Genomic DNA, 144,179 nt, shown 5'->3' with positions numbered 1-144,179 from the left:
GATACCACTCCACTATGTCTCCCTGTTATGGCTTTTGCGCCATCAGTACAGATACCAACACATCTTGACCACCAAAGTCCATTTGATGTCACAAAGCTGTCCAGTACTTTAAAAATATCCTCTCCTGTTGTCCTAGTTTCCAGTGGTTTGCAGAAGAGGATGTCTTCCTTAATTGACCCCCCATAAACGTAACGGACATATACCAGGAGCTGTGCCAGGCCCACCATGTCTGTTGACTCATCCAGCTGTAACGCATATAATTCACTGGCTTGTATGCGAAGTAGTAATTGTTTCAAAACATCTCCTGCCATGTCACTGACGCGTCGTGAAACAGTGTTGTTTGATGAATGCATTCATTGTCTGTATAGTTTTTTTGGCCTTTTCCCACAGCATTGTCCCAGCCATATCCACGGCAGCAGGAAGAACTAAGTCCTCCACAATAGTTTGGGGCTTGCCTGTCCTAGCCACTCGGTAGCTCACCATATAAGACGCTTCTAGCCCCTTCTTATTAATGGTATCTGTTGCTTTTATACATGTCTTACTACACGAAAGTTGTCTTAATTCTCACTCAAAAAACTCCTTGGGCTTGTTTTTCAAATTGCCATGTTGTGTTTAAATGTCTGCGCAGGAGTGAAGGTTTCAATGAGTTGTGAGATAGTACCTTTGCACGTATAACACACTGTGGCTGAGGAAAGGCACTACTTCCAATATAAGTGAACCCCAAATCAATGTAGTTCTCATCATTTTTGCTCCTCTTCGATGGTCCAACGTCCCTGTCTGTTGTTCGGTGCTTTCCCAGGTAAGGGGGCAGTAGCTCTTCGGCTGCATCAGATTCACAACTGTCAGTGTCCATGCTAGCTGGGCTAACAACAAATGTAGAATTACTGACGCTTGCATTGGATGTGCTCATGGAAGCGGAACAACTTGTGTCGTCACAGGTGCAGGTGTAGTACTGCTGGTAGTAGCAGTACTACCAGTAGAGCTGGTATGTGTCTCTATGGACGCGGGCCTTACTTTTTTTTAACCATTTATCAGTTTTCGAGCAAATGGAATGAGCAGCAGCTACGCTTGGCTACATACAGACCATTAATGGAATTCCCGCGAGAGAGTAACGGTTAATGTGATTGGATGTTCATTATTTGACTATGCTACCTATATTTGACATTGTGTTGTTATTTCGCTGAACACTATATGGCTTAATTATATTTTTGGCAGTGAAACAAGGCTACTCAGGCGAGAGAGAAAAACTCACCCAAATGTATAGCCCCGTTGGAAAATATAAATGGACTGTTTGAAAATGTGAATCACATTTTTTTATTTTTTTATTACGCATACCCCAGTTTGGGAATAGCTGTACTATCCTATCTACTATCTACTAACAGTAAGTTGAGACCCCAACTGAATTCCTGAAATAATATAATAAAAATATATATACATTTTGGGGGTTGGGGGCCCCGCTTCTGCCTAGAAATGGCACTGTCCCCATGACCTCTGATCCTACAACACCTGCAGGTCTGTTATCGATGGCAGATGGGGTCCAGAAATAGAGCAACTTTTCAGTCACCATACTGGAGACATTAAAGCACAGCTCCTTGCCCTCCCAAAGTGCTCAGAGCATTTCATATGATTCTGTATGTAAATCTGAACCACTCCATTTAGTATGATTTGATACGTTTAGTCTGGTATGTTTTCATTTGTGGATGTCTATCATCCATTTCATATCACATGTTACAAATTGCAATTAGTAACTACCACCTGTTTTGAGCCCCATCTGTTAAGCTAAAAAATAAATACAAACAATTTGTTGTCTGTTTTGCATGTTATTTTGGCATTAATACGTGTCACATATCAGTTTGCAAACAATGTAAAAAAAAATTGTAGAGTTAATAAAGCCACATACAAACATGGTCTCTTTTTTGCTTTCTTGAGTAAGTCAGATCCAAAATGCAGGTGTTCCAGCCTAACTCAGTGTTTTCTGTAGTGGAGGGGCAGCCAGTGGAAAATACAGAGCGTAGGGGTTGGTCATTTTTTCTAGTTGCGCCGTGATTGGCTCAGTGGTCTGTCACTCATGGGGACACTATGTCACCGCAAAATCTACAGGGAGAGCTAGAAGGTTCAAGCCTCCTTGGGTGCTGCCATAGATTTACATTAGAAGTGCCCATCCAAGAAGGCTCAAGGTCATTGGCCACAGATAAAATGACATCAAATCACGTTATATCTACCGTAGCTTGGATTGGACTGATCATGTCAACATCATACTTTCAAAATCTTAGCTAGCAATCATCATCATGAATCAAGTCGACAATCTATTGGCAAATCCTTTTCAATCCTTGTCATATGAAGATAAATTATAGATAAAACGTATCTGTGTGGGCCTCCTGAGTGGTGCAGCGGTCTATGGCACTGCATCGCAGTGCTAGAGGCATCACTACAGCCCCAGGTAAAATCCCGGGCTGTATCACAACCGGCTCTGATTGGGAGTCCCATAGGGCGGCGCATAATTGGCCCAGCATCGTCCAGGTTAGGGGAGGGTTTGGCCAGGGGGGGCTTTACTTGGCTCATCGCGCTCTAGCGATTCCTTGTGGCGGGCCAGGTGCCTGCAAGCTGACAGTTAAACGGTGTTTCCTCTGACACGAGTTAGAGAAGCTATGCACGTCCTTGCAGGATAGTGTGCACAGGCTTTCTGTGAAAGTGGTCGACCTAGAGGGCCGATCCAGACGTCATAACCTTCACGTTGTTGGTCTGGCAGAGGGGGTGGAGGCTGGCTCTCGCCCCACCGACTTCTTCACCAAGCTATTGAGGGATGCAATGCGATCGGATGTCTTGGCTTCGGATCCCCAGCTGGACCGTGCACATCGCGCTCTTGTCCCAGTGCCTGGTCCGGGCCAACGTCCTCCCCCAGTAATCATCTGTTGTCACAGTTTCAAGACTCAAGGATCTTATCCTGCGCGAGGCTCGAATGAGGGGTAATCTGTTACATAAAGGACACCCCTTCCGTGTCTATGAGGATTATGCACGGCGCTCATGAAACCTTATTAAACTGTCTCAGCAAGGGCTACCGAACATGTAAGACGCTGAGCCGACCAATGGAGGGCGGTCAGAGCTCTCATTTAACATTAATTTTACTTTCATTCCTGCTGGACGACTGACCTGTCGTTGGAGTTCAGAGAGATGCCTGTTTGGGTGGCCTTCCAGGTTTGATCATTGACACTTTCGGATGGATATACTTATATTCCCCCATTTTTGTTTTGTTTCGTTATTTAATTTTAAATTCTGACATGATTCTTTTTACCATACCATTTATTTATTGCTTGCAGGGGACTGGGGGTGATGGTTGGGGCGGGGCAGACGCAGACACCTGGATAGCAAGTTGGTGTTTTGTGCCGTTCTGATTCTCCCAATTAGATTCTCTCCAACCTTCTGTGGTGCTTGTGTCTATGTGTAGGTGTGCGTACATATAATTACTATTTGTACTTTATTATTATTATTATTATTTTTTATTTTTTATCTTTTTCTCTTAGCATTTTATTATTATTATGTATGTGTATATTTTAAATTAGTGTAGATTATTATTTTGGGGTATGAATGTTTGTGTATGTATGTCTGTATATATGTGTGTATGTATGCATGTGTGTGTATATATGTGTGTGTGTATGTATGTATGTATGTATGTATGTATGTATGTATGTATGTATGTATGTGTGTGTGTGTGTGTGTGTGTGTGTGTGTGTGTGTGTATGTATATGTATGTGTTGGTATGTGTATATATATATATATGTGTATGTATGTATATCATTTTTTTGTATTTTTTATTTTGTTGATCGGGGGGTACGTTTAACTTAGCAAAATCCTTGTTCCGATCTCCTAACCCACAATATGTAAATGTACTGCTGTCTATGTCGGTTGCTGATGGTTTATGTTTAGACCGGCATTGCTTAGCAATATAATCTTGCGGTGCTATATCTTGCTTATCTCAGGGATTGACCCAAGATGACGCTTAAGTGCGCAATATGTTTAAGTTGCAACTTATTCTGTTTAGGTTTATTAGATGCAAATTGAACACTTTATTCGCGGGAGCCTCCTCAGTTCATATGTTAGTAGAAGTTCTAGGATTGTGAGAGGTGAATGTATAGTTGGGATTTTATTTTTGTTTTACCTCTTGTTCGATGTCGCGCCGTACATTTTTGGCATCGGCCAGACAATGTGTTTATTATTTTTATATTTTTTTCTTTCCTATTTGTGTATGCCTGTTAAAGGTGGGTTGATGGGGGGGGTACATTTTCGGGAAAGTAGGGGGACAGGGTGGAGAGTAAAGGTGCTTGCCAGGGGGGAGGGGTCGGTTGGATACTGCTCGGGTGTAGGTGCTACATATGCTGATCGTGATGGTTTGGTGCGCTTTCTTACCTTTTTATTGAGTTACATGTTATGCAGGTCACCATAGGAACTACAAACGAGAGGAGGGCGGGGCTTACATTCACTTCCTGGAATGTCAAGGGTTTAAACGAACCGATTAAGAGAGGCAAGGTCCTAGCCCACTTGAAAGCACTCTCGTCTGATATTATATTTTTGCAAGAAACCCATCTCAAACAATTCTCATAGTACTAGACTTAAATGTAGGTGGGTAGGGCAAGTGTATCTCTCTAACTTCTCTGCCAAAACGAGAGGCACAGCGATTCTGGTACGGGAAGGAATTTTTTTTCTACATAAAACCACTATTGTGGATCAAGAGGGTCGTTATGTGATCATAATAGGAGAGATCCACTCTACTTCTGTTACTCTACTAAATATCTATGGGCCAAACATTGATGACCCCTCTTTTTTCAAAAGAGTCCTTGCCCTGATTCCAGATATCTCCCATACTAATTTGGTCATTGGAGGGGACCTTAACTGTGTGCTAGACCAATATTTGGATAGATCCTTTACCCGGCGTACTCCTACCTCCTATTCAAGCGAATTCTTGAATACCGACATAAATAATTCTAACTTTTTTGATATATGGAGGATCTCTAACCCTACGGGTAGGGAATACTCCTTTTACTCTCATGTTCACAATGTTTATACTCGAATTGTCTACTTTTTGGTTGATGCGAAATTACTCCCCTATACCTGTAATGTGAGGTATCATGATATTATCTCTGACAACAGTCCACTCACCTTCTCCCTGAGATTGGGTGACATCGTACCAAACGAGAGGGTCTGGAGGTAGAATCCTCAGCTCCTCACAGAACCAACATTCTGTGAACATCTTAAAGACCAAATTACATTTTTCTTTGATACCAACGACAACACAGAGACTTCTCCAGCATTATTGTGGGGAACACTGAAGGCTTATTTGAGAGGCTGTGTCATCTCCTTTCAGGCTACCAGGAGTAGGCAAAACAGAGGAAAATTGGTAGAATTGGAGGGACAAATTCACTTACTGGATAGGGAGAATGCTAGCCATCCATCTATGGAGAAACATTTTTAAAAATTGCCTCTTTAAAATTTGAATATAATCAGATTCTCTCAGCTAAAATTGCTAAATCTTTTCTCTATGCCAAGCAAAAACATTTTGAGTTTGGTGATAAACCACACAAATTACTCGACAGACAACTTCGAAAACATGTGAGTGACCGAATGATTCACAAAGTTAAATCTGCATCTGGGAAATTACTCTCTTCCCCCAAAGACATCAATGACAGATTCCGTCAGTTTTATGAGACTCTATATACATCTAAAGCGGATCCTAACCCCTTAACTTCTCTAGGGTAGGGGGCAGCATTCTGAATTTTGGATGAAATGCATGCCCAAATTAAACTGCCTGCATCTCGGGCCCGGAATATATGATATGTATATAACTGGTAGATTTGGATAGAAAATACTCCAAAGTTTCCAAAACTGTTAAAATAGTGTCTGTGAGTATAACAGAACTGATTTGGCAGGCGAAAACCTGAGAAAAATCCATTCAGGAAGTATATATTTTTTTGGTTTTGTAGTTTTCTATTCAATTCAATTCAATTCAATTTGCTTTATTGGCATGACGTAACAATGTACATATTTCCAAAGCTTATAGTATCCATTGACTTAGGACTCAAATTGCAGTTTCTATGCCTTCCACTAGATGTCAACAGTCTTCAGAAATTGTTTCAGGCTTGTATTCTGAAAAATGAAAAAGTAAGAGCAGTCTGAATGAGTGGACCCTGCCGTGTCACAGAGCTTTTTCCTGCGCCAGACCGAGAGAGTGCGTTTCTTGTTTACCTTTTAAATTGACAAGGTTATTGTCCGGTTGAAATATTATCGATTATTGAGGCTAAAAACAACCTGAGGTTTGAATATAAACAGCGTTTGACATGTTTCTATGAACTTTACGGATACAATTTGGATTTTTTTGTCTTCCTGTTTTGACTGAGTTTGAGCCTGTGGATTACTGAAGAAAACACGCGAACAAAACGGAGGTTTTTGGGTATAAAGAGACTTTATCGAACAAAAGGAACATTTATTGAGTAAATGAATGTCTGCTGAGTGTAACCATATGAAGATCATCAAAGGTAAGGGATTCATTTTATCTCTATTTCTAAATTGTGTAACTGTTCTACCTGGCTGGCTACTGTTTGTAATGATTTGTCTAGTGGGCTATGTTCTCAAATAATCGTAAGGTATGCTTTCGCCGTAAAGCATTTTAAAAATCTGACATTGTGGTTGGATTCACAAGCAGTTAATCTTTAAACCTATGTAAAATATGTTTTGTTTTCTGAATTTTTATAATGAGTATTTCTGTATTTGAATTTGGCGCCCAGCAGTTTCACTGGCTGTTGAAGAGGTGGGATGCTACCATCTCACGTGCCCAAGAGAGGTTAATTATGCAAAACTTTTTGGAGGACTATAATCTCCCTGCCCTGAACCAGGAAGATTCTAACTTCCTGAATAAGGAAATATCTCTTGGAGAAATTCGAGAAACAATTAAATCTCTAAAGAGTGGCAAGACCCCGGGCACAGATGGATACCCCGGTGAATTCTATAAAACATTCAGCAACATGCTCTCTCCCTACCTGCACAAAATGTTGGTTCAGGCCAATGAGGATGGAGCTCTCCCACCTACTTTGGATGAGGCATTCATTACAATTATACATAAGAAGGGTAAAGATCCGGAAGAGGTAGGGTCATATAGACCAATATCTCTCCTTAATACAGACCAAAAGATTTTAGCAAAAACTCTGGCTAACAGGCTTAGCACTTTAATTGGCAAATTGGTCCATTCCGACCAGACTGGCTTTATCCCTAACAGAAACTCATTCTTCAATCTCAGGCGCCTCTTCAACATTATGTATTCTCAGAGGTTACCTAACGTGGACCTTGCCGTTATATCTCTTGACGCCGAAAAGGCCTTTGACCAAGTTGAGTGGTCCTATCTATTCAAGGTCCTACAGAAATGTAATATTGGAGATGGGTTCATAAATTGGATCCAGCTTTTATATAGGAACCCCTGTGCGAGAATACTCACTAACCAATCATTGTCGCCCTGATTTAACCTTTATAGAGGGACAAGGCAGGTTATGCGCTATCGCCTATGCACTTCGCTCTAATTATTGAACCTCTCGCTCAGGCGATCGGATCTCATGCAGCAATACATGGCTATAATACTAAAGATACTCTAAATAAGATTTCCCTATACGCAGATGACATTCTCCTCTATGTAACGGAACCCCAAGCTAGTATACCAGCTATTCTTGATGTGATTCATTTGTTTGGTAGCTTCTCGGGATACAGAATAAATTGGAACAAGAGCGAATTAATGCCCATACGGTTGCAAAACACCTCCTGGCTAAATTTCAGAAAAATTTACCTGCCTAGGAATTGTAGTTACCAAACAATACTCCTCACTATTTAAAGAGAATTTCCCCTCTCTGATGCAAAAACTCAAGGCAAACATACAATTTTGGAGAACTCTCCCAATTTCCCTGCTCGGAAGAATTAATGCCATTAAAATGGTCTTCCTCCCACAGCTGAAAGTCCACTTTGATCTTAGACCAATATCATTCATGCTCCCTGTTGCCAGGAATCCCTCCTTTGCCCCCTCTAACCTTGATAACACCTTTGAACGATGGGGAGAGCTAGGAATAAATACCATAGGGGATCTATATATAGAAGGGACCTTTGCCTCCTTGGAGTTGCAATGGGAAACTTATAATCTTCCCAGAAGTAACTTTTTCAGATACCTACAAATTAGAGACTATGTTAGAAAACACCTCCCAACATTTGGGAATGCTAAACCTTCCATGTTTGACGGATGCATAAAAATATGCTCCACCTCAGACAAACTGATATCTCGAATATATGACACTTTTAGCATTTAGCATGTTAGCATACCTTCTACAGATGCCATTAAGGCAAAATGGGAGGAAGAACTAGGGACTGACATTTCTGTGGCAGACTGGGAAGATAGCTTGGAGTATATCCACACCTGCTCCATTAACTCCAGACATCGTCTCATACAATTCAAGGTATTACACAGATTACACTATTCCAAAACCAAACTGCATAGGATATTTCCTGATACATCCCCTATGTGTGATAAATGTCAGGCTGCGCAGGGTACACTACTCCACTGCTTTGCCCTATGCTCTAACTTGTATGGTTATTGGTGTGGAATTTTTAGGATCCTCTTTGAAGTTCTGGAGACTTCAATAGACCCAGGCCCGCTTCTGATAATCCTGGGAGTGTCTGATTCCCTAAACGGATTAACCAACCCCCAAAAACAACTCATCTCTATGTCTCATTTTGGCAACAAAAAAAAATCTTGTTTTGGAAAAGGAGGGAAGCTCCCTCTACCAAATTATGTCTCAGCGAATTGGCAAACAGTGTACACTTAGAAAGAATTAGATATATTCTGAACAATAAATTATCAACATTTGATCAAATCTGGCAGCCTTTCCTCTCTTACTTGGACCAGTCGGCGCTGTGAATTTGTACATTTTAATGCACTCTCAATTGTAATATTTGAATCTACCTTTGGGTAGCATGTGCTGGCCCCGCCACCCGAGCAGTTGGGAGGGGAATAGGGGGGAATAAGGGGGGAGGGGAATAAGGGGGTGGGGTGACATCTACCCTCTTTCTTTCTACCTGTCCTTGTTCTGTATGTCTTGTTTTGTAATATTTGTTTTATATCTAGAACTCTGGGTCTTGTTGTTTCTGTCTGCTCTTTTATGTTTAGATAAGAATTGCATACTTGTCTTTTATAACTTTACACCATTCTTGTGCGTGTTCAATAAAAAATATTTGAATAAAAAAATAAAGAAATGCAATCATTGAATATTGTAAGAGCTTTCATTGTCTGTTAATATGCCCCCTTTATTTATCATACGGTTCTGACTTGGTGTACTGGGAGAATACTGTAAGATCGGCCCATTTCAAAAGTGCTGAATACATAGTGAGTAGTGATAAATAGTCTTAGCTCAGTCATTAATGTTTTCATTGAAATACGGATTGCCTCTTATCCTGTCATCATTCCCTTATGCCATAGTTTGTACATCTCAATTGTCAGTAGAAACTACATTTGTTTAAGCAAGTCAGCCATATCAGCTATGTTTTTAAAAAAGGCAGTAAATGAGGCTGAAAGAACTGTTTCGCTGCCAGACAAGCCTCCGCTGATAGCCAGATGTAGCAATGATTAGGATTCAATCCATGGTGCTGAAAAGAAAGCTCTGCTGTTGGGACAGATTTATGTAGGCCCTAACAGTTTGTGGGCACCGTTTGTCACCATCATAGTGCTTGGTTGAGTTTGCTCCACCAAGATTTACATGCTAAAATCGCCACTGGTTAAAGGTTAGGGGAAGTGTTAACTAACATGCTAAGTAGTTCCAAAGTAGCTCAAAAGTAGTAGTTACAAAATTACTAATTAGCTAAAGTTGTCCGTGATGAGAATCAAACACGCAATCTTTGGGTTGCTAGACGTTCGCGTTATACACCCATCCATCCTACATGAAGGCATCAATATTGAGTTGGACACATTTGTCTATGATGTCCAGAAATGAGGCATAAGGGACATTACCAGTAGACGTTAGTGTCCAGTAGCTCACAGCTTTGTGCTCTCCACAGTATCCAGGTCTCACAGGTTACCGTCCATACATATTGGGAAGGAGTTTCATCATGGCTCTCACAATCAGGCAGGCGATGTCTCTGGACACCATTTGGCTCCTGGAGGAGACACTACACTGAAGGATCATCTTGGATTCTGAGCTCTAGGCCAGTTGATCATAGACAGAGGCTACAATCTGTTTTGCCTCTGCTGGTTTCAAGTAGAAGTTTACCTCTATTTCTCCACTAGCCACTGACATTCCAAGGTGGTTCTTCAGATCATCCAGAAAGGGCAAGTGCCTCAGGAAGAGTTTGGCATCCTCCTTTGGGGCACCACAGTATATTTGGTGCAGAAGTTTGGTCACAATAGTGTGCAGAGTGGCAGTACCAATCACAAGAAGTTCTCCATAGACAAGAGGGGGCTTACTGCCAAGGTGTGTCTCGGAGTTCTGTATATAGCAAAGGTTTACACAGGAGGAGGGTCTAGTCTTGTGGCTACATGTGTTAAGCTATTTGACACTTAGAGAGATCAGCTTTCATGACAGTTCCGGTAACTTTGCTATCTCCAGTACTCAAGGCTTTTCTCAGGGCAATGGGGCCACCAGCCACACTCAGCAGGTCATTAAGTATAGAGCTCACAATCTGGAATCCCACAGGCCTGGAGAAGAGGATCTGCAGCTGCTTTGTATCATTGAAAGCATCTGTGAAGTGCAGAGTACCCGCCTGGTCCTGCAGCACAGACATCACCACCCACATGATCAGGTTGACCAATGCAATGCTGGTGTATCCTTCTTCCTCAGAGGAGTCTGCAGGGTTGGCTCCAATGCTAAGAATCAGATTGGTGACAATTTCCACCACCACCCAAGATGCACTCCGTAGATGGGAGGCTGGGAGGTAGGTCAAGTGACTGACAATGTCCTCAATGGCCTTTTGGAGTAAGCTTCTGCTCATAAACCCAATTGATTTCCTTTGAGCCACAGTCTGATCTCCACTTGCAGGGTTTATGCTACAGCCAAACAGAAAATAAAGGCCACAAGTTCAGAGACTATAAAAACTACAGGAAACAATGGAACTGATAGCTAATGAACACCTGTATCAAGTGAAGTGACAGACTCACGGGTTAAGAGAGGAAAGGGAGGAGCACAGTGACTCTCCATGCCCATTCAGTCGCTGAGAGAATGGTCTGTCACCGTGGGATGCAGTGCAAACTACAGAAAATGTATCTTGTACCAGGTCCAACTCCCTCTTATGGAGTTTCAGGTGAGTGTTCACCTCCCACACATTAACAGTGTTAATTTCAACAACAAAAATAGTGACGAAAATATTAGTCCCAGAAAAAAATTATTGAATTTCAGTTGACTAAAACGAGATGAGACAAAATTCTCTGTGACTAGAATCTGACTAAGTGGACTGGACAAGAGTTTTTGGAGAGATTTAAAGCTTTTCAGTGATAAGCACGAATAATATTAGCAGAACCGATGCGCAGCGCAGTTCTGTTCAGCAGTGGGAAGGTTGCGTTCAGCAGTGGGAAGGTTGCGTCCCACCTGGCAAACACAGCCTACATCAGCTGGTGAACTGCGGTGGAGCAAGCAATGAGTGTGGGCAGACCAGGCCCCCAGTGTCCGGTCTGGAGCGTGAAGTCAGGAGCTCTGCTGGTCTGCTAGCAGTGCCAAAAGCCCTGGTCTGCCTAGAAAGCCGATGTAAATTACGATCGACAGAATGTCCAAACAAAAAAAGGCTCCCGGTTGACTCTCTCGGGCACGATGTAAACGACTACATCGACCATGATCCTTTGCTAGTTACGGCCACTTTCACCATGATCTTTAGCATTTTTTTTGGTGTCATTCAGCCCCACTCAGCCCTGACCTTATTCTATTTATTTTATTTTAGGTACTTTAACTTTTGAAACTCAATTAACGTGTTTAATTTTTTCTTTTATTTATTTTTTATATTTATTTTAGTGTTACTGTATATTTTCTCTAAAGAAACATCAATGTAGTGATGTCCTATGTTGTTTAGTTTATGTATTGTAATGTCACGACTGTTGGAAAAAGAGGACCAAGGTGCAGCTTGGTGAGCGTACATGTTCCTTTATTAAACAAGACGCCGAACAAAACAATAAACATTACAAAAACAAACCGTGAAGCTCAAAGGCTATGTGCCCTAAACAAAGTCAACTTCCCACAAAGACAGGTGGGAAAAAAGGCTACCTAAGTATGGTTCCCAATCAGAGCCAACGATAGACAGCTGTCCCTGATTGAGAACCATACCCGGCCAAAACATAGAAATAGAAAATCATAGAAACACAAAACATAGAATGCCCACCCCAACTCACGCCCTGACCAAACCAAAATAGAGACATAAAAAGGATCTCTAAGGTCAGGGCGTGACATGTAATTAGAAATGTAATAATAATAAAAAAATATTAAAAAATGCGCTTCAAATTCAATGCTTCCAGCTTTATGCGCCATCGGGAGTTTTACACAGGAATGCTTGGATGACGTCAGCGCTATCCTTATCTACTGGTTTTAATAGAGAGCAATAGTAATGCCGTCTTTTTGTAGGCACTAATTCCACCATGGTTCGTTGGACAAAGCCTACAGGAACATGAAAGGAGTTATTTTGGGATTTTTGGATAAATGCCGAAATAAGGTCTGTGGTAAACACAGGCATTGGAGATCTTATACGTTTTGTTCTATGAGATAAACTTCATCAGCTAACGTCACCTCTTGTGAATTTTGAAGCATTTATGTAATAAAAAAAAGCACATAAAGACTTCATCATTCATAAAGGCCATGTTACCTGACTGATATTATCTCACAGAACAAAATGTATAAGATCTCCTAAGCCTGTGTTAACCTCACACCTTATTTTTGAAGTTTATCCCCAAAAGTTTTTTCTCCATTAATTTCCCCCATAGGAATAGAGCGCCACAGTGGACACATCATAATACCCATATAACCTAGCTGTCAAACAAGGAAATTGTTCTAAACGTTTTTTCACCATTCATTTTTCCCATAGGGGATTTTAGAACCACTTCAAACAAGGTCTGTGTTTCATGTAGGCTTTCACTGGTGTGACATTTTGATAACTGTGTAAATCTCTCACGGACAAGTTTACTTTTATCAATATATTCGTCTCTATTTACTCTCAGATTCGAAAATACTAATTAGCATCAAAGTAGAAAACATGCAAGACTACAAATCTCTGCAAGCTCCTGCACGTCATCTCTAGCGGACACCTTTGCTGTCAGCTAGCTAGCTACTTTGATCCAAAATGAACAATGAAAATAGAAACTCATATGTGCTGGTTTATTTATGCATTTGGTCTTCTGTCTTGTACAGAATACCATCCTAGTAACAGTCAGGTATTTACATTGTGCCATGAATATTATACTTTTGCAAAGTAGCTAGCTACCCACCTACATGATATTAGCAACATTCCCTTATTTTACCATATCCTCTTCTCCTTCAGCCAGCGGAGGTCTTTATTTAATCCCTTATAATTTCTGCCAACTATATGAACGAGGTGAAATCTACTTCCCTTCATGGTGTCAGAATCCACTGCTGTATTAAAGCTATTCAGAATTAACTTGTTGCCATGTTCTATTGCAAATTCAAAGCCAGATTAACTCATTGCAGAATGTATCCATTATCATGAATAAGCATATTTATTTGATAAGAATGCATCTAGTCACCCATCAATCACGTCAAACACCTGAACTCCAACAATGACATTGTAATAAATAAACAAAAATACTAAACAATGCATACATATGCCTTTCATACATAACATATAAACATCTGACTTGAAGTAAAGATTAAATTATTTATTAATCAATGCTACAAACCTGGGACATCGAAGATCACCATATGAACTTTTATTACTATCAGAGAGCACACATATTCTTCTTATTTTCCATTTTAGGAATTAAACCAGCACAAATAACACAACATGTAAAACAGCATATTGTGATTTTTGGTGGGCGAGTTACAAATGGAGAAACAACTGGATATGTAAGGTAGGTTTAATATAAAATACTAGGTCAACTCCAGCAGAATAAGAAACACACTCAATAGACTCAAAACAAGGAAGCCATGGCTGAACGCAGCTATATCAACACCCTTCTTGTCAATGTAACAGGCCCATATTGCTGATGTCAGTTGTGAGCAGAACATTTACCACTGCATTCAGTTTGAACCACAAAATAAGCAGGACAGTATTACACTGGTGAAAAAAAAGTAACAAAAACAGTACACCACAACACTTTGTAACTTAGTCTAGACGTTAACAAATCAGGAGAAGAACCAATGTAGGAAGCAGCATAGAGAAAATGGGTGAAGTTAGGGTGGGTTTATAGAGATAAGATGGAGAGTTCCAAAATGTCTGATGTTGAGGGTCCATGGGGCATAAAAGGCACTGTGGAATAAGGGGTAGCTAGAGGGATGCTTGGCTGTGGAATAAACAAAATGGGGGCTGGTGTGCCTCTGCAGCCCTTTTAGGTCGTTGTCACAAATATCCAGTCATACACAGGGTCTCTGTGTGTCCCTCATGCAGTGTCAGTTGCAGCATTCAAATCGTGGTCAGAATTAGATTGAATTCAAATTTGACACCAGAGGAGGCTGGTGGGAGGAGCTATAGGAGGATGGGCTCATTGTAATGGCTGGAAAAGAATGTTGGAACAGAGTCAAACATGTGGTTTCCATATGTTTAATGTGTTTGATACCGTTCCATTCCCACCAGCCTTCACTGTTTGAAACAAATAATAAACTTGGCACACACAGTACCATCCAATACTACTCACCTGACAGACAAGGCAGGTGTGGACCAGTGCTGCCTTCGATGCAGTCTTCTGGTCCACAGCTGCTACCTTAGCAGCCACTGCCTTGGCATCAGTCAACTAGTTCAACTTCAAATTGAGAGTGGAGCATGTGTTATACAGTTAAAGTCGAAAGTTTACATACAGTTACGTTGGAGTCATTAAAACTCGTTTTTCAACCACTCCACAAATGTCTTGTTAACAAAATATAGTTTTGGCAAGTCGGTTAGGACATCTACTTTGTGCATGACAAGTCATTTTTCCAACAATTGTTTACAGACAGATTTCACTTATATTTCACTGTATCACAATTCCAGTGGGTCAGAAGTTTAAATACATTAAGTTGACTGTGCCTTTAAACAGCTTGGATAATTCCAGAAAATTATGTCATGGCTTTAGAAGCTTCTGATAGGCTAATTGACATAATTTGAGTCAATTGAAGATGTACCTGTGGATGTATTTCAAGACCTATCTTCAAACTCAGTGCCTCTTTGCTTGACATCATGATAAAATCAAAATAAATCAGCCCAAAAATTGTAGAACTCCACAAGTCTGGTTCATCCTTGGGAGCAATTTCCAAACGCCTGAAGGTACCACGTTCATCTGTACAAACAATAGTATGCAAGTATAAACACCATGCGGCCATGCAGCCGTCATACCGCTCAGGAAGGAGACATGTTCTGTCTCCTAGAGATGAACGTACTTTGGTGCGAAAGTGCAAATCAATCCCAGAACAACAGCAAAGGACCTTGTGAAGATGCTGGAGGAAACAGGTACAGAAGTATCTATATCCAAAGTAAAACGAGTCCTATATCGACATAACCTGAAAGGCCACTCAGCAAGGAAGAAGCCACTACTCCAAAACCGCCATAAAAAACCCAGACTACGGTTTGCAACTGCACATGGGGACAAAGATCGTACTTTTTGGAGAAATGTCCTCTGGTCTGATGAAACAAAAATAGAACTGTTTGGCCATAATGACCATCGTCATGTTTGGAGGAAAAAGGGGGAGGCTTGCAAGCCGAAGAACACCATCCCAACCGTGAAGCACGGGGGTGGCAGCATCATGTTGTGAGGTTGCTTTGCTGCAGGAGGGACTGGTGCACTTCACAAAATAGATGGCATCATGAGGAGGGACAATTGTGTGGATATATTAAGGCAACATCTCAAGACATCAGTCAGGAAGATAAAGCTTGGTCGCAAATGGGTCTTCCAAATGGACAATGACCCCAAGCATCCAAAGTTGTGGCAAAATGTTTTAAGGACAACAAAGTCAAGGTATTGGAGTGGCCATCACAAAGCCCTGACCTAAATCCTATAGAAAATTTGTGGGCAGAACTGAAAAAGCTGCGCGCAAGGAGGCCGAAAAAACCTGACTCAGTTACACCAGCTCTGTCAGGAGGAATGGGCCAAAATTCACCCAACTTATTGTGGGAAGCTTGTGGAAGGCTACCCAAAACGTTTGACCCAAGTTAAACAATTTGAAGGCAATACTACCAAATACTAATTGAGTGTATGTAAACTTCTGACCCACTGTGATCCTAACTGACCTAAGACAGGGAATTTCTACTAGGTTTAAATGTCAGGAATTGTGAAAAACTGAGTTTAAATGTATTTAGCTAAGGTGTATGTAAACTTCCGACTTCAACTGTATATCAATACCATCTAAATGAATCCCACCGATTGTACCCATAGTACAGAATAATGACTTAAAGGGGTGGCCATCTCCAGATTTGAATTGTAGGGGTGTGTATAAGCTTTTGTTCCAGACCAGCTCATACCTGAATACAAATCATAGCCTATCACCGTGATTCAGTATGTTGATTATTTAAGTCAGGTGTTAGAGCTGGGCTGGGACAAAACCCTTTACACACTTTTGCTCTTCAGAACCTGCAATGATTGAGCTAATCTTACCCCACACATCTATGCTTGATTCAGATTTTGTCCGGTCTGGACCGGCCTTGATTTCAATGTCCACAGTCGTCCGGTCTGGACGGGCCTATATTTGGCCCAAACATAGACGTCTACAATTGGTTCAGATTTGGTCCGGACCGGCCTTGATTTGGCGCAAACATAGACGTCTGCAACTGGTTCAGAATTGGTCCGGTCAAAATCTGAGCCAATCATAGACATCTATGTTTCCCAAGTTTGGACAGAACAGTACAGCACAATGCAGTACAGTAGAGCACAGCAGAGTACAGTAGGCCTACAATACAGTACATAGTATAGTACAGTAGAGTACAGCACAATACAGTAGAATATAGTAAATAAAGTAAATAATAGTAAAGTATAGTGTAATCTATTGTATCCTACTTTACTCTAATGTACTCTACTCTACTGTATTAAACTCTACTGTACTGTGCTATACTCTAATGAATTAAACCATACTGTACTGTACACTACTGTAATAAATTATTCTGTACTATACTGAACTCTACTGTAGTCTACTCTACTGAATAAAACTCTACAATCCTGTACCATACCGTACTGGACTGTGCTCTACTGTAGCGAACTGTGCCATACTGTACTGTGATGTTCAAACTTGTGAAACATAGCCTAGACATCTATGACTAGTTCACTGTAGGGATGGTGCCAGGTTTCCTCCAGATGTGACGCTTGGCATTCAGGCCAAAAAGTTCGATCTTGGTTTCATCAGACCAGAGAATCTTGTTTTTCATGGTCCAAGAGTCCTTTCGGTGCCTTTTGGCAAACTACAAGCAGGCTGTCATGTGCCTTTTACTGAGGAGAGGCTTCCGTCTGGCCACTCTACCATAAAGGCTTGATAGGTGGAGTGCTGCAGAGATGGTTGTCCTTCTGTGATGTTCTCCCATCTCCACAGAGGAACTCTGGAGTTCTGTCAGAGTGACCATTGGGTTCTTGGTCACCTCTCTGAGCAAGGCCCTTCTCTCCTGATTGCTCAGTTTGGCCGGGCAGCCAGCTCTAGGAAGAGACTTGGTGTTTCCAAACTTCTTCCATTTAAGAATGATGGAGGCCACTGTGTTCTTGGGGACCTTCAATGTTGCAGACATTTTGTGGAACCCTTCCCCAGACCTGTGCCTCGACACAATCCTGTCTCAGAGCTCTACAGACAATTCTTTCGACCTCATGGCTTGTTTTTTGCTCTGACATGCACGGTCAACAGTGGGACCTTATATAGACAGGTGTGTGCCTTTCCAAATCATGTCCAATCAATTGAATTTACCACAGGTGGACTCCAATCAAGTTGTAGACACATCTCAATGATGATCAATGGAAACAGGATGCACCTGAGCTCAATTTCGAATCTCATAACAAAGGATCTGAATTCTTATGTAAATAAGGTATTTGTTTTTTTATTTTTAATAAAATTGCAAAAATGTCTACAAACCTGTTTTCATTATGGGGTATTGTGTGTAGATTAATGAGGGGGGAAATCAATTTAAGAATAAGGCTGTAAAGTAACAAAATGTGGAAAAAGTCAGGGGTCTGAAAACTTTCCGAATGCAGTGTATGTGCAGTTGAAATGTGTCCATAGAATTTACTGCTGCTAATGTTGTATTTTCAACATGTGGAACATACATATTTTTTTACATCTGGAAAATACCAAAAATACGTATTTTCACTTTTGTTTCAGCACTTAAAATGCACTGGATTTCAACATCCCCAAAATACTTATTTAACGTCTAGAAAATACATATTTCCGACAACCGGAAAATACGTATTTTCACCTTTCACTCAGCACCTAGAATGCACCTGACTTCAACTGAAAATACGTCATTTTGCTTACTGGGGGTCTTGTCCCGCGCACTCACACCCTGTAGAAGAGGCTACTCGTCTCACTCGCAGAACCGGAGGAGCTGGTGGCTATATTATTCTGCAGTAGCTGTCTCCGGAGAGCGAATGAAGGAAGAGGATTGGAACAAACAGGCAGCAGACATAGTAGCTAAAACTGCTGTGGACTCTTTCTCACCAAAAGAGGAACCAGACGGCAGGCACGCACGGACGCACAGGTCTATCCTAACCGGACGAACCGACTAGTAAATGGACATAATGTTTAATCTATCCACCGGCAGCAGAACGTGCATATACAGCATCACCTTTCTGTCCGCGGTCGTGATTTCCTCCTGCCACGCGCTCCGCCGCTGTGGGGACGTCCAGTGCGTTGAGGGCCAGCAGTGCTGCCCCCCTACTGTTACCGGCAACGGTAGCGCGAGTTCCATGGTGCGCTGCTGCAAGCTCCCGCTGCATATATTCTTCGACAACGTGGGCTGGGTGACGCGCAAACTATCGGGCATCCTGATCCTGCTGCTCCTTTTCGCAATGGGCTACTTCATCCAGCGCATTATCTGCCCGCGGCCGCGCCGACACCCCCACCCCGAACACCCCGAGGAGCCCTCTCTCTTCCACGGACACGTCACCGCGTCCCAGGACTCCCTACTGGACCGGTACCCCGAATACAGTTTTGGGGACTTCACCTCGCCAGTGCTGCTACCCGCATATGACGAGGTGAAGTACCTGCCGACCTACGAAGAGACCATGCAGGAGGTGCACAGAGACCAGTCGGATGATAATTTACTGGTCCATTCGGAGGAGCCTGCTGCGGACCGAGGGACGCGGGGAGGACCGATACCCAGAGAAGAGGGACAGGACACTTCAGGACACAACACACGCGCGTCACGGAATTCTGTCTGACTAAATGTGATGGACTATCCAATTTAAGAATTGTTATTTTATTATGAACTAAAGGAGAGACTTACAGGCTATAACTTAAGTGCAATTACAATCTGTTGCAATGAATGTTGAAAATAATATGAACTGGCAATTTGGTCAATGACGTGAGTTTTATATGATTGGGCGGATGATTCCCCTTTTGTATGCAAATTAAGACTTGGTATGAGAAAAGGAGACAATAAAAGAGATATGGCTGCTATAATTGGCGCTCTTTTGTGTATTGACAGGCAGCTAATTTGGCGCCGGTACAATCACATTAAGTTTTGCTTAACGGTTCAATTTCCAAAGGCACCGTGAGACAGTTGGCTTTCTCCATATTTTTCTTTTATGAGATGAACAGGCTGAGAATGAGTTTTTGAGTCTGCTGGGCCTGAAAGACGTCTATTCATTCTTATATCTATATCCTAGAAATCATGTCATATAATAGTATTTGTCGTTTTTCACACATGTACAACTGTGTATTAATATGCATGCGAGAATTGGAAATGTTTTTTCTTTTCTTCATATCACAACTCTCCCCGAGACACCCCACTCAGAGATTCACAGGCTGGGTCTATGAGAATCAACTAGTGCTGTGCAGTTTTCAGTAGCCTAGCGGGGATTCAAAAGTAATAGAATAGTCACACCATGAAATGAATACAAATACTCTCTCCAACACATCTACATCAGCTATGCCTGACATTTTGTTACATCAGAAAGTTATTTTATCCAATGTGTCAGAGAGCTCAGCTCACACATACTGCGGCATGAACACTATCCTCCCTCCTCAATGAGAGATGATGATGATCCTAAATACTGATCCAAGGTCTAGTTACCATGTGAGTGAGCAAACCACCATCTTTGATGTAGTGACCATAGTTGAATGACAAAACATTCACCATCATCAGCATTAGAGCACTTGAATACAGACATGCCTTGCATGGAAAAAGGCAGGAAGATGACTGATAGACAATACAGACAGTCATAAAGACAGAAGTATAGAATAGACAGCAGTAAATAAAGAGCTAAACTGGCAGACATAAAGCTGGAGCTGCAGACTGAGATAGCCGGAATACAGGAGAGATCAGTGAACAGAGATTACACCCTTGTCTGTTTATTGATTGATCTGTCATACTTACCTGTGTCTGTCTGTCTGTTGCTGGCAGACAGCAGACCAGTTAGCAGGCAGGTACATTTCAATATCTTAATGCTCAATTCTAAATCGATCTGTAGCCCAGGAACCAGAAATAATATACAGTTGAAGTCGGAAGTTTACATACACTTAGGTTGGAGTCATTGAAACTCCTTTTTCAACCACTCCACAAATTTCTTGTTAACAAACTATAGTTTTGGTAAGTCGGTTAGGAGATCTACTTTGTGCATGACAAGTCATTTTCCCAACAATTGTTTACAGACAGATTTCACGTATAATTCACTGTATCACAATTCCAGTGGGTCAGAAGTTTACATACATTAAGTTGACTGTGCCTTTAAACAGTTTGGAAAATTCCAGAAAATGATGTCATGGCTTTAGAAGCTTCTGATAGGCTAATTTACATAATTTGAGTCAATTGGAGGTGTACCTGTGGATGTATTTCAAGGCCTACCTTCAAACTCAGTCCCTCTTTGCTTGACATCATGGGAAAATCTAAAGAAATCAACCAAGACCTCAGAAAAAAAATTGCAGACCTCCACAAGTCTGGTTCATCCTTGGGAGCAATTTCCAAATGCCTGAAGGTAACACGTTCATCTGTACAAACAATAGTAAGCAAGTATAAACACCATGGGACCACGTAGCCGTCATACCACTCAGGAAGGAGACGTGTTCTCCTTCTCCTAGAGATTAACGTACTTTGGTGCGAAAAGTGCAAATCAATCCCAGAACAACAGCAAAGGACCTTGTGAAGATGTTGGAGGAAACAGGTACAAAAGTATCTATATCCAAAGTAAAATGAGTCCTATATCAACATAACCTGAAAAGCCGCTCAGCAAGGAAGAAGCCACTGCTCCAAAACCGCCATAAAAAAGCCAGACTAGGGTTTGCAACTGCACATGGGGACAAAGATCGTACTTTTTGGAGAAATGTCCTCTGGTCTGATGAAACAAATATAGAACTGTTTGTCCATAATGACCATCGTTATGTTTGGAGGAAAAAGGGGAATGCTTGCAAGCCGAAGAACACCATCCCAACCGTGAAGCACGGGGTTGGCAGCATCATGTTGTGGGGGTGCTTTGCTGCAGGAGGGGCTGGTGCACTTCACAAAATAGATGACATCATGAGGAGGGACAATTGTGTATATATTGAAGCAACATCTCAAGACATCAGTCAGGAAGTTAAAGCTTAAAGCTTGGTCGCAAATGGGTCTTCCAAATGTACAATGACCCCAAGCATACTTCCAAAGTTGTGGCAAAATGGCTTAAGGACAACAAAGTCAAGGTATTGGAGTGGCCATCACAAAGCCCTGACCTAAATCCTATAGAAAATTTGTGGGCAGAACTGAAAAAGCATGTGCGCGCAAGGAGGCCGAAAAAACCTGACTCAGTTACACCAGCTCTGTCAGGAGGAATGGGCCAAAATTCACCCAACTTATTGTGGGAAGCTTGTGGAAGGCTACCCAAAATGTTTGACCCAAGTTAAACAATTTAAAGGTAATGCTACAAAATACTGATTGAGTGCATGTAAACTTCTGACCAACTGAGAATGGAAATAAAAGCTGAAATAAATCATTATCTCTACTATTATTCTGACATTTCACGTTCTTAAAATAAAGTGGTGATCCTAACTGACCTAAGACAGGGTATTTTTGCTAGGGTTAAATGTCAAGAATTGTGAAAAACTGAGTTTACACGTATTTGGCTAAGGTGTATGTAAACTTCCGACTTCAACTGTAGCTATGTCCAGCTAAGCTTATGATAGACTAGGTGGCATTTTTGGCCATACTTTTTAAACCGTACCTATCCACTCTTCTCAGATCTACACAGAAAATGACACAGGGAGTAGGGTTCTATTTGGAATTGGGCAATAGATTTCTACATTTACAAACTACTCCTCTGTGCACAGCCTAGGGTACAGCCACATCCTCTCCACAGTAGGCTGGGCGAGAAAAGTCATCATTAATCTTTCTGTGGAACAGTGGACCGTTGAGATGCACCAACTCTCCAAGAACTGGTTTATCTGAAGTGCATAAGAGTGGATAAGCAATGAGAAACTAAAGGATACTCATTAGGAGTTTGAGTTACAGGAGTGATGTCAGATAAATACTGTATGTGCTTTAGCCAGGCTTCCTAGTCTCAATGATACCATCATCTTCAATAGGGATTCTGACCATGGCCGTTATGGATCACGATAATGGGAAAGCTAGTCTGTCTGACTGGAGGGTAATCCTATACCGTCCAGCCAGGGCCGGCCTGTTGTGATGGACACTGATGGATTTCCTCCACAGAGGAAATTGGTGGATAAGAGGAGTTTACACAAAAAAGCATTCAATCCACTGATGGATGAATGGAGGGAATGAGACAAGATGCAAACACATTACACATCACAGTACATTTTAGTGACAGAATACAGATATGGTATTACTGGAATTTGTGATTTAACAGTAGAGATCACATTTTTGCATCTTTGGCTCTGAGGCTCTCTCTCTCACTCTCTCTCTCTCTGCAGTGGAGACAGCCTCTACAAGTTCTCTGCACTCAGGCTGTGAGTTCAGGGGGCTAGGGCACGCTCCAATCCTCTAGAATCCACAGCATGAATGTTTAATCAGATGGAGTAAATCTCTGCTATTCTGCACATTGAGGAGTCCCTCGAAGTAGATCTGAATACAATAATGAGACAGACTGCTGACATGACTTGCAGCCACCAGCATACCACCCTTCATCCCACTGCTGGCTTGCATCTGAAGCTAAGCAGGGTTGGTCCCTGGATGGGAGATCAGATGCTGCTGGAAGTGGTGTTGGAGGGCCAGTAGGAGGCACCCTTTCCTCTGGTCTAAAAAATAATAACCCAAAGCCCCAGGGCAATGATTGCCCTGTGTAGGGTGCTGTCTTACGGATGAGATGTTAAACAGGTGTTCTGACTCTCTGTGGTACCTAAAGATCCCATGGCACTTATCGTAGGAGTGTTAACCCAGGTGTCCTGGCTAAATTCCCAAGCTGGCCCCCATACCATCACAGTCACCTAATCATCCCCAGCTTACAATTGACTCACTCATCCCTCTCCCCTGTAACTATTCCCCAGGTCGTTGCTGTCAATGAGAATGTGTTCTCAGTCAACTTACCTGGGAAAATAATGTTAAAATATTTTTTTAAATTGTGTCACCAGCGCCCCTGGAGTGTTGGTTAGAGTACATTGCTTGAGGTAAAAGTATTGTGTAGTTGTGTCTACAATCATGACAAGACACCTCATAAGTATTGAGATGTTTTGGAAACCCAGGCCATTTTTATGGGGTGTGTAACAGCCCAACCTGAGTGTGAGAAAAATAGACAATATACGGTAATTCTGTGTATCTAACAACTGATTATGCCAATGGAGCAGTTATTCAATGCATTAGTGGGGAAAACAGCAAAGAAACCAAGGCCAGATCAATGTGCATTAAGCTCCTCATAAATCCTACATTATGCCCCGTCAGGGTCTGAGCTTTGGTAGTAGCAGCATGGTTTGGATAAAGCGTATTCAATTCAGTATGTGTGTCTGTGTGTTATCTGTGTGCTGTGTGTCTGAACATACTTGTGTAAGAGTTCAGGGAACACGTGCTTTGAGATGTGTGTATTCCGGTGTAACACATGTGAAACATGACTCCTGGCTGATACAGAGTGCTGCTCCTTTTGGGTCATAGATGACTGGAGAGCTTCCACACTACCACTGGCATCATAGCTACCCGTCCCCCTCTAACTTTACTCTAGACAAGAACGGCCTGACTGCAGTTAGCTGGGGAAAGATGGAGGGAGTTCATTCTAGCCTGCACTTAGGACAATACCTGAGTGAACAGGGATTGATAGGATACAAAAACAGAGAGAGAAAAAGAGAGGACATGAAGAGAAGGGGGTGTGAGAGAGGCTGACCTTAATGATTCAGTCTTGCTCTGTAATAGTGTATGACAAGCAGCCCTAGACTGCTCCTCTACTGAGCCCATTAGCCATCATCCTGTATCCATCAGGAACCCAGGAGCGCCGGTGTCCAGACCAGAATGACAGGGATCTATCCTGCTGCTCTTGGCTTCCATGCTGGGGCTGTGTTTGAGTGTGTGTGTTGGGAGTGGAGATCGATAGGGTGTAATGGCAAATTATGGGCTGGACCTCTGTCAGGGGAGGAAGCTGTTTCCCACCAACACAGAGAATATGCGTAAAAGCCTTATACTTAATATAAACACAAATATCTATGATTACAATTTTTTTTTTTTTAAGTTTTCTTTACCCCTTTCTCATGATATCCAATTGATAGTAGTAACAGTCTTGTCCCATCGCTGCAACGCCCGTACGGACTCGGGAGAGGCAAAGGTCAAGAGCCATGTGTCCCCCGAAACACGACCCGGCCAAGCCGCACTGCTTCGTGACAGACTGCTCGCTTAACCTGGAAGCCAGCCGTACCAATGTGTCGGAGGAAACACTGTACAACTGAAGTCAGCGTGCATGAGCCCGGCCGCCACAAGGAGTAGCTAGAGCGTGATGAGACAAGGACATCCCGGTCGGCCAAACCCTCCCCTAACCCGGATGATGCTGGGCCAATTGTGCGCCGCCTCATGGTTCTTCCAGTCGCAGCCGGCTGCGACACAGCCTGGGATCGACCCAGGATCTGTAGTGACACCTCTTGCACTGCGATGCAGTGCCTTAGACCACTCCGTCCCTCGGGCGGCCTATGATTACTAGTTAAAACTGACTGGGCTGGGGCTGACTGCATTGAATTGAAATAGCAGTTGAGGAGATAAAAATAAGTCAGAGTTGATCGATCTGATAAATATGTATTTGTTAAACGTCTACATATGTACATTCTCAGAGAATAAGGCATTTAAGTTAATTGTAAAAATATATTTTTTGTAAAAAACACAAACACAAAAATAACACTAACCATGTTTGATAAATGACCACTTGAAAATATGATGTACATTTGGTCCCTGGATGAGGTCAGAGTCGAGAGGCCAAGCTGCTCCTGACAGAGGTGATGGCAGCCTTCTCTCTCTCCTTAACCTTCGCCTGGATCTTTCCCCAGTTCACCTCCACCTGATGGGGGGGGGGGGGGGGGGGGGAGAAAGAGAAAGAGAGAAAGAGAGAGATTAGAGAAGTGGGTCAGTCTAATGGAACATAGTGTGATAGAAAGGGCACATTGCCTCTTGTAACAAAATACTGTCTAGTTTCGAAGAGAAGAAGTCTTTACTACTACAGCTGGTTAGTGTTCACTATATGACAGTCAAAAGCAATGACATATCCTAACCTGTCAGCGTACTGCATGAACCTCTTGTTGGTCTCTTTCTTGCTAAAGTCCTGCAGGATCAGCACTGTGTCCACATGGGTCTTATGTTTTACTGCCAGCTCCAACGCCCTGAGGACACATGAAGCTTTCAGTCCCATTCACAGATGCATATGTAAGTATACACAGACAGACAAACAGAAAGGCATGTCAGAGAGACAGAAATATTCAGATTCACAGGCAGACAGACATTTAGAGACAGACACACACCCCCACACCTGTCCCAGTTGTAGAGGTTGATGTGGACCTGTATGGCTTGGTAGACCAGGCCAGCCTGTAGCAGAGTGGACAGTAACATGTGGGTCACTAAAGATTCCTTAGATGGCAGATCCTTGATAGAGTTAATATACTGCACCTTATCCACTTGGAGAGAGAAATAGATTGATGGAGGGTCTTACCTCTCCAATGGCAGCGTAGCCCACCTCCACTGTCGTCATCTCCCTATTGGCCATTGCCATGCCAGCGAGACACGCCCACAGCAACTGGTCCTATAGAAACAGAGACAGACATTAAGCAAATAGGAAATGAAATTTGCCATGCACACATTGTCTTAGCATAAATAAACACACACACCACGTACGCACACATACACACACACGCACGCACGCACGCACAAACAAACACACAGGATAGGGAGCAGGCATGAGTGCCAGGGGACAGGGAGCCGGGGTATGGGGGTATTTGTCAGGGGGTGGAACTGCTGCTCAGCCTGACAGGCTGGTGGTGGTGCCGGGGCGTAGCGCGTGGCCTAGCCCTGACCACAAGGCCCTGCACAGGGGGGCTAGCTTAGCCCTGCTCGCCTGGGTCATTAAAGGGATGGGGCACTGAGAGAGAGGAGGGCTGTGTGTTATTAGAGGGATGGGAGGTCCATTACACTGGCGTCTCTACAGGGACACTCTTCCCATTACCAGTCTGCTCATCCTTACAACACAGGCCTCGTTAGTGTCACTCTGCAGGGCACACACACTCACACACACCCTGTAATCTGACTTCCGTGTGTGTGATTCTAAGTACGCAGACGTACTTAGACAAACATGCAGGCACACACGCACACAGACATAACGTCACTCCCATTCACTCTTACAGTCACACTCAAACTACGCCACTCAACAGTATCGTTGAAAGCAAAGCCCAGAACAACATCCTCATGCATCCTGTCATCTCATCTGAATCCTTCATTAAGACAAACAACATTGGCCATAAAACTGTGAAGACAACAACAAAATCATCCTTTGCTAAAGCCACTAAATGCTGGTCAGAGAGTCAGAGAGAGATAGGCCAGTTTCCTCCAATCAGAGGAGAGATTGTGGTGTTGGCTCACTGTTAGAGCCTGGCTGGGGACTGAGTCACACTGCTGGGCTGCCCATGTTTGTGTGACTGTGTACAGTATGGTTGTTTGTGTACAGGCCTATCAGCATGTGTGTGTCTATGTGTGTGTGTGCGTGCGTCTGTTACCAACAATCAGTGCCATGAAAGTATCCACAAGGGGCTAATCCTCCATACCTGGCTGACAGGACTTCCCCACAACACTCCTCCCACTCCGGGAAAAACCACACCAAACGGCCACGAAAGACCAAACCCTTACCAGAAATGAGGGGAGGAAGGAGGAGGGATGGCTATTAAAAGTGGTGACGCTCCTTCTTCCATACAGTGCATTCAGGAAGTATTCACACCCCATGACTTTTTCCACATTTTCTTGTGTTACAGCCTGAATTTAAAATGGATTAAATTGAGACTGTGTGTCACTGGCCTACACACAATACCCCATCATGTCAAAGTGTAATTATGTACAAATTAATCAAAAATGTAAAGCTGAAATGTCTTTACCCAATAAGTATTCAACCCTTTTGTTATGGCAAATCTAAATAAGTTCTGGAGTAAAAATGTGCTTAACAAGTCACAATGAGTTGCATGGACTCACTCTGTGTGCAATAATAGTGTTTAACATGATTTTTGAATGATTACCTCATTCAAAGGAAACCGCTCAGGGATTTCACCATGAGGCCAATGGTGACTTTAAAACAGTTACAGAGTTTAATGGCTGTGATAGAAGAAAACTGAGGATGGATCAACAACATTGTTGTTACTCCACAATACTAACCTAAATGACAGAGTGAAAAGAAGGAAGTATGTACAGAATATGCAAAACATGCATCCTGTTTTCAACAAGGTACTAAAGTAAAACAACAAAAAATGTGGCAAAGAAATTAACTTTACGTCCTGAATACAAAGTGTTGTTTGGGGAAATGTCAACACAACACATCGCTGAGTACCACTCTTCATATTTTTAAGCATGGTGGTGGCTGCATCATGTTATGGGTATGCTAGTCATCGGCAAGGACTAGGGATTTTTTTTGGGATAAAAATAAACAATAGAGCTAAGCACAGGCAAAATCCTAGAGGAAAACCTGCTTCAGTCTGCTTTCCAAAAGACACTTGGAGACAAATTCCCCTTTCAGCAGGACAATAACCTAAAACACAAGGCCAAATATACACTGGAGTTGCTTACCAAGACGAAACAATGTTCCTGAGTGGCCTAGTTACAGTTTTGACCTAAATTGGCTTGAAAATCTATGGCAACACTTGAAAATGGCTGTTTAGCAGTGATCAACAACCAACTTGAAGAATAAAAAAAATAACATTTGAAAATATTGTACTATCCAGGTGTGCAAAGCTCTAAGAACTTATCCAGAAAGGCTCACAGCTGTAAGCGCTGCCAAAGGTGATTCTAACATGTATTGACTCAGAGGTGTGAATACATTGTCAATCGATTAGCTTTTTTTTGCTCATTAGGCCAGACAAAGTTTAATTACAGGCTGACTACATCGCTCGCGTCGCGTGCGCGAGCGTTGCAAAATAAATGTAGAAATATATATTATTCAATTATTGCACCCACACTGCTCGCGTGCGCCAAGGGCTAAAATAGAAGTCAGTTCTAACACACCAGCCAGTTTGGGTTCCGTGTTACTGTTTATTTTGGCAAAATATGCGGCTCTTTGTTTATAATGCACTGTCAGCTCTCCCTTGATGACACGGAACCCAACCCGGCTGTGAGCATGCTCCATCGTGCATACATTTATTTTGTCACCCCCACACCAAATGCGATCACGACATGCAGGTTAAAATATCAAAACAAACTCTGAACCAATTAACTACTGTTATTCCTTTACCACCTAATGATTTTATTGATTTATTTATATATATTTTTTCGCTCGCTCACCTCACTTTTCTGGGGGGAAAATCCGTTAAACAGTGAATCAATTTTGTCTGGCCTTATGGGATATTGTGTGTAGCTGGGTGAGGAGAAAAAAAAACAATTGAATCAATTTTGAATTCAGGCTGTAATACAACAACATTTGGAATAAGTCAAGGGGTATGAATACTTTCTGAAGACACCCACCTCACCCCCCTCTCCCATCCCCTGTCCCCTCTAGCCATCCTTCTCCAGGGTTGTGGTTATTGCATCATAACCTACAAGACCCTGCTAGGTAAAGTCCCTCCTTATCTCAGCTCGCATAGCAGCACCCACCTGTAGCATGCGCTCCAGCAGGTATATCTCTCTGGTCCCCCCCAAAGCCAATTCCTCCTTTGGCCGCCTCTCCTTCCAGTTCTCTGCTGCCAATGACTGGAATGAACTACAAAAATCTCTGAAACTGGAAACACTTATCTCCCTCAAAGCAGCTCACAGATTACTGCACCTGTACATAGCCCATCTATAATTTAGCCCTGTAACGTTCGTCTATTTCTTCCTCCTCCTCGGATGAGGAGAGGCGAGAAGGATCGGACCAAAATGCAGCGTAGGTGGAATACATGATGAAATTTATTTAAACAAGACGACGAACACGAAGAACACTTGAATAACTACAAAACAATAAACGATGTGAACAAACCTGAACTAGAGAACATAACGCACTAACAGGAACGAACACATACACGAACGAAAACGAAACAGTCCCGAGTGGTGCGACATACACAGACACAGGAACAATCACCCACCAACAAACAGTGTGAACAGCCTACCTTAATATGGTTCTCAATCAGAGGAAACGTAAAACACCTGCCCCTGATTGAGAACCATATCAGGCTAATAGACAATGAACCTAAACACATAACATAGAATGCCCACCCCAACTCACGCCCTGACCATACTAAACAAATACAAAAACAAGGAAAACAGGTCAGGAACGTGACAGAACCCCCCCTCAAGGTGCGAACCCCGGGCGCACCACCTAAAGTCTAGGGGAGGGTCTGGGTGGGCATCTGTCCACGGTGGCGGCTCTGGCTCAGGACGTGGTCCCCACCCCACCATAGTCAATCCCCGCTTTCGTAACCTCCTCCTAATGACCACCCTCCAAATTAACCCCACTGGATTAAGGGGCAGCACCGGACTAAGGGGCAATACCGGAATGAGGGGCAACACTGGAATGAGGGGCAGCTCCGGACTGAGGGGCAGCTCCGGATTGAGGGGCAGCTCCGGACTGAGGGGCAGCTCCGGACTGAGGGGCAGCTCCGGACTGAGGGGCAGCTCCGGACTGAGGGGCAGCTCCGGACTGAGGGGCAGCTCCGGACTGGCTGACGGCTCTGGCTGGTCATGGCTGGCTGACGGCTCTGGCTGCTCATGGCTGGCTGACGGCTCTGGCTGCTCATGGCTGGCTGACGGCTCTGGCTGCTCATGGCTGGCTGGCGGCTCTGGCTGCTCATGGCTGGCTGGCGGCTCTGGCTGCGCATGGCTGGCTGGCGGCTCTGGCTGCGCATGGCTGGCTGGCGGCTCTGGCTGCTCATGGCTGGCTGGCGGCTCTGGCTGCTCATGGCTGGCTGGCGGCTCTGGCTGCTCATGGCTGGCTGGCGGCAGGCTCTGGCTGCTCATGGCTGGCTGGCGGCAGGCTCTGGCTGCTCATGGCTGGCTGGCGGCAGGCTCTGGCTGCTCCTGTCTGGCGGAAGGCTCTGGCTGCTCCTGTCTGGCGGAAGGCTCTGGCTGCTCCTGTCTGGCGGAAGGCTCTGGCTGCTCCTGTCTGGCGGAAGGCTCTGGCTGCTCCTGTCTGGCGGAAGGCTCTGGCTGCTCCTGTCTGGCGGAAGGCTCTGGCTGCTCCTGTCTGGCGGAAGGCTCTGGCTGCTCCTGTCTGGCGGAAGGCTCTGGCTGCTCCTGTCTGGCGGAAGGCTCTGGCTGCTCCTGTCTGGCGGAAGGCTCTGGCTGCTCCTGTCTGGCGGAAGGCTCTGGCTGCTCCTGTCTGGCGGAAGGCTCTGGCTGCTCCTGTCTGGCGGAAGGCTCTAGCGGCTCCTGTCTGGTGGACGGCTCTGAAGGCTCAGGACAGACGGGCGGCTTTGAAGGCTCAGGACAGACGGGCGGCTTTGAAGGCTCAGGACAGACGGGCGGCTTTGAAGGCTCAGGACAGACGGGCGGCTTTGAAGGCTCAGTACAGACGGGCAGCGCAGGCGGCGCTTAGCAGACGGACAGCTCAGACGGCGTTGGGCAGACGGGCAGTTCAGGCACCGCTGGGCAGACGGCAGACTCTGGCCGGCTGAGGCGCACTGTAGGCCTGGTGCGTGGTGCCGGAACTGGAGGTACCGGGCTAAGGACACGCACCTTCAGGCTAGTTCGGGGAGCAGCAACAGGACGCACAGGACTCTGGAGACGCACAGGAGGCTTGGTGCGTGGTGCCGGAACTGGTGGTACCGGGCTGGAGACACGCACCATAGGGCTAGTGCGTGGAGGAGGAACAGGGCTCTGGAGACGCACAGGAAGCCTGGTGCGTGGTGTTGGCACTGGTGGTACTGGGCTGGGGTGGGGAGGTGGCGCCGGATATACCGGACCGTGCAGGCGTACTGGCTCCCTTGAGCACCGAGCCTGCCCAACCTTACCTGGTTGTATGCTCCCCGTAGCCCGACTAGTGCGGGGAGGTGGAATAACCCGCACTGGGCTGGGTTGGCGAACCGGGGACACCATGCGTAAGGCTGGTGCCATGTATGCCGGCCCGAGGAGACGCACTGGAGACCAGACGCGTTGAGCCGGCTTCATGGCACCTGGCTCAATGCCCAATCTAGCCCTGCCAGTGCGGGGAGGTGGAATAACCCGCACCGGGCTATGCACACGTACAGGAGACACAGTGCGCTCTACCGCATAACACGGTGTCTGCCCGTACTCTCGCTCTCCACGGTAAGATCGGGAAGTTGGCGCAGGTCTCCTACCTGACTTCGCCACACTACCCTTTATCCCCCCCCCCCAAGACATTTTTGGGCTTGACTTACAGGCTTCCTACCGCGTCGTCGTGCTGCCTCCATTCGCCGGTATCCCTCCTCACACTGCGCCAGAGAATCCCAGGCGGGCTCCGGCACTCTCCTTGGGTCGATCGCCCACCTGTCGATCTCCTCCCAGGTTGTATAGCCCAGATCCTTCTCCTGCTTCCGTGCTGCCTCCTCATACCGCCGCCTCTCGGCTTTAGCTGCCTCCAGCTCTTCACGAGGGCGGCGATATTCTCCAGGTTGTGCCCATGGTCCCTTACCGTCCAGAATTTCCTCCCATGTCCAGAAATCCTGCGATCGCTGCTGCTGCTTTTTCCCACGCCGCTTGGTCCTTGGTAGGTGGGTGATTCTGTAACATTCGTCTATTTCTTCCTCTCCTCGGATGAGGAGAGGCGAGAAGGATCGGACCAAAATGCAGCGTAGGTGGAATACATGATGAAATTTATTTAAACAAGACGACGAACACTTGAATAACTACAAAACAATAAACGATGTGAACAAACCTGAACTAGAGAACATAACGCACTAACAGGAACGAACACATACACGAACGAAAACGAAACAGTCCCGAGTGGTGCGACAAACAGTGTGAACAGCCTACCTTAATATGGTTCTCAATCAGAGGAAACGTAAAACACCTGCCCCTGATTGAGAACCATATCAGGCTAATAGACAATGAACCTAAACATAGAAACACATAACATAGAATGCCCACCCCAACTCACGCCCTGACCATACTAAACAAATACAAAAACAAGGAAAACAGGTCAGGAACGTGACAAGCCGAAACAACTACCTCTTCCCCTACTGTATTTATTTATTTATTTTGCTCCTTTGCACCCCATTATTTCTATTTCTATTTTGCACATTCTTCCACTGCAAATCTACCATTCCAGTGTTTTACTTGCTATATTGTATTTACCTCGCCACCATGGCCTTTCTTTTGCCTTTACCTCCCTTATCTCACCTCATTTGCTCACATTGTATATAGATTTATTTTTCTACTTTCTATTATTGACTGTATGTTTGTTTTACTCCATGTGTAACTCTGTGTTGTTGTATGTGTCGAGCTGCTTTGCTTTATCTTGGCCAGGTCGCAATTGTAAATGAGAACTTGTTCTCAACTTGCCTACCTGATTAAATAAAGGTTAAAAAAATAATAATTACAAAACAAGTTACAAACAATGTGAAACAACAAACAAAATAGCATCGTTGATTAAGAGCCGATAAGACGGCCATCATCATGTCTGCCGCTGTGATGTTCCTCTCCTGTGTTGGTGTCTCACACCCCCCACTGAGTCTCTGAGGAAGAGTTGAGTCTCTCTCTCGTTCATTTACGTCTTTGCATGTTGTGATACAGCCCGGGATCGAACCCGGGTCTGTAGTGACACCTTTAGCCCTGGGCCTTGGAATGGTGAAGGGTCCATGACGGAGCCACTGTAGTGGAGCTTTAACGAGAAACGACCAGCAGCTTTGAATTAGTTTCTAATTAGCCTGGGTGACACCATTTACGTATTTAACCTCCCCAACACACACATACACACACACAACCCCTGAACCCCAACCCCAGTGAGAGCCTAACATGCTGACCAGACCGGACACGTGCGCGAGCGTCGCAAAATACATTTAGAAATCCATGTTATTAAATTATTGCGCCAACGAGCGTCTGCGTTACCAAGGGCTAAAATAGAACTTCTTTCTATTTCTGACGCAGATCGCGCTGAAAGTCCTGCCTCTCCCATCTCCTCATTGGTTTATAGAAGCAGGTACCCACGTGTCATCTCCTCATTGGTTATACCCACGTGGGTGATTGAAAGACGAAATGTTTTGCCGGTTGTCGTGGTAAAAGTGTAGATGCCAATCACCATATAATTTCAAAGATGAAAAAGCCTGGAAGGAGGAGAGATGACTAGAAATGATTCGGTTGGCCGTCTTATGTGTGGATTAATTGTCGGAGTAGAGGACCTTGTGCATTTCAGGTAAAATAACAACTCAATGTTTATATCCCAGGACAAATTAGCTAGCAACAGCAAGCTAGCTAAATAGGACAAATTAGCTAGCAAGTGCAAGCTAACTAGCTAAATTGTCATACATGTTTAATGCTTTTCGACCTGTCCCCAAAATAATAGCATTGGTTCAGAGTTTGTTTTGATATTTTAACCTGCGTGTCGTGATCGCGTTTGGTGTAGGGGAACAAAATACATTTATGCACAATAGCGCACGCGCGCAGCCGGTATGAGTTCCGTGTAAGCATTGAGCTGCATTGGTTATTTTTTAAAATTTATTTCACCTTTATTTAACTAGGCAAGTCAGTTAAGAACAAATTCTTATTTACAATGACGGCCTAGGAACAGTGGGTTAACTGCCTTGTTCAGGAGCAGAACGACAGATTTGTACCATGTCAGCTCAGGGATTTGATCTATCAACCTTTCGGTTACTGGCCCAATGCTCTAACCACTATTCTACCTGCCGCCCCATAATGTTGCTGCTACCATCTCTTATGACCAAAAAGAGCTGCTGGACATCAGAACAGCGATTATTCACCTCGAATTGGACAAAGAGTTTTTCTTTAATGCGTCGTATGGGAAGGATATACTACAAACACCCGAACAGGCCCTCATCCACGTCATTCGCTGGAGAAGGAAACAAAAATTTCGCGGAAAGAGATCAGGGTGCCTTGTGAGGATCAGGCGACGAGTGGCTAATCTGCCTTTGCCATCCGTCCTGCTAGCTAACGTTCAATCGCTAGAGAATAAATGGGACGAACTGAAAGCACGTATGTCCTACCAACGGGACATTAAAAACTGTAATATCTTATGTTTCACTGAGTTGTGGTTGCACGACGACATTAATAACATACAGCGGGCGGGTTATACACCCTATGGGCAGGATAGAACAGCAGCCTCTGGTAAGACACGGGGCGGGGGCCGACGCATATATTTAAATGTCAGCTGGTGCGCGATATCTAAAGAAGTCTCAAGGTTTTGCTCACCTGAGGTAGAGTATCTCATGATAAGCTGTAGACCACCCACACTATCTACCTAGAGAGTTTCTGTATTTTCCGTAGCTGTCTACATATCACCATAAACCGATGCTGACACTAAAACTGCACTCAGTCAGCTGTATACCGCCATAAGAAAACAGGAAAATGCTCATCCAGAGGCGACGCTCCTAGTTGCCGGGGACTTTAATGCAGGGAAACTTAAATCAGTTTTACCTCATTTTTATCAGCATGTTAAATGTGCAACCAGAGGGAAAAAAACTCTAGACCACCTTTACTCCACACACAGAGACGCTTACAAAGCTCTCCCTCGCCCTCCATTCGGCAAATCTGACCATAATTCTATCCTCCTGATTCCTACTTACAAGCTAAAATTTAAGCAGGAAGCACTGACTCGGTCTATAAAAAAGTGGTCAGATGAAGCAGATGCTAAACTACAGGACTGTTTTGCTAGCATAGACTGGAATATGTTCCGGGATTCTTCTGATGGCATTGACTAGTACACCACATCAGTCACTGGCTTCATCAATAAGTGCATCGAGGACGTCGTACCCACAGCGACTGTACGTACATACCCTAACCAGAAGCCATGGATTATAGACAACATTCGCAATGAGCTAAAGGGTAAAGCTGCTGCTTTCAAGGAACGGGACTCTAACCCGGAAGCTTACAAGAAATCCCGCTATGCCCTCCAACGAACCATCAAACAGGCAAAACGTCAATACAGAACAGAGATTGAATCGTACTACACCGGCTCCGACACTTGTCGGATGTGGCAGGGCTTGCAAACTATTACAGACTACAAAGGGAAGCACAGCCGAGCACTTCCCAGTGACACAAGCCTACCAGACGAGCTAAATAACTTCTATGCTCGCTTCGAGGCAAGTAACACTGAAACATGCATGAGAGCATCAGCTGTTCCAGACGACTGGGTGATCACGCTCTCCGCAGTCCATGTGAGTAAGACCTTTAAACAGGTCAACAAGGCCACAGGGCCAGACGGATTACCAGGACGTGTACTCCGAGCATGCGCTGACCAACTGGCAAGTATCTTCACTGACATTTTCAACCTCTCCCTGTCTGAGTCTGGAATACCAACATGTTTCAAGCAGACCACCATAGTCCCTGTGCCCAAAAACACTAAGGTAACCTGCCTAAATGACTACCGGCTTGTAGCACTCACGTCTCTAGCCATGAAATGCTTTGAAAGGCTGGTCATGGCTCACATCAACACCATTATCCCAGAAACCATAGACCCACTCCAATTTGCATACCGCACCAACAAATCCACAGATGATGCAATCTCTATTGCACTCCACACTGCCCTTTCACCCCTGGATAAAAGGAACACTTATGTGAGAATGATACTAATTGACTACAGCTCAGCATTTAACACCATAGTGCCCTCAAAGCTCATCAATAAGCTAAGGACCCTGGGACTAAACACCTCCCTCTGCAACTGGATCCTGGACTTCCTAACGAACCGCCCCCAGGTGGTAAGGGTAGATAACAACACATCCGCACAGGGGTGCATGCTCAGTCCCCTCCTGTACTCCCTGTTCACTCATGACTGCATGGCCAGGGACGACTCCAACACCATCATTAAGTTTGCCGATGACACAACAGTGGTAGGCCTGATCACCGACAACAATCAGACAGCCTTTCGGGAGGAGGTCAGAGACCTGACCGTGGGGTGCAAGCATAACAACCTCTCCCTCAAAGTGATCAAGACAAAGGAGATAATAGTGGACTACAGGAAAAGGAGGACCGAGCACGCCCCCATTCTCATCGACGGGGCTGCAGTGGAGCACGTTGAGAGCTTCAAGTTCCTTGGCGTCCACATCAACAACAAACTAACATGGTCCAAGCACACCAAGACAGTCGTGAAGAGGGCACGACAAAACCTATTCCCCCTCAGGAGACTGAAAAGAATTGGCATGGTTCCTCAGATCCTCAAAAGGTTTTAAAGCTGCACCATCAAGAGCATCCTGACGGGTTGCTTCACTGCCTGGTATGGCAACTGCTCTTAAAACTGCATTGTTGGTTAGGGGCTTGTAAGTAAGCATTTCACTGTAAGGTCTACTACACCTGTTGTATTCGGCGCATGTGACAAATAAAATTTTATTTGAATAAACAACTGGACAGACACGAGACAACAAGACCAACATGAGACAATCGAACAGACATGAGACAACCACACAGAAATGAGGAAAGAAATTTGACACACTGAGACAAGACATTGAGATACACACACACACCCCACTTCCAAAGAGTGACAGTGAGTTCCCACGCTGCCTGTTGTTACCACGCTATGGTTGGGGGAACCCATAAGGTCTATCAGAACACAACACTAGAACCCTGGAGAAATCACATTCACTGATCTGTGGCCCCCCAGCCCGCGTGGCCCCTCTCAGGGGGCTGAGTGTTTCCCCTGGGGCCAGGGCTCTGGTTCTCTGGTCCCTCTGGCCCTGCTTTGCTCTGCTGCAACCCACAATGTGCTAGCAATTACAGGCCGCTAATTACACCATTTATCCTAAATAACTGGCTTTAAGAGAGAGCTCAGAGCTCATGGCTCAGAGCAGCCCTCCTCTCCTGGGTAGGGTAGGGGCAGGGCCAGGGAGACAGCAGGCCTGGTGTTAGACATTTGGCACTGGATTATTTCACACCATTATTCTATTTTCAAAATAATATGAAGAGTTTTTTTAAGATGTGTTTTGTACAGTATTTGGTGTTGAATATGATGTGTGCTTTGCTCTATACAGATCAGACTCATTCTGCACCGGACCAGGGAGTCACCAGAGAATGTCCCCAAGAGAATGTCCCCTCTCCTGTCAGGTGTGTGTTACCTTGGCAAGGCGGCAGAGGCGCAGTGCGTCCTCCCAGCGAAAGGAGGCGCTGTACTCATGCAGCACGGTGGGGTAGGGAGATAAGTTGCTGTACACCAGCGAGCTGTCACCTGGGTCCCGACGTAGTTCAGGATGTGGGCCGCACGGCTGAACTCACTGTGGAGGGGGACAGACCGACAGATATAATAATACATTCTGTACACACAGCCACTCAGCCTAAGGGCAGCCACTCAGGAATCTCTTTTAAACAGCTTTTACACAACATGAAAACATTTCAGATGAAGCAGTACCTTTTATTTCCGATAATGGGGAACTGATTTCTGTGTTTGTGTGTGTGTGTTTACGTGCACATGTTACCTGGCGTCTTTCATGTAGAGTGTTTTAGCCAGCAGGTCCAGTGAAGACCGCACCGGGATAGTGCCACACAGTGAACTGTGTGTCCTGAATACCACACAGGATGTTAGCGGAGTCGTCCAGGACATAGTGTGGACCACAGTACCTATTGAGCAGGATAGAGACAGACAACACACTCTTATTGACTACACACAGAATAACTAACTATAACCTCTACCACATGGTGTGTAGACCATAGTGCATGTGGGTTATGGTTAGAAAGATCTATCTGGTAGGCTTTAGGTGCTTAACAACACAAAGCAGTTTGAAATCTATCTCCCCCTCCCTTTCTCTCTTTCCCTCTCTCCTACCTATCTTGCAGATGTTGTGTTCTCTGTTGATGCGATGCACAGCGGTCAGGTACAGGTCACGGTTCTTGTCTATGACTGCGATCTTCCTCTCGCTGGACGGACCACACTGGTCCAGAGCTATCTCCACCACCTCCATCTGGAACACACGCACGGACACACACACACACACACGCACGGACACACACACACACACACGCACGGACACACACACACACACACGCACGGACACACACACACGCACGGACACACACACACGCACGGACACACACACACACACACACACACACACACACACACACACACACACACACACACACACAGTGAAATGGGAGGCAGAAAGTTGTGTGAGAGAGGCCTGGTTCACATGAGCAGGGCAAACTGAACCAGCAGTGTCAAACCCCACCAGTCCCCATAACACATACACTTACAATATTGTCTTTTGATACACATCTCTTCTCAACACATGATCACCCATATCACAAGCCCTCTCCTCTCCTCCTCCACACTCTCTAGTCCCCAGTACAGCCCTGAGTACACAGCCACAGAAGGACTAGGGGGGAACAATTGAGGCCAGATCAGAGGGAAGATACTCAACTCAGAGGGAAGAGGTGGAGGAAAGGGGAGACAAGAGGGAGAAATGGGGGAGGCAAGAGAGTGGAAGGGGGTGCCAGCAGTCTGACCCCACAGCTCCTGGCCCATACTCCCCAACAGGAGTGTATATGTGTGTGTGACTGTGTGTGACTGTGTGTGTGTGTGTGACTGTGTGTGTGTGTGTGTGTGTGTGTGTGTGTCAGAGCCAGCTGGCTCCAGTGCAGTGCTCCTCTGTCTTGGAGCTGTGGAGTGCTGGCAGAGACAGTAACTACTGATCCTGGCTACTTCTCCTCCTTTTCTCTCTCTCTCTAATTCACTCCCTCTCTCTTAATCCCTTTCAGTCCTGTTCTTCCTCCATAACCCTCCCCCTTTCTCTCCATCTCTTTCTCACACACATGCACTCACTCCAATTTCCACACACTCTGTATGTCTCCCTCTTAACTATGAAGTTTCTTCTTTTCCCTCAACACCACTAATTCTTCTCTCTGTCTTCTCTCCATGGCTCCCTGACCTTTTCACCCTGGCCTGTTGGGGGCACTCGAACCCAGAGCTACCCTGAGGCACAGATCTAGGATCGGCTTACCCTCCCCCAATCCTAACAGGTTGCTCAATGTAACAGTATGGATTAAGACGTAGGCACGTGGAGATATGCACAGTCTTCTCATGTCAGTGTGTGCACACTAACAGGAGAGTGTAATGTGTGCTGTGACTGACTGTTGGTGTGTGTTGGTTGGTGAATCACCCACCTTGTCAGTCAGGGGCTTCCCTTCACCCAGGGCTTTCCCCGTCAGGGCACCAAACAGAAAGATGGCTGGAGGAAAAGAAGAGAGGAGAGGACGGAGGACAGAGCGAGAGCGAGCAGGATAATGATGGCAAATGGTCATTGTTCCAGTCCTGCTAAAGTCATTTCTCCAGCGTTTTATCTCCTGGTGAAGTGTAATCCTCTTGTTGACAAAGTGCTCCTGATGTTTCAATGTGTTTAGTGACTGTAAATGTCATTGAGTGAAAAAGCCTAAGGCAAATCTCGCCCTGCTCTGTGGACAACACAGTTTAGTATTGTAGTAATGAAGGGACAGCTCGGCTGGCCTTCCACTCACCCTTCTCATCGCTCTTGTCCCAGATGGCGATGGTGTCGTTGCTAAGGGAGACTGACTGGGCATTGAGGATGTCCGTTCTCATGCTGGGGAATCTGGGCGTGGAGATGAGACGGCCCTCGTAGGAGAACACATAGATCCCCGTCCCATCCACCAACAGGAAGTGTCTGAGACAGAGAGGAGCCAAAACAAAGAGGAGAAAGGGAAAGATAGAGAGATAAAGATGGGGGGGAGTGATAGAAAGCAGTGTTAGGGACAGAGAGATGGAGAAGAGAAGGAGTGAGAGAAAGGAGGGCGCAACAAAGAGGAGAGTGGGAGTGGTAGAAAGGAGAAGAGAGTAACAAACCGCAAGATGGAGCCAAGATATTACAAACATCTCACCAAATAAATAATAAGGAGTCTGTTTATTTTATTGATATATTCATTCAGTGTATTTGTCAGGGGTCTATCAAGTTCATTTCCATCTACTGTCTCGTTCTCAATCAAATTTCATAACAGAGCGAAGAGGGGATGCCAGAAATCTAAATAGTTTCTATTTCACAGGCGGCTTGATGAACAAACACTGAGGAGAAATGGAGCATTAGGGTCATTCCATGTCATTTCTGCAAGCCATGACACCCACCATCTCAGATTCTTCTGATATCTTTTCTGTAGTTAGAATCAGAAAATATTAGCATTCCTGCAACATGATTTTGTTTAAATATAATTTAAGCTAATTGATTCGACCCAAATTGGCCATTTTAATTTATAGGATTCATATAATATTCAATAAATATAGTACTTAACATCCGATTTGGACCAATTTTTTTTTAAACATGGATTAAGACATGAGGAATCCAAAGAAATGGTCAAAAGCCCCACAGACTCCACGCGCCAATCCCATCAACGACTATATAGTATTAGTTCTCTGTGTCTGACAAGCAGTACGGAGCTGCGACTCAGAGTATTGTTTCTTCATCCTATGTAATGTATTCTCAGTGAATTTGGTGACGTTTTTTTCTCCGTTCAGTGAAGTCAAAAGGGGGGCGAGTGTAACCGATGTGAAATGGCTAGCTAGTTAGCGGGATGCGTGCTAATAGAGTTTCAATCGGTGACGTCACTCGCTCTGAGACCTTGAAGTAGTTGTTCCCTTTGCTCTGCAAGGGCGATGGGTAACGATGCTTCGTGGGAGGTTGTTGATGTGTGCAGAGGGTCCCTGGTTTGAGTCCAGGTAGGGGCTTACCCTGTAAGCAGTCTATGGACAAGGTATGACAGCAACCCATGCTTTGGTTTTGTTTACCTGGCAACTGTTTCAAATGCTAACTTTTAGCATTAGTGGCATAAATCCAAAGTAAGTCAATGGCATCTATATTAGCAATTTTGCGCTTCATATCCAAATCATCTATAGGTAACATCATTGAGTTACACAATCACATTTTTTTTTAACATTAGGATGATTTGGATTGCTGTCATACCTTGTACATAGACTGCTTACAGATTGTGGAAACCAATATATAATTTTGTAAATTCACCCTCTAGTGGTCAGAACCTGGTAATACCAGGATGTAGGATGATGGGACTTAACAATTTCAATGACTCATTTCTCTGAACAAGGAAAAAAACTATTTCATATTCACTGGGAATAAATTACATAGGATGAACACATTACATAGGATGAACACATTACATAGGATGAACACATTACATAGGATGAACACATAACATAGGATGAACACACAATACTCTGAGCCACAGCTCCATACTACTTGTCAGAGAGCTGACACTATAACCTCCTTGTTGGGGTGGGATTGGCGTGGGGTGGGATTGGCGTGAGGTGTGAGGGGTCCGAGTGGGGCTTTTGACCATTTCTTTGGATCCTCGTGTCTAACTCATTGTTATAAAAAAGTTTGGTCCAAATCAGATGTTAGGTACTATATTTATTTAATATATTATGAATCCTATAAATTAAAATGGCCAATTTGGGTGCAATGAATTATCGTAATTTCTCAGAGATCAAATTATATTTCAACAAAGTAATGTTGCAGGAATGCTCAACTTATCTGTTTCTATCAACAGAAACTATTTCAGAACAATCTGAGATGGTGAGAGTTGAAATCCTCTTTCTGGTGCTTTAAGAGGTGGAACAACCCAGAGGAGAGAATGATAAATGTCCATCTCTTTGTTCCTCACTGCAGTCAGGCTTCCACAGCCAGACCTGCTCTGCTAATGGCACACACTCTCACACACAGTTCTCACAAACACACACAGACGCACACACACAGAGTGTGTTTGGCAGGAGAGAGAGGGGGAGGGAAAGAAAAGGAGAGGGGGTCCAGAGATCGGCGCAACAGGGAGATAGGCGCAACAGGGATAGGCAAGACGGGAAAGACTAAGAAATGGAGGAGGGACAGAATGAGATGCAAGGATAAAGAGAGACTTACTTCTCAGCCTGTACAATGAGGCTGACGGTCCCCTCCTTCAGGTCAAAGATAAGAGGGGTGTTCCAGTTCTTAGCACTGGAGGCGTAGCACTGGAGAGAGGTGGTGACCACTAGGTGACCGTGGGCCAGAGAGGCTTTGGTGACCTGGTCCCTGAACTCCAGAACATCCCTCGCATCATTCACCACGTTCCTCACCTGGGTGATGGATAGAGAGAGAGAGGGACTGTTTAGGAACACACACACACACACACACACACACACACACACACACACACACACACACACACACACACACACACACACACACACAGACATACACAGAAACATGCACATGTAGCTCAGATCTTGACACACAAACACATTGAGTAACAAATAATCTGAAATACTAACAAACTAATTGTAACAAACAGACTACAGCATACACACACAGGACATGTTTTCTGAGACACTCATAGATGTATAGTCGGTATGGAGGCACTCCAGAGTAAACTCCAGAGTGGATTAACTGTTGATATATACAGGAAACAGCCCATGTCTAAGCATAGGACAGAAGGGGACAGAAATGCCTGGTGTGTATACGTACGTCCGCGTCTGTGTGTTTCTACTTTTTTCACCCGTTGGAATAAAAATGTTCTTCCACATTTCCCCTGTGAACGAATGAATGAAATGTGGTTTTCCACCAGCAGGTAAAAGGTGTGGTGGGTATTTATTTAAGGGTTTAAACATCATCCTTCTTTAACCCCCACTAACAACCCAAATTTACTCACCAAACAACCAGGAATAAAAATGTTTAACCGCGAAGTGGTAAATTTAGCCGCCTGATTCACAAACCATTGGCAGATGTGCACTTTTAAAAAAGAGAGGGAGAGCGAGACAGAATGAGAGGGGAGAGAAAAAAACCCTGCAAGGCTGAAAATAAATGGCTGAAGACCCAGGTTTGTTTGGTTAACGCAAACAGTGCTCAGTGACGGCTGTCTATGGTGAGAGTGCACGTGTGTTTGCGTATGCGTTTATCCACGTGTGTGTGTCCGTTACAGTGTGTGTGCGCACGGGGGTGTGTCGACCGCGTGTAAACGCTACCTTGTGGTTTCTGAAGTTTAAACACACTCTGTGACGGAGGCTGCTATACAGGCTAGCCATTGTCACTGGTCCACACTGGGAGGCTTATAGCATAATGTATAGCCACAAGTACCCAGGCCTGGGGAATAGTCTGGCCCTTTAAATAGCCTGTTAACTTCACCTCACTAGCGTCTGCCTCTCACACCGGCCCATTCACCCTCGGTTAGCTGTCTCATTAATTCATTTAGGCTCGGGGACTGTTTGGCTTCTTAGGTGAAGTAAAGATTAAGACTTTTTCTGGAGGTTTAACCAATCATATGGCATAAGGAACCTGAAACACCTGCATGGTCCTCCTCTTGGTGAGAGTGATCTGTGCGTTTTACCTGCATGGTCCTCCTCTTGGTGAGGGTGATCTGTGTATTCTACCTGCATGGTCCTCCTCTTGGTGAGGGTGATCTGTGCGTTTTACCTGCATGGTCCTCCTCTTGGTGAGGGTGATCTGTGCGTTTTACCTGCATGGTCCTCCTCTTGGTGAGGGTGATCTGTGTATTCTACCTGCATGGTCCTCCTCTTGGTGAGGGTGATCTGTGCGTTTTACCTGCATGGTCCTCCTCTTGGTGAGGGTGATCTGTGTATTCTACCTGCATGGTTCTCCTCTTGGTGAGAGTGATCTGTGTGTTCTACCTGCATGGTCCTCCTCTTGGTGAGGGTGATCTGTGTGTTCTACCTGCATGGTCCTCCTCTTGGTGAGGGTGATCTGTGTATTCTACCTGCATGGTCCTCCTCTTGGTGAGGGTGATCTGTGTGTTCTACCTGCATGGTCCTCCTCTTGGTGAGGGTGATCTGTGCGTTTTACCTGCATGGTCCTCCTCTTGGTGAGGGTGATCTGTGTATTCTACCTGCATGGTCCTCCTCTTGGTGAGGGTGATCTGTGCGTTTTACCTGCATGGTCCTCCTCTTGGTGAGGGTGATCTGTGCGTTTTACCTGCATGGTTCTCCTCTTGGTGAGGGTGATCTGTGCGTTTTACCTGCATGGTACTCCTCTTGGTGAGGGTGATCTGTGCGTTTTACCTGCATGGTCCTCCTCTTGGTGAGGGTGATCTGTGCGTTTTACCTGCATGGTTCTCCTCTTGGTGAGGGTGATCTGTGTATTCTACCTGCATGGTCCTCCTCTTGGTGAGAGTGATCTGTGCGTTTTACCTGCATGGTCCTCCTCTTGGTGAGGGTGATCTGTGCGTTTTACCTGCATGGTCCTCCTCTTGGTGAGGGTGATCTGTGCGTTCTACCTGCATGGTTCTCCTCTTGGTGAGGGTGATCTGTGCGTTTTACCTGCATGGTACTCCTCTTGGTGAGGGTGATCTGTGCGTTTTACCTGCATGGTCCTCCTCTTGGTGAGGGTGATCTGTGCGTTTTACCTGCATGGTTCTCCTCTTGGTGAGGGTGATCTGTGTATTCTACCTGCATGGTCCTCCTCTTGGTGAGAGTGATCTGTGCGTTTTACCTGCATGGTCCTCCTCTTGGTGAGGGTGATCTGTGCGTTTTACCTGCATGGTCCTCCTCTTGGTGAGGGTGATCTGTGCGTTCTACCTGCATGGGCCTCCTCTTGGTGAGGGTGATCTGTGTGTTTTACCTGCATGGTTCTCCTCTTGGTGAGGGTGATCTGTGCGTTTTACCTGCATGGTCCTCCTCTTGGTGAGGGTGATCTGTGTATTCTACCTGCATGGTCCTCCTCTTGGTGAGGGTGATCTGTGCGTTTTACCTGCATGGTCCTCCTCTTGGTGAGGGTGATCTGTGTGTTCTACCTGCATGGTCCTCCTCTTGGTGAGGGTGATCTGTGTATTCTACCTGCATGGTCCTCCTCTTGGTGAGGGTGATCTGTGTATTCTACCTGCATGGTCCTCCTCTTGGTGAGGGTGATCTGTGTGTTCTACCTGCATGGTCCTCCTCTTGGTGAGGGTGATCTGTGTGTTCTACCTGCATGGTTCTCCTCTTGGTGAGGGTGATCTGTGTATTCTACCTGCATGGTTCTCCTCTTGGTGAGGGTGATCTGTGTATTCTACCTGCATGGTCCTCCTCTTGGTGAGGGTGATCTGTGTGTTCTACCTGCATGGTCCTCCTCTTGGTGAGGGTGATCTGTGCGTTTTACCTGCATGGTTCTCCTCTTGGTGAGGGTGATCTGTGTATTCTACCTGCATGGTTCTCCTCTTGGTGAGGGTGATCTGTGCGTTTTACCTGCATGGTCCTCCTCTTGGTGAGAGTGATCTGTGCGTTTTACCTGCATGGTCCTCCTCTTGGTGAGGGTGATCTGTGCGTTCTACCTGCATGGTCCTCCTCTTGGTGAGGGTGATCTGTGCGTTTTACCTGCATGGTCCTCCTCTTGGTGAGGGTGATCTGTGTGTTCTACCTGCATGGTCCTCCTCTTGGTGAGGGTGATCTGTGCGTTTTACCTGCATGGTCCTCCTCTTGGTGAGGGTGATCTGTGCGTTCTACCTGCATGATCCTCCTCTTGGTGAGGGTGATCTGTGCGTTTTACCTGCATGGTCCTCCTCTTGGTGAGGGTGATCTGTGTGTTCTACCTGCATGGTCCTCCTCTTGGTGAGGGTGATCTGTGTGTTCTACCTGCATGGTCCTCCTCTTGGTGAGGGTGATCTGTGTGTTCTACCTGCATGGTCCTCCTCTTGGTGAGGGTGATCTGTGTGTTCTACCTGCATGGTCCTCCTCTTGGTGAGGGTGATCTGTGTATTCTACCTGCATGGTCCTCCTCTTGGTGAGGGTGATCTGTGTGTTCTACCTGCATGGTCCTCCTCTTGGTGAGGGTGATCTGTCCTCCACTCCCAGCGCTGCTCCACCATGTAGGCGAAGATGACGTGTCCGTTCCCACAAGTCCCCGTGAGCTGCGTGCCGTCTGCTGACCAGTGTTAGGCTTCTCCAACACATACGACCACTAGAGAGAGACAGAGAGAGAGACAGACAAAGCGAGAGAGAGACAGACAAAGCGAGAGAGAGACAAAGAATGAGAGAGAGAGACAGACAAAGAAAGAAAGAGAGAGAGACAGACAAAGAAAGAGAGAGACAGAGAAAGAGAGACAAAGAAAGAGAGAGACAGAGAAAGAGAGACAAACAGAGAGACAGAGAGAGAGAGAAGGAAAGAGGAAGTCAGAGAGAGACAGAGAGAAAGATTGTTGAGTAAATGGCAAAAAAAAGTATTTGGTAGTACTGTACTTAATCAATGCACAATTTCAAACAATAAGACAGATACTGTGCAGCCACAAAGGGCTATAAGGGGTACAGTAAACCAGGGAGGTTAGGGATAGAGAGAGGGGTGGGGGTGAACAGGGATAGGTGCAGTATGGGGGTAGTGGGGGGTTTGGTTGGGTGCATGACAGCCCCCCCATGTAAACTGTGTGTAAGAGACACGGGTTGAGTCAGGGCCCAGACACTGAGCTGTGATGAACTGTGAGACACTGAAGGAGCGTTCAGGCCTGCCAAGTCCAGCACTCGCGCTCGTAAACATGCACTCTGCTATCCTCATCTATTACAACTAGCCAGAGTTACGGGAGAGGGGGGGGGGGGGGGGTGCATGAGCACACAATCAAAGGCTAAAGAGTGATTGCCCAAACCTTCTCCTTTCTTTTAAAAGTTGTATTTTACTTGTGTGTGTGTGTGTGTGTGTGTGTGTGTGTGTGTGTGTGTAGTGGATTTATTTTGGTGTGTTGGTGTGAGTCAGTGACACCCATCGAGGCAGCTGAGAAGAGGCTGCAGCTCCTACCAACTCCCCAGCCTGCCGTTTGGAACACACCACACCACCACGACAACACAGTTACTCACTAAGGCCACTAGAACACCGCCCCTCTCCAAGATATTCCTTCGCACTCTTTTCTCCTCTCACTGCTCTCTCTCTCCTCTCTCTTAGCGTTCTGCAGAGTATCACACAAAGCCTATTCTGTTATTTGGCTTCTGGTTTAGAAATCCAGCCTGTCAGAGGGCTTATGATTGAGTTGAGATAGTTTGCAGTTGTGTTTTTTCAACCTGTTAGGGTGCGTCTGAGAGAGAGAGATCTCAGTGTTGATGGATGATATTTGGGGCTTGACTTATGGAGAGGTCAGATTAGCAATGCCAAACTTAAACAGCTAGCTACACAAGAACCAGGACTGTAGTGTGAAAGGGAACTCTCCTGCTTCCCCACTCAGTCTCGTCCGTCGCTCTTTACCCTTCTTTCTCAACTATGTCTCTCATTCTCCACCGTCTCTCTCTCTTTACCCCTCACTACCCTGTCTCTGTACCCCTATCTAGCCCCCCTCTGTCTCTCCTTTACTCCTCCCTACCTCCTTTCACCCCTTCCCTCTCTCCTCTCTTTGTCCACAGTCTAAATTAGGGACATTCCTCCATGTGCACCCAAAGACAGCGATGACCTTCCCTTGGTGATCTTTAACCCCTGACCCCTGACCCCTCTGCCTCAGCCCCTTCCATTGTGCAGGTGGCTGGCAGGGCTCACCAGCTTTACCAGCCATTCCTTTTTTCTGTCTCACCCCTCTCCTCTGGTCTAGTCTGTGACCCCTGACCTCTATGCCTCAGCTCTTTCCTGTGTGCAGGTGGCTGGCAGGGCTGAGGCTGCTTACAGAGGGAGAAACTGTTAACACTAACATTACTCTAACGCTGCCTGTTAGAGACTGGACGGGACGCCAAGTGCTGCGCTGCACAGAAAAGGTCTGTGTTGGTTTCATGTGCTGAGGTGTGGCTTTGTATACGGTCTCAACCAGCATGTTGGGGCACTCTCACTCTCTCAGAGTGGCCGGTGGCCACGGTCAAAGCAGAGGATTTCCTTGGTCAGCTTCCTCCCGTGTAGTACTGTATCAGGACCCAAAATAGCCACAAAAAATATATAATATAAAAAGACCCTCTTTACCAATCTGGACAATACATTTCTTGTTAAACTCATATCAAAGGTGGTGTTTTCTGTCGTTTCGCTTCTGCACGGCCTGCCCCTTTTACCTCTACCGCGCTCTCCCTCCTTCCTCATAAATCCTGCGATTGAAATTACTTTCCTTATTTTTCGGTGTGCGCGTACATGTGTGTGCTGCAAAGATAAACAGGGTCCGGCCACATAAAGACCGCTGCAGGGCTTTGAAGTGTACTTTTATATACCTTTCGTCCAAACATCAGCGCTGTGCTTGGACAGGCTCCACCGCCAACGAGAGCATACACGCTTAAAATAATAATACCCCATCTATTCTTCAGCAAAAATCCAAGCCGCTCCGTTTTAGAGCTCCCCTGAGGGAGAGGAGGGGGCGGAGGGGGGAGAGGGGGGTCAGAGATGCAGCTGAATGTATACACATGATATCGGCCTGAGAAGCATTTTGGGATTTGTGCTTACCTAATGCTTTTAACACATTGGGCCATTTGACTCCTGCTGCAGCAAGCATACGTTTGTGCATGTATGAGAAAGAGAGAACACGGGTGTAGATTTAAATGTGTATAAGACAGATGGTGGGGTGTGTAAATGTAATGTATTCACAGTGTGAGTTAGTGTGTGTGTGTGTGTGTGTGTGTGTGTGACGTGTGTGTGTGTGTGTGTGTGTGCGTGTATGTGTGTGTCTAAAAGGTGAGAATCCCTGGGCTCTCAGTTGCACTTTTGTCTGAGTTGTCAGGCAGTGAGTGAGTTTGGGACACTGGGGGGAGTCCTGTCTCTCTCGTGAGAGAAGAGGTTACTCTACCTCTTTCTGCTCCCTTCTCATTCTACCCCCCCTCCATGAATAACCTCCCTTTCACTCTCCTTTCTCTACCTTTATCTTTCCCCAGGACTAGCCCCCCTATCACTCTCTCTCTTTCTCTTACGTAACTCCCTTCCTCTCACAAAAGGTGTCAGCATTAGGTAGTACTGTAGCAAGTGTTTCCCAAAAGCACAGAGTCCAATTATGGCCCTCTTTAAGATCCCGGGGGTCCACTCCACAACATAGATCTGTCGACAGACTGTCGACAGACTGTCTCCAGACTGCAGGAGTAAATCAGGACCTGCCTGGACCTGGAGGAGTGCTGGTTCACCTCTGGGCCACAGAGCTCCACTCCAGGACTCTCTGCTCTCAACCACAATTCAGTATTAGGAAGGTCTCAGCCATAGACAACCATAGAGAGCTTCAGCCATAGACAACCGTAGAGGGCTTCAGCCATAGACAACTGTAGAGAGCTTCAGCCGTAGAGAGCTTCAGCCATAGACAACCATAGAGAGCTTCAGCCATAGACAACCATAGAGAGCTTCAGCCATAGACAACCATAGAGAGCTTCAGCCATAGACAACCATAGAGAGCTTCAGCCATAGACAACCATTGAGAGCTTCAGCCATAGACAACCATAGAGAGCTTCAGCCATAGACAACCATAGAGAGCTTCAGCCATAGACAACCATAGAGAGCTTCAGCCATAGACAACCATACAGAGCTTCAGCCATAGACAGCCATAGAGAGCTTCAGCCATAAACAACCATAGAGAGCTTCAGCCATAGACAACCATAGAGAGCTTCAGCCATAGACAACCATAGAGAGCTTCAGCCATAGACAACCATAGAGAGCTTCAGCCATAGGCAATCGTAGAGAGCTTCAACCATAGGGAGATGAGTGATAGAGGGGGAAATAGGGAAGCGAGGAGTGAGGGAAGGGGAGAGAAGGATGAGAGGAGGGATATAAGGGCTGAAAGGGGATGAGAGGAGCGATGGAGGCGAATCAGTCAGCAGCAGATTTGCTGACTAGTTTGATTGGAGCCAAAAGGGATGACCCTGGCCCTGCTTCAACCACTCTGCTCTCTCCTCGAGAACACTGGACTAGCTAGGGGATATTCACAATCACTCTGGAAACTGGGGAGGGAGAGAGGGGGGGGAGCAGCAGGAGAAGGGGAGAGCCCTGTGAAGAAGAAGGGTGGAGGGGTGCTGGTAAGGGTCTGCTCTGGTCACTGAGCCCTGTCTATAATGGGAAGCTTTGTGGCCAGAGGGAAGGTGACAGACATGACGTGGAGCTCTGCTGAGGTCTGTGGGAGAGAGAGGGGGGAGGAGAGAAAGAGAGACCCCTAGCTCTTACAATGAGCTCATGCACTAAGACAGCACACAGCAGCATAGCGCTATACAACATACACACAGCAGCATAACACTATACAACATACACACTGCAGCATAGCACTATACAACATACACACAGCAGCATAGCACTATACAACATATACACACTGCAGCATAGCACTATACAACATACACACTACAGCATAGCACTATACAACATACACACTACAGCATAGCACTATACAACATACACACAGCAGCATAGAACTATACAACATACACACAGCAGCATAACACTGTACAACATATACACACTGCAGCATAACACTATACAACATACACACTACAGCATAGCACTATACAATATACACACAGCAGCATAGCACTATACAACATACACACTACAGCATAGCACTATACAACATACACACTACAGCATAGCACTATACAACATACACACTACAGCATAGCACTATACAACATACACACACTACAGCATAGCACTATACAACATACACACACTACAGCATAGCACTATACAACATACACACACTACAGCATAGCACTATTCAACATACACACTGCAGCATAACACTATACAACATATACACACTGCAGCATAGCACTATACAACATACACACTGCAGCATAGCACTATACAACATATACACACTGCAGCATAACACTATACAACATACACACTACAGCATAGCACTATACAACATATACACACTACAGCATAGCACTATACAACATACACACTACAGCATAGCACTATACAACATACACACTACAGCATAGCACTATACAACATACACACTACAGCATAGCACTATACAACATACACACTACAGCATAGCACTATACAACATACACACTACAGCATAGCACTATACAACATACACACAGCAGCATAGCACTATACAACATACACACAGCAGCATAGCACTATACAACATACACACTACAGCATAGCACTATACAACATACACACTACAGCATAGCACTATACAACATATACACACTACAGCATAGCACTATACAACATACACACTGCAGCATAGCACTATACAACATACACACAGCAGCATAGCACTATACAACATACACACTACAGCATAGCACTATACAACATATACACACTACAGCATAGCACTATACAACATATACACACTACAGCATAGCACTATACAACATACACACTGCAGCATAACACTATACAACATACACACAGCAGCATAGCACTATACAACATATACACACTGCAGCATAGCACTATACAACATACACACTGCAGCATAACACTATACAACATACACACTACAGCATAACACTATACAACATATACACACTACAGCATAGCACTATACAACATACACACTGCAGCATAACACTATACAACATACACACAGCAGCATAGCACTATACAACATATACACACTACAGCATAGCACTATACAACATACACACTGCAGCATAACACTATACAACATACACACTACAGCATAGCACTATACAACATACACACTACAGCATAGCACTATACAACATATACACACTACAGCATAGCACTATACAACATACACACTACAGCATAACACTATACAACATACACACTGCAGCATAACACTAAACAACATCGACACACTACAGCATAACACTATACAACATATACACACTACAGCATAGCACTATACAACATACACACTGCAGCATAGCACTATACAACATATACACACTACAGCATAGCACTATACAACATACACACTGCAGCATAGCACTATACAACATATACACACTGCAGCATAGCACTATACAACATATACACACTACAGCATAGCACTATACAACATACACACTGCAGCATAACACTATACAACATACACACTACAGCATAGCACTATACAACATACACACTACAGCATAGCACTATACAACATATACACACTACAGCATAGCACTATACAACATACACACAGCAGCATAACACTATACAACATACACACTATAGCATAGCACTATACAACATACACACAGCAGCATAGCACTATACAACATACACACTACAGCATAACACTATACAACATACACACTGCAGCATAACACTAAACAACATCGACACACTACAGCATAGCACTATACAACATACACACACTACAGCATAGCACTATACAACATACACACACTACAGCATAGCACTATACAACATACACACTGCAGCATAGCACTATACAACATATACACACTGCAGCATAGCACTATACAACATATACACACTGCAGCATAGCACTATACAACATACACACTACAGCATAACACTATACAACATACACACTACAGCATAGCACTATACAACATACACACTACAGCATAGCACTATACAACATACACACACTACAGCATAGCACTATACAACATACACACACTACAGCATAGCACTATACAACATACACACACTACAGCATAGCACTATACAACATACACACTGCAGCATAACACTAAACAACATCGACACACTACAGCATAACACTATACAACATATACACACTACAGCATAACACTATACAACATACACACTGCAGCATAGCACTATACAACATATACACACTACAGCATAGCACTATACAACATACACACTGCAGCATAGCACTATACAACATATACACACTGCAGCATAGCACTATACAACATACACACAGCAGCATAACACTATACAACATACACACTATAGCATAGCACTATACAACATACACACAGCAGCATAGCACTATACAACATACACACTACAGCATAACACTATACAACATATACACACTGCAGCATAACACTAAACAACATCGACACACTACAGCATAACACTATACAACATATACACACTACAGCATAGCACTATACAACATACACACTGCAGCATAGCACTATACAACATATACACACTACAGCATAGCACTATACAACATACACACTGCAGCATAGCACTATACAACATACAGTTGAACATACACTTAGTTTGTAGTCATTAAAACTCGTTTTTCATCCACTCCACAAATTTCTTGTTAACAAACTATAGTTTTGGTAAGTCGGTTAGGACATCTACTTTGTGCATGACACAAGTAATGTTTCCAACAATTGTTTACAGACAGATTATTTCACTGTATCACAATTCCAGTGGGTCAGAAGTTTACATACACTAAAGTTGACTGTGCCTTTAAACAGCTTGGAAAATTCCAGAAAATTATGTCATGGCTTTATAAACTTCTGATAGGCTAATTGACATTATTTGAGCCAATTGGAGGTGTATTGGAGGTTCAAGACCTACCTTCAAACTCAGTGCCTCTTTGCTTGACATCATGGGAAAAACAAAAGAAATCAGCCAGTCAACCTCAGAAAATAAATTGTAGACCTCCACAAGTCTGGTTCATCCTTGGGAGCAATTTCCAGACGCCTGAAGGTACCACGTTCATCTGTACAAACAATAGTATGCAAGTATAAACACCATGGAACCACGCAGCCATCATACCGCTCAGGAAGGAGACGTGTTCTGTCTCCTAGAGATGAACATACTTAAGTGCGAAAAGTGCAAATCAATCCCAGAACAACAGCAAAGGACCTTGTGAAGATGCTGGAGGAAACAGGTACAAAAGTATCTATGTCCACAGTAAAACGAGTCCTATATCGACATAACCTGAAAGGCCGCTCAGCAAGGAAGAAGCCACTGCTCCAAAACCTCCATAAAAAAGCCAGACTACGGTTTGCAACTGCACATGGGGACAAAGATCGTACTTTTTGGAGAAATGTCCTCTGGTCTGACGAAACAAAAATAGAACTGTTTGTCCATAACGACCATCGTTATGTTTGGAGGATAAAGGGGGATGCTTGCAAACCGAAGAACACCATCCCAACCGTGAAGCACGGGGGTGGCAGCATCATGTTGTGGGAGTGCTTTGCTGCAGGAGGACTTCATAAAATAGATGGCATCATGAGGATGTAAAATTATGTGGATATATTGAAGCAACATCTCAATACATCAGTCAGGAAGTTAAAGCTTGGTCGCAAATGGGTCTTCCAAATGAACAATGACCCCAAGCATACTTCCAAAGTTGTGGCACAATGGCTTAAGGATAACAAAGTCAAGGTATTGGAGTGGCCATCACAAAGCCCTGACCTCAATCCTATAGAAACATTTTGGGCAGAACTGAAAAAGCGTGTGCGAGCAAGGAGGCCTACAAACCTGACACCAGCTCTGTCAGGAGGAATGGGCCAAAATTCACCCAACTTATTGTGGGAAGCTAGTGGAAGGCTACCTGAATCGTTTGACCCAAGTAAAACAATTTAAAGGCAATGCTACCAAATACTAATTGAGTGTATGTAAACTGTTGACCCTCTAGGAATGTGATGAAAGAAATAAAAGCTGAAATAAATCATTCGCTCTCCTATTATTCTGACATTTCACATTCTTAAAATAAAGTGGTGATCCTAACTGACCTAAGACAGGGAACTTTTACTAGGATTAAACGTCAGGAATTGTGAAAAACTGAGTTTAAATGTATTTGTCTATGGTGTATGTAAACTTCCGACTTCAACTGCAGCATAGCACTATACAACATATACACTGCAGCATAACACTATATATCATATACACTGCAGCATAGCACTATACAACTATACACTATACACTATATACTGCTCACATGATCATTCAGAGAAGGGATATACACACACCTGTCTAGAGAGTTAACACGGGTGTGTTAACCTGATTCACACCGCACCCTCACACACTCCTCAGCCTCACATGATCATGCGTTAGCTGCACTGTGGTGATAAGCCCGGTGGCTGAGGAGAACAGACTCTGTAGGATGATGTTACTAAGGAGTATCATTTGTGAAAGTAGCACTTTGTCCCCTCCCCCTTGTCTTTTCATTGTCTGGATCCCTCTTTCGTGTAAGTTCATACTCAAGCGATGTTCCACACACTATGGGTTCCAGCACGCAACCACCTACACACGCAGGCATACATACAAAGAAACACACTTCAACAGAGACACACACTTGTACACACACAAGAAGATAAACTCAGTCACTCACTCAAACACAAGCCCCCTCTCTCTTACACACACAGACAACAGATCAGTCAGACAACATTGCCGCCCTCTTTAGGGAACATTTGCTCCCTCCCTCCCTTCCTCGTTTCACTGCACATACGTTTGCCATTAAGATTGGCAGGTGCTGTGAGCCTGCCGCTTCTCCCTACTGCTGTAACGTGCCACAGCGAGCTGCAGGGAAAAATACTTCAAACTGATCTCAAAGACATGGAGGCGGTAACTCCTCAAACCCCCCATGCTCACTACAGCACCAGCCAGAGAGGCAAACTTCTTTCTCTCTCTCTCATTCCCCCTCCCTCCCTCCCTCCCTCCCTCCCTCCCTCCCTCCCTCTTGGTTTTTTGGGAGGTTGGAGGAGAGGGAGAGATAAAGAGAAAGACAGTGATTTTAAATAACAGATCGGTCCTCTCTTCACCCCTGCCCTGAGTTCTCTCCACCTGGAGCAGTACTTTGGGCTGGGGGCTGGAGGGGGGACTTGGCTGGGACTGCAGAGGGGACTGGGCTGGTCTGGGGCAGGGAAGGGGTTAATGACACATGTTTGGGCTAATGGCTCCCAGCGGAGCTATCTGCTGATTCAGCCCCATTACATCAGACGCATTAAATATGTCTGCACTGACCGCTGCAGACAGGCCTGCTTCTCCTCACAGCACGCTAATCGGCAGGGTGGCATGTCCCCCATCTCCCAGGTCTCCCCCTCCTGAAGGCCTCCCTACTCTAAAGGGAGAGAATAAAGGAGGGGGACAGAGTGAGAAAGGAGGAGAGAGCAAGTGCGCGCGTGTGTGTGTGTGGTTCCTCTTTATCACTGTTTAAACCCACTGTCTCTCTCTGAAGACCTAGTCTAGCGTTGGCTTAATTTAATAAAGTTAGTTAGCCTAGCTCTGGTCTATCATCGACAGTGTGGCTAATTCTATAAATCAACATGGCTAGCATTTGGTTAACCGATAGCTATTAGGTACACCAGTGTGGCTAGCTTATAGCTTGGCTAACATGATAAATCAGTTTGGCTACTGGAGAGCTGGCTGCTTGAAGAGCCCAGCTGGCCTCAGTTAGCCTCAGTGTTCCTGAGAGACGACCTGGCAGGGCAGGTATGGGGTGTAAATCCCTACACGAACCCTCACATTAATGTACACTACCACGCAGGCAAGGACAGACACACACGTGCACACACACACAAGCACGAACGTGTGTATGCTCGCAAACACACACTCTTGATGGCACTCATAACTCAATATTTTGTCGATCCGCTGGACAGGGTTGATGAGAGCGGTTAATAAATAGCAGCATAGCATCTCCGTCTGATTGATGCACACTGAGGGAGGGAGTCGGACCATTAGAAGACCCATAGAGCATTTCCTGTACACACACACCATCTTTCTCTCTCTGTTCCCCAAACTCTGCCAGCTGCAAGAAGCACCAAACAAACAGCAAGCCCAATAAAGGGGAGCATAAATCTGCTGCTAGTAGAACAGTGTGTGTGTGAAGGCACAGACATCCATGGAGTCTAACACTCATGGCTTGTTCTCTGCAGACATCCACAAACAAGGAGAAAAATGCTCACATTTTCCACTGTTATTATTACTATATCTAGTGTCACAGCTGTGTCCTTATTCTTGTAAGTAGTGTAAGAAAGGCTAAAAGTAATCCATGTGTTGAGGTGGAGGAGGGAGAGGTGGAGGTGGAGGGGGGCCCATCAATCTCTCAGCAGATTAGGAGGAGTTGTAAACATCGCTATGCAGTGACCCGGGCCCCCCTCACAGGCCCATGGAGCTGGGGCTGTAGTAGTTGGGCTGTGTTGGGTTGTGCTTTGTGATCTGGGTTGGTACTTTGGCCTGTGCTGGGCTGAACTGACATGGCAAGGCTTGGATGTGTTCTGGGATGTACTGGGTTGTGCTGGGGGCTGGAGGTGAGGAGGTAAGGAGCTGGAGGTGAGGAGCTGGAGCTCCCAGATAGGAGCTGTAGGGATGAGCTGACCCTGTTTAGAACACCTCGCCAAGGTGGAGGGGGTGGGGGCGCTGACCCCGTACAAACCAACCCATCCCTTGGCCTTGTCCACCCCTCCCAAGGGGCAATCCATCATACCAAACACACACATACAACCGTCTGCCAGACCTAAAACTATATCTGCAGATAAAAGTCTTTAAGAGGGAGTAGAGAGACAAACTGTCAAGGGCTCTTTGGGAGCAAAATGATGTGCATCTCTTTCTAATAAAGCCTGGCCCACTGCATTAAATTACACGCTATCAAACAGAACCAAGACTCAGGCCCATAAAAGAGCTGCTTTGAAATGTCCCATGGCACCGCATAGTCTGAGCTTCCTTAATCACACTGAGACTCACACACACGCTCTGCTCAGACCCTCTGTCTGTCTGCCCACTGTCTCAGAGAGAGAGACATACACACAAACACACACGCTTGCATGAATGCACACACACAAGCGCACTGATCCACTTTTCACTGTTTTTTTGTGTAACCAGTCACCTGTGAGGAGAGCATATCTGTGTGCAAAACTCAAGCACCCTATTCTCAGTCTCTGGTCAAAACTAGTGTACTACATAAGGAATAGGGTGTAATTTAAGACGCAGCTTGTGTATTTTTATCCCGGCAATAGGAACTTATTCAGTAAGATTGTAAAATAAACTAGCAGTCAGGAAGGCCTAGTTCATCAGCACTGGAAGAGGTCTCCACAGAATCCCTTTCACATTACTTTCTCTCTGCCTCTCTTTGCTTTGGCACTTTTTCGTCAAAGTGAGGGTATTCCGAGGTTAAAAAATTCAGGAGCCCGGCTTGTGTGTGAGAAAGAGAGAGCGAGAGAGAAAGAGAGAGCAAGTGTGTGTGATGCAGAGCATTCTAGAGGGAGCCAGGATTGCGTCCCCTCAGTGAAATTCAATGCCTTAATAACACTGTATCCATAACACATCCCAACTACGTTTCTGTCTGTCAAAAGAAATGACACAATAAAGGCTCCAACTCCTGTCTACCTAGAGACCATCTTTCAGTCTCCGCTAAACGTGAAACATTAAGCCATTCTTAGAAACTGTCTATAATAACACACAATAGTCTGTATATAGAAGTAAAAGCTAGAGATAAACATAGGCTGGTGAAAAGCAGGCCATCTCTCTGCATTGTAATATAGGCTTGGCTCCCAAAGACACAGAGCCTTGGCCTGGGGGTTGTATCGAGTGGCACAAGTCAGAGATTTGGCAGGAAGGGAGAGGGTAATGATATACACATGGCTTCATGCTGGAGCCTCAACACAGTAACCATAGACACATGCTGGGGCCTCCTGGGACTCATCAGCGGGACACAGCTGTGTGCCCGCCAGCAGAATTCAATTAGCACCACTCAGTTGGGGGCACTACTCAGCTACGAGCACCACTCAGCTGGGGGCACCACTCAGCCGGGGGCACTACTCAGTTTGGGGGCACTACTCAGTTTGGGGGCACTACTCAGTTTGGGGGCACTACTCAGTTTGGGGGCACTACTCAGCTGGGGGCACTACTCAGCTGGGGGCACTACTCGGCTAAGGGCACTACTCGGCTAAGGGCACTACTCGGCTAAGGGCACTACTCGGCTAAGGGCACTACTCGGCTGGGGGCACTACTCGGCTGGGGGCACTACTCGGCTGGGGGCACTACTCAGTTGGGGGCACTACTCAGTTGGGGGCACTACTCAGTTGGGGGCACTACTCAGTTGGGGGCACTACTCAGTTGGGGGCACTACTCAGTTGGGGGCACTACTCAGCTAGGGGCACTACTCAGCTAGGGGCACTACTCAGCTAGGGGCACTACTCAGCTGGGGGCACTACTCAGCTAAGGGCACTACTCAGTTGGGGGCACTACTCAGCTAAGGGCACTACTCAGCTAAGGGCACTACTCAGCTAAGGGCACTACTCAGCTAAGGGCACTACTCAGCTAAGGGCACTACTCAGCTAGGGGCACTACTCAGCTAGGGGCACTACTCAGCTAGGGGCACTACTCAGCTAGGGGCACTACTCAGCTGGGGGAACTACTCAGTTGGGGGCACTACTCAGTTGGGGGGGCACTACTCAGTTGGGGGGGGCACTACTCAGTTGGGGGGGGCACTACTCAGTTGGGGGGGGCACTACTCAGTTGGGGGGGGCACTACTCAGTTGGGGGGGGCACTACTCAGTTGGGGGGGGCACTACTCAGCTGGGGGCACTACTCAGTTGGGGCACTACTCAGTTGGGGCACTACTCAGTTGGGGCACTACTCAGTTGGGGCACTACTCAGTTGGGGCACTACTCAGTTGGGGCACTACTCAGTTGGGGCACTACTCAGTTGGGGCACTACTCAGTTGGGGGCACTACTCAGTTGGGGCACTACTCAGTTGGGGGCACTACTCAGCTGGGGCACTACTCAGCTGGGGCACTACTCAGCTGGGGCACTACTCAGCTGGGGCACTACTCAGCTGGGGCACTACTCAGCTGGGGCACTACTCAGCTGGGGCACTACTCAGCTGGGGCACTACTCAGTTGGGGGCACTACTCAGTTGGGGGCACTACTCAGTTGGGGGCACTACTCAGCTGGGGGCACTACTCAGCTGGGGGCACTACTCAGCTGGGGGCACTACTCAGCTGGGGGCACTACTCAGCTGGGGGCACTACTCAGCTGGGGGCACTACTCAGCTGGGGGCACTACTCAGCTGGGGGCACTACTCAGCTGGGGGCACTACTCAGCTGGGGGCACTACTCAGCTGGGGGCACTACTCAGCTGGGGGCACTACTCAGCTGGGGGCACTACTCAGCTGGGGGCACTACTCAGCTGGGGGCACTACTCAGCTGGGGGCACTACTCAGCTGGGGGCACTACTCAGCTGGGGGCACTACTCAGCTGGGGGCACTACTCAGCTGGGGGCACTACTCAGCTGGGGGCACTACTCAGCTGGGGGCACTACTCAGCTGGGGGCACTACTCAGCTGGGGGCACTACTCAGCTGGGGGCACTACTCAGCTGGGGGCACTACTCAGCTGGGGGCACTACTCAGCTGGGGGCACTACTCAGCTGGGGGCACTACTCAGCTGGGGGCACTACTCAGCTGGGGGCACTACTCAGCTGGGGGCACTACTCAGCTGGGGGCACTACTCAGCTGGGGGCACTACTCAGCTGGGGGCACTACTCAGCTGGGGGCACTACTCAGCTGGGGGCACTACTCAGCTGGGGGCACTACTCAGCTGGGGGCACTACTCAGCTGGGGGCACTACTCAGCTGGGGGCACTACTCAGCTGGGGGCACTACTCAGCTGGGGGCACTACTCAGCTGGGGGAACTACTCAGCTGGGGGCACTACTCAGCTGGGGGCACTACTCAGCTGGGGGCACTACTCAGCTGGGGGCACTACTCAGCTGGGGGCACTACTCAGCTGGGGGCACTACTCAGCTGGGGGAACTACTCAGCTGGGGGAACTACTCAGCTGGGGGAACTACTCAGCTGGGGGAACTACTCAGCTGGGGGAACTACTCAGCTGGGGGAACTACTCAGCTGGGGGAACTACTCAGCTGGGGGAACTACTCAGCTGGGGGAACTACTCAGCTGGGGGAACTACTCAGCTGGGGGAACTACTCAGCTGGGGGCACTACTCAGTTGGGGGCACTACTCAGTTGGGGCACTACTCAGTTGGGGCACTACTCAGTTGGGGCACTACTCAGTTGGGGCACTACTCAGTTGGGGCACTACTCAGTTGGGGCACTACTCAGCTGGGGGCACTACTCAGCTGGGGGCACTACTCAGCTGGAGGCACTACTCAGCTGGGGGCACTACTCAGCTGGGGGCACTACTCAGCTGGGGGCACTACTCAGCTGGGGGCACTACTCAGCTGGGGGCACTACTCAGCTGGGGGCACTACTCAGCTGGGGGCACTACTCAGCTGGGGGCACTACTCAGCTGGGGGCACTACTCAGCTGGGGGCACTACTCAGCTGGGGGCACTACTCAGCTGGGGGCACTACTCAGCTGGGGGCACTACTCAGCTGGGGGCACTACTCAGCTGGGGGCACTACTCAGCTGGGGGCACTACTCAGTTGGGGGCACTACTCAGTTGGGGGCACTACTCAGTTGGGGGCACTACTCAGTTGGGGGCACTACTCAGCTGGGGGCACTACTCAGCTGGGGGCACTACTCAGCTGGGGGCACTACTCAGCTGGGGGCAGCAGTACCGACTATACCTTTAGCAGCACTCAGCTGAGTCTCCTGCGGCCAACAGTAACAGTTAGGGCCAGCCACCGGAGGACTGGGGGGGGTCAAAGATCAGGGGGTGAGGTGGTGACACATCTCCCATAAGTGTGAAGTGTGTGTATTATTTTTTTGTGTGAAAGATAGTGTGTGTGTAGTACTCCATCTATGAGTGTGTGAAAAGTGTGTGTTTGTTTGTGTATGTGTGTGTGTGTTGGGGGGAGGGTTGAGAGAGAGCGAGAGAGAGGTTATTAATTCTCCTGAGCAGCGGCACTCGTGGCAGATTCTAATTAGATTACCCATCTCAGGGTAGAGATGTGAGCAAACAAGCCGTGCCAGGTTACCCCCCGTAACACTGAGGTGTGTGTGTGTAGAAAGAAGCTAATAGCAGCCCTCTATAGGACTGTCCCAAATTGACCCTGGTGTAGTACACACACTGTTTATTGGGAAGCATGGCAGGAGAGGACTGACTGGAGAAGCACTAACAACACATATATTTACTGCTGTCAAAGGGTAAAATGTCTGGCTCTTACTTTTTTACATAATACCTTAGTTCTCCTGCACACACAAACAGGCATCCACACTAATAAATAGGGCTGTGACGTAATTGAATAAAAAAAATATACATTCATTTTAGGATTTTTTGTTGTTGTATTAACTTTAATTTCATGTAGATAAACGTTACCTAATAGCAGGGAGTGATTACAAATGATTATAAGTAATTATTTTGCTAACTTAGTCTGTTAAACTTTCATCTTTCCAACCTTGCTTTGATGCTTAAGCAGCTAAGCTAGATGCTTGGGGTATAGAGCGGTATAGGCTATGGCACTTCAGTAAAAAAAAAAAAAAAAAAAATCTTTGGTGTGTGGACTTTCTTTTATACAATGCACATTTTCATTGCTTGCTAGTAAATAAATGAGTCGGTCTCCTTAAAAAAAAAAGTTGGGTGTATCTGACTATTCATTAATTATTCAACAGCAGTCAATAAGGTTGTTTCTGGCCCTGAGGTCTATAATGCACTAATGTTGTGTCAAATGGACAATGTGCCAATCCACTCCAACTTGGAATGGTTTCATTTGATAAGGATTTTTTTCTTAATTTACAGTGCGTTCGGAAAGTATTCAGACCCGTTGTCACAGTCGTGTGTATAGGTGGCAGGGAAGTCAGGCGCAGGAGAATTAAAACTTGGTGAAATGGAGTAGTTTAATAACTTAAAACACATAACTCCAAAACCATGTATTACAAATGAAACAAAATGGGTACGAGGACCCGTCGCGCACCAAATACAAAAACACGTATACTGAACATAAAACAATCTCTGACAAAGACATGAGGGGAAACAGAGGGTTAAATACACAACAGGTAATGAATGGGATTGAAACCAGGTGTGTAGGAAGACAAGACAAAACCAATGGAAAATGAATCAATGATGGCTAGAAGACCGGTGACGTCGACCGCCGAGCACCGCCCGAAAAAGGAGAGGCTTCGACTTCGGCAGAAGTCGTGACAGTACCCCCCCCCCTGACGCGCGGCTCCAGCAGCACGTCGACACCGGCCTCGGGGACGACCCGGAGGGCGAGGCGCAGGGCGATCCGGATGGAGACGGTGGAATTCTCGCAGCATGGAAGGATCTAACACGTCCCACGCATCTCTAATTAGTGGGTAGCTGTAACCTATAACATACCTCGTTCACTCTTCTCAGGACTTTAAACGGCCCCACAAACCGCGGACCCAGCTTCCGGCAGGGCAGGCGGAGGGGCAGGTTTCGGGTTGAGAGCCAGACCCTGTCCCCTGGTGCGAACACCGGGGCCTCACTGCGGTGACGGTCTGCGCCAACTTTCTGGCGCAGTATGGCGCGCTGAAGGTGGGCGGCCTCCCAGGTTTCCTCCGCGCGCCGGAACCAATTGACCACCGCAGGAGTCTCGGTCTGACTCTGATGCCAAGGAGCCAGAACCGACTGATATCCTAATACACATTGAAAGGGAGAAAGGTTAGTGGAGGAGTGGCGGAGCGAGTTCTGTGCCATCTCTGCCCAGGGCACGAACTTCGCCCACTCCTCCGGCCGGTCCTGGCAATAAGACAGCAGAAACCTACCCACATCCTAGTTAACTCTCTCCACCTGCCCATTACTCTCGGGGTGAAAACCTGAGGTAAGGCTGACCGAGACCTCCAGACGTTCCATGAACGCCTTCCAGACCCTTGACGTGAACTGGGGACCCCGATCAGACACTATATCCTCAGGCACCCCATAGTGCCGGAAGACGTGTGTAAACAGGGCCTCCGCAGTTTGTAAGGCCGTAGGGAGACCGGGCAAAGGGAGGAGACGACAGGACTTAGAAAAACGATCCACAACAAACAGGATCGTGGTGTTACCCTGTGAAGGTGGAAGATCAGTTAAGAAATCCACCGACCGGTGTGACCACGGCCGTTGTGGAACGTGTAAGGGTTGTAACTTACCTCTGGGCAGGTGTCTAGGAGCCTTGCACTGGGCGCACACTGAGCAGGAGGAAACATAAATCCTCACGTCCTTAGCTAAAGTGGGCCACCAGCACCTCCCATCAAGACAGTGCACCGTCCGACCTATCCCAGGATGACCAGAAGAGGGTGACATGTGGGCCCAATAGATCAGTCGGTCGCGGACAGCAGACGGAACGTACAGACGCCCAGCTGGACACTGAGGGGGAGAGGGCTCTGCACGTGACGCCCGCTCAATGTCCGCGTCCAGCTCCCACACTACCGGCGCCACCAAACAAGAGGCTGGGAGTATGGGAGTGGGATCCATGGACCGCTCCTCTGTGTCATACAGCCGGTACAGTGCGTCTGCCTTAACGTTCTGGGAATCTGGTCTGTAAGAGAGGGTAAACACAAAACGGGTGAAAAACATGGCCCACCTTGCCTGACGAGGATTCAGTCTCCTCGCCTCCCGGATGTACTCCAGATTGCAATGGTCAGTCCAGATGAGAAAAGGGTGTTTAGCCCCCTCAAGCCAATGTCTCCACGCCTTCAAGGCCTTGACGACAGCCAACAGCTCCCGGTCCCCCACATCATAGTTTTGCTCCGCCGGGCTGAGCTTCTTCGAAAAGAAGGCACAGGGGCGGAGCTTCAGTGGCGCACCTGAGCGCTGAGAGAGCACTGCTCCTATCCCAGCTTCGGATGCGTCCACCTCCACTATGAACGGCAAAGAGGGATCCGGATGAGCCAACACAGGAACTGAGGTAAACAGAGCCTTCAGGTGCCTAAAAGCCCTGTTCGCCTCAGCTGACCACTGCAAGCGCACCGGGCCACCCTTTAGCAGTGAGGTAATGGGAGCAGCAACCTGACCAAAACCCCGGATAAACCTCCGGTAGTAGTTGGCAAACCCTAAGAATCGCTGCACCTCCTTTACCGTGGTGGGAGTCGGCCAATTACGCACGGCTGCAATGCGGTCACTCTCCATTTCCACTCCTGACGTGGAAATCCGATGCCCTAGGAAGGAGACGGACTGTTGGAAGAACAAGCATTTCTCAGCCTTGACGTACAGGTCATGCTCCAACAGGCGACCAAGCACTTTGCGCACCAGGGACACATCCTCGGCGCGTGTAGCGGAGTATATCAGACTGTCATCGATATACACCACTACACCCTGCCCGTGCAGGTCTCTGAAAATCTCGTCTACAAATGATTGGAAGACTGATGGAGCATTCATCAACCCATACGGCATGACGAGGTACTCATAATGCCCTGAGGTGGTACTAAATGCCGTCTTCTACTCGTCTCCCTTCCGAATACGCAACAGATTGTACGCACTCCTGAGATCTAGTTTAGTGAAGAAGCGCGCCCCGTGCATTGACTCAATCGCCATAGCAATAAGAGGTAGCGGGTAACTATACCTCACCGTGATTTTATTGAGACCTCAATAATCAATGCACGGGCGCAAACCTCCATCCTTCTTCTTCACAAAAAAGAAACTCGAGGAGACGGGTGAAATGGAGGGCTGAATGTACCCCTGACGCAGGGATTCGGAGACATATGTCTCCATAGCCACCGTCTCCGCTTGCGACAGGGGATACACGTGACTCCTGGGAAGTGCAGCGTCTACCAGGAGATCTATCGCACAATCCCCCCGTCGATGGGGTGGTAATTGAGTCGCCTTCTTTTTACAGAAGGCGAGTGCCAAATCGGCATATTCTGGGGGAATGCGCACGGTGGAGACCTGGTCTGGACTTTCCACCGTAGTAGCACCAACGGAAACTCCTAAACACCTATCTGAGCACTCTCGCGACCACCCCGTGAGAGCCCCCTGTGGCCAAGAAACAGTGGGGCTATGACAAGCTAACCAGGGTAGGCCCAGCACCACGGAATACGCAGGAGAATCAATAAGAAAAAGACTAATCCTTTCCCTGTGACCCCCCTGCGTTACCATACTGAAAGGAGCGGTGGCCTCCCTGATAAACCCTGACCCTAATGGTCGACTATCTAAAGCATGAACGGGGAAAGGCATATCCACAGGAACAATGGGGATCCCTAAACTATGAGCTAATCCTTTATTAATGAAATTCCCAGCCGCGCCTGAATCTAATAGCACCTTATGCTGGGAACGCGGGGAAAATTCAGGAAAAGTAACAGAGACAAACATATGTGCAACAGAGGGCTCTGGATGAGAATGGTGCCTACTCACCTGTGGTGACGCCAGAGTGCCCTGCCTGCTACCTCGATTCCCAGAGGAACCAACCCGGCACCGACCAGCAGTGTGACCTCTGCGGCCACATATGGTGCACGAGCGGGAACCCCCTCCGGTCTCCCTGTGCACCGCACCTCCCAGCTCCATGGGTATCGGAGAGGGTGTGCGGGAGGATGGAACAACCAGACCCCGATCTGGACGTCCGCGAGTAGCCAGCAGGTTGTCCAGCCGGATGGACAGGTCCACCAGCTGGTCGAAGGTGAGGGTGGTGTCTCTGCAGGCCAGCTCCCGACGGACGTCCTCACGTTGACTACAACGGTAATGGTCGATCAGGGCCCTGTTGCTCCATCCAGCTCCGGCAGCCAGGGTCCTAAACTCCAGAGCAAACTCCTGGGCGCTCCTCGTCTCCTGCCTCAGATGGTAGAGGCGCTCACCCGCCGCTCTGCCCTCGGGTGGGTGGTCGAATACTGCCCAGAAACAGCGGGTGAACTCCTATAAAATCGTCAAACGCCACATCTCCCCCCCCACTCCAGGGCTTTCCCGGTGAGGCATGAGACGAGGGCGAAACTCTTCTCACGGTCCGATGGAGCTGGGTGGACCGTGGCCAGGTACAGGCTTAGTTTGAGGAGGAAACCCTGGCAGCAGGCAGCATCTCCGTCGTATCCCTGTGGTATGGATAGATGGATCCTGCTATGTTCAGGTGGGAAAGGGGCGTTCAGGGGAGACCCCGGTTGTGCTGGTAGAGGCGCTGGAAAAACTCAGTGTCTCCCAGCGGTCCATATTCTGGACAACGCGATCCATGGCGGTGCTCAGTTTGGAAATCATCTCCGTATGTTCCATGACGCGCTCCTCCACCTCCATGGCCGGGTTATTTTCTCCTGCTGACTTCATTGTGTTCAGAAATTATGTCACAGTCGTGTGTATAGGTGGCAGGGAAGTCAGGCGCAGGAGAATCAAAACTTGGTGAAATGGAGTAGTTTAATAACTTAAAACACATAACTCCAAAACCATGTAATACAAATGAAACAAAATGGGTACGAGGACCCGTCGCACACCAAATACAAACACACGTATACTGAACATAAAACAATCTCTGACAAAGACATGAGGGGAAACAGAAGGTTAAATACACAACAGGTAATGAATGGGATTGAAACCAGGTGTGTAGGAAGACAAGACAAACCAATGGAAAATGAAAAATGGATCGATGATGGCTAGAAGACCGGTGACGTCGACCGCCGAGCACCGCCCGAACAAGGAGAGGCTTCGACTTCGGCCGTGACACCCGTTGACTTTACCACACTTTGTTATGTTACAGCCTTATTCAAAAATGTCTAAATTGTTTTTTTCATCATCAATCTAAACACAATACCCAATAAAGACAAATCAAAAGCAGACATTTTTGCAAATGTATATAAAAGAATACAAAATATTGCATTTACATACACTACCAGTCAAATGTTTAGGCACAACTACTCATTCAAGGGTTTGCTTTAGTTTGACTATTTTCTACATTGTAGGATAATAGTGAAGACATCAAAACTATGAATTAACACATATGGAATCTAGTAGTAACCAAAAAAGTGTTAAATAAATCAAAATATATTTTAGATTCTTCAAAGTAGCCATCCTTTGCTTTGATGACAGCTTTCCACACTCTTGGCATTCTCTCAACCAGCTTCACCTGGAATGCTTTTCCAACAGGGAACACATATGAAAAGGTAGTGTGTGTCAACTAGGCAAATGAGAAAGCAAAAACAAAATCATACAAAGCAAGACTACACAGAGGTCCAAGGGAGTGGCGTAGGCAGTCAGTGTGTTGGTATGGGACAAATTATATACAGATTATGTACACCGAGCTACAAAAGTATAGTGACAGTGACACATATGCCGAGCACTTGTAGGCTGCTTTTCCTTCACTGTGGTCCAACTCATCCCAAACCATCTCAATTGGGTTGAGGATGGGTGATTGTGGAGGCCAGGTCATCTGATACAGCACTCCATCACTCTCCTTCTTGGTCAAATAGCCCTTACACAGCCTGGAGGTGTGTTTTTGGTCATCGTCCTGTTGAAAAACAAATGATAGTCCCACTAAGCGCAAACCAGATGGATGGCGTATCACTGCAGAATGCTGTGATAGCCATGCTGGTTAAGTGTGCCTTGAAATCTAAATAAATCACAGACCGTGTCACCAGCTAAGCACCCACACACCATCCCACCTCCTCCTCCATGCTTCACGGTAGGAACCACATATGCGAAGATCATCCGTTCACCTACTCTGTGTCTCACAAAGACACGGCAGTTGGAACCAAAAATCTCAAATTTGGACTCATCAGACCAAAGGACAGCTTTCCACCGGTCAAATGTCCATTGCTCGTGTTTCTTGGCACAAGCAATTCTCTTCTTATTGGTGTCCTTTAGTAGTGGTTTCTTTGCAGCAAATCAACCATGAAGGCCTGATTCATGCAGTCACCTCTGAACAGTTGATGTTGAGATGCGTCTGTTACTTGAAATCTGTGAAGCATTTATTTGGGCAGCAATGGACTGTCATTTCTCTTTGCTTATTTGAGCTGTTCTTGCCATAATATGGACTTAGTCTTTTACCAAACAGGGCTATCTTCTGTATACCACCCCTACCTTGTTACAACACAACTGATTGGCTCAAACACATTAATAATGAAAGAAATTCCACAAATTAACTTTTAACAAGGCACACCTGTTAATTAAAATGCATTCCATTCCAATTATATGCATATTCTAGCATCTGGGCCTGAGAAATAGGCCCTTTACATTGGGAACGTTATTTTTCCAAACATAAAAGTCTGCCTCCTTGCGTCAAGAAGTTAAGTAGTACTTTCAAGTATTTTTACTTAAGTACTTTACACCACTGCAGACACACACATGAAGGCACAAAAATTATGGCAAGACCATTACTTATTTGTGGACGCAAACAGATCCATCAAATTATGCCATTTGTGGAGGCAGTCAATAAATGTGTCAATGTCAAGAAGTAGAGCTTGTCTATGTGGAACAAAGAAGGGAGAGAGAAACTCTGGGGACCAGCCAAAATCTTAGACCCCTGCTCCTACCCCCTACCCCTTTCCTCACCCCTCCATCCCCCATTCTCCCCTCTCGCCCTGGCCTCTCCCCTGGTCCCCAGTAATAGCATAATGAACTTGGCAGCCCTGCTTGTTACGCCACTGAGCTTGGGCCATGTAAATAAGCGGTGAAAATTAAGTGAAACACCAATAAACAGTCGTCTTCAGCCCCCCCCCCCCCCCCCCCCCACACACACACACACACACGGAAGCATGCACACAAATGCAATAACACACACCAAATACATAAATACAACATCTCTCACAGCCGTGCACAACAAACTTTGGGAGAAATGTGGAGGCTGCTTTGTGTGCTTTCAGGGTCAAATTAATAATTTAGCTGAATGTAGAACCTTTTACTGACATTGATATTAATAACATTTCTTAACAAACTCTATATACAGTACCTCACTCACTTTCTCTTTGCATCTCTGATCCTTATTTTTTATACCTCCTCATTTCTCTTTTAAAACATTTCACTCCTTAGAATTACCCACATCTTGCCTCCCATTACATCCTCTCTCTCTTTCCTTGTGTGTGGAGGTAGTGATTTAGTGGTGTGGGGAGTGATGACTGTCAGAGGGCCTGGCATGGCACTGTCTCAGGCTGTCATACATCTTACCCTACACCAGACCAGAGAGGGGGAGTGAGGGGAAGGGGTGAGGAGTTTGGAGAGAGGACAGAAGGGGGGGTAACCACCATCTTTTATGGAGACCAATTCTCCCAGCCCCACTCTCCAGCCAACTTCACAGGATATATTGGACAGATCCACACTACATTTCTCCATCAGCCGTTCCCCCTTTTATTTTTACTCTTTTTCACGCTCTCTCCATTCACTTTCCAACATGGCAAGCCTGAAGCCCAGCTCCAGAGAGGTGTAAAAGTAATACCATGTCAACAAGTGCCTCTCACTCTGACCGATATTACACACACACCTAATAGTCCAACACACAGACACAGACACACACACACACACACACACACACACACACACACACACACACACACACACACACACACACACACACACACACACACACACCGGAAGTGCAGTCAATCATCTGAAAAAAGACCGTGAAACACATACACTTTTCCACCAGCCGTGCCAACAAAAGTCCAAGCACAGCAAACCAACACCTGGTAATGACTGTCCCTCCACATCCTTACCTGAAGACACACTATTATAAAATAGAGAAAATAGGAGGCTGCTTTAACAGGGACATTATTTTTTATTTGATGCAGGTTGATGTAGCATTCCACTGTCCTGCAACGATCATTTAAGACCAGGACTTGAACCTGCCTGCAGTGCCAGCCTGTGTTATTACCATGCAAACTGGAGAGACATACATTTGATGGCTGTTTTAACTGGCTGAGAAGTAGAGGCTGTTAAAACCAGAATGTGCCCACTTGTTCAAAAACATTTCATAGGCAGCCTCACCCAGACGTGTTAAAAGGAGAAGTAAAAATTATTTAAAAGAAAACAGAGAAAATGTGTGAAGGAAGAGAGGCTTGACTTAAGTGGTAAGATAGACCCCAAAGTGCCCTTTTCACTGCTTAAACTCTCTACCTCTCTAAACTGGAGCTGGGGGCAGAGAGCGAGCGAGAGAGAAAGAGAACATGTAGAGAGTTTGGCTCATAAGGGGAGGAGAAAGGTGGAGAAAAGGGAGAATGAGTGGAGTGAGAGAAAGTCTCCACCTTTTTTCACAAATTGAGTTCATTTGATAGTTATCTTCATACTTTTGATCTAATGAACTGTCTTTAACTGCTATGACAAGATTGTTGTACCTGTAAACTGCATGGCAATAAAGCATATTTTACCTTTTTGAGAGAGAGCGAGAGAAGAAGGAGATCGAGGAGACAAAGTAGGAGCATGTGGAGTATGTCAGGCAGAGCGAGAGAAAGAGAGAGAGAGAGAGTGGAGGAGCCCAGCCCAGTTGCCTGGGGAGAAAACTGCTCTGCAGTTGCTGACTCAGGACTCTCTTTGTTTCACTGCGCTCTCTCTCCCTCGCCCGCTCTATCTCTCTCTCCCACTCTCTCCCTCTGGTGTGTAACCCCCTCACATCTGCTGTTTTTCCATGCAGCTCTCCTCTCTCTCTTTCTTTCCCCCTGTCCCACTCGTGCAGCCTGCCCTCTCACTTTTACAGTGACATTTTTGCCATCTGCATTCCGCTAACCATCATAGCTCATGTGATGAAAACAGATAAAGCAGAAAATACTAATACATCTACAATAGTTTTCTCTGCCCTTTTCATGCTCCACTAAGAGCACTTCAGGACTCGAACCAGCGTTAAGTTTAGAGGCTTTTTATATTGCTCCAGCAGCAGGGAGAGTTTCCAGGCCAGCATTTAGCAGCCAGGCAGGGCACACTGGAGTGGCACAGCCTGGAGAATAGAGACTGATACTTTATAGGGAGGGAGGGAGAAACACAGATGCCAGCCTTACAGGGCCTAAGCTGACAGGGCCTCACAGGGAACCTAAAGTCGCATACCTTCCCCAGAGAGAAAGATAAAACTGAGGGAATATGAGTGGTGGGATAAGTAGTGAGTTAGGAGAAAGACCGAAGCCAGGGCAAATGGATGAGAGAAAAGAGAGCGACCAATGGGTGGGGATGAGGAATAAAAAAATGTGAATTGATAGCAGTCTTGTAGAAAAACTGAAAGAGAGAGATGCTGCCTATAAATAGGGCAAGGTGACCGGGAACAATAGTTTGGTTAAACCGTACAAATACAACCTACGCAGATTGATCAAGATGGCAAAACAAGTATAGGGACAAAGTGGAGGAGAAATTCAGCAGGTTGGATACAAGGCGTGTGTGGCAGAGGCTCCTAGTAATCACCGATTAAAAGAAGAAAGCCAGCCACATCGCAGTCACCAACGCCACCCTACCGGAGGAGCTAAACACCTTTTTCTCATGATTCGAGCAATATGACCCTGAGCTGCCGAAAGCCCCTGATGACAATGTGGGCTACACACTCGCAGTCTCTACTGAGGACGTATGAAAGTCATTCAAACGTGTTAACCCTCGCTAGGCTGCCGGGCCAGACGGCATCCCTAGCCATGCTCTCAGAGCATGTGCAGACCAGTTGGCTGTTGTGTTCTCTATCTAGCTCAGGCCGCTATACCACCTGCTTCAAGATGTCCACTCTCATCCCTGTGCCCAAGAAAGGGAAAGTAACTGAACTGAATGACAACCGACCAGTAGCACTCTCTTCCGTCATCATGAAGTGCTTTGAGAGGCTGATCAAAGACCATATCACCTCCCTCCCTGACACACTCGACCCTCTTCAATTTGCCTACCGCCCTGACAGATCCACGGAAGACGCAATCACCATTGCACTGCACACTGCCCTTACTCACCTGGACAAAATGAATGCGTACAGTTGAAGTCGGAGGTTTACATACACTTAGGTTGGAGATGTTTTTCAACCACTAAACAAATTTCTTGTTAACAAACTATAGTTTTGGCAAGTCGGGTAGGACATCTACTTTGTGCATGACAAGTCATTTTTCCAACAATTGTTTACAGACAGATTATTTCACTTATAATTCACTGTATCACAATTCCAGTGGGTCAGAAGTTTACATACACTAAGTTGACTGTGCCTTTAAACAGCTTGGAAAATTCCAGAAAATGATGTCATGGCTTTAGAAGCTTCTGATAGGCTAATTGACATAATTTGAGTCAATTGGAGGTGTACCTGTGGATGTATTTCAAGGCCTAACTTCAAACGCAGTGCCTCTTTCTTTGACATCATGGGAAAATCAAAAGAAATCAGCCAAGACATCAGAATTTTTTTTGTAGACCTCCACAAGTCTGGTTCATCCTTGGGTGCAATTTCCAGACGCCTGAAGGTACCACGTTCATCTGTACAAACAATAGTATGCAAGTATAAACACCATGGGACCACGCAGCCGTCATACCGCTCAGGAAGGAGATGCCTTCTGTCTCCTAGAGATGAACGTACTTAAGTGCGAAAAGTGCAAATCAATCCCAGAACAACAGCAAAGGACTTTGTGAAGATGCTGGAGGAAACAGGTACAAAAGTATCTATATCCACAGTAAAACGAGTCCTATATCGACATAACCTGAAAGGCCGCTCAGCAAGGAAGAAGCCACTGCTCTAAAACCACCATAAAAAAGCCAGACTAGGGTTGCAACTGCACATGGGGACAAAGATCGTACTTTTTGGAGAAATGTGCTCTGGTCTGACGAAACAAAAATAGAACTGTTTGGCCATAATGACCATCGTTATGTTTGGAGGAAAAAGGGGGAGGCTTGCAAACCGAAGAACACCATCCCAACCGTGAAGCACGGGGGTGGCAGCATCATGTTGTGGGGGTGCTTTGCTGCAGGAGGGGCTGGTGCACTTCACAAAATAGATGGCATCATGAGGAGGGAATATTATGTGTATATATTGAAGCAACATCTCAAGACATCAGTCAGGAAGTTCAAGCTTGGTCGCAAATGGGTCTTCCAAATGGACAATGACCCCAAGCATACTTCCAAAGTTGTGGCAAAATGGCTTATGGACAACAAAGTCAAGGTATTGGAGTGGCCATCACAAAGCCCTGACCTCAATCCTATAGAAAATTTGTGGACAGAACTGAAAAAGTGTGTGCGAGCAAGGAGGCCTACAAACCTGGCACAGTTACACCAGCTCTGTCAGGAGGAATGGGCCAAAATTCACCCAACTTGTGGAAAGTTACCCAAGTTAAAGAATTTAAAGGCAATGCTACCAAATATTATTTAAAAAAATAATTATTACCACTTTTTTCCTCCTCAATTTTGTGGTATCCAATTGGTAGTAGTTACAGTCTTGTCTCATCGCTGCAACTCCCGTACGGACTCGGGAGAGGCGAAGGTCGAGAGCCATGCATCCTCCGAAACACAACCCAACCTAGCCGCACTGCTTCTTGACACAACGCACATCCAACCCGGAAGCCAGCCGCACCAATGTGACGGAGGAAACACCGTACACCTGGCGACCTGGTCAGCGTGCACTGCGCCCGGCCCGTCACAGGAGTTGCTAGTGCGCGATGAGACAAGGATATCCCTGCCGGCCAAACCCTCCCTAAGCCGGACAACGCTGGGCCAATTGTGCGTCGCCCCATGGACCTCCCGGTCGCGGCCGGCTGCGACAGAGCCTGGGCTCGAACCCAGAATCTCTGGTGGCACAGCTAGCACTGCTAGCACTGCCTTAGACCACTGCGCCACCCGGGAGGCTTACCAAATATTAATTGATTGTATGTAAACTTCTGACCCACTGGGAATGTGATGGAAGAAATATAAGCTGAAATAAAGCATTCTCTCTACTATTATTCTGACATTTTACATTCTTAAAATAAAGTGGTGATCCTAACTAAAACAGGGAATTTTTACTTGGATTAAATGTCAGGAATTGTGAAAAACGGAGTTTAAATGTATTTGGCTAAGGTGTATGTAAACTTCCAACTTCAACTGTATGTGAGGATGCTGTTCATCGACTACAGCTTGGCCTTCAATACCATAGCGCCCTATAAGCTCATTACAAAGCTCATGGCCCTGGATCTGAACTCCTCCGGATGCAACTAGGCCCTGGATCTGAACTCCTCCCGATGCAACTAGAACTCCTCCCGATGCAACTAACTCCTCCCGATGCAACTCCCGATGCAACTAGACTTCCTGACAGGCCGCCCCCAGGTGGTGAAGGTAGGCAACATTACCTCATTGACACTAATTCTCAACATGGGGGTCCCACAAGGGTGCGTCTTCAGTCCCCTCCTGTATTCCCTGTATACCCACGACTGAGTGGCTTCACACAGTTCCAACTTCATCATCAAGTTTGCTGACGACACAATAGTAGTAGGCCTGATTACCAATAACAGGGAGGAGGTAGGCACTCTGATGGCATGGTGCCAGGTAAACAACCTCTCCCTCAACATTAGCAAAACAAAAAGAGCTGATTGTGGACTTCACGAGGAACCAGGTTGGACATCCTCATCGACAGCGCCACTGTGGAGACGGCCAAATTCCCCGGCGTACATATCTCAGAGAAGCTGAAATGCTCTAACCACATGGACACCGTGGTGAAGAAGGCATGACAGCGAATCTTCAACCTCAGGATGCTGAAGAAATTCGGCCTGTCCCCAAGGTCCCTCACAGTGTTCTACAGGAGCACCATCGAGAGCATACTGTCGGGGTGACTCACAGCCTGGTACGGAAACTTCACCACCGCAGACCGCAAGGCACTTCAGAGGGTGATACGTGCAGCCAAAAGCACCATTGGGTGCACATTGCCTGCCCTACAGGACACCTACAACACCTGGTGTCGCAGGAAGGCCAATAAGGTCATCAGGGACCCAAGCCACGCCCTGTCCTCAATAGTTTCTACCCCCAGACCATCAGGCTGCTGAATATCCACCACTAGTCAGCTACCTGCTCCCCCCTCCCCCCTGCTACACCCCCTATTGACATTTCCCCCCCACACCCCATCAATGGTCACTTACCTTAAATGCTGCTCTCCCTATGCATACCCCCACCCCCCCCAACTGACTTTTACTCTGCCCCCACCCCAACGACACTCATCACTGTTGCAGTTGTTAATATGTACTGTATATTCTAGATTTGATTATAATAATTGGTATTGTTTTTATTTCACTTGGTCCCCACACACTCTCAATGGCCATGCTGTTCCCCCTATGGTCACCCCTCCCCCACCCCCTAAACACTCTTTTCACCCTAATGGACATTTATTTTTTTCATCAATGCTACAGTTATGATGTATATAGTGTTATTTCTATTTATTTTTTATTTATTTATTACCATTTTCATTATTTTATTTAACTTAATCCTGCATGTTGGAGCTCGGCGACTAAAATATTCACTGTACCCTGCAATCACACCTGCAACCCTGTACATGTGACTATTAAACACTGTGAAACTGAGGAGAGGAATGAGACTAGACTGACCCTGACCTCATAGGATTCTCCACATCACACCATGTTACACTAAAACCCCTCCTACAACGTTTCCAAACGCTATCAGAACCCATTGTATGGAGTGTTTTCTGTGTAGTTATGTGAGCCAACACACTGAAATCTTATCAGGCAGAAAAATCACAGCTGGAGACATTAAATCAATAAATCATTGATCACATTGATTTGGGACCTTTTGCGTGTCGCACAAAATATAAATCTGCATTACACCAGATACCAGTGGTTTTACACTCCAAATCATGACCCCCTCCTCTTCAGAACAACACTGCAATCGTGAGCTATACATCTGACGACTTATCTCCTATGGCTGTGTGAGTGGGGCAGGCAGATGTTATGGCTGTGTGAGTGGGGCAGGCAGATGTTATGGCTGTGTGAGTGGGGCAGGCAGATGTTATGGGTGTGGAGAGGGAGCCTCAGACTTTCCTTTTTCCAGTGTGTGTGTGCGTTGTGTGTGTGTCAGGTGGTAGGAAACAGATTTAGGATACATTCTGACTTCATGTCATTACATGTAACAGCGCTGTTTCAGATGAGGTCAAATAGATGGGCAAATAGCAGCTTTAAGAAGACATCAGCCGCTCCTGATTAAGTATAGGCTTTCTATAGCAGGCCAGCCATTGGTTTTGGCTAATTAGTGGAGTGAAGTGTTCCTGGTTGCTGGACTGGGCCAGAGCTGGGCCACGTTTTCAGTCCCGACCACATCGCGGGAACAGCAGGTATTAATAGCCCAACGATTGTTCTGGCCATTTCAATTAAGGCCTGAAACAAGACCCAACATGGGACAGAACACGGAGTCTGATGTGTGTGTGTTCGGTTTTTTAGTAAGCTCGAGTGGGGGTTTCTGGATGGATGGTTTGGAAGAGTCTACCGTCTACCGTCTTACCGTCATGTCATAGCATCATCAGTCTGTATTTGCTATTCTGACAACTTAGTCGAACACACACACATACAAGCACAGTCACACATACTAGCACAGTCACACACACAGTCACACACACACACACACACACACACACACACTAATAGGGTCTATGATAGTGTCTGTGTACCGATCTGCAGATGAGAAGGAAAGACAGAGAAAAAGAAGAGAGAAGTGAGGGAGAAAGGGGAGGGAGAGAGGGGAGAAAGGGGGAGAGAGAGGGGAGAAAGGGGGAGAGAGAGGGAAGGCAAAAGAAAGAGAGAGGGGGAGGGAAGGAGAGAGGGCACGAGTCACACTTGTTAGTGAGTGTCACAGTGTCAGGGATCGTGACAGAGTCCAGACGCTAGACACCAGCTGCAGTGCCTTGTAAATAGACTGCTGTCTCGCAGGCACATTGGAGTGCATGTACGGATGCACGCACGCACGCACGCAAGCACACACACACACATATCCACAGACAGACTCACTTCTTGTGCTCAAATCCAGTTAAAGTGCCAGAATCCAACGTCAGCCATGCCTAAAGAGGAGAGGGGGTGGGGACTTACAAGATCCTTATTCAAGCCAATAGAACACCATATTTCCAAATAATCAACAATCCATAAAAAAAGCCCATGAGAAAAAATGATCAAGTTCAGCCCAGGGCTGACATTGAGACTAGCCCCAACACGTGTGTCCGTATCGGTTCATCTGTGTGGCTCAGTATCTGTGCGTGTAGTGCGCGCGTGTTTGTAATGGGGTATTCCCCCTTCTCCCAGCCCTGTGATAATGAGGGGGGTAATGTGCTTCATCTGTCCCGGGGGGGGGGGGGGGGGGGGGGGGGGGGGTCTTGCTGGAGGTTAGGGGTTAAACGCGCTGGGCCACTCCTGCTGAGGCAGCGCTCTGTAAAGTGCAAGGTTTCATTGTACCAGATACAGAATGAAACTCCTGCACATTAGTCACGGTAGTAACAGCAAAGATTCCTCACTGTGCTTAACTCCTTCTGCACCGCAGCCCAACTACAGCCAGATACAGGCAAGGATGCAACAGTTACCATGCATGTACTGTAACTCAACATACACACCAAATGTGCATGAGACTGAAAGCAAGGCCCGCTGGGCCGATGGAACACGGGATCAGATTCATCAGCTCATCAAGGAGGAGTCACGAAGTGACTTCTGAGTGGCCTTTTCTCTTTGTTTCTCTTCTTCCTCAGTCTTCTTCTCCATGGTGTTGAGCAACCCTCCCACGGCGGGCCAGGGCCGGGCTACAGTATACACTACACTCTCTCTCTGTGGCCTGGGAGGAGCTGAGGAGGTGCTGAAGGTAAACAGACCCTTACCCCAGTTAGTTAGAGTTACTGTACGCATCATCATCATCAGAGAGCGAGAGAGAGAGAGAGCCTCAGTCAACCCCACCACAAGACACAGAGTGGCGCAATGACAGACAGACTAGCAACGTCAACAAACTCATTACACAGAGACACAATTGTCATTGTGAAGAAAGGTGATTTAGGTTCCTTATTCGACACAATTACACCCACTCACAGAGTTTCTGTGGTCTCAGTAGTCCAAATAATCTTCTTGGATTTGTGTACTCAAAAAAACAAGCAATATTTACAGTGTGAAACGAAGATAGTGCTTATTACTGTACTCTTGCTGCAATCTTGTTTCTGACTCGTAATCCCCAAAAGCTAGCAACAGGCTTTGACTGGATAGCGTCCTACTGAGGGTTCAACTCAGAAGACCAAGATGGCTTCTGTCCTCTTCACATCTACTTTCCTTCATCCACACTGATCTGTAACAACTAGACAAGTGAAAGAGAATACCCTTGAATACACACACAAACTCAAACACATAGTGTTTGCACGCACGCACGCACGCACGCACGCACGCACGCACGCACGCACGCACACACACACACACACAAACTCTTTCATAACCTCGGTGTTGTGTAGACATCTGCGTTGGCTCAGAGTCTCACTCCAGACCATTTGTTCGGTGCAACAAAAAAAAACGCAATTTGATCCTAATTAGATCAAAATGTACACTGTAGCATGAAATACGTGGTGATCAGTACAGAGGACCAGAGCCCTGTGCTGTTTGTTTTCATTAGGCCACGTCTCATAGAACAATACACTGACATTTCTATTCTAACTAAACAATAAACCCAGCTGAGACTCCACATGTTGTTTCTGGCCATACGCTGAAGAATAACAAAACAACAATTACAAACTGGCCGATTTGAGCCCTGAATACTGATTGGCTGACAGCCATGGTATATTAGACCGTATACCACGGGTATAACAAAACATGTATTTTTACTGCTCTAATTAGGTTGGTAACCAGTTTATAATAGCAATAAGGAACATCGGGGGTTTGTGATATATGGTCAATATACCACGGCTAATATACCTCTGCGTTGTGTCGTGCCTAAGAACAGCCCTTAGCCATGGTATATTGGCCATATACCACACCCCCTCGGGCCACTCTCATTACAAGTCCACTTACTATCAACAGCACTATCAGCACCAGGTATTAATACGAACATGTGACAGGGACTAGTGAGGGAGGTATACAGAGAGACTCACACCATGCATTCACCATCTATTTCCACACACTAGGGAAGAGACAGAGGACCTCTTACAGAACCTGGTTTGTCACACTGAAAAGCACAAACAGTGACAGTACCTAGAGGTGTATGAGGGATTGGCAGAGGACAGGGGGGTGGGGTGTGAGGGGAGCCCTTACCCCGGGCTTGTCACAGAGATGCAGGCTGTTGAAGGAGTCCACTGTGAACACCTCCCCATCCGGAGACCAGGACATGGAGGTCACAGGGTAGTCATGTGACGAGGACGTGTAGAGCAGACGACCATAGCTGTCCCACACCTGAGAGAGAGAGAGAAGGAGGGAGATGACGGAATGAGGGGGAGCGAGCGAGAGAGGGGTGGGAGAAGGAACAGGGTCAATTACACAGTGTTGCGACTGTGTGATGCACACGTTATAACATAGATAATCATTTTTGGATCACGGGACACACTTGACCTTGTATTTACAGTCCTCTCCACTTGACAGTATCAGGTCATTCCCAGAGTTCCAGTCCACCTTCAGAATGATCCCATCATGGGACTCCCACTGGGGAGAGGAAGGGAGGGAGGGAGCGAGGAACAAGGGAGAGAGCAGAGAGAGAGCAGATGTTTATGCAAGAGCAGGGATATTCTCCAAACACAACCAATACAATCAGGATCGCACCTCAGTTAACCAGTCCCAGGCTCTGTCCCACACCTGAGAGACAGAGGGAGGGAAAAAAAGAGAGAGAGGAGAAGGGGGGGGGGGGGGGGGGCGAGATGGGGAGAAGGGGAGAGTGGTTGAATGAGAGAGGGGGGCCCAGGTCCATATCAATATACTACCCGCTGGGCTGCAGGCTAATATGACTGAGTTTTTTTGTTGTCAAGGACAAGCAGGAGAAGACTGCAGGGAGAGTTCACACACAGGAGACATGATAAAGCAAATACAGGGGAGAGGAGAGAGTTCTTATCAGAAAGAGCATAGAGGACAAGAAGAGAGAGAGCTAGAGCTGAAGGTCGAGCGAGGTGCTCTCTCTGACAGCCTCCCAGTCTGCTCTGTGTTAATGTAATAGTGTGTACTTGGCTCTAATTGGAAACAGGGCAGAGCCTTCACAGGTCGCCACGGGGACGAGATCACACACACGACCCCGTCAGAGACCCCATTACATCTCTGTTATACACACACACTAACTAACTCACACACCCCAGCGTTCGCCAAGTGACTTACTGACACATCCTGATGTGCTGCTTATTGTTCAGCATACTGAATGGGACTGGGAAAAATCTTCAGAATAGTTTCCCCTTCAAAAAAGTCAGGAAAGGTTGGACAGTCACACACGTCAATGCTCATGAGATGTATCGACCAACAGATAACCAGAGGCACGTGCCATAAAAGGAGGACAAGAGGAGTCAACTCAGTCATTATCTCCTTTCTCCTCCTGCCATGTGAAGGTTATCACTACAACTCCTGATCTCCCCCCCCCCCCCCAAACCCCTCTCCCTCCCACGGGTCTGTCTCTCCCATAGGGAGCAGGGGGATGAGGTGAGGGGGTTATAGGAGTTGGGGGATGGGGGGGATTGCAGGGGTCACAGAGTTGTGCAGGGGGCTTCTCCATACACAGCCAGCTGTTGCTCTGCTCAGGGGGAGGGGGGAGTGAAGGAGTGGTGAGGTGAGAGGGGTGAAGGGGGGGAACACTAAACCCTCTGGTGTTTACTCAGGGTCCCAGGCACAATTCAGTGCCAAAAAGAACAATAAACAAATGCACATGAACAAGGAAAATACTCACTGTAGTGCGAGGTCTTCAATCCCCACACACACACACAGTACCTGTAGGACCTTAGCACTGGGTTGCAGGGGCCTAATTATCAGCAGTCTGCCTGATGTGTACAGGATCCTATCAGAGTACGGGCTCCAGGCCACCGAGTATACAGGAGACCCTGAGAGAGAGAGAGGCGCGCACACACACACACACACACACACACACACACACACACACACACACACACACACACACACACCAGGAGAGGTGAGGAATCACACTGCTGAACAATGTTCATGTGATTAAACAATAACTTTTATAATAGTATTTTCATAACACAACCATTAAAAATTATGAAAATTATGAAAACTGAAACTTGTTTAAGGCCATTTCACAGTTGCATCTCCTCCTCAAACAGCGTTACATATAATAAAGTCATTCTGTCAGTAGAAGATCCACTAGTTAGTTGACTCTGGTTTCATCAGAGCATTGACTAGCTATCACATAGCGTTTGCCTCGAAGGCAGTCCTTATCAAATAGGGATAAGTGCTTGGTATGCCTTACAAACACAGAGACGGAGACACTGCAGTAGCTGGAGGAGATTGCATTTCTAATTTCTACACCACAGCAGTGTCATATTTACTCTGAGTGTTCACTTCGTACAGCCTGTAGGAATGGGATTTAGCATGCAAAGCTTGCTTCAATCCTGCAGACCTGGCTGTGTGTCACAGCAAGACAGCTGAGCGTTAAGAGAAACCTGCCTAAACCATGTGGTGTGTGTGTGTGTGTGTGTGTGTGTGTGTGTGTGTGTGTGTGTGTGTGTGTGTGTGTGGCAGGCTGACATTTAACCCTGCTCCAGGTGCTTGCGGTTTCTCACAAATGCCAAGAGGTCACATGATTGCGGGCTGACAATGAGAGACGGCTGAGACGAGTTCTCTCTGCCCCCCCTCCTCCCCCTATCCACCCCCTCCTCTCCTCCCTCTCTCTTTCTCCCCCTCTCCCACACAAATGGGACGCGGTTACATCATCGCACTCAAGACTCACAACAACGGCCCCCAGCTGTACCTGTGTCTCCTGCAGTGTGTGTATGTGTATGTGTGTATGTATGTGTCTGTGTGTATGTGTGTCTGCATAAGGGGGAGCAGCACCTGCACAGATGCATCTGCAGTGTGGATGAGGTGTCTACACCTGTTAGGTGACACCACCAGTTCCTCCATGCGCTCTACAAATCTGTACGTGCAACAGCGGCTGTGCAGCTCACTCCCTCTCAAGCCTGTCCAGTCAATGCCATGGTTCACAACAACAGCACAGACGGACACATTAAACAGGGAGAAATAGAGCCCGTTCATTTGGCAGAATGCATCCACATCAACGCCGAAATGTTGAGAACACTGAAGATATTTCAAATGGCACAATGAATCAATTAATAAGAGACCCATCTGTATGTGAGTACTGGATAGAGAGATTTATCATTAAGAGTCTTTTTTATAGATTTTAATAAAACTCCACTCCAATAAACCTTTATGATGCTTTTAATAAAAATGGAACTGGAGGATTGGCTGCATTTTCAAATGTATCCAGCAGCATTATACCCTAATAGTCCAACACACACACACACACACACACACACACACACACACACACACACACACACACACACACACACACACACACACACACACACACACACACACACACACACACACACACACACACACACACACACACACACACACACACACTTCTCTCTCTCTGCCAGATTGTCATCTTAAATCATCTGGCTGGACTAAATCACTGTTAACACAAAGGCCATCTTTCAGATCATCGCACCGGCATAGTTTACAGCAGTTTCAAATACACACAGACACAGACTGTACGCACAAACACAAATCCCGACTGTGGAAGTAAATGTGAAAGTCAAAAAATTGTAAGAACATGAGGCATATCCTGTAGTGCTTCAAACTGTATGAGTCTATCGATATGTACGGTGACGACATTATCTAGGTTACTATATAACCTCTGTTCCCAGAGCTGTCTAATGGCAGCGCATCATGCTCCACTTGGCGTCAACCAAAAGCTCAGTTTAAGCAGAGAAACTTTCGTGTCATGGCACAGAGGGAAGGGCTCCCTGAATACACATGAACAGTATTGTCCCCCTCTGTGACAAGTCTTTTCCCTTTTCATCAGATCCCTTTCTCTCTCTCTCTCTCTTTCATCCAGTGAGGTGCCCTCCAAAGCAGAAGGGGCCTTAATGAACACTGCGGTCTGTGTGTGAGAATATAATTGGAGGCTGTGTGTTGCCTTATGTTTACAAAATGTCCACCAGTGCTGTCTCTCTCTGTAACTCACGTGGCTGTGTTCATGGGTTTGACCTCATTACAACTGTCCAAGGCCCGGCCCAAGCCACAGCAGCAGCAGGTCCTCTGACTGGGCACACCAGAGTGTGAGAGAACTACCGACGGCTTGAGAAAGCACCAGGGTGACACACTCAGCCCCTATGATTAATACCGTGCATCCTCATTCACACATGGATAGTGAAATAACATCCTAGTTCCAAATTGAGGTTTCAAAATTAGTTCAGTGATTAATTCAATAAGTACAGTGATTAATTCAGTGAAAGCCAATATCAATATACATGTTGTGTGTAAAAGCACATTCAGTACATGGACTGGTTCTGTTAGAGAGTAACAGAACCACCTGTAGGTGACTTTACAGACAGGGACATGGCTGATCTGAGTTCAGCAATGGTACAGTACATGACCTGACATGTTAGTGCTAACCACACAGCACCAACAGGCGTCCACATGCTTCCCATCCAAAAGAGTTTGTGCATATATTACGATGACATTTTGGGACGTTTAAGTTCGATTTGGTCTTCAGCAAGGGTTTTTTCGACTGTTCGTGCACACAACATTTTTTCCTTGAGGCAAGCCGAAGTCAGTAGACGAAGTCTATGCCTCGTTGATTTGTCAACAGTAGGGATTCTTCAATTAAGTATTTGTTGTCATTCGTTTTCATGCACATTTTTTCATTTGAGAAATACTGCACCAAACATCTTAGTTAGATGTAAAATTGCGCGACTAAAATGTCCTTGGAATATACGTCAAAATAATTACAGATTTCTTGAGTTATCGTGGGAGTAATTCTGACTATTTTGAGGAAGCGTATACTGGCTATGGCATATGAAGAAAGACAAACAGAACTATTGTCGCAAAGGTCTTTTAAGGGAGTATGCGAGCACAGTTGTTCAGTTCGGCTAGGCGCCAGCCGAACCATGCTGACAACACTGGGCTGGAAGATTAGCATACACACACACACACACTCACATACACCTCTTCACACAGAGAGAGTGCAATGCTGGCTCTACACTGTGGAGCAACTGCACCACAAAAACTACAGGGCCCCATTCTGACAAAACAGGAAATTGTTAAAAGGGACAATATTGGTGGCTGCATTTGTTTCAAAACAAAGTGTGGCTATGCACTACGAGTCTGCTGCACTCCAAATTTGTTTTGAAATACAGTCATTTCTGAGCTGAGTGTTTGAAAGGATAGTTTGAAACTTTTTTTCCTAGTAATCTTACCTGGCCAAGGTGGACCTCAGCATGCCACTCTTAGACCAGATCTTGACGTGCCCATCCTCCCCAGCTGAGGAAACAACATCAACAATCTGAGTTACAACCTGCGGCAATTATAACAAACTTGTTACTGAGCAGCGTATTACATTTTAGTATTCTTGTTGTGTGTGTTGTGTGTGTTTATTACCCTGTGTATCCCTCACCTGTGATGAGAGTGGTCCCGTCGTAGTTCCATCTCCCGGCTAATACAGCTCCTTTGTGGGCCTCCGCACTCTTCTCAATACGGCCCATCTTACAGGCCAGGTGGAACTTACCTACAGACGGACAACAGAACCGACAGGTAGAAGACATTAGATATGAAGGAAATATACTGTCTAAACTGTCTCTCCATTTCTAAATCTCACTTAAGGGGCAACAAACAGTCAAAAGGCACGATAAAAGCATACGGCATGATGTGAGGAGAGTTAATAAATACAAAAGACCAAGAATATAGGCACTCGGCCTCACACATAAACAAACAAACTGAGATAAACATACAGAATTGTAACCCATGGAGTCAGGTTCCAATACATAATGCCTTTTGCTCCACTGTCCTGGTTGGTAGCTACCTCCCGAAGACACGTTTCTTACACAAAACGGAAGAATGAAAGCAAAGTCTCTCTGCTGCTTAAATTAAACAGTTTCCTATCTGCTAGAGACGGGGAGCGATCAGGCATGGAGACAGTTATCAAAGACACTAGCCTACCATATACTTTGTGGCGGTGCGTATTAAAAAATACAGAGTGTTCTATGTAATTTCTGGTTGCCTAAAACTGCAAATCAGCATGATGCTGCTCTCTCCCGTTTCTATATTTGGATGTCCTAACAAATGTGAATGTCGCCGACGCAGAAAAACAGGTAGTGTGTATATGACCATGCTGTATTAAAAGGACGCTTAGAATTAAAATAGCCTTTTAAAAATGTCAATTCTATTAAAGACCCGACTGTTAAACACCACATTCAAACTGCTACCAGCATTTGCTCTATGTCTGTCAGTACTATGAACCAAAACCATTTTTGACATATCGCCTCAGACAGAGGCCCACGCACCAAATGAGGTTGGAGAAAGCCACAAAAGTTACTATAGATTTTCCCCACCCACCAAAGCTATACATCTGTGGTTTCTATTTAACCATTTCATAGCAATGTGAAGTTTCACTGACATTAAAAACAGAAAAATATGCCGTTACATGCTGCAGTGGACTATTTTGCAATCCACCCCAACATTTTGAGGTTGCTGTGCATTAGGATATAGGACTAGTACACTAAAAACATATACACAGCCTCTCCATAGAGTAGACCAATGACTTGCTCTAAAAAGTAGTCGATTGTGACAATATTACCTATATGATGACTATAATCATTCTGTACCAGAAAGACAGATGCAAACATTTTCATGACTACATGGTCTGCCAGGGAAAATTGTTGCTTCAGTTTGTGGGTGTGTTTATGCAACCCTACACTGCCATTAACATTGTGACCACACGTCGCCTGCCATCTCCGCACATCTCCACTCTGTGTGTTTAGAGCTGATATAGACAGAGCCCTCTGCTATGAATCAGGTTTGAGGACTTAGCGAGGTAACTTTTGTCATCTCTGAGTTCAACTTGGGATAACCGGAACCACGAAGGTGGCTAACCATTTAGCCAGGTACATTTCTATGACAATGAATCCTTCAGAACTAACCTGATCCGGGCAGGCTAACTCAGGGCTAACTCCATTTATCCTGAATGAAGTGTCTGAGCCATGAGTTGAGGCCCATAAATCAGATACCATCCCTCTCGCAAAGATTGTGTCATCATCCTCTTCATCTGAGGAAGACGGCAGATCAAATATTTTATTCAAATGTTTTTTTGCGTGTAAAAAAACAGTAATGTTAAAATATATATTGCATTACATATTTAGTAGACAGCATTTGCTTTCCAAACTGTACGTTTTTCACGTGATTGAAAGAAGGCAAACCGACAGCCGCAACCAACCATAGACATACAGTATAATCCATAGATGGCAGTTCCCATTCAAGTCAAGACAGGAAGCCATTGTTAGTGTACCCATGAGTTTAACAGTCAAATTGCCAGGGTTAGAGACTCCCAAACCCTTGTATGGATTATAAATACAGTGCCTTCAGAAAGTATTCAGACCCCTTTACTTTTTCCACATTTTGTTACGTTACAGCCTTATTCTGAAATTGATTAAATAAAACTATTTCCTCATCAATCTATTATACACAATACCCAATAATGACAAAGCGAAAACACGTTTTTAGAAATGTTTGCAAATTTATTAAAAACAAAAACCAGAAATACCTTACATACATAAGTATTCAGACCCTTTGCTATGAGACTCGAAACTGAGCTCAGGTGCATCCTGTTTCCAGTGAACATCCTTGAGATGTTTCTACAACTTGATTTAGTCCACCTGTGGTAAATTCAATTGATTGGATATGATTTGGAAAGGCACACATCTGTCTATATAAGGTCCCACAGTTGACAGTGCATGTCAGAGCAAAAACCGAGCAATGAGGTCGAAGGAATTGTCCGTAGAGCTCCGAGACAGGATTGTGTCGAGGCACAGATCTGGGGACTCTTCCTAGAGCTGGCCGCCACGCCAAACTGAGAAATCGGGGGAGAAGGGCCTTGTCAGTGAGGTGACCAAGAAGCCGATGGTCAATCTGACAGAGCTCTAGAGTTCCTCTGTGGAGATGGGAGAACCTTCCAGAAGGTCAACCATCTCTGCAGCACTCCACCAATCAGGACTTTATGCTAGAGTGGCCAGACGGAACCTGCTCCTCAGTAAAAGGCACATGACAGCCCACTTGTAGTTTGCCAAAAGGCACCTAAAGACTCTGACCATGAGAAACAAGATTCTCTGGTCTGATAAAACCAAGACAACTCTTTGGCCTGAATGCCAAGCGTCACTGGCACCATCCTTACGGTGAAGCATGTTGGTGGCAGCATCATGCTGTGGGGATGTTTTTCAGCGGCAGGGACTGGAAGACTAGTCAGGATCGAGGCAAAGATGAACGGAGCAAAGTACAGAGAGACCCTTGATGAAAACCTGCTCCAGAGCGCTCAGGACCTCAGATTAGGGTGAAGGTTCACCTACAAACGACCCTAGGCACACAGCCAAGACAATGCAGGAGTGGCTTCGGTACAAGTCTCTGAATGTCCTTGAGTGGCCCAGCCAGAGCCTGGACTTGAACCCGATTGAACATCTCTAGAGAGACCTGAAAATAGCTGTGCAGCAACGCTCCCCATCCAACCTGACAGAGCTTGAGAGGATATGCAGAGAAGAATGGGAGAAACTCCCTGAATACAGGTGTGCCAAGCTTATAGCATCATACCCAATAAGACTCAAGGCTGTAATCGCTGCCAAAGGTGCTTCAACAAAGTACTGAGTAAAGGGTCTGAATACTTATGTACAGTCGTGGCCAAAAGTTTTGAGAATGACACAAATATTAATTTTCACAAAGTTTGTTGCTTCAGTGTCTTTAGATATTTTTGTCAGTTGTTACTATGGAATACTGAAGTATAATTACAAGCATTTCATAAGTGTCAATGGCTTTTATTGACAATTACATGAAGTTGATGCAAAGAGTCAATATTTGCAGTGTTGACCCTTCTTTTCAAGACATCTGCAATCCGCCCTGGCATGCTGTCAATTAACTTCTGGGCCACATCCTGACTGATGGCAGCCCATTCTTGCATAATCAATGCTTGGAGTTAGTCAGAATTTGTGGGTTTTTGTTTGTCCACCCGCCTCTTGAGGATTGACCACAAGTTCTCAATGGGATTAAGGTCTGGGGAGTTTACTGGCCATGGACCCAAAATATCAATGTTTTGTTCCCCGAGCCACTTAGTTATCACTTTTGCCTTATGGCAAGGTGCTCCATCATGCTGGAAAAGGCATTGTTCATCACCAAACTGTTCCTGGATGGTTGGAAAAAGTTGCTCTCGGAGGATGTGTTGGTACCATTCTTTATTCATGGCTGTGTTCTTAAGCAAAAATGTGAGTGAGCCCACTCCCTTGGCTGAGAAGCAACCCCACACATGAATGGTCTCAGGATGCTTTACTGTTGGCATGACACAGGACTGATGGTAGCGCTCACCTTGTCTTCTCCGGACAAGCTTTTTTCCGGATGCCCCAAACAATCGGAAAGGGGATTCATCAGAGAAAATGACTTTACCCCAGTCCTCAGCAGTCCAATTCCTGTACCTTTTGCAGAATATCAGTCTGTCCCTGATGTTTTTCCCGGAGAGAAGTGGCTTTTTTGCTGCCCTTCTTGACACCAGGCTATCCTCCAAAAGTCTTTGCATCACTGTGCATGCAGATGCACTCACACCTGCCTGCTGCCATTCCTGAGCAAGCTCTGTATTGGTGGTGTCCCGATCCCGCAGCTGAATCAACTTTAGAAGACGATCCTGGCGCTTGCTGGACTTTCTTGGGTGCCCTGAAGCCTTCTTCACAACAATTGAACCCTCTCCCTGAAGTTATTGATGACACGATAAATGGTTGATTTAGGTGCAATCTTACTGGCAGCAATATCCTTGCCTGTGAAGCCCTTTTTGTGCAAAGCAATGATGACGGCACATGTTTCCTTGCAGGTAACCATGGTTGACAGAGGAAGAACAATTATTCCAAGCACCACCCTCCTTTTGAAGCTTCCAGTCTGTTATTCGAACTCAATCAGCATGACAGAGTGATCTCCAGCCTTGTCCTCGTCAACACTCACACCTCACACCATGATATCAGCTGGTCCTTTTGTGGCAGGGCTGAAATGCAGTGGAAATGTTTTTGGGGGATTCAGTTCATTTGCATGGCAAAGAGGGACTTTGCAATTAATTGCAATTCATCTGATCACTCTTCATAACATTCTGGAGTATATACAAATTGCCATCATACAAACTGAGGCAGCAGACTTTGTGAAAATTAATATTTGTGTCATTCTCAAAACTTTTGGCCACGATTGTAAATATAATATTTCAGTTTTAAATGTAATAAATTAGCAAACACCAAAGCCGACATTAACGATAAGTAATAAAATAAAGATGGCACTACTAAAAAGCTATTTCACACCATAGCCTGCTGAATTTGCAAGATATTTTTTCTTTCATTTTGATTTCGGCACAAATTTAAATGTGTCACTGACTCGCCCATGGATTAATGTTTCAGCATTGTCTCAAAGAGCTCGACGTTCGAGTAACCACGTGCGACATACCTGTTCGAGTCAGCGGCAGGCGGATGAGCAATATCCACCGCCGTAGTACGGCTGAAGCCTGACCTGGAATGTGCAGCTAACTGAAGATGGCTAGCTTTATAAAAGCCTGAGTAGATCAAACTTGCTTCGTAGTATACCACTTAACACCTGGACACACAAAGAGCTTGTCAACCAGAGACATTTCACACAAACTATGCAGTTATGTACCTTGGGACTCATATCCTCTTTCACCTACCTAATTCAATATCAATCTGTCTTGTTGAATAATGTGATAAAGTATCATTGTTTTAAAATTCAGCATTTATTTTCTATGTTAACGGTGTCGTAAACATGTTTCAGATAGCACTTTTTGGTTATCAAAGTCTCTTACGAGAAAATCATTATTGGGCCCTTCTGTGACTTGCCGTCAGTACTGGTGAGCACAAAGATCTCGGCCTGGGCCTGCTTCTTGCCTCCCACCGTCTTGGGGAACCAGTGCAGGTCAATGGGGAAGAGGTCCTCCTGCACCTTCACCACCAGGCTGATCTCACTGGTCAGCAGGTTCTATCTTTGGATCTGGTGGTCCTCACTGCAGGAGTACAACTCGTCTGCAGTGGTCCTGCCCACACAGCTCACAAGCTCTTTGTGTGTCCAGGTGTTAAGGAGGACAATGGTAAGGTGGAAATAGATCAGTGGTTGCTGCAAAATATCTCATCTTGATTACTTGAATCGGGTGTGTTTGCCTTAAACTGGTACAAACGTTTTCACACCCTGTAGACTAACTCTTCAGGTCCAGGGTTGGTGGCCGCAGTAGACTCAAACACAGTGGTTGCTTTCAGCCAAATTAATGAACACAGATCCTGTATTCACCTTTCTTTGTATTGAGGTAGGTGAGATCCACACACAGATGTGATCACAAATAGCACAAAGAAAATCTTTTCACCTCCATATAGGTTGCAAAAAGCATGCCTTTAGTAAAAAGGTTCCAGTCAGACTTGGGTTCAAACACTATTTGAAATCTATACATTATCTGTGCTTGATTGAGCTTAGTGGGCTTAATGAAGCTTTAGAATAGTCCCAAAACTGCAAACCTGTCCATCTGGCACTCCGGGCAGGGTAGAGCAAACACTAAAAAATATTTGAACGCTTTCAAATAGTATTTGAACCCAGGTCTGGTGGTGCAAGGTGTACTGAATATAATATGTCTCAGGAGGCCCTAGCTTTGGTCCATGGTGTTAGAGCAACGGGTACTAACCCCCTGGACCAGAGCTAAGGAGGCCTAGTATGTTATTAGAGGCACAACTTCATAATAGATTTTTAATTCATGATTGCTGACTGTCCATATTTTTTAAACGGAAAAGACCAACACTCAAGTCAAAGCACTGTTGTAGTATCTTTCTATCATTCACACAATTGAAAAGGATATGTTCTGGTTCCTTGAGTAATGATGTCTTTAATCTCATTGTGGTGGCTAATGTGAAAGACGTATTCAGAAAATAGGTACTTGAAAAGCCTTCTGTTTACAGTGAGTTCCAAAGATCATTCAAATTGGACATAATAGTGAATGTAGCTACAAAACAGACTATTAGCTTGTTATACAATTAGCAAATAGAGTTTCAAAATAGCTAGCTATTCATAGCTAACGATACTTAGTTTGCAAGTATCACTTGCTGATATTGGTCTGGTCAAAAATAAAACTCCGTTGTCTAGCTAGCTAAGTTAAGCCTGCATATAGCTAGCAATAACATTAGTGTATAGCAAATAATAAGTAGCGGATAGTTACTGACTAACCGTAGCTGCTACGCTAGCTACAGTACATATCTAGTCAAACAAGCGTTAGTCGTTGCTACGGAACATGCATTGTAGCTAACGCGTGGTGAGTCTTCTTCACTGTTGTCACACTTGCTAGCAGACAACTAAGCATGTCCAGTTGCCATAGTAGCTCCACCGTTAATAGTTCATGCATATAAGGTGATATATATTCCTCAACAATTATACTTATCGACAAAACCAGACAAATAGACTGATCGCTATACAAGCTAGCTCTGTTCTGGAACGTACCCAGAGATACTCCTTTTCCAATATCGCTGACGTACCTCGACTTTGTGAATAACTGTCGCGAGAGTTCCTTGTCAACAAACTTGGAAAGAGAACCTGCTTTTTTAAATAAAAATATAGGACAAAACACACATCATGACTAGAGAGACAACACTACATAAAGTGACCAAAGACAACAACATAGCGTGGCAGCAACACATGACAACATGGCTGCAGCACAAAACAGGGTACAAACATTATTGGGCACAGACAACAGCACAAAGGGCAAGAAGGTAGAGACAACATTTTGAATGCTTATTAGGACAGGAAATGGTCCAATTCACGCACTTATCAAGAGAACAACCCTGTTCATCCCTACTGCCTCTGATCTGGCAGATTCACTAAACACAAATGCTTCGTTTGTAAATTATGTCTAGGTGTTGGGAGTGTCCCCCTGGCTATCAATAAATAGATAAACTAGAAAATGGTGCTGTCTGGTTTGCTTAATATAAGGAATTTGACATTATTTATACTTTTACATGTACTTTCGATACTTAAGTATATTTAAAAGCAAATACTTTTAGACTTTTACTCAATTAGTATTTTACTGGATTACATTTACTTGAGTCATTTTCTACTAAGGTATGTTTACTTTTTCCACCATTGGGTATAATCAATTTGAGACTTTAACTCTCTTATGCATTCTCTCTAGAAAATAATGTAACTCTTTGGAAGGCTAGTGCCACTCCACTAGTGCGTCGTGGCACACACTATCCACCTAGAGCATTATTTTCCATAGAACACATAGCCCGTAGTTGATTATTCCTTACATATTATCGACTATTCAACCAATACAATCCAAATCCAAAATAATAAATTGACCCGTACTGTTAACACCCTTCCGTCGTCTCTAGGTAACAGTGCCCATACGTCACGGGGCGCGTTCTGTTTTAAAAAATGTTATGAAAATATCCCAAATCATGACCAAAATATTACTTATATTCAGTATAATGTTAACTTGAATGCACCATTTTTTTTGTTTATGTTCATGGTTGCCTGGCATCGGCCTTCTTTTTGAATATATATATATATATATATATATATATTTTTTTTTTTACCAATGTCGAGGTTCCATGATGCCTTGCATCAGTTTGTAACGAATTTTGGTTCGACAACAGAGTTTAGGCGCCAATTACGAGTGAGTTTGCAGCGAGCTAACGATTTGAGATGACACAGGGTTGACTTTTACGCACTTCATTTTTTTTTTTAGCTTCGGGATATCGAGAAACAGTTTTCAATTGGCTTTGAAAAGAGAGTGATACACAGGGAATTCTTACAACAAAATAACTTCGTCCGCAAGGTAAAACTGTCATTTTATCTGAACACGAAAGAGCTAGTTAACTTTAGCTAAAAGAAAACTAGTAAGCTCGCTAGCTAACTATCAAACCATAGCTATCTAGCAAGCAAGTTTGTGAGCACCTCTCGTCGATTATATGTGGTTGTTGAGCTAGGTAAATTAAGCTAGCTAACGTTAACTGAGTAACGTTAACTTAAAATGATCAGACAGCTAACATTTAGCTATATCCCATTTGTCTATCGGCAACACATCAAAAACTAACTAAAATTGCCTAGTAACATTAGATAGTTATCTACCTTGGCGAACCAGTGCAAAGTAACGTTAGCTAAATTAACCTAACTTGTAAGCAAAGTACCGGTTTCCCCTATTCATCTGTGCTCTAGTTGTGTTCGCTATCCAGGTAGCGTACTTTAGCTAATGTTATCTAAATTTGTTCGTGGCTAACAGTTGACGTGAAAATCATGCCTAACAAAGCCCAATGTGGCCTACCTGACAAACGCTAGCTAGCTAATTACCAGACATTAGTCTACTCTATACAGCAGCTAGCTAGTGTAATTGGCTATTTCCACGTCTTAGTTTAGGCAAATTATTAACGTTAGCTTAACTAGATTACAAGTGGACAACTGAAGCATAACACTAACGTTACTGTACCTAAAAAAAACAAGACCAAGTCAGTGAAATCTTCTATACACAGGTGACATTTTTATTCACTCGTTAACGTTAGTGATATAGCTATTTAGTTAGCCATATTGTAGCTACATAATCATAGATTATTCAATTGATTATAACTCTCGATTTGTAAAATAAACTAAACATTACACTTTCAACTGTTGCTGGTCAATTTGGACTACTGCGTGTAGCCTACATGGCACTAATGATAACGTGGCTCTGATTGGCTACTTCAGTGCTATGACTTTATTTTGCACATTTACCTCCATCTTTTTCTAGTTCTCGGTAACAGTTGATTTACTTTTGAGCTCAGTTTGACAATACTGACAGCCTGTAACGTCACAATTTTTGTCCGTCTTTTAGTTACACGCACTTTACGGAAAACGTAACAGTTCATTTCTCGATAATTGAGTGAAAATCGATGCATGTTGTCAGCTTATGTTAGACAAAATCACTCTATTTGACAAGGGGAGATTCAAGTTAGACAGCTAATTCAGTTTTGTTAAATTGCAATTTCGTGTCAAGTATTTTCTATTATTTTGGGTTATGGGTACATCTCTGAATATCGCTTATATACACCTATGCTACAGTTAAAACGAAACATATTTAGCAAAGAAACTAAAACAACACTTTTAGATCTGTGGTCTTATCAGACAGCACAGACTGGCAATTTATTTGCAGCTTTATAATTGACTGGGTAACCGATTTATGACCCGAGGTTAAGTTAACTCAGAGTAGCAATCAATATACTTTGGATAAAATGCCCGATGGTGATAGGAGATGACGGAGGGGGGTAACGGTGCTTCACGTTGACTATCAATTGTGGAGAAGTGATTGACAAGCGAAAACACCTAATGGATTTTACTTTTACTCATGTGATTTGAATTATATATTTTAGATTCTAAATCATGACATTCAAAACGTCGAAAAGTATAACTACTTCCAAGCCAAGAGGGAAAGGATCGCAGCCTCGGGATGACTCCGAAGACGAGTTGGACATAAAGAAGCGAACTCCAATGGCCAAGAGGCTCCGCCGACAAATGGTAAGTAACAAAGGGTGTTTTGGTGTCTGCATCTAAATAAGTTGCGCGTCTACTCAATGGCAACGTGTTTTGTTGAATGTAACGTTAAGTGCGTGATGGTTGAGTCCAACTGGCACAGTTGTGGTAGTTGTTGTCTTGATTCATAACACGTAGCTTGCTGGCTAGTTTTTCAAACGTGAGCATGGCATTAATAAATGTCTCTTGTGATTTTTGAGATGATTATAATGGTGGCGTGTGCGCGTTTGTCTCCAGCCTGCGCAACTAGCAAGGTAATTTATGTTTGGATATGAATGCGTTTTAAACGATTCGATCTTCTTGAAGGATGGTTATGATTTTCTATCTTTCGACTTATTTAACGTTGGGCAGCGGTTTGTCAAGAAAACTTCGTCTGAAAACAATAACCGTATTTGACATGTTGTCTACTCTTGATTTAGAAAGTATTATGGTTGCAGCGTTTGTTGGCCGCGAACTATTGTCAGGGTCATTTAATTTTTTTTTTTTTACTGAGCACAACAATAGACTTGAGACCAAACGTTTTGTCATTGTGATATGGTACCATAATCGGTATGTATTTGCAGCAAGGCTCGATTTTTATTAATTTGTTTTGATTGGAAAGTAGGTTTTAGTGTGGGGGAAACAACGTGGAATCAGATGTCCGAAATATAATGAAAATTGTTGTCGTTGGTGAGTGCATATTGTGTATTTGCTTTGCAATGTGAGCGTTTGTGAAAGGGGTTACTTCAAGCGTTCGTTTATGATTACGTTAATCTAGTTATAATTTAGTTTTGTTTAACAAAGGGATAACATTCGATCTTCCTCTGAGTCTTTGTTCCTCCACTGTGACTTGTTCTATAATGCTTATGTTTTGTTTGTTTGTTTTTTTTTGTTTCACCACCCCTCCCCCATACACCAGTGTCCCCACCTGAAATGAATCGCACTGGGGAATAAAAGTTAAACTCTTTGCCCTAGCTCCCGGGGAGGGTGCCGAGGCTGTTGATAATCGAAGTTTGGAGGAGATTCTTGGTAGCATCCCTCCACCCCCGCCCCCAGCAATGACCAATGAACCAGGCGCTCCTTGCTTGATGATTACACATATAGTTAATTAGAACGTCAAATCCTATGCTGGCGAGCAGATTCTGGGCCCTTTCCATAAGGTACGAAAAAGCATACTAACTCCCCGTTATGGCTCTTGTGACACTGGGAATTGTGGTTTTGTGTTTTAATCATTGCCTCAGTATGGGGTGTTGTCCATTTCCTTAACTTTTATTTATATATATTTGTATCTTCAGTGACAGCAGCATTTGGATAGTTGTAATTTAATTGTTGATTATTTTACCGGATAAAGTTGTCTCCATAGTTTGCAGCATATCATACTCCTCCATTTTGGCTTTGTGTGTGTGTGTGTGTGTGTGTGTGTGTGTGTGTGTGTGTGTTTTTCACACTAGTGGTGATCTAGCTGTGTCTTGTCCTCAAAAAGATACAACATAGGGGGACAGTTAGTGGGAAATCCTATCACATTTTCTTAGTTTTTCTCTTTATTGTATCATGGACACAGGTGCAATAAAATATCTTAAATACACCCACTGAGGTTAGAGGCCCACCATTTTAATCCAGCAGAATTTTCTAGTTATTCAAAGCGGTCTAAAATTGTATTGTGAATACGGTTTCTATTTAATTAAGTTTGATTTGAACAGATTGTAAGTACAGATTGTAAGTACATTTTTATTTTCCACCCACTTCATTTCTCTTTTTTTCTCTCCCTTCCCTAGCGTTTTTCTTGTATCATTGGTCCAAATGGCAGTGGGAAGTCCAACGTGATAGATTCAATGCTCTTTGTGTTTGGCTATAGGGCTCAAAAAATCAGATCCAAAAAACTCTGTGCTGATTCACAGCTCTGACCAGCACAAGGATGTGCAGAGCTACACTGTGGAAGTGCATTTTCAGAACATTACTGACAAGGTAACACACACTTACTTGCTCAGCTGTAACAAAACAATTTAACATTTTATAAGAGATTTGGGTAAAGTGGCAGAATCGTATTATTTTTATTTTTTATATATGTGTTATTTTAGGGTGTAGCTTTAATTGTCTTGTATGCATTTGGTTTAGTATTTTATTTTTATTTATTTTTTATTTTTTACAATGACTGCAACACTCAGAATAGACATTTGAAGTTAACTGACAATCAAGTAAATTACAAACCTTGCCATTGTTCCTTTATTTTTGTGATTTTATATTGATTAGGACCTCAAGTTTTTTTTCTTCAGTTTAGTGGTGGTTAAATGAATGTTAGTGGACAATACAGTTTCTCCTTTTCTGTGCAAACCTAGAATACTGTATATATTAATTGTATGCAGAGTAAGAAATATTTTTCCAAAATTGTAAAACCACTGGGGGTGTAGTACGGTAATTATCGACATAATTGACATTTAATGTAAAATAATCTCTTTGCAGCCAAGCTGTTTTTTGTCAATTCGATACAACCATCTCCTAACACTGCAGTGTTAAGCCTACACACAATATATATTTCTCTATTTAAAAAGTTGAACATGTTATAGCTATTCTGTTTTTGCCCCCCCCTTCATTTCTTGACAATGTGTTGACAACATCATTTATTTCCTGTTGTCTCAAAATTAGTTGAATTTAATAAACCATATGAATCTTACTTTTTAATAAATGTGCAAGTTAAATACATTTTAAATGATTACTTGTATCACACCAATATCTGTTTGCAGCAACATTTCTGTGGTTGAGGCTTCACTTTCGTATGTAGGTGTGTGTTTAGCTGGTTACTTGCCTATATTTGGGAGGGTTGTATTGCTAAGCATTTTTATTTTTTGTCTTGTGTGTTCTGAAGAATGGATCTAAGCTGGTGTGTTTCTTGTGCCCCTCCCCCTCTGAGTCAGGAAGGAGATGACTACGAAGTCATCCCCAACAGCAAGTTCTATGTTTCCAGAACTGCCAGCAAAGACAATTCCTCGTCCTACCACATCAATGGCAAGAAGGCCACTTTCAAAGATGTGGGGACTCTGCTGCGTAGCCATGGCATTGACCTGGACCACAACAGATTTCTGATTTTACAGGTAATTAAATAGTTATTCATTTTTAGTTTTCTTTTCAGTTTGTCTTTGATCCCTCCTGTGTCACACATCCCATCCTGTAAAAGCTTTGCTGCTCAGACTTGACCCCTTTCACTATGAGGAAAACCGGTATTATGCCTGTGTGAGTCACCTGTTAAGTGTGAAACGGTCTTGAACTGCTATAGCAGCGCATCATGGTTTGAAACAATGTTGGAAAGGTGCGAACCATCATTTGCTGCTTTAGTATTTTAAGGAAAATCTAACATTCCTGGAATTGTCTAGTGGGTGAATGGAGACACAGGTCAGTTTGGCCCCCCTTTACCTGCCACGCTATAGCAGCACGTAAATATTGGCGTGAGAATACAGACCCCGACCCCAATATTAGCTGTGCTGCTTCAGTGTGGCAGGATCAAGCATCCACTCTTCATTTCTATCATTTGAGTGCATGATTATGTCTTCAGTTTGGATTTTGTTGCAATTATCTTTCATGGAATGTAATGCCAATGTCAACATGTGTAGTTGTTCAAAGACATATAATTTTTGTTTGCGTTGGGTCATATTTGCTGCTTTTTGACAGTCACTGTCCAAATGAATACATTTGAGATATTTTTATCAATACAGTTTTGGAACATCCCTGTGGTGTTCAGCTTGGTTTGTAGACTCCTCCAGGGGTTGTTTGAAGAACAAGCCAGTCCACTTGTTGCACAATACAGTTCTGGGGGTTTTCTAGTACCTATCAACTCTTGGATGAATGAGATGACTAGTTTTTAGTGAATATTAGATGTTTTGCTGCATTTTATAATATTTATTTTGGGAGAAGATGCAGGTTCTGTCCTGATTTGTAAAATGTTCTTCATCTCCTCTCTTCTGGAATTTTCAGGGTTTTTTTGTGTTTTTTTTGAGCTCACTAAATATGACAGGGTTGTTCTGACTGAGGCAAGAAGCTTCAGTTTGTTCTCCAAAGTCACAGGCCTACGGCTCAGGGGAAGGTTCCTATTTAGTGCACTGGTCAGGCAGAGCAGGAAAATGCTTTTCACACACACACACACACACAGAGAGAGAGAGAGAGGATTAAAACAAGATTGACCATTCTGAAAATTATATAGGTCATCATTCAGGCTTGTGTTTAATAAATGTTTCAAGGACGGTTCAGTCAAGGACTATTACCCCATGTCTATGACATAGAAAGGAAATTCATAATTTTATTAAAACACAGGCACCAGTTACATTTGCCAGATGCCCCTTTTAGTTTATGTATTTATTTATTGACCTCATAAAATATAAAACCTTTATTGTAGTGGTTCCAATTGATGAGATGTTTGGTTCTATGTTTAAGTGATTATTATAGTTTTGCCTTTCATTGTTTTGTCATGGATATGGGCAAATGTTCTCTGTGTTGTGGGTGCAGTAAAAGTTATTATTTGAGGCTCAGGTGTGTGTGTGTGTGGGCTGAGACGTTGTGTAAGAAGTACATTACATTAAAATGCCCAAATGTACTGCAAATAGCCCATTTGACTGGCTGCCCATGAAAACTAGGGTTATATCATAAAGGAGAGGTTAACGTGTTTTAATGAGGGGTTATCATAACATCAGCAAAGTTTCCTCAATACTTTAGTGAGCAGAGCAACCAATTTGTTTAAAATCAATAATTAAATTGCTGTTTGAGATTCACACAAGTTGCTCTCTTTCTGGTTTTAGCCCAGGTTAGTTTGAATTGCATTTTAACTTGCTTCCGAAGGGGGGAATTAAGAAAATATATTTCAGGTATTTTTCCCCTCGTTGCTTTTCAGACGTTAGAAAGTTGAAAAAAAGTATAAACCCACTCAATGTCAATTCTGGGATGGTAATCAGGTGGTCTCAAACACAAAATGTATCCAAGGTGTGTGTTTGTAGAGTTTATGGTGAGAAGAAGCTATAACCGTGTGTCCTTGCTTGCGTCTCTCCCTCCCTGTGCATTGGTCAGGGTGAGGTGGAGTAGATAGCCATGATGAAGCCCAAGGGGCAGACGGAGCATGATGAGGGCATGCTGGAATACCTGGAGGACATCATTGGCTCCTGCCGCCTGAAGCAGCCCATCCACACCCTGAGGCGCTGTGTGGAGCTCCTCAACGGGGAGAGAAGGTGAGAAACAACCCCAGTAACAAGACATTGGTCCATTTGTTGTATTTATAAAAAATAAAATATATATATATATACATTTTTCCTTTTTGAAATGATGATGGTTTCCCTTGTGGGGGTGTGTTAGGGAGGCTTGTTTCACTGTGAAATCTGTGAGGTATGCTGTGTCTTGGCCAGAATGACTGCCCCTGGCCTGACACCTGCCTCTTCTTACAAGGTAGCAAATTATCTCCATACACACACCTCAGAGATTGCTGTATCTAGGCTAATCCCCTTGCTTGTTAGTTACTTTTTTAAATTTATTGTTGTGCCAAAAACAATTGCTTTGCAGTCAGTCATTTAATTATTATTTTTAAAGCGCGGTTGAGAGAAGGAATAAGAACGGGATGCGCAAGTCATATTTTTTGGTAATCGAAGGCATTTAATGACCAGCCATAGATCAGATTTTTATTAGAAATGTGTTAGTAATTATGTGAGCAGGGGGTGAAGTTTGGCTGATAATTACCTGATATTTGTTAATATATTTCTTTGTATTGCAGTACTAGTGACATTGTTGTTTGGGCATGGTGTTGGAGTTACAGTGTACCAGCCAGGTTGACAGAGTAGGGTTTCATTTGAAGTGAAATACTGGATGTCTGGTGAAGCCAGCCGGTTCAGTAAATCTCTTGCAGGCTACACTAATATCACATCACTAATTAGGCCTGTTTAGAAGAAAAAAAGTTTCTCCCTGTACTGTAATGTATTAACTAATTGGTCTGTCTTGTGATTGTTTTTATTACTTTAACATATCTATGATTTTTCATATGGGTGACATGATTTACACTTTTTGGTTCATGCAGCTTTACAGTAGTCAATAGATTTAGTATTCAGAAATCTGCATTTTCATAACGCAGAACAAATCTGCATTTTAAACCATTTCACCTGTTTTATATTGAAAGTCAAGTGTTTTTTTGCATCAATAGTGATCAGGGGCATGCAACTATAATTTCTTTACACAAAATACATTAGTGCAACGCAATAGGCAGACTAGCTTTGTTTTCATCAGATGAGAAGTGCAAAGCTAGCAGACGTTTGTGAGTGGTGGAATTTGATTGGGCAAGATGAGAGCAAAGCTATTTCATCCAAGTGGAGAAGTGTAACCGAAGCACAAAATTAGTCCTTTTACATTCATGATTTGGAACAAAGCCTGACTGAAGCAGAGCAGAATTTACAATAAGAAGCATTTTAGATCTGCGTTTGTAAACGCGTTAAGTTATTTTATCTGTGTTAACGTAATGCCTGCAGTAGATATAGCAGTAAAAAAAAAAAATGGCAATACCACATACACAGGGTCAAATGCTTTATTTGAGTCATGACCGGTTTTGACTAGCCTCATTAAATAAGATTATAGGTTGATCTTATGGCATTGTGCAGTGTAGCATCCTATCACACTTCTGCCTTTATCCGAGTTCTATCGTTTCCCTTTACTCTGCATTTGTCTATATTTGATTAAGTCACGTATGCCTTTTGACTGACTAAAAATGGCAATTTTGGTATTGAAGCCAAATTAACCCTAGCTTGTGGAGTAAAATGTTATTTTTTGGGAAAGCTCAGAGTTTATCAATAAATGTCCGGCATGGTCAATCACAGTGCGAAAAAAAAATTCTGAGCATACCTGAGAAGGAACAAAAGTAAATTCAAAGATTTTATTCAGGGATTGATCTTATGACAATTCAGCATGAATGTTTAAGTCAGAGGTGCTGTAGCCTTTGTCTTCCTGTTTCATAATTTTGTGGACCATGTGTTACAGCTAAACAGGGTCAAAATGGTGGAGAAGGAGAAGACTGCTCTGGTGGGAGAGACGAACACAGTCGTGGAGTTCCTCACTCTGGAGAATGATATTTTCAAACAAAAGAGCCAGCTCTGCCAGTACTGTGTGTGAGTATTACAACCACACAGGGTGTTGCTAAATGTAGTGTCTTTTACTAACAGGAAATCAGGTTTGAAAGAATCTGGGAGGAAGTGATGATGCAGTTGGGTGTAATTACCACAGGTGGTCACTTTTAAGAGTTTATATATCCATGTTGACCAGAGTGCGATTGTTTCTTTGTTAGCCATGACTTCCAGAAGAGAGTGGCAAACAAAGAGGAGGAGAAGCAGAGGATCCAGGATGACACCAAGGAACTCACAGAGAAGAACAACATCGCTGAAGAACCAAGATCTGAAAAATGTGAAGTAGGCCTTTCTATTTTTTATTTGTTATTCATGGGTTTTGTTGCTTACATGGAAATTGACACCAAAGGGACACATGTATGAGCAAAATATAGTCCTAATGTAAAATGAATGTCAGTCTTCGGTGCAATAATGTTATGAAATGGAAAATGTTCATGGACCTGCTGGCAACCAGTGATACAGAAAAGCAAAATTAGCAGTAATTTGTTTGATTGCCATTCATAATGTCCATGTTGTGATTTTTCTCCCAGGAAACAAGGAAAGCTGACCAAGTACATTGAGTTCCAGAAGGAGAAGTTTACCCAGCTGGACCTGCAGGATGTGGAGGTCTGAGAGAAACTGAAGCACACCAAGAGTAAAAACCAAGAAACTACAGAAACAACTGGAGAAGGACAAGGTGTGTTTAGGTGTGCATGTGTCCCTTTTCCTGTGAACATAATTCAGGTCTCTAGAATCGATGCTTCAGTGATTCCATTTCAGGGGGGTTTTGTAACTTTGACCATTTATTATATTGGCCAATCTCTGTGTACATGGGTAGCTCATGGTGGCTCTCCAAATCTATACGTTAGGAGGCTGTGATTGTGGTGAATGTGCTACATAACTTACAGGTCATACTCATAAACAAACACAATGGTGCTCTGTCCTCTCAAGACAGGCCAGCACCAATGGCCTGACACTTCACTTTTATTCTGTTGATTTTGTCCCCTGGCCAAAGTGAAACACGGCCACTCGTAATACAGTTTCCCTCTATACAAACACAAGGCCTGTTGTGCTGAGGCCCTGGAGAAGGCATTGCCCAGGGGTTTACAGATGACCTTATTAGTAATTGCCATATTGCTTAATTACCCATTTTATAATTACTTGCATCAATGTCACAAATAAACAAGCGTGTTCATTTTTATTACGTTAACTTGCGTGGGATTGGCTCTAGGTGGGAAAGGGTGTGTAGCCCACGTTTTAATATATATTTTTCTGTGTCATGAGGTCCCCCTTGATAAAATTATATTGTTACATTGCTGAGACTAAAATGAGTTGATAAAGTGGCTGGTATACCCAATTTATTTAATAAGAGAAACTCCTCCAGTTGGCCACTAGGGGGTAAAACTTAAACGCAAACCCTCCAAAGCATGACTGCTTGGCTCTGCTGCCTCTCACTCACTTTCTCCCATGCTCTTTTCTCTCCTCCATGGGCTCCCTTTTTCTCTCCACACTCAATATGCTCCAAGTCTCCCTTCCTTTCTCTGCCCCTGTTCTGCAGCCTGTATGATACAGCACCAGTGGCTGTGATTTGGCAGTGTTGGGTTGTGGAGGCCGGGTAGAGCAGAGCAGTCCTCTGGGGAGCCGTGTTCTGCAGTGTGGTAGTGAAGTATGGCCTTGTGTAACACTACCAGCAGCCACATTCACTCTTCACCCACAGTTAACCCTGCTAGCATGGCTTCCTCCACTCCCTCTGCTACTCCCTCTCACCACCCAGCACACTGGAGAGAGGTGCAGTTCACACAGACTGCCTGCCAGTCTGATGGCGGTGCTGCTAACTCTGTCTGCTAGTTGATTTTAAAAGAGTATATTTTGGTCTTTCCTGGTTTTCTAAGGTTGTACCTCCCCTAGAGTCTCATATTTTCTTTACCCTCTGTCAGCTGGAGGAGGTGCGTAACGTGCCGGCCAGCAGTGAGAAGATCATTTCTGAGGCGTCCGCTCACAGGGAGGTGTTGGAGAAACAGAATTGGAAGGAGAAGGAGAGACTGAAGGACGTGATGGAAAGTCTGAAGGAGGAGACCAATGGCCTGCAGCAGGAGAAGAAGGTGGGTGTCTTTCATTATCAGGAATTGCTGATTCGTTTGAAGTAGGAAACACTATTCCTGATTTAATTGAATTTGACCAGTATCCTTTTCCCCCTGGTATTCCATGTTTTCTGATCACATAATCGTGTGGCTGTTATTCCCATGGCTCCGTCCCCAGACTGGAGAAGGAGCTGATGGAGCTGAGTAAGGCTGTGAACGTGACACGCTCCCATCAGGACGTGGCCCAGTCTGAGCTGGACATCTACCTGAGTCGCCACAACACCGCTCTGACCCAGCTGAACATGGCCACGCAGTCCCTGCAGATCGCCTCCGACACCATCAAAGAGCTGCAGGTCAAAATACCCCAGTGTGAGCAGGAGCTCAAGAAGGTAGGTTAGTGTGTGTGTGTGTGGGAGGGTCTCAAGCGTCGAGCTGTTCTTAAGGTTATGGGTGGACTGGGACTTGTGGCAGTAAGATGGAAGTATTTCAGGTTTCTGGATGACTGTGTGCTGACCATGTATCTCTGTCTGCTCCAGGATGAGGCGGAGCTGGAGCTGCTGCTGCAAGCAGATGGTCAGACCAGGGAGCTGGTGAGGGGACATGAGGCGGAGGAGGCCAAGAGCTCCCTGTCCTCTAACCGCAGCAGGGGGAAGGTGCTGGACGCCCTCATGCAGCAGAAGAGGAGCGGCAAGATCCCCGGCATCCTGGGACGACTAGTGAGGACCATGTCCATGAATAGACTACACCAGGGGTGTCAACCTCATTCCATGGAGGGCCTAGTGTCTGCTGGCTTTGTTTTTGCTTTTCAATGAAGACCTAGACCAGTGGTTCCCAAACTGTGGGGCGCCTAGGGGAGGTGCGAAGGGTCGGTGAGGGGATCCGGCTTTCAACCTACTATTGAAAGTTGTAATGGTAGCATGCACAAGGTGCTATTTTGAAATTGGGTGGTGCGGCATCAGTTTTCCTCTTGTCATGTTAGAGCTATTTATAACTGGTTAGAAATGTCCAGATCAACTAGCCCATGTCAGTTAACGTGTTTTAGCTAGGTTTTTTAGCCCATAGATTTAGTTGTAATGTTTGTCACTCAAATATCACAACTAAACATTAGACATGGCAACATTTATAGAAAATTGGAAGAAAATTTGCTTTAAAACTGCCAAATGTTCTCTGCACCGCATGACAAAATGTGTAGAATTGCATGAAATAAGCTTTGAACCTGCAAGATGTTCTCCTCGCCAACAAGAGGGGTGTGAACAGTTTGACATTAACAGTGCTTCTGCTCATAGAGATAGACATGGCGCGCTGAGTGGGTGCAGGATTTTCCCCAATGCTGGAAGGGAGGCCTGAGTGAAAAAGTTTGGGAACCCCTGACATAGAGAACCAGGTGAGGGGAGTTCCCTACTAATCAGTGACCTTAATTCATCAATCAAGTATAAGGGAGGAGCAAAAACCGGCGGACACTTGGCCCTCTGTGGAATGAGTTTGACACGTGGGCTACACAGATGACATGTGGCAGCTGAGAGATGCACACACACTCAGTGAGACTGTGTTCTTGTCCCGACAGGGTGATCTTGGGGCCATCGATGAGAAGTATGACATCGCCATCTCATCCAGCTGTGGCTCTCTGGACAACATCCTGGTGGACAGCATCGACAGCCCAGAAATGTATCAACTTCCTCAAGGCCCAGAATATCGGAGTGGCCAAGGTGAGAACAATTCTCAAACTCCTGTGGCCTCTTATCAATATTGTGTAGAAAATATTATAAAAATACTACTTACGAACGGAGTTTAGAATGGTTGTACGCATAGAAAGAGTGATTTACAAAACAGTCCTACACGCTTCATACGCACACTGGTAAGAGAGAACCATTGATAAATACCAATTGTTCTCAGCCTCAGTGCTCATGCACGACTTTGGCCATTTGCATTTCGAAAAGCCCCTAATTAACCATATATGGTCAATCATCCATTTAAAGCCAGTGGGGAATATTCAATGCCGTACCTTAAAATACAACGGTGCAACCAAAAAAAAACGTAGGAAAAGAATCGGACTGAAATGGAGGTGCTAGTGTCAGAGATTGGGCATAACCAAAAGGTTTTATTTGGCTCGTTCAGTTGTGGCTTGACCAGTGTAAAATAAAAACATGGCTACAAAGAGAGGACCGATGGCAAATATAGGCAACACTCACCAGTTAGCTAACCATCCATCCTCAACAGCTCCCTCCTGTAGGTTTTTAGGCCAGCATTGCTGTTCTGCAGAATGAACGATTTTGTGCGTTCCACCTGGCTAATAGCCAACACATTCAGCAGTGTCTCTTGCGTCTCACTCCTGCACATTAAGAGTGAAAACTGTCTGTTCATAGTTCAAATCATTTTGGGGTAGTTATTTAATGGCGGTGGTCGCCGTCTATTGCACCGTTCGTATTTGGGAACCTATTGGTGGCATCATGGCAAAGAAACCCCTCTTGACTTCAACCTCTTGTGCGATGGTGTATGGAAACTGTATGTGTTAAACATTGGCTTATCAAGGGCTGTGAGATGCCAATTTGGCAAGATCCCGTTGAAAGTGCCTGTTGCTAAAACCCTAAGGGTAGATAGTACTTAGATGTGCACCGGAATGGCATGCGTTGGTCTTTTTAAAGCAGGTCCTTGCAAAAATCCTGTAAATTGTTTTTGGGAAACGACATCTGATGACCCAATCTGTAGAAGTCCCACCTGTCTCTTAACGTGCTCTCTTGAGGAATGTGGTGTGTGCCTAATTTTCCAGCAGAGCAACATCAGCTATCTCTCATTCGATTTCCCATTGTCTTATAGTATTTCAACAATGGTTTCACACCTGCCTCTAATTAAAAAAGTTACTGTACTTTATATGGATTATCATCATAACAAATGCACTGATGTGGTCATTTTATGATATAGCTACCCTGTCAAGATATGTTGCATGAATTCACAATGGAAATACAATGACATTTAAACATTTAATTATTGCTCACATTTTCCCCATTCCCTTATTCCACCACAAATGTTCATATTGCTAAATCTCACAATTACATTTGGATTATTTTTGTTTGACTTTTTCTCCCCAATTTCGTGGTACTAAATTGGTAGTTAATCTTGTCCCATCGCTACAACTCCCGTACGGACTTGGTAGTGGCGAAGGTCATGCGTCCTCCAAAACACAACCCTGTCAAGCTGCAATGCTTCTTGACACACTGCACGCTTAACCCGGAAGCCCGCCGCACCAATGTGTCAGAGGAAACGCCGTATGACTGAAGTCAGTTTGCAGGTGCCAGGCCAGCCACAAGGAGTCTCTAGAGCGCGATGGAACAAGGACATGCCGGCCAAATCCTCCCCTAACCCGGACGACGCTGAGCCAATTGTGCGCCACCTTATGGGTCTCCCGGTCACGGCCGGCCAGCTGTGATACAGCCTGGGATCAGACCCGGAGCTGTGTTAATGCAGTACCTTAGAATGCTGCGCCACTCGGGAGGCCCTATAAATCTCACACTTTGCGTGGAAATGATTCCACGCTGGTTAACCCACAAATTTGTACTAGAGGTCGACCGATTAATCGGAATGGCCGATTTAATTAGGGCCGATTTCAAGTTTTCATAACATTTGCAAATCGGTAATTTTGGAAGGCGTTTAAAAAAAAAAAAAAAATTTTTTTTTTAACTAGGCAAGTCAGTTAAGAACACATTCTTATTTTCAATGACGGCCTAGGAACGGTGGATTAACTGCCTTGTTCAGGGGCAGAAAGACCTATTTTTACCTTGTCAGCTCAGGGATTCAATCTTGCAACCTTATGGTTAACTAGTCCAACGCTCTAACCACCTGCCTTACGAGGAGCCCGCCTGTTACGCGAATGCAGTAAGAAGCCAAGGTAAGTTGCTAGCTAGCATTAAACGCATCTTATAAAAAAACAATCAATCAATCATAATCACTAGTTAACTACACATGGTTGATGATATTAATAGTTTATCTAGCGTGTCCTGCGTTGCATATAATCGATGCAGTGTGCATTTGTGTTAAAGGACTGTCGTTGCTCCAACGTGTACCTAACCATAAACATCAATGCCTTTCTTAAAAGCAATACACAGAAGTTTGTATTTTTAAACATGCATATTTAGCTAAAAGAAATCCAAGTTAGCAGGTAATATTAACCAGGTGAAATTGTGTCACTTCTCTTACGTTCATTGCACGCAGAGTCAGAGTATATGCAACAGTTTGGGTCGCCTGGCTCATTGTGAACTAATTTGCCAGAATTTTACGTAATTATGACATAACATTGAAGGTTGTGCAATGTAACAGGAATATTTAGACTGATGGATGCCACCCGTTAGATAAAATACGGAACGGTTCTGTATTTCACTGAAAGAATAAACGTTTTGTTTTCGAGATGATAGTTTCCGGATTTGACCATATTAATGACCTAAGGCTCGTATTTCTGTGTGTTATTATGTTATAATTAAGTCTATGATTTGATAGAACAGTCTGACTGAGCGATGGTAGACACCAGTAGGCTCGTAAGCATTCATTCAAACAGCACTTTTGTGCGTTTTGCCAGCAGCTTCAAACTTTAAGCCAACTCCTGAGATTAGGCTGGTGTAACCGATGTGAAATGGCTAGCTAGTTAGCGGGGTGCGCGCTAATAGCGTTTCAAACGTCACTCGCTCTGAGACTTGGAGTAGTTGTTCCCCTTGCTCTGCATGGGTAACGCTGCTTCGAGGGTGGCTGTTGTCGATGTGTTCCTGGTTCAAGCCCAGGTAGCGGCGAGGAGAGGGATGGAAGCTATACTGTTACACTGGCAATACTAAAGTGCCTATAAGAACATCCAATAGTCAAAGGTATATGAAATACAAAGGTTATAGAGAGAAATAGTCCTATAATTCATATAACTACAACCTATAACTTCTTACCTGGGAATATTGAAAACTCATGTTAAAAGGAACCACCAGCTTTCATATGTTCTGAACAAGGAACTTAAACGTTAGCTTTCTTACATGGCACATATTGCACTTTTACTTCTCCAACACTTTGTTTTTGCATTATTTATTTGAGGCTAAAATGATTTTATTAAGTTAAAATAAGTGTTCATTCAGTATTGTCATTATTACAAATACATTTTAAAAAATCGACCTCTCTTGCAGAAATTACTATGTTGCAGGTTTTACACTGTCAGTTCGAGTCATCAGGACATTGATCTGGTTCAATTTCAACTTTGTTACAGTATACCCCAGTCTCACTTTACTAGCCTTTCTCTCTTATGGGTTTGCTGCATAGACAACTTGTACAAAGCCTTTAACCTCTAACACTCTGACATCCACTCTTTTCCTGTCTCAGATGGTGTGGGAGAATAAGATGGGGCCCATCTCCATCCCAGAGAACATCCCTTGCCTGTTTGACATGGTGCGGGTGCAGGATGAGACTATGAAGCCAGCCTTCTACTTTGCCCTGAGGGACACCCTGGTGGCCAAGTACCTGGAGTAGGCAACACTACTCGCCTTCCAGAAGGACAAACACTGGAGAGTGGTCACCATGCAGGGACAGATCATAGAGATGGCTGGTGGGTAGACCGAGCGGGAGCTCATCTCTTCTCAGTGTCTCTATAGATGGTCTATATGGATGACATGTCTGACACTATGCTCTGTCCCGTCTCAGGTACCATGACTGAAGGTGGAGGGAGAGTGATGCGGGGCAGGATGGGCTCCATCGGCACTGAGGTCACCCAGCAGGAGGTGAGAGATCTTTTGGACACTCTTCTAGAGGTTTCTCTGGCCTCCAATCACTGTTATGGCTCACTTTAAGCTCTGCTGTGGTTAATGACCTACTGTCTTATTTTTGTGTTTCAGCTGGACTGTATGGAGAGCAAGCTGATTGAGAAGGTGGTGTAGCTGCAGGGCTGCCAGGAGAGGAAGCTGCAGCTGGAGGAGAAAGTCCAGAGACTCTGACAGCAGCTCAGAGACATGAAGAACACACCAATAGCATGCAGGTAACACAGTATACAGATATGAAATGTATTTGATGTTGGTGTAATTCTTGTTCATCAGACTTGTTTAGGTAAAGCTGAATGTATGTTTTTTTTTGGCTTGCTCGTAATGCCGGCTTGCTGTCTCGATGTTCGTCTTTCTAGATTCGCCCCTCTTGATTTGGTTTGTATTATGTGTACCATCTACACAGCAACAACTATTGCCCAACAGTCATAATTACCTGCAATATGCAATAGCCTATGAAGCACAAGTTCTTCATACACAGGCGCACACATTTTATTTTAATATAGGCCTAATGTTCAATAGTTTTGTCATCAGTAATGATTTGATGGGATAAATGGTCTCTAGACTGAATTGGCTATTGCTCCTGTCAGATCGACCAGATTATTATTTGCAATCATTGTAACAGGCTCTCAGGTACGCTTTTTTGTAATTGACGTGTTTTGTTTTTTTAAATTGCAGAGTGAAAAGTAAAGGGAGACTTGTCAGAACCTGGCCTTGGGATGGAGGGGGGAAAGACTGTTAACTTTTAAACTCAATACTACTGTTTTCATTTTTGTAAAGCAGTTTGTTAAACAGGCAAAGCTAAATGGTGACTGGTGATTACGGGGAAGCAAGAGTCACTTGCGCAATGTGTAGCCTAAGATTGGAGGTGGAGCCGACCTGTCGCCCACACTCCTTGTTTGCTCCACCGCAGTTCACCAGCTGATGTAGGTTGTGTGCCCGTGTCGTGCGTCCTTCCCACTGCTAGAAAACCAAACCCTCGCTGCTAATATTCTGCTTATCATATAGCTTATCGAGTACAAGTCACCAATGGTCGAGCCACGCGTAATGAAAATTAGGACTAGAGTACTACAACACTTGAGGCTGGTGATTGCGAGTGAGGTTGTGCTTGACTGTGTGTTTCTTCTCAGAGCTTGGCAGAGCAGGAGGCTCACCTGAAGCCTCAAATTAAAGAGCTAGAGGCCAATGTCCTGGCTGCTACCCCCGACAAGAACAAACAGAAAGTTGGAGAAGACCCTGAAGGACTTCCAGAAAGGTGAGAACTTTGAACCCCAAATGTAACGTGAAGTCACTTAGAAATTGCAGGCTACACTGTCAGTTCTAGTCTTCAGGACAATGATCTGGCTCAATTTGAGCTTTGCTACCGTGAACCCCAGTTTGACTCCACTAGGCATTCTACCTCAAGGCTTGCTGCGGCGACAAATGGTACATACAACTAGGGGTGTGCCGATCTCGTCCTACTTGTAATTGTATCCGTTTTGTCACACTTGATACTCGTAATCGCTTTAAATGCCAGTAAAGCCTATACCTCAAGTGTGCTATCACAGAGCGCATCGCTATGCTCACTCACTCACATATTGTTCAAATCAAAGAAATGAGCCCAACAGCTGAAAATGCACATGATTGATTTACTTAAGTCCTATTAAATGAAAAATAAATAATGCATGGCTGGCTACTGCTGCCTGTGTTTATTCCAGACACAAATTTAGGTAAATTGCTTGCCCCATATATTGTTTCACTTACGAGAAGAGCAAAACTTCTCTCCTGACACTTACGGCTCAACCTACACCCCGCCAATTTAGTTATTTAGAGCGCCCAGCGCTTCACACTTTCAATAATGTGCAACTGCAGCCTGCAATTTCGGGTGTTCCTGCATGTGGACATTCCTGCGTCTGCAAAGGACACTGCCTACCGGTCGCCCCCGCCTCCAGCTAGCACCGCAGGCGGGAGCGACACCTGCTGTGTACCAGAGAAAACCATGCCGACAGACGGGGGCGAAGGACACAGCCTACCGCTAGCTTCTCCAGGACACAGCCTACCGCTAGCTTCTCCAGGACACAGCCTACCGCTAGCTTCTCCAGGACACAGCCTACCGCTAGCTTCTCCAGGACACAGCCTACCGCTAGCTTCTCCAGGACACAGCCTACCGCTAGCTTCTCCAGGACACAGCCTACCGCTAGCTTCTCCAGGACACAGCCTACCGCTAGCTTCTCCAGGACACAGCCTACCGCTAGCTTCTCCAGGACACAGCCTACCGCTAGCTTCTCCAGGACACAGCCTACCGCTAGCTTCTCCAGGACACAGCCTACCGCTAGCTTCTCCAGGACACAGCCTACCGCTAGCTTCTCCAGGACACAGCCTACCGCTAGCTTCTCCAGGACACAGCCTACCGCTAGCTTCTCCAGGACACAGCCTACCGCTAGCTTCTCCAGGACACAGCCTACCGCTAGCTTCTCCAGGACACAGCCAGCTGGGGTGACACTGTGTGCTAGCTAGGGGGGAAAGGTGGAGGCGGAACGCACTGAATTTCAGGCTGCAGTTGCACCCTTCTCCATACTAAGTGATGGTAAGATCTCTAGATCCGTTACGATAGTGGTTTTGTCCGAGTATTTGGCACACCCCAAATACACGCTTAACCCTGCTCCTTTCTCATATATATAACTTCCTCTCTTTTCTCGCGCTCTCAGACTTTGAGGCAGCTTCCGGTAAGGCAGGGAAGGTGGTGAAGAGGCTCCACACCCTCATTGTGGACATCAACAGCCACAAGTTGAAGGCCCAGCAGGACAAACTGGACGAGGTCAACAAGGAGCTGGATGACTGCTCCTCAGCCATCACCAAGGCCCAGGTAGCCATCAAGAACGCAGTGCGTTAAGTGTTTATACACGTGCTCTCTCACACGCACACACACACACAGCGCCCATCTGGCAAAGGCTTCTGGTTGTGAAGCTATTAGGGAAAAGCTCAGATAAGCCCCAGCTGATGGCTGCTGCTCTCCTCCACAGTAACCTGAAGAAGTGTGAAGACAGTGTGAGTCGCCTGGAGGGAGAGCTGGAGGAGACTGAAGAGCCGGCAGATCATCTTAAGAGGCTGGAGGAGAATGGGGAGATCATGAAGGACTGCCAGGAGGCTGCGGCACTGCCGGAGGTGCAGGAGCGGCACCAGGGGGTGGTGAGGGAGATCAACGCCCTGCAGGAGCACGCTCTACAGGAAGAGTCCCTCAGCGTCCGACTTCGGGAGGAGCAGATGGACACCTCCATCACCGAACACACCAACAAGATCGAACACTGGCAGAGGTGGGTGTTGTGTGCATGTGAGATTCATGCATGCTTTGTTGTTACCCTGTTGGTTTGGTGTGTCTTAGAGGTCAACCAAACATTCAGCTAGTTACAGTGCATCAGTGTTCTATGCATTACCTGTGGAACAGTATCATCATCTGACTTAAATATTTTTCCTCTTCTCTGCTATTTACATTTTAGTCATTGAGCAGATACTCTTATCCAGAGCGACTTAGTAGTTCCATTCATCTTAACATTGATATGTGGTTGTCCCACCTAGCTGTCATAGTAAGAACATTTTCCAGCAAAGTCAGCTAGGACTGACCATCTGAGTCCCGTCCTCCTCAGGCCTCTAAGCTCTCCCTTCACGCCATTGAGGACAAACCAGCGGAGGCGCTGACCTGGCGGCCATCAAGGGGCCTGACGTCATCACCAACCAGATCTCCCTGACGGAGGCCCGCTGTGCCCAGATGAAGCCCAACCTGGGAGCCATTGCAGAGTACAAGAAAGTACACACCAAGCTCTCTCTAGGTCTAATCAAGCACCTTGACACCCTGTTTTTACTCTTGTCTGCGCTCTCTCAAGTTTATTTCCCTCTAAGAGAAGGTAGTCATTGTGGGTCATGTCTCTCTATAGGAGGAACTGTGTGGCTGAGATCAGAGAGAGACAACTTCAAGCGTGGATGTGAGGACCTGCGCAAGCAGAGGCTCAACGAGTTCATGGCTGGCTTCAACATCACCAACAAGCTGAAGGAGAACTACCAGATGCTGACACTAGGGGGTAACGCTGAGCTGGAGCTAGTCAACAGCCTGGACCCCTTCTCTGAGGGCATCATGTTCAGGTCAGCAGACACTTTGGCCCAACCGGCTGTTTGACATTTTTATATCTATGATTTGTGAAGACAGCTCTGGATAGGTCTTTCAATCGTGTGAATTTTATCACCAAAACGTACCTAGCCCCAACCCAGTATCCCCTTCTAATTTAATTGTTTTATTGCTCTATTCGTTAAATCTATGAATGACTCTGGCTCATCCTCTTCTCTCTGTCCATGGCCACAGTGTGCATCCCCCTAAGAAGAGCTGGAAGAAGATTTTCAACCTGTCTGGAGGAGAGAAGACCCTGAGCTCTCTGGCCCTGGTGTTTGCTCTGCACCACTTCAAGCCCACACCCCTCTACTTCATGGATGAGATTAATGCAGCCCTGGACTTCAAGAATGTCTCCATCGTGGCCTGTTACATTTATGTGAGTTTCACATGCACACACAGCAGTTCATGGGAACTCTATTCCACGTGAAACAGCTTTGAATAGTATTTGCCATTATACTCCTAATTCTATGCTGCTGTGCTTGACTCAGTGAGGGACATGGGGTCAGCTCATCTGTGTTAATCGTTAGTATTGTATAATGGGAGCTTATTGAAGGCGCTATGGTAAGGTGTACAGCCTATTGTGAGAAATCACCCGTTTTGCAAAGCCCTCTGTTGGCAGTATGTTGGTCCATTGTTTACTCCTGTCACGGCGGTTGGTGGTTAATTCTTCCCAGGCCACTGTTTAAAAGAGCTTGACTCACATAAGCATGTAAAAAATGTGATACTTGAGATTTACAGCCTTTGACTTCCCATTGATTGAATATTAATTTATTTCCCTACAGGAGCAAACCAAGAATGCTCAGTTCATCATCTCCCTGAGGAACAACATGTTTGAGATTGCTGACCGTCTGATCGGCATCAACAAAACCCACAACACCACCAAGTGGAATCAATCCTAAAGCCATTCTTAGAACAGCAGTGACTCTGTTTTCCCCCCTTAGCCACTCCTAGTAAGACAGAAATATTAAATGTAGGTCTCTTTCACACCATGTATATAAAACCATGGCTTTAACCTATTCTAATGCCATCACACTGTCTTTTTTACTGATGAAGTTAATAAATATTTTATCACCGATCTTTGAATACTATAACCCTAAATTGGACATGTTGCACTGAAACTTGTGGGGAAGTACTATCACAATGAGCTTTTGGTCTTCCATCATTTAGATAAAAACCCTGAAGACTGGCTATGTTCATCAGTGAGGAGCTGAGTGGTAATTGATATGGATTTCATGCCTCATTGACAATACTAGCAAGCACTGCTTATGCAAAAAACATTCTGAGCAACTTGCTCACAAGATACAGTTGAAGTCATTAACTTGTTTTTCAACCACTCCACAAATGTTTTGGCAAGTCGGTTAGGACATCTACTTTGTGCATGACAAGTCATTTTTCCAACAATTGTTTAGATTATTTCACTTATAATTCACAATTCCAGTGGGTGAAGTTTACTGTGCCTCTAAACAGCTTGGAAAATAACAAATGATGTCATGGCTAAAAAAGCTTCTGATAGGCTAATTGACATCCTTTGAGTCAATTGGAGGTGCACCTGTATTTCAAGGCCAAACTCAGTGCCTCTTTGCTTGACGTCATGGGGGGAAAATGTATAGACCTCCAAGTCTGGTTCATCCTTGGGAGCAATTTCCAAACGCCTGAAGGTACCACGTTCATCTGTACAAACAATAGTACACAAATATTAACACCATTGGACCACGCAGCCGTCATACCGCTCAGGAAGGAGACATGTTCTGTCTCCAAGAGATGAATGTACTTTGGTGCGAAAAGTGCAAATCAATCCTAGAACAACAGCAAAGGACCTTGTGAAGATGCTGGAGGAAACGGGTACAAAAGTATCTATATCCACAGTAAAACGAGTCCTATATCTACATAACCTGAAAGGCTGCTCGGCAAGGAAGAAGCCACATCTCTAAAACCGCCATAAAAAAGCCAGACTACGGTTTGCAACTGCACATGGGGACAAAGATTGTACTTTTTGGAGCAATGTCCTCTGGTTTGATGAAACAAAAATAGAACTTTGGCAATAATGACCATTTATGTTTGGAGGAAAAAGGGGTCTTGCAAGCCGAAGAACACCATCCCAACCATGAAGCACGGGGGTGGCAGCATCATGTTGTGGGGGGACTGGTGCACTTCACAAAATGGATGGCATGAGGAAGGACAATTATGTGGATATATTGAAGCAACATCTCAAGACATCAGGCAGGAAGTTACAGCTTGGTCACAGACCCCAAGCATACTTCCAAAGTTGTGGCAAAATGGCTTAAGGACAACAAAGTCAAGGTATTGGAGTGGCCATCACAAAGCCCTGACCTCAATCCTATTGGAAATTTGTGGGCAGAACTGAAAAAGCATGTGTGAGCAAGGAGGCCTACAAACCTGACTCAGTTACACCAGCTCTGTCAGGAGGAATGGGCCAAAATTCACCCAACTTATTGTGGGAAGTTTGTGGAAGGCTACCTGAAACGTTTGACCCAAGTTAAAGGCAATGCTACCAAATACTAATTGAGTCTACGTAAACTTCTGACCCACTGAGAATGTGATGAAAGAAATGAAAGCTGAAATAAATCATTATCTCTACTATTATTCTGACATTTCAAATTCTTAAAATAAAGTGGTGATCCTAACTGACCTAAGACAGGGAATGTTTACTAGGATTAAATGTCAGGAATTGTGAATAACTGAGTTTAAATGTATTTGGCTAAGGTGTATGTAAACTTCTGACTTCAACTAAGTGCACTACAATTGGGATATCTCTGGAGCAACACACAAACCACTCATCCTGTCTTGCCATTAATTGAGGTATCACGAGATTAGTGTAAGAAATATTTTGAAGTACAGTACACATTGTAGTTGACTTGATTTAACAGAAGGCTTTTCTGGTGAAGGTTAAATAGCTGGAGTTAAATGTCAGTCCTATAGTATTATTTATTACAGTATACTACATGTAGAGTTATAGAATGTCTTTGAAAAAGCTGTACTTTTAAGGCTTATGGTGAAATAACAGCTTCCAATCTGCTGAATGCATTTTGGGATTTTTGAAAAGTTTGGTTTTCACTTTGTGGTACATGAGGCAGTATCTTCCTTTGATGAGCTTTAGCTGGGGTCAGGGTTAGTTCCAGAAGTAACGCCTGTGTTTTCTGTCAACTGTATCCTGCTGCATCAGGAAAGCTCCAATCACTAGGCACAATTAGCATAAATTCCAAACCAAAGGAGTGTAACCTTACATCACCAGGTGCTTGGGTCCTTCCTGAAGTGAAGACCTGTCTTTCTGTCATGAGCTTGAAGGATGCCAGCTGTTGGTAGGTGTTCTCCCCCAGTGTGGAGAAGAAAGAGCTGCACCTCCACTGTCTGTGCGTACAGGAAGCCTGCTGTCTTCCATAGTGAGGCGATCAGTTTGCTACTTAGGCCGTGTACCATCTGACTGAGCTTGGACAGCAGGGAGAAGCCCAGAGATGCTCCCCAACAGGATTCACCCACGCAGGAGCACCACAGGGGGAGTGGGCTGGAGCTGCAGCAACAGATCATGGGCCCAGCCTCCAGGGTGACTCCCTGCCTCTGGCCTAAGAACCGTCATCAGAATGGTGGGCTTGGCACAGCAGAAGAACCAAGGCACCGGCTCTTCCACCAGCCCTACGATGGTGCTCAGCAGCACAAGGGTGATGAGGGATTTGGGCAGGGGTGGATTTACCAGCGCCTCCACCTCCCAGAACAGGTAGAACTTCTCCAGTAAGACCAGGGGAGAGTCTTCGTCCTCCACGGCCGAGCCCAGAGACAACAGGTCCAGCTGCTCCTCCTGTGTGGAAGGGTGGCACCATCATATACAATCAAAGCTGAGGAAGTAATGTCATGACAATAACACTGACCCAGGCTATACTTACCTGCAGCTCCAGCCTCTGAATGAGTGGGTCATAGGCCAGAAACACCTCCACGTGTGCGGTGTCCAGGGCCCCCATGAAAGCCTCTTTATTCCTGGCAAGCACAAGCTCCAGCCCATGGAAGTACTGTTACACAGCCTGCCGGCCCTGCCTCACTAGGCCCTCACAGCTGGCCTTCTGCTCCCCCAGCTCACACACCTTCAGGTAAACTATCCAGAAGACTACAAAATGGTAAATTGGTCAAAAGCATTAAATCCATTATTACAGGTAAATACTGGTAAAAGTGATAATGGTGCCAGAGGGGATGGCTGCTGTTTTTACGGGCTCCTAACCAACTGTTATTTTGTTCGTTTTTTTCGCAACTAATTTTGTACATAATGTTGCTGCTACCGTCTGACCGAAAAGAGCTTCTGGACATCAGAACAGCGTTTACTCACCTCGACCTGGAGAAAGATTTTTTTCTTCAACGTGTCCGACCCGAAGAATTAACTGCTTTGTCGACAAGGCCTAAATCTTGTCGTCCACGTGAAGAAAAGATTGAGGAAAAGGGGGAGGAGGGTGGGGTGTCTTGTAAGAATTTGCCGAGAGTAGGTAAACCACCACTACCCTCCGTATTATTGGCCAATGTGCAATCATTTGAAAACAAACTGGACGATCTATGATTAAGACTATCCTACCAACGGGACATTAACTATCTTAAGTCTCACCGAGACGTGGCTGAACGACGACATGCATAATATAAAGCTGGCTGGCTGGCTTCTCCGTGCATCGGCAGGACAGAGCAGCTACGCCTGGTAATATGAGGGGCGGGGGTGTGTCTATTTGTCTATCTGCTGGTGTGTGATGTCTAACATTAACAAAGTCTCGAGGTATTACTTGCCTGAGGTAGAATACCTCATGATAAGCTGTAGACCACACTATCTACCAAGAGTTCTCATCTATATTATTTGTAGCCGTCTATTTACCAACACAAATCGATGCTGGCACTGAGACCGCACTCAACGAGCTGTATAAAGGCAAACAAGAAAATGCTCATCCAAAATCGGCACTCCTAGTGCCCGGGAAATTTAATGCTAATTTAAATCCGTTACCTAATTTCTACCAGCATGTCACATGTGCAACTAGAGGAAAACAAACTCTAGACCACCTTTAATCCACACACAGATGGATACAAAGCTCGCCCTCCATTTGGCAAATCTCACCATAATTCTATCCTCCTGATTCCTGCTTACAAGCAAAAACTAAAGCAGGAAGTACCAGTGACGTGGATGCTATGCTACAGGAATGTTTTGCTAGCGCAGACTGGAATATGTTCTGGGATTCATCCAATGGCATTGGAGTATACCACCTCAGCCATCGACTTCATCAATAAGTGCATAGACGACGTCGTCCCCACAGGGACCGTATGTACATATCCCAACCAGAAGCCATGGATTACAGGCAACATCCGCAACTCTCGGCAGCCGAAGTGAGCAAGACCTTTAAACAGGTGAACATTCACAAAGCCGCGGGGCCAGATGGATTACCAGGATGTGTACTCCGAGCATGCGCTGACCAACTGGCAAGTGTCTTCTGACATTTTTAACCTTTCCCTGACCGAGTCTGTAATACCTACATGTTTTTCACAGACCACCACCCTGTGCCCAAGATAGCGAAGGTAACCTACCTAAATGATTACCGCTCCGTAGCACTCACGTTGGTAGCCATGAAGTGCTTTGAAAGGCTGGTCATGGCTCACATCAACACCATCATACCGGAAACCCTAGACCCACTCCAATTCGCATACCGCCGCAACATATCCACAGATGACGCAATCTCAATCGCACTCCACACTGCTCTTTCCCACCTGGACAAAAGGAACACCTATGAGAATGCTGTTCATTGACTACAGCTCAGCATTCAACACCATAGCACCCACAAAGCTCATCACTAAGCTAAGGACACTGGGACTAAACACCTCCCTCTGCAAATGGATCCTGGATCCTGAAGGGCCACTGCCGGGTGGTACGGGTAGGCAACAACAGATCTGCCATACTGATCCTCAACACTGGGGCCCCTTAGGGGTGCGTGTGCCAAGCACAACTCCAACACCATCATTAAGTTTGCTGATGACACAACAGTGGTAGGGAGGAGGTCCGAGACCTGGCAGTGTGGTGCCAGGACAACAACCTCTCCCTCAATGTGAGCAAGACAAATGAGCTGATCGTGGACTATAGGAAAAGGAGGGCCAAACAGGCAGTTTGTTCAATTGGCACCTCAGGTTAGATTGCACCGCTCACATGATGCTGCACAACACCTGAGTGACACTTCTTGTTGAAATAATATCATGACAGTTAGTGGTCTGACCAGGTCTAGAATGATATTTCGCTTAAAGGTGTTAATTAATTTGGATTTATCACGAAATTTAGGCTTCAAGTGTTAACTTCCTATTTGTGCGGCACTGTACAACAATAGACATCGCGTGTAACATAGTAGCCTATAACATGGACTTCGTTCACACTCCTAATATTTCTGGCATATATAATATTGTAGCGACCCGCACAGACAGCGGTGTGTTATGTGGTAGGCTATTAGTGGGTTGTGTTGTACTTACCAGTGTTTGCGGGGTCCGACATGCCAATCAACCTGCTATCTGCCAATCACGAGGATGCCTGGAATGTTCTGATGCCGGGCATCCTGGTGTTTGGCGGAGTGGCGTGGAGGGGGATGGAGCATTGGAAGTTAAGACCAGGTTTAGCCATTGTTCTCTCTCTTACGTCTGGGCTTCACAAGAGAAGGTCACGGTTGGCTTGTGGGGTATCTTTCGTTTATTTGGTGTGGGCTACGGCCAAACAGTAGCCTGTGTAAAGTTGGGTTAATAATCATTCAATTCGTAAACTCAACCCTCTGTCTGGACAATTGTTCCTTTATGATCTAGTCAGGTCATTACAATATCTTAATTAACAAAATAAAACAAAAGCATTGAGACACTTTAAAAACGCTGCCGGAAGTCTTTGCTTTTGGAAGAAAACAGTGATGCCAGTATAGGCTAGAAAATAGAACCGAGTCAAAATTCGCCCAAGGCTGAAAAATGGCAAAAGAACGTTGGCTAAACTGGAACACTAGCGCGAGCTCATAGCAAATGGATGGAATCGAACGATGACACTTAGAATTCCATTTCGCCTAAATAGCACCAAATAATGTACACCTTTTTATTTTACCACTACAATCTGTTCTTTGGATGAAACTGAAAAATAATAACTCGTGCAGAAAGTCAACATCCGCACCTTGATAGGGCCAAGTGTGCTTATGTCTGCATGTCGAGGTAGGGAAAAATGTCAACTTGCCTATTTCTGGTCTAGCGATCGATGACAGCAAGAGTACGCTGCAAAACTTTAATTAGAAAGATATTATCCTGATTAAAAAATGGTGTCCGACTTCAAAAAATCCCAAGCGAGATATTTGGCAAAATAGACACGTACATTTCCCTATAATAAACAATGGGACCTCATAGTTGCATGAGGAAATGTGTTTACATTTGAACTACCAGCAACGTGGGCAGGTCTCATTGCCAACAATAGCAAAGCAGGCATTGTGACGTAGAACAATAAACTGGGAATAGAACGTTCCGAAGGCGAGTTGGTGCCACGGTGCTCAATATAACTAATAGGAGCTGGCATTGTAAAAAATGCCCTAAAATAAGGCATGTTTTTTCGTGATTACTTCCAACTATGGCAAGCAGCTGGGACATATGGTAATGTAATGAAACGGGAGGGAGCGGGTCTCGAACCCTCGACCTTCTAGCCCGAGGTCCGGCGCGCTATCGACTGTGCCGCAAAAGCATGCTCGAGCGGCAGAGTCGATTTCCGCGCTTATAAACCCAGGGTCGTTACACTACTCCCTCCTTTCAAAGAGCGCGTCCTCGCGCTAGCTTGCGACTTTACGTCTTACAGGAACGCGCTCACCGGCCAAGCACACGCACTGTCGTGGATGCGAGGTCCGATCACTTCCGACACCAATGTAATGAAACAGCAGGGAGCAGGTCTCGAACCCTCGACCTCCTAGCCCGAGGTCCGGCGCGCTATCGACTGTGCCGCAAAAGCATGCTCGAGCGGCAGAGTCGATTTCCGCGCTTATAAACACAGGGTCGTTACACTACTCCCTCCTTTCAAAGAGCGCGTCCTCGCGCTAGCTTGCGACTTTACGTCTTACAGGAACGCGCTCACCGGCCAAGCACACGCACTGTCGTGGATGCGAGGTCCGATCACTTCCGACACCAATGTAATGAAACAGCAGGGAGCAGGTCTCGAACCCTCGACCTCCTAGCCCGAGGTCCGGCGCGCTATCGACTGTGCCGCAAAAGCATGCTCGAGCGGCAGAGTCGATTTCCGCGCTTATAAACACAGGGTCGTTACAGTAATATTATGAAACTGGGCTCCACGGCGGATGCAAAGAACTAGTTATCAGAAAAATGCATTGTTAAAAATGTAGTGTGTCCAGCCTACCAGTATCCATCTGCCTGACACAGCTGGTTATTTGGGCTGCATTTCAACGAGGTTACTGTGCATTTTTAATGGTTTCAAACTTGGATAGATACTTTCACAAAGTACAGTATGTGATTTTTAAAACACTCACCGATTCCCGGACTTCGAATACGCGAGGAAGATCCCGTTCTAGAGGTCGGCCGATTTCAAGTTTTCATAACAATCGGAAATCGGTCATTTTGGACGCCGATTTTTATTTTATTTTACACCTTTATTTAACTAGGCAAGTCAGTTAAGAACACATTCTTATTTTCAATGACGGCCTAGGAACGGTGGGTTAACTGCCTTGTTCAGCGGCAGAACGACAGATTTTTACCTTGTCAGCTCAGGGATTCAATCTTGCAACCTTACGGTTAACTAGTCCAACGCTCTAACCACCTGCCTCACGAGGAGCCCGCCTGTTACGCGAATGCAGTAAGAAGGCAAGGTAAGTTGCTAGCTAGCATTAAACTTATCGTATAAAAAACAATCAATCATAATCACTAGTTATAACTACACATGGTTGATGATATTACTAGTTTATCTAGCGTGTCCTGCGTTGCATATAATCGATGATGCAGGCGCGCATTCGCGAAAAAGGACTGTCGTTGCTCCAACATGTACCTAACCATAAACATAAATGCCTTTCTTAAAATCAATACACAGAATTATATATTTTTAAACCTGCATATTTAGCTAAAAGAAATCCAGGTTAGCAGGCAATATTAACTAGGTGAAATTGTGTCACTTCTCTTGCGTTCATTGCACGCAGAGTCAGGGTATATGCAACAGTTTGAGCCGCCTGGCTCATTGCGAACTAATTTGCCAGAATTTTACTAATTATGACATAACATTGAAGGTTGTGCAATGTAACAGGAATATTTAGACTGATGGATGTCACCCGTTATACGGAACGGTTCCGTATTTCACTGAAAGAATAAACGTTTTGTTTTCGAGATGATAGTTTCCGGATTCGACCATATTAATGACCTAAGGCTCATATTTCTGTGTGTTATGTTATAATTAAGTCTATGATTTGATAGAGCAGTCTGACTGAGCGATGGTGGGCGGCAGCAGCAGGCTCGTAAGCATTCATTCAAACAGCACTTTTGTGCGTTTTGCCAGCAGCTCTTCGCAATGCTTGAAGCTGTTTATGACTTCAAGCCTATCAACTCCCAAGATTAGGCTGGTGTAACCGATGTGAAATGGTTAGCGGGGTGCGCGCTAATAGCGTTTCAAACGTCACTCGCTCTGAGACTTGGAGTAGTTGTTCCCCTTGCTCTGCATGGGTAACGCTGTTGTCGATGTGTTCCAGGTAGGAGCGAGGAGAGGGACGGAAGCTATACTGTTACACTGGCAATACTAAAGTGCCTATAAGAACATCCAATAGTCAAAGGTATATGAAATAGTCCTATAATAACTACAACCTAAAACTTCTTACCAGGGAATATTGAAGACTCATGTTAAAAGGAACCACCAGCTTTCTCATGTTCTGAACAAGGAACTTAAACGTTCGCTTTCTTACATGGCACATATTGCACTTTTACTTTCTTCTCCAACAATTCGTTTTTGCATTATTTAAACTAAATTGAACATGTTTCATTTATGAGGCTAAATTTATTTTATTAAGTTAAAATAAGTGTTCATTCAGTATTGTTGTAATTGTCATTACAAATACATTTTAAAAATCGGCCAATCAATCGGTATCAGCGTTAAAATTATAATCGGTCCACCTCTATCCCGTTCCGTCCCCGGTTTGGTCCCTGACTATAGTATCTCAGTGTGCATGCGAATTACAACAGCCTATTTCCAATCATGTGCCTGCCTCTAAGAAACTTTATTTAAAGTGCACTGTTAAAGTAACCAAAAGGTGAAATACCCAATGGCTTGATGATACTAATCTTGAAAAAACGTACACTAAAAACTTAAATCAATCAAGCCGCCTTCATTAACACAATGGAAAAATCTAATCTTTTATTTTGAATAGCATGAGCGACCGAGAAACGAATTGATACAATTTATGGGCAAGTGGCAAAATAATGCAGGCCTTAGGGATGGAGGTGTGAGCATGCGGGTCTGGGTAGATGAGATGTACATGTAGTAAAATATATACACTAATGCTTAACTTCTTTCACCATAGCACTGCATCAAGGATGTTATTTTTGACAAAGATATTGAAATGCTGCAAATGCCAGATTTGAATAAATCCTAAATGAAACCTCCAAGGCAACAACACAAAATGACAGACCATACCTGTAGGTTTCACTATTTATTTTCTTGAAGACAACCTAGCCTGTAGATCCAACTCAACAGGATAACCAACTTCTTCCATTCAATTTTTTTGTTGTTGAAACCACATCTTTGCTAACAAGGAATGCTGCTGCTGCTGCTAAAAAACAACCTATGTTCAACAGAAGGGGAAGGTTGTGCACCTAAATGGAAAAGAGGGGGAAGGAGCAAGGGGTTGGGAGGTACTGCAAACTTAACTTGTTCATGAGTTTTAGATGAAGGAATAAGGCTCAACATGTATCATTGAGAACCTTGTCGAGGCTAGGGGGTCCAATCCCCGATACTTACTTTTCCCCAACTCAGGGGTGCCTCAACATCAGAGGCAGAACAATTATTGCCCCCCCTTAAAAAAAATATTTCTCAAATTCACTAAAATGGCTCAACATGAGTTGATCATGGCTACAACTGAATATAAAACAAAGATTGTGGTTGGATGATGCATATTGTTGGTGTTAGCAGGTATGATTTGAGTCTAACCACACCTTTTTAAACGACTTCAGACCTCTCACTCTGCAGTACATGTGCAAAACTGTTCAGATTAATCTTCAAATCAGAAATGTAGGTCAGTAGGGGAGAGGGAGACATGTAACATTTAAAACCGCAGTTTACAAAAAAAATTAAAATCACTGTGTACACAGCCTAAAGAAACTAAAAAAAATGTTTTAATTAACTGTGCTATAGTTTAGTACATGCAAAGGTTATGAATTGATGTTACATAAAAACTGCCATTTTTCATTCCCCCTTATGATAAGTCAAAGCTCAAAGCTATGGCAACAATACTGCAAAGCAGTGATTTTTGCTTCAAGAGAAAGAAAAAACATTAAATCATGCTAGGGGAGTATATAAGTCATTTGGTTGACAATAGTCATGTCAGAATTTCACAGCATCAAACCCATATCTGGTGCAAAGGTATGGTTGTGGGAAGGTGGAATATGATCCTTATCACCATAAGCAATGAAAGTAAAAGCAGGGGGGGGGATGTACACTGGATGCAAAAAGAAAAGCCACCAAATGCATCTGAATACAATGCACCCACTGCTCCACCTGCCAAAAGCAAAGTCCAGTGTTAATTAATACTAACTTAACAATCAAAACCCTTATGATTTTTTTTTTTTTTTTTTCATTTCCAAAGTAATTCCTTTCAGGGATTTTTATCTGCCTCTTTAGGAAGGCAGAATTTCTTCTTGTATTTTCCTTCGTTTGCGCTTCTCGGTTTTGTTCCTCTTATGTATTTTTTTCTCTCTGCATGCGTTCACATCCAGTCTTCTTGCACTCTCCAGACACGCACACACGCCACTCGTCCATTCTCTCGCACACGCGCAGCTGGACTCTGGCCCTGCCCACCGCCGCGGGGGGAGGGGGGGAGACGCCCCATCGAGGGCCTCTGGTTGGAGGAGATGAACCTGGCTCCTCAGCACTGAGTCCAGACATTCATACACAATGGGTCCATTCACACACACGTCTGATGGCGTGGCCGATTGGGGGATGGGCGCACAGGTGGCGCCCCCTCCGGTCGGAGGACCGCAGAATTGTCATATGGTTCATCTTATGCTTGCTTTGTTGGTTTTCCTTTTGTGTTTTTGGGATTTGTTGCCTCAATTTCTTGATTTTGATGTATTTGGTTCTCCCCGGGCTGACACCGCATTTGTTGTCATTGTAGTAGTTTTCCGTTTTAGTCGACATCTCCAATAACATGGAAGTTACTTGGCATGTCTCAACGCATTCGATGTAGATGTGTTTTTTTGCAACATGTAGCCACTCACTCACTCGCACCCACTCGCCATCTCAAACTTCATTTGGGCTGGTTCCCCCGGAATGCCAAACGAAATCCACACATTTTCTCAGATAAGATGCAGCCACGGATCCCACGAGCCAAGCACAATGGATCTAATTTCTCTCACACTCTTTCGCTCTCTTTTTCTCCTAATTTGTTTTATGTTGAACAGAGTGCTGCATCGCGAACAAAACTCCAGACTCCCGAGATGCCTTCTAGAACTGGAACCCCTCTGTTGGCACGTTGGTGGAGGAATTGAAGCCGTACGTTCCACCCTGGATCGCCTCCGGAACCAGGCTGGAGTCTTCATCAATCTGAACATCAGACAATAAGTTAATCATCTATACCAATAAGACATTCACCACAATGTAGTATGCAGTACCTTCCCCAACCAAGACATGACCATATTAGTGAACTGACTTACATCATCAGATGAGAAGAACTGATCAATAATTTCATACGCCAGTTTATAGATGTCTTCGTTCTCATGGTTCTGGAGCTGCTCCACCTTCTCCAGACCTGAGGGGCAGGAGAGAGAGAGATGGTTCAAGTCAAATCTACACAACCACTGAGATACAAACACTATACTTCAACATAAACTGTAGGTAGGAACAATTATGTTTGAGAGGTAACAGTGGGCTGGGCGCTCACCTCCACACTCCTCGATGAGGTTGGCGATGGTCTCGGCCTCGTCGTCAGCCATCTTGAGGATGTTGCTGAGTCCGTCCAGGACCACCTGCACCACCTGAGCATCCTTCACTGTCAGCAGGTTACAGAATGGAGGGATCACCTGCTGCTGGATCAGGTACGCCACCTACAGGACCGGAGGAGAAGGGTCAGCTTTAGGGTTTACAAAGTGTCAATTCGAGTGTATGGATGGATGTCAGGTGAGGTGTATGTGGTAAAGCAGGTAGGCCTCAGTTGAGCTCACCTGGTCCTTCCTCCCGCTAATTGTCAGGTTGCTGATGGCCCAGGCGGCTTCTTTCTGTGTTCCAAAGTCTCCCTGCAAAAACATTTGTATTAATATTTCACCAACATGAGATTCTCATTACTGCTTCATTTTGTGTGACAGAAAGCACTGATGAAGTGATGAATGAAGCCGTGAAAGTGATGAAACAGACCTTGTCCAGAAGGTGGATGATCATGGGTACCAGGTTGGCGTCGATGACGGCCTGCACCTGCTGCTGGTTGCCTGCTGTGATGTTGGACAGGAACCACACTGCCTCCTGCAGGATGGGAGAACAGCAGTACTCTGTCTGATTACTCCTTCAAGTGTTGTGTGATAGAGGCAGGGCTTACAGAGACTGAATAAGCAGTCAGTGTGTGCATGACTGCAGACATGGTGATTAGTTCCCATGTGGAATTCAAAGGAGTGTGGACTGAGCTAGATCAGACTCCAGGGGACTGCTCAGAGCTGAGGCCCCTGGTTGAGACGGGGTCCTGGAGGCGGGGCAGCGGCGGTCGTGAGGCCCTAATCATTGGCTCAGTCACTGAGGGAGGGACCTCTGAGTGACAGGCCTCAGATGCACTCCGATATCAGCAGAGACCCATGGGTCTTCAACGCCCACTATCCGCCACCCAGAAATACTACACACACACACACTCATCTCATACTCTACCCACTATCCCAAAACACCCCAAAATCTACTTAAAACTGCAATTTCCATCAGCTTCTTGATCCAGGTCTTCCATGATGTGAGTACCTAACTAACCTAATCACTGTGATTCATATAGCATTCACACTAGCACCATGTCTCTGATATCACCACGTCTAGCATGATCAGTCCCACTGACACACCTGCTGTGCTGTGGCATGGTGAAGCAGTGCATGTTTTACAGTGTGTGTTACCTTGTTGATCTTCTCCTTGGGGTGTGTGAGGAGAGAGGGGAAGTGTCCCAGGGCGTCACAGTTGAGCACCACCTGGGTCTGTTCATCTGTTCCAGTCACTATGTTGCCCACTGCCCGCAGAGCAGCCGTCTAGAGAAAAACACAGTCGAGTTCCACATAGCAGTCAATACAAACAACTACAAGCATCAATGAACATTCATGCAACTAACTAAAGTAAGCAAACCAACCAATAAATGCAACCACCACCCAAAGAATGACTTGAGTATGAATATCAGCACAGTAAGCACCAGACTGGGGATCAGGGCCAGGAGTAAGACCCATTCAAGTCCTGAGCAGTATCACCTAGGGTCAACTTACCTACTGTACCATAGTAACTGGCTTACACCCCCCCCCCCCCCCCCCCAAACAGGCCAGACAGGAATCCGTCTCCAGTGAAAACACCGCAGCTCAGGACAAGAGCTCCTTTCCTAACACTTGTCACCCCCCCCCCCCCCCCAAACATAACTTTATCTTGCCACCACAGTGCACAGGTCTCCCAAGTACTTGACCACCCCTAGCCACACCCCCATCAGTGTTTGCAGACCTGAAGGAAACTGATAGGGGTAAGTAATATGATGTAATATATCCTTCTAATGAGCATAGAGTAGCCACCTCCATATTGCTTATACACCCATCTGATTCCATCACATCTGTAAAAACAGCTATGGTAGGGCAAAGGCTCAGTCCTTACAAAAGCAACCATTCCATTTGGTGTGCATCGGTCTTCCTGAGCCCCACTGAGTAGGATGAAGCTGCTCCTAGATGCTGATCTACGGACAGTTGTGTGGTTAATGATGGGATTTGGGGAGGCTAAGTTGATCCTAGATCTGTGGCCCACTAGCACCTGTGTCTCCGTACCTGGACTTTGACCTCCTGGTGGCTAAGCAAGGGCACCAGGTTGGGCACGATGCCCGAGTCGATGACCATCTGAATCTGCTCGTTGCCAGCGTCCGTCAGGTAGGACAGAGCCCACACCGTGTCCACCAGGATCTACAGGGTTCAAAGGTCCCAAAAACAAAATATTCACTCTCATTCATCAACACATGGATCATATCAATATCTGCTTGTGGCTATTAAATGGAGAGAAAAAATGTATCAATATTATCAATGTCAACTTTTACTATTCGGGTTGTCTCTTTCTAGATACCATCATGGAATCAGGAATACTCACATTAACATCCGTGTGGTGGATCAGCACACAGAGAGCTGGAAGAATCTGAGAGAAAAAAAAAAGGAGGGAGAGAGCAAGATAGTCAATGAGGGAGATGCCAACAAAATGACAGGAATAGGATATTCCCACTATGGGATGTGACAACTGGACAATTTTGAAAACCGCCTTTTAGGGGGGGGGGGTTCTGTTAACACAATAATATTCATAAAATCCCATATGAATTCACAATGCGGCTGTGCTGCTGCCAGCAACGGTTTTCAGAGCATCCCCTTCAGATGGTTAGCATTGCACCTGTACTACCATTACTGTACCTCTTAGAAAGTTGGCCTTCACTTCTCATTTAACTTGTCAAAGTTGGAAGTTTACACACACCGTAGCCAAATACATTTAAACCCAGTTTCACAATTCCTGACATTTCATTTAAAATTTCCCCGTCTTAGGTCAGTTAGGATCACCACTTCATTTTAAGAATGTGAAATGTCAGAATAATAGTAGAGTGATTTATTTCAACTTATTTCTTTCATCACATTCCCAGTGGGTCAGAAGTTTACATACCCTCAATTAGTATTTGGTAGCATTGCCTTTAAATTGTTTAACTTGGGTCAAACGTTTTGGGTAGCCTTCCACAAGCTTCCCGCAATAAGTTGGGTGTATTTTGGCCCATTCCTCCTGACAGAGCTGGTATAACCAAGTCAGGTTTGTAGGCCTCCTTGCTCGCACACGCTTTTTCAGTTCTGCCCACAAATATTCTATAGGATTGAGGTCAGGGCTTTGTGATGGCCACTCCAATGTCTTGACTTTGTTGTCCTTAAGCCATTTTGCCACAACTTTGGAAGTATGGTTGGGATCACTGTCTATTTGGAAGACCCATTTGCAACCAAGCTTTGACTTCCTGACTGATGTCTTGAGATGTTGCTTCAATATATCCACATAATTTTACATCCTCATGATGCCATCTATTTTGTGAAGTCCTCCTGCAGCAAAGCACTCCCACAACATGATGCTGCCACCCCCGTGCTTCACAGTTGGGATGGTGTTCTTCGGCTTGCAAGACTCACCCTTTTTCCACCAAACATAACGATGGTCATTATGGACAAACAGTTCTATTTCTGTTTCATCGGACCAGAGCACATTTCTCCAAAAAGTATGATCTTTGTCCCCATGTGCAGTTGCAAACCGTAGTCTGGCTTTTTGGAGCAGTGGCTTCTTCCTTGCTGAGCGGCCTGTCAGGTTATGTCGATATAGGACTCGTTTTACTTTGGATATAGATACGTTTGTACCCGTTTCCTCCAGCATCTTCACAAGGTCCTTTGCTGTTGTTCTGGGATTGATTTGCACTTTCGCACCAAAGTACATTAATCTCTTGGAGACAGAACATGTCTCCTTCCTGAGCGGTATGACGGCTACATGGTCCAATGGTGTTTATACTTGCTTACTATTGTTTGTACAGATGAACATGGTACCTTCAGGCGTTTGGAAATTGCTCCCAAGGATGAACCATACTTGTGGAGGTCTACAATTTTTGGGCTGATTTCTTTTGATTTTACCATGTCAAGCAAAGAGGCACTGAGTTTGAAGGTAGGTCTTGAAATACATCCACAGGTACACCTCCAATTGACTCAAATTATGTAAATTGGCTTATCAGAAGCTTCTAAAGCCATGAAATCATTTTCTGGAATTTTCCAAGCTGCTTAAAGGCACAGTCAACTTAGTGCATGTATACTTCTAACCCACTGGAATTGTGATACAGTGAATTATAAGTGAAATAAATCTGTCTGTAAACAATTGTTGGGAAAAATGACTTGTGTCATGCACAAAGTAGATGTCCTAACCGACTTGCCAAAACTATAGTTTGTTAACAAGAAATTTGTGGAGTGGTTGAAAAACAAGTTTTAATGACTCCAACCTAAGTGCATGTAAACTTCCGACTTCAACTGTAACTGCTGTTGCTTGCCTTTCTCTGACATTTTCCCAACTGTTAACGATGACGACGTAGTGGTGGCGAGTCAACTCCAAAATAATTGATTCAACTCCTTGCACGTTGACTCCCATTTCCGAGTGTCAAGATTAGATTCCACTAGGAAATCGACTCCTAAGATTCAGTATTTTTGGAACGGCGGAGACTTATTAGTTGCTGTACTTCCGAGAACACAAACAAGAGCTAGCGAGGGATGGAGAGAAAGGGGAGGGGCACAGTATAGGCAGGTCAGCCACCAGGCAGACAGAGTCAGAACCATGCACTAGACCCATCTATCAGCAAGCTGTATCTCACAATATTTGGGGCTTGCCATGTCTCGCAACTTCAGTAAAGCAGGACCAATCATCACTGAATAGGTTAGGATATTGAGATGGAACACTTCGCTCTCTGACAGTCACACACAGTATCTGCGTGGGTTCACTTCACGCCATTCACAGGGTGGTAGCTAGGGAACAAAAACAGCGGAGAAGTTGAGCCTTGAGCTAAAATTCACCCACTATGCTGTTTACTTTCTGCATCTACTTCATATCAGAGTCTACCTTCAAATTACACAACTTAAATGTATTAAACTTTTATAGCGTGATCCAGTACATACAGAAATCTCAAACGGATTTAAAGCAACAACAAAACAAGCAATTTAAAAACAACAATTAATCATCATGAGTTGATCGACGGACAAGAGACTGAAGGTTGAGCAAGTTCATGGCTTGAGTGAGGTCGGCGGAGGGAGGAGGTCGAAGGGGAGAGCCTATAGCCCATCATCTAGTTAGGCTATAACACTGAAAATAATATGTTTTGTGATAACTGCACTGCGATTGTTTTCAATTAGGGATTCTTCTTAGCGTTAAGGATCCTAATTTCCCACGCCTTTTTTCTAAGGGGCTTATGGCAGTTTAGAGACATGGTCCAGTATTATTCAGCAGTGGTGCCTCTTCCACAGACATGCCGCTCTGAGCACTAAATCAGCCCTCATTTCCCCAGCTTAGAAGCACACCTGCTGGGTACTGACTAATTCTGCTCTCTCCCTCCATTCATCCCACTGACAACCAGCCAACTACTGATCAATTCCTCCATCTCTCACATGAGGGGAGATTGACATTGGCAGGAAACAGGAATGTACAGCAGGAGCTAGGAGGACAGACAGATGGATACATATACCCCAGGGACACACACACACTGTACACTACTGTAAATAATGCTCAGATTCAACAACACACTGACAGACAGAGATTCAGAGACAAACTAACAGAGCCAGTAACTCCTGGATAGTGTCCTCAGGTCATTTTGCCAGGACAGATTGACCATAACTCAGGTGGCACACACACTCTCTCTCTTACCTCCTGGATGGTCTCCATGGGTGGCGGTGGGTCCTTGTGGCGGCAGAGGTTGACCATGACCCAGGTGACGTTACGGAGGAAGGTGATGGGGATAGAGGGGCTGATGAAGGACAGCAGGGGCTTCACCACGCCAAGACTGATCACATAGTCCCTGCACTGGGGGCCGTCGCCTACGAACAGACGGTTTCACAAACACTCACCGATAATGCCTCGAGACAAACATCAGAGAATCCCCGAGCCATTCCTAAAAATGTGTCCCAGACACATAGTGAAGGATCTAGACTCACCTATGATGTTGCCCAGGGCCCAGACCGCCTGTTCACACACGTTCTGGTGAGGAGACTGCAGCAGCCTCAGGAACAGTGGCACAGCATCTGCAGGATAGGAAGTACTCTCAATATTCAATAGCTAACTCAATCAACAAAGACCACAAATAATCTACTTCTCAGGGTAACATAAACAAATCCAAGACTTGGTAGGCATGCCGATCGAAAATCCCACCTAGCCCCCAGAGAGTGCTGACAGTGGTAGCGCCGAGGTTGTGAGCTGGTACTTACTGGACTGGACCACTGCCTGGGTCTGCTCTGAGGTTCCTGAGGCAATGTTTGTCAAAGCCCAGGCAGCTTCAAACTGTAGAGATGGACTGAAGGCAGGAGTAAGATGAGGTAGAAAGAAAAAAGGGTAGAGAGAGGAAGAGAGGGGAGGGATAAAGAAACAAAGAGTGATGAAACAAGAAATGGAAAGGGTTGTTATGGTAATACAAGGGTTATGACAATCCTCACATCTGATTGGGGAAAATCCTGATCTTTCATCATCATCTGAAAAGATCTGTTCTCAGTGCAGTGATGCTTAGCTTACATTCACTGCAGCAGTGCTTAGGTCACAACCACTGTTGTGTTATGTAAGACAGAATATCTATAACAAAGTAAAGCCCTGCTTACTTATCATCTCTGTCCAGACAGTGCACCAGGATGGGGAGAATGCCAGACTTGATCAGGTCATCTATGGGAGGGTTACGGTCACTAGACAACAGCTTCCTGCAGGGAGAAAAGGTTATTATTTCACACGATTGCACTTAAGATACTCAAAACACACAGACACAAAATAAAGGAATGTGAAATGTAGACATTGAGCTGTTGCGCAACACCGGTGCTGTTGAGTACAGACAACATAGCAATACAATCGCACAACGATTACACAAAACCAGTGACAATGACACAGAACTAAGTCAGCATGCTCGCCGGAAACCATGAAACAATTAACTGCACAACATTATAGAGATGGTTTTTGGAACCATGTTTGAGTGTGAATCACCATGGCAACCAGCAGAGCCGGGTGTAGGAGGAGAGAGTTCCTACCTTGCAGCCTGCACAGCACTCAGCTGAACTCCCTGGTTATCACTGGTGGCATTCTGCAACACAACAGCACACAGGGGATCACATACATGGGAAGGAAATCAGTGCCTAAGACATTTTTCAAACATGGAAGTGAGATGCACTTACTTGTACTATTGCTTCAAGAGAGGTGTTTTGCTGCAAGATAAAAGTAAGTACTTGGTTAGGGAACAATTTTATTTTGCCAACGTCAAACATGGCCAGAGGTATTGTCACGCGTTTGTTTGCACTGTGGCCACACAGGGTAATTAGTCAGGCCTTAAGAGGCAGTCCTGACAGACAAGGAACGGCAACATGGATAAAACTTTGTCACAAATCGGTACCAAAAAATGAGAGAAAAAAAAACTATACAGTCGATATTCATCCTATTTTGTTAATTTTTTTACTGCAACAGCAAGAGGTCCCCTCCCATTTGATTTGGACTGCATGTGGATATCTTTTAGCTAACACTTCTAGGAACTCAGTCTTACTGTAGATCTCAATCCCCATCAGTCATTACTTCAAGGAAGGACAGAAAGATGCTTTTTCAAAGTATTTGAACAGAGCCACATACCGATCTGAAGTCTCCGTCGGCATCAGAGTCCTCACAGATGTCCTCGTGGGGCACGTTTCTCCTCTTCAGAAGGTGCTCGTCCCTTTTGTTCTGCATAGAGCAGGGCAAGACAGCTGTCTTAACATACATGTATCAGCATGGCAACAGGCTCAACTACTAAACAGGAATTTTAAACGGATACTTCGGGATGCTAGCAGATACCCATAGACTTCCAGTCATTGCGCTAACACTAGTTAGCATTGGCTCGTAAAACTACGTTCAGACAGGAGACAGACATAAAAATGGTATCCACAAGTTCATCGGACTCTTGGGAAGTAGGTGCCAAAATCCCGAAGTTGCCCTTTAAACTCATATTCGATAACCCGATTGAAATGCATTTGTATCTTGTCTGACAGATTAAAGGAAAGAAAGTGAATGATTACCTTGCGGAGTTCCACCACCACCTCCGTCCTCTGTCTTCTCATCGTCTATAGAGGAGGAAACGCATACATTAGCCTAGTCCAAATATACACTGTGTGCCTGATTGTTTGTTGATACTTCCACAAACCAAGCCCAAAACATAAATCAGATGTTTATCCTCCCAATATGATGAGATGACGGCATCCGGTGTACTAATGCCTAGAGCTGTTCAGAGTCTGATTGTTCATTCATTTCCACCCACAGCCATGGATGGCACAGTGATAGAAGCAGCCTGCCATACCAATGCCTGAAATCACCAGCTCACACTAGGACACTGACACAATTTACATAGACTGACTTACCACAGATCTCAACTGCTCCAGGGCTGGTTTTGGGTATGTTATGGTTCATGTTAATATTGGGTGGTAATACAAGGGACCATTTTCAAGCACCTGATTGACAGACATTACATTTTTGATAAGGCCTCATTAAGTAATTTGCTGTCATAACATACTGGCCTTTAGCCATTTGTCATGATAGGATTAAGTTAAATTCTTCCTTTGGTCTAGAAGGGCACTACCCATTTCCTTCTTAGAAAATTCTTATATTCCCTCTCCACAGTGAAATGGGAGACAGTTCAGCACTTCTATCATGTCTTGGTGTGATTTAGCCTAGTTATGCACATTAGTTGTTATTCAAGCAATATGCTTGTTCCCGCTGCAAACAATGCCCATGCCGTTAATTAGCCATATTACTTCATTAAAAAGAGGCAGGCACTTCTTGTTAAACCGGATACAAAGACAACATGACTTCCTGACCATCTAGCTGAAACACCATAACACATAGGCCTAGCTAGTATAGGTGTTCCTCTATCATCCGTTTCCCTTGCCTATAATCATGTTGCTTCCACTAGTTTGAACTGAAAATGTAGCTAAATTGAAGAAGCCTTGGGTGTTGGTGTGGTGCCCTCCTCCCCCAAACTTTTACAGATGTGGTGCAAACTAGCTTTGGGACACATCAGGAGTCAGTATTGGTTGGACTCCCAGAGTGTAAAATAACCCTACCACAATATAGCCTGCTTCACAAAAAAAAACATAATTCCCTGTCAACAAATGCATGTGTATAATCTCTAGGAACTCTACATACCAGATGTAAAAGTGAAATGTGTCCCTGCTATCAAATAAACGTCTGAATCCAACCTTTGTCTGAACAGCACCATATTACTGTTTAGTGAGACAGTGGGCTGCCATTAGACCACACACACGAGACTTCCTACCACAGTACACAGCATGAATATTGTGCAGTTCGGTCAAAAGTTAGATTAAGATTTTTATTTGATAGCGAGGGTAACATTTCACAATATATCTGATAAATAGAGTTCCTAGAGATTATACATATGCATTTGTTGACAGGAAACTGATTTTCTGTCGCCACCCAGCAGAACGATTTACAACTAAGGGAGTACAACCAATACACTGACTCCCGATGTTGTGTTCCAAAACTTGGGAAAACACTGGTTAGTATAATGTAAAGCTAATGTTAAACTCTACACGTGTTGCCTATCCATCCATCTACCTCACAATGGTTATAACTTACGTTATGGGTCTGCCAAGGCCTGTAAAGGGGCCCTGACCAGCTAAATTCCGCCGTTGTTTTGATGAGCTACGCTAGCAGGTTAGGTACTAACCTAGCTACCGTCAACGGGTACTGGCTAACTAGATATAGTGTAATGACCCTGGGTTTATAAACGCGGATTTCGACTCTGCCGCTTGAGCATGCTTTTGTGGCACAGTCGATAGCGCGCTGGACTTCGGCTAGAAGGTTGAGGGTTCGAGACTTGCTCCATTACAATAGTTAAAGATTTGTAGTTAAGGACGCTGCTAATGAGTACGGGTAAACATTTCCCATTACATTTGACACTTTGAACTTTATATTCGTAGTTTGTGCTATGACAAACTCAGTATTGTGGCTAACTTAGCTGACCAGCTAACGTTAGCTAGTATAGTTGAGGTTCTTACTGCGTAATTTTCTGAGGTCATTAGTTATCTAGCCAAGTTGGCCAACGGTACCCACTCGTTTCAACATTTTACTGGCTACTTTGATATAACTAACGATGTATACCATCTGATAATTGCGTATAAATTAGTTAACTAGCAAAGTACAACGTTAGTCGGGGAGGGGTGGTACTATAGCTGGCTAGCTAACGTTAACTAATCCAACCCACTGAGATGGCTGACTAGCGCCGTTGTTTGAAAGGGATACGAATCTCGTTTAATCAAATTATCCCCCGAAAAGATGTGGTTAGGTATGTCAATTCCAAACCTCAACACCAAACTGGGTGGGCTATCTGACACAGGTACCTAACTACATTTCAGATGACAGTCAAATAGCAAATCTAGCTATCTCGAACAGCGTGTTTGCTATCACGGCCTGTAACGTTAGTTAGCTAGCTTAGATGAAACTGGAAGTCATTGATAGTTCGGTTAGCATGGGACGTTTCACGTGTTAATGGTTACTTTTATTCAGGTTCAGAAAGTCGGATGGATTGATAGAAATTACTTGATCTATTTGACGATCAGATAAGGCCTGGTTTGGGCTGGGTGTAAAGTTCCAGATCCTGAAAATTACAAACGACGTCACACAGCGCAGCCCCAAGCCACAAAATAGCGCATACGAAAAAGGACCCCTCGACGGAATCAGAATACTTTACCTCCAAATCGCGACCCTTGTTCTTGAAATTCTTCAGCCGCTGGTTGTCTAGTTTCTCGTTGTCAGCCATATTAGCAATTTTAGCTATGTTTTAACACCGTTAGAAATTAATTAGCTAGCAGCTACTCCTTTCAAGTTCTTTTTTTCTCAGGCCTTTCAGTTACCGGACTATTTTTTGCTGGTCTGTCCGCGGTGCATACTGGGAATGCCGGTGGTAGAGGCACAGCCTCGCTCTGGCGTAGAAGGGTGGGGAATTCCCCTTATTGCTCACTCATTGGTCTTGCGAAATAGGTTATTATTCTATTAAACCCTCACTAGGTTGCGCTGTGGTAGTTCAGACCACCACACTGTATCTCCGATTATTATCATCAATAAATTCTACAAATAGTGGGCATGAAAGTTATTCTATAGTCTCATGATTGATTAACGTTATGATCTGTCAATGAGTCCATTCTGGTCAAGCGTTAGGCCTAAATAGTTGCTAGTTCTATACTGATATATAGACTTCTTCCATATCGGTGCCCATCAGTAATACATATCAAGTTATGTTTTAATGCCTTTTGGACCCTGAAACTTTCAATAGTAATCACTATGGTAACAATCATAAATGTCGCTAGGCACCAACTGCCAATGTCAAAAGTGTTATTTAACTTCACAATCTTTTATAATTACAATATTACACACAAGGACAACATACGATATACTAAATTACACTGCATATCTATATCAATTGATACATTAACGTTAACAATGTGAATGGACATTCAGAATAGGCTACAAGCACATAGCTAGTAACATTACAACAGTAAGTTAACGTTAGTCGTTAACGTTAGCTTTGACTGTTATAATTAGCGAAAGTAAGATATATATACCATCAAATATGTTGTTTTCAACATAAAACAACTATGTTGTGCATTATAGTGAGCTTCATAGTGTATAGACCAACATACCTGCAGGTCCATTTGCTGAACACTTAATTAATATTTCCAGGGCAATACCAAGTTGTCTAAATTGCAAAGTTCTCCAGTTTTATCAAAATAATGTTGTGTCCCAGAGAAAAACACTTATGTTGATTCTAGAATGTTGAACATGGAACTAAAACTAAATTGGATGTTACAGAGCCAATTCCAATTGAACTGTATGGGACATACCATTATGGAAGCACTGTTTTGGGACATATTTATCATTCTAATCCACAGATACCACACACTATTTTGAGATCTCTCAATCAGCATGATCTCTCAATCAGTGTATTTGGTATAGGCCTACTACTACTTTTACTAAACTTGTAATTTCTAAACCACAGTGACTGAAATGACACTTAATAACAAAGAGTTAAAGTTAGTTTCAGAGTGGGTGGCAAGGAATAAGTTAGCCCTAAATATTTCTAAAACTTAAAGCATTTTATTTGGGACAAAACATTCACTAAACCCTAAACCTCAACTAAATCTTGTAATAAATCATGTGGAAATTGAGCAAATTGAGATGACTAAACTGCTTGGAGTAACCCTGGATTGTAAACTGTCATGGTCAAAACATATTGATACAATAGTAGCTAAGATGGGGAGAAGTATGTCCATAATAAAGCACTGCTCTGCCTTCTTAACAACACTATCAACAAGGCAGGTCCTACAGGCCCTAGTTTTGTCACACCTTGACTACTGTTCAGTCGTGTGGTCAGGTGCCACAAAAAAAGGACTTAGGAAAATTGCAATTGGCTCAGAACAGGGCAGCACGGCTGGCCCTTGGATATACACAGAGAGCTAATGTTAATAATATGCATGTCAGTCTCTCCTGGCTCAAAGTGGAGGAGAGATTGACTTCATCACTTGTATTTATGAGAGGTATTGACATGTTGAATGCACCGAGCTATCTGTCTAAACTACTGGCACACAGCTCAGACACCCATTCATACCCCACAAGACATGCCACAAGAGGTCTCTTCACAGTCCCCAAGTCCAGAACAGACTATGGGAGGCGCACATTACTACATAGAGCCATGACTACATGGAACTCTATTCCACATCAAGTAACTGATGCAAGCAGTAAAATTAGATTTAAAAAAACACCTTAAGGAACAGCGGGTACTGTGAAGCAACATAAACTTAGACACAGACACATGCATACACACACACGATAACATACGCACTATACACACACACATACACATGGATTTAGTACTGTAGATATGTGGTATCGGTGGAGTAGGGGCCTGAGGGCACACAGTGTGTTGTGAAATCTGTGAATGTATTGTAATGTTTTTAAAATGGTATAAACTGCATTAATTTTGCTGGACCTCAGGAAGAGTAGCTGCTGCCGTATACTTTAAAAATGACAAGGAAATGCAGAAATTCACACTTTTGAACAATCAGCAAACGTGCAAAATACTAGCTTTCAGCATGAGATACGTTGTGATCTCAAGTTTGTTCTGGAGAATCTTATTCCCATATTCAAGTATGAGTGTGTCAGAATGAACCAACACTGGGCATTCTGAATCTTAACCTACTCTACTCAACATAATCCTGAAGAAGAATACAAAATAATCCAAGGGAGATTATTACACCCTTCCACAGGTTTTTATAGTCACTGGTTTTAGCTGCAGCCCAGTCCTTTTGTCTTGGTCATCATCGTTATGGCTTTGGGTTTCAGTTGTTTTGTGTCGCAGCGGTCTAAGGCACTGCATCTTAGTGCTAGAGGCAGCACTACAGACCCTGGTTCGATTCCAGGTTGTATCACAACCGGCCGTGATTGGGAGTCCCATAGAGTGGCGCACAATTGGCCCAGTGTCGTCCGGGTTAGGGTTTGCCCCGGGGTAGGCTGTCATTGTAAATAAGAATTTGTTCTTAACTGACTTGCCTAATTAAATAAAGGCTAAATAAATAAAAAATATATTTATATCTGCCTCAGTCTGCTTTAGCGAATTCTTCAACAAATAGGCAACCCTTCTGAAGCCTTCCAGGCCCAAGCCAGTCCTCCCAGAGCACGGCTGGACAAACCAGTCCCTGTGCCCACACCCTCCTCAGGTTCAAGCTGTGGGTGATCTCCTGTGGGCTTGCTGAGGTCCTGCTCAATGGTCAGCACCACCAGAGGAACGCTCTTTAGACTCCCGCTCCTCAGCACCTGTTGGGTGAAAAGATCAGTATACACATTATTATACCCAATAACAACATGGCCCAATATGACAAGAAAGAGAACTGGATATGACCTGTAATTTATTTACATTCATGCATCAGGATTTGGCTGAATTGTATAAAAAAGTTTTACTATGAATAAAAAATGATTACCTGATAGAGCTCTTTGCCTCCTCCAGACGCCTGCGGTCCCAGCTGTCCACCACAAACACCAGGACCTCCGTGTCCAAGCAGTGGTGCTTCCAGTGGGGCCTCATCCTCTGCTGGCCTACCACGTCCCACATGGTCAACCCCAGACCCCTTGCCTCCGTCTCCAGCATCTCTACTCGCTGTACTTGAGCGTGTAGAGCAGGGTGGACTTCCCCGAGCCGTCCAGGCCCAGCATCACAATCTGAGCCTGCTGAGCATGCTTAGACCCATGCAGTCCCATGCTCTAACCCAAACACAGGTCCTGTTGTCTGGAGAAGAAGGCTGGCTTGTGTTATTGTTGCTGCCTCAGCTCTGTGCAGCAATGCCCTGCCCCGCCTGCAGTTACTTTGTGCTCTGCTCTGTAAGCTCTGGTTGTTTCTGAGCTCTGGCGGTGATGAATCCCCTCTTATAAAGGCACGGTGCAAATCTGAATGGCTTATGTACACCGAGGGTTGCAGCAAGACCCCCCCCCCCCCCCCCTCTGTTTTAGTAAGATGCCCAAGTCATTACGCAGCTTTCAGCTGGTGATGGTTCAGGTTAGAGCCTCTGTGTCTTCTATTACTATTGCACCGCTGAGAGTCACCTGCTTCAGACCAGCACACTCAGCAGGAAGTCCTTTTTAGGGCGTAGGGGGTCTGTGTTCCTTCCTGAGTGACCTTCTCCTGGAAATGGCATCAGAGTGACAGTTTTAGACCAGTAGGTCATGGGTACTCATCTGGCCTGTATGGTTAATGGGTTACATCATACAGTTACAATATCTTTGAAGCCACAACATGCCAGACCAGCACTCCGTCACAACAAAACCATTTAGCGAAGTTGGCTGAGGGTGTTGATTTCAGGCAGCATAGCATGAGATAACTTTCATAGTCCCCCATATAAATAGGCTGGTCTATTGTTCAAACATAAATGTCATAATTAGGATCACCAGTAAAAATCATATAATAAATCATATATATTGTATATCATAGGCTAAGGCTACACCCATTTATCTACACTGAACAAAAATATGAACGACATGTAAAGTGTTGATCTCATGTTTCATGAGCTGAAATAAAAGTTCCAAGAAATGTTTAATATGCGCAACTAACTTATTTCTCTCAAATGTTGGCACAAATGTGTTTACATCCCTGTTAGTGAGCATTTTATCCTTTGTCAAGATAATCCATCCACCTGACAAGTGTGGCATATCAAGAAGCTGATTAAATGGCATGATTATTACACAGGTGCACCTTGTGCTGGGAACAATAAAAGGCCACTCTAAAATGTGCAGTTTTGTCATAGATGAGGGAGTGCGCAATTGGCAAGCTGACTGCAGGAATGTATACCAGAGCTGTTGCCAGATAATTGAATGTTCATGTCTCTACCATAAGCCACCTCACAGTACATCCAACCGGCCTCACAACCGCAGACCACGTGTAACCACCCCAGCCCAGGACTTCCAGATCCGGCTTCTTCACCTGCGGGATCGTCAGAGGGGGGGGGGGGGGGGGGGGGGGATGAGGAGGAATATTTCTGTCTGTAATAAAGCCCTTTAGTGTAGGAAAACTCATTCTGATTGGCTGGGCCTGGCTCCCCAGTGGGTGGGCCCAGTGGGTGGGCCTATTTCCTTATATAAATTTTGCAAAATCTTGGAAATTGTTGTATGTTGCATTTATATTATTGTTCATTATAGATAGTGCAGTTTAAAAT

General features: G+C 45.0%; 1 protein-coding gene and 3 pseudogenes across 2 annotated transcripts; 1 reads left to right on the top strand and 3 right to left on the bottom strand.

Moving 5' to 3' along the window:
- Positions 1-25,498: 25,498 nt before the first annotated feature.
- Positions 25,499-92,018, bottom strand: LOC120029236 (annotated as a pseudogene).
- Positions 92,019-96,034: 4,016 nt separating this feature from the next.
- Positions 96,035-116,355, top strand: LOC120028692 (annotated as a pseudogene).
- Positions 116,356-125,934: 9,579 nt separating this feature from the next.
- Positions 125,935-139,387, bottom strand: LOC120028225 (importin subunit alpha-3). Of its 2 annotated transcripts, none has more exons than XM_038973380.1 (17): positions 139,172-139,387; positions 136,485-136,529; positions 136,063-136,152; positions 135,618-135,647; positions 135,474-135,526; positions 135,057-135,152; positions 134,673-134,758; positions 134,403-134,489; positions 134,116-134,285; positions 130,801-130,845; positions 130,488-130,619; positions 129,591-129,719; positions 128,863-128,967; positions 128,673-128,744; positions 128,393-128,555; positions 128,166-128,260; positions 125,935-128,055 (listed from the first exon to the last, which is right to left on the bottom strand). In XM_038973380.1, the coding sequence occupies exons 1-17, from the start codon at positions 139,238-139,240 to the stop codon at positions 127,957-127,959; spliced, it is 1,566 nt and encodes a 521-aa protein (XP_038829308.1). In that variant the 5' UTR covers positions 139,241-139,387; the 3' UTR covers positions 125,935-127,956. The 2 variants fall into 2 exon arrangements, with proteins under 2 accessions (XP_038829308.1, XP_038829309.1); XM_038973381.1 differs by lacking the exon at positions 139,172-139,387 and adding an exon at positions 138,058-138,165.
- Positions 139,388-142,283: 2,896 nt separating this feature from the next.
- Positions 142,284-142,731, bottom strand: LOC120029235 (annotated as a pseudogene).
- Positions 142,732-144,179: the final 1,448 nt, after the last annotated feature.

The sequence above is a fragment of the Salvelinus namaycush genome, chromosome 34 (assembly GCF_016432855.1).
Source record: "Salvelinus namaycush isolate Seneca chromosome 34, SaNama_1.0, whole genome shotgun sequence".
Classification (NCBI taxonomy): Eukaryota; Metazoa; Chordata; class Actinopteri; order Salmoniformes; family Salmonidae; genus Salvelinus; species Salvelinus namaycush.
This window is presented reverse-complemented; position numbering and strand designations above follow the sequence as displayed.

What these genes read in the sequence shown, in the direction of transcription:
- LOC120028225 (XM_038973380.1), bottom strand. Translation starts at nt 139,240, where the DNA reads ATGGCTGACAACGAGAAACTAGACAACCAGCGGCTGAAGAATTTCAAG. An exon ending in TGTCTGGACAGAGATGATAA is followed by an intron (nt 134,759 to 135,056) that starts GTAAGCAGGGCT and finishes TCCTGCCTTCAG; the next exon opens with TCCATCTCTACAGTTTGAAG. An exon ending in CCAGGCAGTGGTCCAGTCCA is followed by an intron (nt 134,490 to 134,672) that starts GTAAGTACCAGC and finishes CCTATCCTGCAG; the next exon opens with ATGCTGTGCCACTGTTCCTG.